The 144,179-nt window shown below is 40.8% G+C and overlaps 1 long non-coding RNA gene across 1 annotated transcript; it reads right to left on the bottom strand.

Moving 5' to 3' along the window:
* Positions 1-44,220: 44,220 nt before the first annotated feature.
* Positions 44,221-137,802, bottom strand: LOC123379181. The gene is made up of 4 exons (XR_006583335.1): positions 137,333-137,802; positions 135,558-135,647; positions 55,072-55,291; positions 44,221-44,471 (listed from the first exon to the last, which is right to left on the bottom strand). It is a non-coding gene; the product is annotated as an uncharacterized LOC123379181 (long non-coding RNA).
* Between the last annotated feature and the right edge of the window lie 6,377 nt (positions 137,803-144,179).

The following is a 144,179-nucleotide window of genomic DNA, read 5'->3' as shown; positions in this document are numbered from 1 at the left end:
CAAGCCCTCTGACTGCCGTAGCACACAGGACATGGCATGGAGAACATAAATGCACCAGACAAAGAAACAGCACTATAGAGAAAGCTATTGGTGCTCAAGAACTACTTAACAAGAAGGAAATGCGAAAAGATACGATATCTGTGAGGGACGTGTTGATGCTTCTGTTCTGACTTAAGTAAGGCTCAGACAGGGTTTGTGAGGCAGACATTAGCTGCTTCTCCACATAATGTTATGCCCTTAGCATGCGATTGGAGTTCGGAGGGTCTTTCTTGCTTTTCTCTGATCTCCCCCTTTTGTCACTGTTCGTGAAAGTAGCTGAGCTTCAGGTTGGCCTGAAATCCCGTGGCACTTAGAGCTACATGATCAAAGTCTGTTGTAGGCATTTGGGCTGGTGCCAACAAAGTTCAGGATGTGCTTCAAACAGGGCTTCGGGCACCTCTCAGCCACGGGCGAGGGGCTGACTGGGTTTGATCTCGAACTGTGCGCATTTGGGGAGTCTCAGGTCCCTTGTTGATAAGCCCTGCCTGGCAGAGCTCTGCTTTAATTAACATGGCCCTCGGGTTGGTTCGATTTCCCATGTTTCAGCACCTCACTGGGTGTAACCTTATCTTTCCATTTCGTACGCATGATGGATCTGAAACGGCACAGGTGAAGTTTGTCTTTGACTTGACAGCTGGATTACTTCCAAGTTTCACAACTACAGAAGAAAAGTCCCAAATCCCAGCTCTTCTTATCATTTGGCATTTTATGGAGCAGCCGCAGTGGGTGAGATGTTAATATGGTTAGACACGCTTCCAGCAAAATGAACTTACCGCTTAAAAGTTTATGCATCTACTAAGTGTAAGTGTCAGAGGCAAGGGAAATAAATGAATGATAGATGTAGTTGGGGGTGACGGTGAGGCGTCTCTGAGAAGCTTGGAAAGAGGGCAAGTGATTGTCGCCAAGCATTAAGCTACTTAAATAAATGAATATAATTGAAGGAGACAACATGTTTCATTACCTTTCGGGAAGAGTGTTCAGATGAAAAAGGAGGATAGTGTCCTGAGGAGCACAAGTCCTGCAAGTCGCTTCTCTAGTCAGTTTGAGGCAATCTTTGGTAGATAGTCACACGCCCCTTTTCCTTTGGTTACATTTCCATTTCTCTCAACCTTTTTATTTTTATTTTTTTTTAATTTTTTTTAATGTTTATTTATTTTTGAGACAGAGAGAGACAGAGCATGAACAGGGGAAGGGCAGAGAGAGAGGGAGACACAGAATCTGAAATGGGCTCCAGGCTCTGAGCTGTCAGCACAGAGCCCGACGCGGGGCTCGAACTCACAGACTGTGAGATCATGACCTGAGCCGAAGTCGGACGCTTAACCGACTGAGCCACCCAGGCGCCCCAACCTTTTTTTTTTTAAACCATGAAACCTCATCACCACCCCCAAACTTTGTTTTTTAAATCATGCTCATTAGCATACTGAGAAACTCATTTGCAAAACATACCTGCTCTGGGACTATAGCATGGCCCAAAACACAAGGAGAGGAATCACTCCGGTAGTCAGAGACTCTGTGTGTGTGTGTGTGTGTGTGTGTGTGTGTGTGTGTGTATGTGTGTCTTGAAGTGTTATCTGTCCTTATCATGGTCCACATGGAGCATCTTCCGATACTATTCACTCTCCCTTTGCAGATTTCTAGATAATGACAGCTTCTCAGCTAGTGTGATACCAGGAAAGTGTTGTTAAGGGTAGGAGAAAAGGTATTTCTGTGCCCTGGAAAGGGATATCCTTCACTACAGGTAGTCAACACCTTCACATAGTCATCAGTTTCTCGTGAGTTAACGCGAGACCATGACCAGCTTTGAAAGATGTGGGTCCAGGTAATACCTTTGCCACTTACTAGATGTGTAGTTTTCGTCCTGGCTCTGTGGCTCGGTTTCTTCACTTGTATACTGGGGTTATGAAAATATTTTGGAATGGCTGTAAGTATTAAACAAGCCAACATATGCTTGGTGCCTGCCACAAATATATTTCATATTGTTTTGTTTCTATTATGATTCCTTATTTCAGAGATCAGCAGATGTCAACATGATTTTTATAACACACTAGAACTCTCTAAACAAGTTCCCCAAAAGGCCATTGTTAACAAAATGTGCATTGTTTCTTTTATTCACCATTGCAGAGATATAGCCAAGCATTCAAAGCCGCCACTCACAAGTGGCTCTCATCTTGCAAAAGCCAAAGAGGTTTATAAATAGAGTCCCTACTTTAAGAATTTTACTTCCTGGGGGCACCTGGGTGGCTCAGTCAGTTAAGCATCCAACTTCAGCCTAGGTCATGATCTCGCCATTCTGAGTTCAAGGCCCACATCAGGCTCTGTGCTGACAGCTCAGAGCCTGGAGCCTGTTTCTGATTCTGTGTCTGCCTCTGTCTCTGCCCCTCCCCTTCTCATGCTCTGTCTCTCTCTCAAAAATAAATAAACAAAATCAGGAGACTATAGATGCTAGAGAGGATGTGGAGAAACGGGAACCCTCTTGCACTGTTGGTGGGAATGCAAATTGGTGCAGCCAGTCTGGAAAACAGTGTGGAGGTTCCTCAAAAAATTAAAAATAGACCTACCCTATGACCCAGCAATAGCACTGCTAGGAATTTACCCAAGGGATGCAGGAGTGCTGATGCATAGGGGCACTTGTACCCCAATGTTTATAGCAGCACTCTCAACAATAGCCAAATTATGGAAAGAGCCTAAGTGTCCATCAACTGATGAATGGATAAAGAAATTGTGGTTTATATACACAATGGAGTACTACGTGGCAATGAGAAAGAATGAAATATGGCCCTTGTAGCAACGTGGATGGAACTGGAGAGTGTGATGCTAAGTGAAATAAGCAATGCAGAGAAAGACAGATACCATATGTTTTCACTCTTATGTGGATCCTGAGAAACTTAACAGAAACCCATGGGGGAGGGGAAGGAAAAAAAAAAAAAAGAGGTTAGAGTGGGAGAGAGCCAAAGCATAAGAGACTCTTAAAAAGTGAGAACAAACTGAGGGTTGATGGGGGGTGGGAGGGAGGGGAGGGTGGGTGATGGGTATTGAGGAGGGCACCTTTTGGGATGAGCACTGGGTGTTGTATGGAAACCAATTTGACAATAAACTTCATATATTGAAAAATAAATAAATTAATTAATTAATTAATTTAAATAAATAAACATAAAAAAATTTTTTTTAAAGAATTTTACTTCTTTTTGTTGTGGGTCTGTGATTTTCCAGCCAGTGAAGGTCATAAGATAAGGGCATAGGTAAGGATTTCGCTAGTTAGGCTGTCACATCTTCTCTTTTACAAGACCAAATATTTGTGAGTGATGCTAAGCTGGGAACATAGAAAATCGGCTTCCTGGCCTTCCTTGGCCCTGCCAGCCACAAACATATAGTGGTATTTGAGCAAGTTGATGGTTTTTAATTTATTTGTTATACGTTTAAAAATCTGTTGAAGCTTTTTCTTTATTAACATGCATTATGCTTTCTAATAAACAGACTCAGAAAGTGAAAAATCGACATTTAAGTCTGACTTGGTGGCATTTAGCATACAAACATTGGAAGGCCAGCAAAACAAATTTTCGGATGCAAGTCGTGTGCAATAGAAAGAAATGAGGAACCATGTATCAAGGATGGCTTATATATACTCTCTTGCCACCCAGAAATTCTCTGCATCACCGCTCTGGGTACGGAAGTGACCAGTGACTGTGACTGGTTACAACACTGATCCTATTTTCATGGGGTTCTTTTCTGTTTGGCTGACTTATAAGAGTTTCACCATCACCTGGTCCCAACATCATCACAGCCCCATCACCAGCAGGAAAGATGCTTTTCCTGCCAGGACCTCTGCTGCTAGGAGAGCCAGATCTTTGGGCCCAGCGAAGACTCAGGACCCCATGGCATGGAATGTGAATCCTGAACAAAATATAGCTGTGTCTTGAACCAGGAGCCATATTCTTTGTACTTGCCTCACGCTGTGTCAGAGTAGCCACACCCAGCAGCTGCTACCAAATTTGTACACCTGCTGAAAGTTGTTAAGATTCCCTAAGACTATCACAGCACTAACTTCTGGCAAACAATGATAGCAGAGTAACAGTTGGGTGGAGGGTCTCCTGTGGGAGCTGACCTGGGAGGTGCTACAAAAGATTGGGTTTTTAGATTTCTAGAAGAAAAGGGGCAATCTGAAAACAGAATCAAAGAAGTCTCGCGTAGTGAAGGGAAATCACGGAGCTGGGGTTGGTAGACTGGAATCTAATCACATATTCAGAAAATATTGAGCTCTAGGTTTCTTCCATCTATGACTTTGGGTGACACCATGTATCTAAGTCATAGCTTCCTCTTCTTGAAGGCGAGTTTAATAGAACCTCCTCTACTTCACATGATACTGTTGAGGCAAAATGAGTGATGATATATACAAAAAGTGAAGGGATATCTATATATATGCAAGACTTCTATCTTCTTTCCTAGACTTGGAGCTCTTAGAACACAGGGTCTTACATCTGTATACCCAGAAGGCACTTCTATTAAATGATTGGATATACTAATTGTTGACTGTTGACCCTGAAAAAGAATGTTGCCATTGGAGGTGTTGAGTAGAGCAGTAGTAGAAAGCAGGTCCCGGAAGGGAACACTAGCTTGGAGCATGCATGTGAGAAGTGGGCCCCTAAGAAGCTATTGCTGTCTGGGACTATAGAGAAAAGAAAGTTTAGATTGGGAGAGGGAATAGCCTAAAGGATTCCTGTCCAGGTCTTTATTCTGACAGAAACTTGTGGGAAAAGGTCCCAGCTCTCTGATGCTGTGAATGCCCGTCTGAGTGAAGCAGAAAAGTCAGGTGAAATCAGTTAGGGTGTTCTGCTCAGTGCGGCTGAGTGTGATGGATGGCTTGGTATGCTGTTTATCTGGTGCAGGTTGGTATTTCACCTCTGTTTTCATTAGACTGATGGTAAGGTAATAATTCTTTCCTCTGGCTGAAAAATCTGTCTTCAGCCATTTGTTGATCTTCTTGAACAGGCACTTCAGGTGCACAGAAGTCACCCTAAAGGAGATTTTGAATGAAAACTTAAATAATGCTGGTCGGCGTCCGTGGAGCTCTGGAGCAACACAGGCCATCTGTGAGACTTGCTGTGGTGGTTTGGCGCACAGAGTCCCATTTACTCAAAGAGAACCAGCCTTGGGGGTGCCTGGGTGGCTCAGTGGGTTAAGCGGCCAACTTCAGCTCAGGTCATGATCTCACGGCTCGTGAGTTCGAGCCCGGTGTCGGGCTCTGTGCTGACAGCTCAGAGCCTGGAGCCTGCTTCGGATTCTGTGTCTCCCTCTCTCTCTGCCCCTCCCCTGCTTGCTCTCTGTCTCCCTCTTTCTCTCAAAAAGAAATAAACATTAAAAGAGAGAGAGAAAGAGAGAGAGAGAAGCAGCCTAAAAAATGGACCAAGGTAACCACACCTCCAGGAAACAAAGAGCCAATGTCATACCTTTGTCTCGAAAATTTCAAGTTTATTTGCAAACTAACTGAAGACAGGGCAATCTTCATGGGGTGTTTCCCCAAAGTTGTGTGTGGCAGTGGGAAGTGCCCCAGACAGGGATTCAGAAATCTACTCCCTGGTTCTCACTATGGGCAGATTTTTTCCTATCTCTAAGACTCAATTTCTTCATCTCTGAAACAAATAATAGTATATGCAGTGGTTTTAATTGAAAGCTCTTACCAAGATAACATAGCTTTTGGGTTTTCTCGAAGGCTAGTAGGAACACATTGGAAACAATGACAGAGGCTTGTGGCGTTAATGAGTTGCAGCTCTATGGCCCCTCCCTCTTTCCAACCACTTTGATGAGGAGCATAGAAAGCAAGAGAAAGATGTTAGCTCAGTTAGCATTGGTCAAGGAAGCCATCTTCCCACAACTGACAGGATAGGTCCTTCCAAGCAATGTTATGGGTTTGTGAGCTGAGGAGTAGGTGATCAGACCTCTACTCACAGAGTGCATGAAGTTGCTTTATCTGCAGGGACCAGCTGTAAAGTTTCATCCACTTAGTAGAGCATAGTCCAGCCATCAGGGGACATAGTCGGGATCTTGAACTACTTGTCTCCTCGTAGGTTTTCCATTCACAATGAGAGTCGCTTCCATCCCATCAACCTGTGGGGACAGCTCGTCCATCCTTTCTGTACCACAGGCCCCTTATCTTGACAAATTGTTCTTATTTGATATAACTAGGGTGAATGTATATCCTGATTTGTCCTTAACAGCCCTTTTTGTGCCAGAATAAATATTATAACACTCTCATTAACTTTCAAAATGTTTGGGTTTGGACGGAAAATTATAAGACACCCCAAATACAACAGATTAATTTTTCTGTAGGAACCTTCTCCACCCCCAAGGAATGCCTCATGTATGTCACTAATATCCTCTCTGCCATCATCTTTGTTTATGACATGCAAATACATATAAATTGTTACTTTATAATTTTCACGTGGCAATCTGTATTCAGCAATATAATTTTCAAGGTACTCCTGACTGGATGGGGGGAGTCATTATGAAGAATTGTAATTACTACAATATAATGCTTCCAGTGAGGAAGGATTCTCCCCCAAATCCTTTGGTGAAGATAAACTAATATAACTTCTGTGGCATGTCAATCAAATGTAAGCTGTAAGAATTATTAATAATTCTGAAATAACAATTCCAACTAAAGAATTATTTTTATTCACTCCCCCTTCAATTAAGCAATTAGTCAACAAATATTTGTGTAATGTTTCCTGGCTCTATTTCCTGGAAATACAAAAATGAAAGACAATCTCTGACCATAAGGAATTGATAGAAAAATGGGATAAAGAGACAAGCTCGTGAAGACAGTCTGGCTATGGTAGCACAGAACAGAAGGATCCAACTCAGCTTTAGGCCACATTACAGAGGTGCAGGATGCTGGTGAGGGATGGCTTCCAAGAGACATGGAGTGTCTTAAAGGGCGTGTAAGAGTTGGCCAAGGAAGAAAGATATGAAAAGTATTTTCTTCCAGATCTTTTTAAAAAGTTTTTAAAAGTTTATTTATTTTGAGAGAAAGAAGGAGAGAGGAGAGGAGGGGCAGAGAGAGAGGGAAAGAGAATCCCAAGGCTCTGAGCTGTCAGCAGGGAGCCCAACCCAGGGCCGTTTCCCACAAACCATGAGATCATGACCTGAGCCAAAACCAAGAGTTGGACGCTTAACCAACTGAGCCACCCAGGTGCCCCCAGATTGTTTCTAATATTAGGAAATAAAATAAGGAAGAAAATTCAAAAATCAGGAAACATTTCTTTGCTCGCATACTGACGTCTTCCTGTTGATTCTAAAGGAAGCTCTTGTTACCAGCAGAGGCTTCTGGTAGTCTGGAGGACTCAATGGTTGAATAAGCTTTCACAGTTAGAAGACCCTTAAGAAGCTAGAATTCTATGAAATCACCTTCCAGTACAAAGTTGTGATCCACATATGGAATTTCAAATTTTCCAGTAATCATATTACGAAAGTAAGAAGAAACAGGTGAAACTCATTTTGATAATATGTTGTATTTAACCCAATATATCCAGAGATATTATCTTATCATGTAATTCATTGAACTATTTTTGCAATCTCATTTCCACGTTAACATCTCAAAATCCAGCATGTATTTTACACCTAGAACACATTTCAGTTCATAGTAGTCATACGTGAGGGCTAGTGGCTCTCGTATTGCACAGTGTGGTTTTATAACATCAGAGCTCACTGTGGTCACAAGTAAAAATGAACCCAAAGTGCCCTGACTTGGTTTATTCCTGAATATTAATTCTCTCACATATATGAGGAGCATATACTTCTTCAAGAAGGGATAAACAAAGATTCCACAAAGATCTGTGTTCTTTCCTAAGTATTCCCTTATATTTGACTACCAGCAGTTTATGGCAATAAGCCCTATACCTCAAAATATCAATGTTTTCATTGTGGGTACAAAGCATTTTGGGCTTCACAGGTTAATTATAGAGTCCACTGATACAATTCAGAACCAATTATTCCATCACAAAAGATGTGCTCTAGGCAACCCTTCATGCGTAACATCCCTTATGGTAAGTGTTTTTCTTTCTGAAATAGTTGCATTGCTATCTGTATATGACTGACTACCTTTTGTGGGCCAAGACAGAAGAACGATATCAGGATGAAAGTCCTGCTAATGAGTCCCCTTGGGAAGGCAGTGATCTCTGGATCTCCACTTCTGTACCTGTACAATGGCAGTCATAATTTGGGGCCCAAGGTCTTAGTACCATGAAGGTAGGAACAGATACCTCTTATCTTTCTTATTCTCAGTTTAGCACAGTGCTGATGTCAGAACAAATTTCTCCATCTCTAAAAGTGTCTGTGAGGGGCGCCTGGGTGGCTCAGTCGGTTAAGCGTCCAAATTCGGCTCGGGTCATGATCCCATGGTTTGTGGGTTCGAGCCCTGCATCAGGCTCTGTGCTGACAGCTCAGAGCCTGGAACCTGCTTTGGATTCTGTGTGTGTGTCTCTCTCTGCCCCTCTCCCGCTTGTGTTCTCTCTCTCTCTCTGTCAAAAAAGAATAAAGACATTTAAAAAAAAATTTAAAGTGTCTGTGAGATACAGAGTCATCCGGTGAGTCACTTTTTCTTAATTCTCTTTAATGGGTCACTCACAGTTTGTGACAAGAACGTTACTAATTGCATACCCAGTGCCAGTGGCAGTGTGGAGTCTTCGAGGAAATCACTGTTAGCTACAACCCGTATAAAAACGGATTATTCTCTAGAGAGGCCACATGCCATCCTGAGAGAATGCGGGGCTGGTGCCTCAAAGTTCTTAGGCAGATGAGGTACACAGCCTGGGGCCCACTATGTTAACTGCAGCCTTCTCAGCTGTGAAAAATGAGAACAGCAATCCTTCCTGCTCTAGAAGAGAGTTGTGCTTATTAATTAGTTTGTATTTCAAAGTGCTTCCCAACTGGCAAGTTTCACTACTGAATTAAGGAAAACTTCCTTTCATTTTATCCCCCGCCACATTAGGATGAAAAGAAACTGTGCTCACTGAGGCTGTGAGAAAATTGGAGGGGATTCAGGCAAAAAAGCTAACAAACCTGACTTCCAAAGGTAGTGGCTCATTTCCCCAACTGCAAGATGGCACCCATTAACGGAGCTTGGTAAATTAGGTATCTCAAAGGACAACCGAATCTGCTTTCTGAAGAATTACATTCGTTTTAGATTTAATTTTTATGATCCCTTCAAGAAAAAAAAAAAAGAAAAAAAGAAAATGAGCCAAATCACACTGTGATGGTGGATTTGAAAATGGAAACTTCCCCTTCTTCCATACGAAGTGGTATAAACACTATTGTGTTTTCTTGACACTTGCTTGTATCCCAACTTTTAGATCTTCAGATCACTTTGTCTTTCTAGTCTCTATGCTAGTTTATGCTAGAAATTATGCCCACCAGACTTCTCTTACTAAGTGTTCTATTGTCATCTGAAGATTAATTGTTCAAAAAAAGAGAGTTCGCTCCTACTCTCCTTGTGGGTAACTGTCCACTCACCTTTTTGTTTCCTTCCATCCTGTGGAAACGCAGCTGCCCAGCTGGGACTGTGCTTCCCAGTCTCCTTTGCATCTCGCTGGGGTCATGCGACAAGTTTTCACCAGTGGAAAATGAGGAGAAGGAGGGCTTCTAAGAAGTGAATGTGCCTCTTCACTGTCTCAGAGGGCTGAAAATGATTCGGAGACGTAGACAGAAACCTGAATCCTTTAACCTATAGATAAGGAACATCTGCTTTGGATTATTATCTGAGTAAGAAACACTCTTCTGTTGTGTTAAGCCATTTTTTTTTTAGTTTATTGTTACAACAACTAATGTAACCCTAACACATACACTGCCAAAGCTGACACTCTTCCCCAAATTTCCATTATAGTTGTCTTTTGCATGTCTGCCAGACCACAAAATTTCTTTAGGACTTTGATGACACCCAGTATAGTTCAGAGCATATAAGGTATTTTAATAAATGCATGTGAAATGGGGGGAAAGAAGGAAGAAAGGAGGGAAGGAGGGAGGGTAGAAGGTAAGTAAGAAGAAAGGGAGACAGGAAGGGAAGGAGGAAGGAAAGAAGAAAGAAAGGAAAGGAGGGAGGGGGAAGGAAGGAAGGAAGGGAGACAGGGAGGGGGGAGGAGCGATTGAATCAATGTGGACGCATTTAAGGTGACTCACTTATTTTCCTTTAAGCTTTCCAGCTCAACATGCCCATCCCTCCCCCAGCCTCCATTAAGTTGTAAAGCAGGGAAATATTTTTCTTTTCTTCATGGCCTTCCAAATAATGGACACAGAACCACGAGAGAAATCGCTGGCCAGAGGAAAGCAATCCCTTAGAGAAAGCAATCCAACTATCATCACCCTAGAGAGCTGGGCCACCGCCAACATCTCCATCAGCAAGTTGGAAGAGTTGTCTGACTTCCCAACACAATAAAAATGGAGACATGAGCATCCAGAGCCCCAGCCAGCACAATTACATGAAGCCAAAGAACATTATCACTTCTGGGTTGCAGGATTTATGACCAACTGTGATGGAAAATAAAGACAGGGATACTTGCCTGAATTCATCATTCACAAAAGGCAATACGTTTTAATCATAGAGAAGTTGTATATATTATACTTTTTAAATGAAAACCCTAGCAAACAGAGCAGAAACAGATGCCAGCATCCTAGAGAAAAAAGAAACATGAAAAAGATTGCCAGTTTGCTCCTGTTTAGAAGATACGCAAGTGATATCCTTTATTGTTGAAAAACTTTTAAATGCACCGAGGCAAGCATTTCTATCGTGGTGGTTTCCTGGATTTGGGAAACTGTTTCTAAGGAGTAGGCTTGTATTCGGCATAGTGTCTGCTGATCTAGGAATCAAGTAATGAGGATAATATGCCACTTCGAGGAAGCCTGTGATTTCCATGTGCCATGAATATTACTTTCTTGCCAGTGCATCTGCCCTGAACTCCCCTGGAACCATGCTCTTTGCCCAGCAGAGCATTCTTAGGTATTATTACTGTTCTCAATGGTTGTCTCCACTCTAAGACGTATACCCACCCTATGAGTGAAGGCTCATGATGTTCCCGGCCCAGGGCTGGCACATGATGAATACTTAGAAAATATCGAAGAGCTCTGATTAAGTTGTGATTTTATGTAATTAAAATTCTTCACACAGATGATCTGTTTTCACTGTTGGCAATGAAAAGGTAAACCAGGATGGTTTTAGAGTTCAGCTGTTTATCAGAACCAAAATTAGCCTCAGAACCACTGAAAGTTTAAAAAGACTGCTTGAGGAAGGAAGGAAGGGTCTACATAATCCTTCAAACACAAGATTCATTCTATCAATGCTTGGAATAGCTCCTCGAACCCTAAAAGTGAGTTTGTTTCCAGAACACCTGAAACAGAGACCACATTTTTATGATGTTTGCCTTCCACAGTCAAGTTTACATTAGGGAGCTGTATTTTCCTTATATTTATTTTGAAATCATTTGAGTTTTCCAATGAAATAACATTCTCATTTTCTTCCCTCTTCCCAGATGAACACATTTATTGTTTTAATCATGAAGGGTTCTACATGGGACTGTGGTTGGTGGTTGGGATGCTCTGGAGTGGTGCACTTGGAAAAGAATGTGTTATTTGCATTTAAGAAAAATACTTAGTGGGCTGAATGTCTAGCCACTAAAATAACAGTTCATGAAAACACAGTTATCCCAGATAGCCTTCCAAGAGTGGCAATCAGATTTCCTAGAGTCCAAGAAGAGGATGAGAACTGTGAGGAGGGGCAGACCAGAGGGACAAACTATATTTGGAAGCAAGAGTAGGTCAAGGAACTAAGGATTTGAAATAGCGGAAAATAAAGGGGGAACACATGGGTCATCTCCTCTGTAGATATCCAGTTTGAACCTAATCTTAGTGGGAAGTAAAATCATTATCTGACATCTTGTGGCCACCTCAGAAATATGCTGGTAATTTCAGCCAGAGTCAACATTGAAAAATCACCAGCACCACTGACGGCCTGCACAGCACAACTATGGCCCAAACCTGCCCAAAAAGGTCCAGTGCCATTTATGCTCACGTAATGGGGCACCACGTTGAGACGTCCACTCCTGGGCTACACATTCAACTCCTCTCTGGAGCAATAAAGAAATGGCAAAAGGTTACGCTCCTTTAGTTAATCTTCTAAGGTGACCATAGATTCAAAGATTTATTTTTTTTATTCAGTAATGACTTAGAGTTTAAGTATTTGTACATGCATATATAGGCCTATATATAGGCCTATATATAGGCATATATAGGCCTATATATGCATATATATGTACCTGCATGATTATTATTTATATAAATGTGAATGAATTAAAGCATTCACAGAGGCAGAGGGAGAGGAAGAGAGTGTCTTAAACAGGCTCCACAGCCGGCACAGAGCCCAGTGTGGGGCTTAATCTCATGCCCATGAAATCGTGACCTGAGCTGAAATCAAGAGTCGGATGCTGAACCAGCTGAGCCACACAGGTGCCCCTGAATTACAACACTCTAATCTTAGATGGTGGTGACGGTTGCACAACTCTGAAAATGCTAATGCCCCTTAAATTGTAAGTTTAAATGGATAAATTGTATCTGTGAATTGCATCTCACTGAAGATGTTTTTCTAAAATGAACATATTCATCCCTTTATTTTTCTATACATAAAAATCATACACTGGGCTCTGTCATTATTAGTAACTTCCTTCCTTCTATGCTTTCCTTTCTTTTTCTTTTTCTTTTCTTTTTTTTTCCACTTCTCGCAGTCTTGGTAATCCCAGGGTATACGCCAGGATCGGTAAATGCTGGCTGATGGACTATAGCTTTATTCCAATTTTAAAGCTGCCAGGCCAGGTCCATGTGATGGGGTCAGCCAAAAAACTGTACCAAAGATGAAAGTGACCCAGAGTGGTGATCTACATGTGTGGCACTCCTGCCCACCAACCTTCCCACTTCTCATGGTCTCTAAGGGTGTGGATGTTTATTGTGGTCTCAGGCACCACCAGGTAAAGATGATGTTTTCAGTGATACCTTCTTCTTTTTTTTAATTTTTAAAATGTTTTTATTTATTTTTGAGACAGAGAGAGACAGAGCATGAACGGGAGAGGGGCAGAGAGAGAGGGAGACACAGAATCCGAAAAAGGCTCCAGGCTCTGAGCCGTCAGCACAGGGCCAGATGCGGGGCCCGAACTCACGGACCGCGAGATCGTGACCTGAGCTGAAGTCGGACGCCCAACCGACTGAGCCACCCAGGCGCCCCAGTGATACCTTCTTCTAACATGCTATGATGTGGATTATGTGGATGAGATTGGTGGAAGTTGTTGAGAATGTCAAAACTGGTGGTGGTGTTTTTTATTGAAGCATAACTGAAATACAATATCATATTGGTTTTAGGTGTACAGCATAGCGATTCAATGTTAATATATATTGTAAAATGGTCACCATAAAAGTCTAGTTTTGTGGTTATTTTAAAACCTGTCTTCAGAGTCAGTTCATATGCAATAATTCAGCTGTACACAGTCATGGGTGGTATAATTGCTGTTGTAATTGTAGTTGTTGTTATAATAGATGATAAAATCTTAAAGGGTTATATTCCTCAGTTGCATAGGAGCTATTCATCTCTCTTTCTCTCTTTTTTTTTCTGATGGGTTGATAAATCAAGTGGAAGCATAGAGCAATGCTTCTCAAACTTTTGTGGAAGATCTAATCTTACAAAACTTCCAACAGATGGGTAACTGTTATGAAACCAATAAAAATAAATTACCAGTAAAAAAACAAAGGCATACAAAATACATGCTCCCTTTTTAATATTAGGTTCAATAGACATTAAATTATATTTCATTAAATATCAAAACAAATATAGATTGAATTTTTTAAAAACTATATACATCGTTCATTGAAAACATCTGTAGAGGTAAATAATGGAGAAAATTTCCGTTACACTCATAATTTTGATGACTGTGCCATCGTAACACAAAATCACTAGTGGAATACATTCCCATATTAAACACCTATATTCACACTTTTAGCGGCCAATTTTTATATTAATATTTAATGTTAATGTAATGGATGAATTTGCCTCTTGCTTCTTAACTTACCTCATCTAGGTTAGATGGATGACAATGCTTTTCATAGGAGAAAATGTGTATCAAAACTGTGTCTTCATAATACTTAAAATAGAGAAACCAGTCTTGCAGGGATGTATACATGGAAACAAGGACAAAACATGATATTCATTTTTAACTTTTTCCAAAATGAATTAGTGATACTCTATTTGTAAACTTTCTCAATTCTTTATCAGCAGTGAGTTCCAGCTATTTATTCTGTAAAATTAGTTACATTTAAGTTAACTTTTGAAGAAAGATAGGGATTCTGTCTTTATATACTTTGGGGTTGTAGTTGGCAAATTAACTTTAGAATATCGTGTTTTAGACAGCCCTACTTCTCACCACATATGACTTACCTCACAAGTTCAACACTTTCTTAAAAAAAAATTTTCTAATATTTATTTATTTTAGACAGAGAGAGAGAGAGAGAGACAGCACAAGCAAGGGAGAGGCAGAGAGAGAGGGAGACACAGAATCTGAAGCAGGCTCCAGGCTCTGAGCTGTCAGCAGAAATCAGATCTGAGCCAAAATCAGACGCTCAACTGACTGAGCCACCCAGGTGCCCCTCAAGTTCAATACTTTCTGATCTGGCCTATGTGCTGTTCAATGAAATAGTTCATTGGCAAGTGCATTTGAATGTCAAGGCAATGCCAAATTGTTATACAAATTTGTACCCACTTACTCTCAATTTCTGTACATATCTCATTGTGGACCAGTAACAGTTGAGGGACCAGCACTGATTCTTAGACCACATTTTGAGTAACACTACTATGTAGATATAGCATTCCTTAACTTATCAAACCAATTGAAATAATCTCTTGAGATGAACACTAGCATAAGATGGGTGTTTGGACTTTAAAAACTGAGATTTTAGAGAGGAACTAAGATGGCAGAGTAGTAGGAGGACCCTACGCTTGCTTTGTCGCTCAAACACAGCTGGAGAAACATCAAATCATTCTGAATACCCAAGAAATCTACCTGAGGACTAATAGAACAAACTGTATAACTAGAGGGGAGAAGAGGGCCACATCATGGAAGGCAGGAGATGCGGAGATGTGGTTTGGGGGAGAAACAGATTGTGGGTGCTGTGGAGGGGAGGGAGCCCTGGTCATGGAAAGAGAAGAGAGAGAGAGAGAGAGAGGAACACACGGGTGATCACACAAGGAAAACACTTGCCTAAAGCCTTTGGGAAAATGAGAGGGACAGATTTTTGTAGTTTTTAGAAGCAGCAGGGCTCAAAGACTGGAGTTTTACAGGTCTGTGTCATGGCTGCTGTAAAGCCCTGAGGGTGCTGCAGTGCTCCTGTGGTAAAGGAAGGCAGAGCCTGGGAGCAGACAGCATGATCTGAGGATCCCTTGGGATGCACTAGGAGAGACGGTTCCCCCTTCCTGGAGTGTATCTGGGAGAAGCGGCATTGCTTCTCAGCGAACAAAAGAATTGGTGGGCACCATTGCACTCCCATGCCTCTCAGCATAGGTGCAGAGACACCTGCTGAGGGTGGCTAACCTGGACACTGGTTCTTCACTGTGCTTTACTCCAAACTCCATGCCCCCGCACTTTGGTGCAAATGCCCTTCTGAGACAAACCTGCATCAATCCCAGTGCAGTGAGACCCTCCCCCAGAGGACCGGAGCAAGTTCGCACCATGCCAGGTCTCTAAAATTTGGTGTTTTAAAACTCATCTGGCCTGCCTGGGATAGACCACAGGTGTACTGTGCTACTGGACGGGCAGACAGCTCAGACACAAACAAGGTAGAGGCAGGGATCTGAGAGAAGCCTGGAACATGTGAAGAGAGATTTTTCACTCTTCTGGGTGGGCTTCCTAGACAGCGGAGGGTGCAAACTCCCCTCTCCAGGGATGAGAGAGGGGAGCTGGTGCCATTTCTCTCCCTTGCCCCTCCCTTACTAACTTCAGTAAGCAGCACAATGCCAACAGTGTGCCTAAACAGCTTGCACCAAACCCCACCCACCTGTGCTCTGCACGTGCTGCTTTCCTTCAGCAAGTGTGCCTGAGATCCAGAGCAGCAGGCCCCTCCCCCAGAAGACCAGCACAACTCCCCCCCGCCACTACACACACACACACACACACACACACACACACACTACATATACTGACCATAGAGTGCTGCAAAGCTTCAGCTCTAGTGGAAATAGCATCGGGTCTCTTTTAACAAGCAGACCAGAGCACACCTACTTAAAATTCACCACACTCTGGCCAAGGTCCAGCACTCCCCACAGCAGGCAAGGAAAAATTCTGCAGAGAACTGACCTGAGGGAAAGAGCAGCCAAAACACAACAGCAGAGTGCACACAGCATACGCTAGAGACACTTCCTGAAGTGCCAGGCCCTGGACAGTATATGACCTCTTCTTCATAAAACCATTACTCTCAGGAGCAAGAAACATAATAAGCTTTCTCAACACAGAGAATAAGAGACCTACACAAAATGCCAAGATGGAGGAATTCAATCCAAAAGAAAGAACAAGAAAAGGTCACAGCCAAGGATCTAATTGTAACAGATATAAGTAATATGGCTGATCCAGAATTTAAAGCAACAATCATATGGATAGTAGTTGGGCTTGGAAAAAGCATAGAAGACATCAGGTAGTCCCTTACAACAGAGATAAAAGACCTAAAAACTAGTCGGTCTGAAATGAAAAATGGAATAACCGAGATTTGAAACTGACTGGATGTAATGACAGGAATGGAAGAAGCAGAGGAACAAATAAGTGATATAGAAGATAAAACTATGGAAAATAATTAAAAAAATAAATAAAACTATAGAAAATAATGAAGCTAAAAAGCAGAGGGAAAGAAAAATTAGATCACAAATGTAGACTCAGAGAACTCAGTGACTTCATAAAGCATAATAACATTCATATCATAGGAGTCCCAGAAGAAGAGAGGGAAAAGGGGTAGAAAATTTATTTGAGGAAATTGTAACTTAAAACTTCTATAACCTAGGGAAGGAAACAGACATCCAAATCCAGGAGGCACAGGGAACTTCCATCAAAATCAACAAAAGCAGGCTAGTATCAAGACATATTGCAGTTAAATTTGCAAAATATAGAGAAAAAGAGAAAATCCTAAAAGCAACAAGACAAAAGAAGTCCCTAACTTACAAAGGAAGACAAATAAAGTTAGCAGCAGATCTTTCCACAGAAACTTGGCAGGCAAGAAGGGAGTGGTGTGTTATATTCAACATGCTGAATGAGAAAAATATGCAGCCAAGAATACTCTATCCAGCAAGGCTGTCATTCAGAATAGAAGGAAAAATAGTTTCTCAGACAAACAAAAACTCGAGTTCATGATCACTAAACCAGTCCTGAAAGAAATATTAAAGGGGACTCTTTATGTAGGAAAGAAAGACCAAAAAGTGACAAAGACTAGAAAGGAACAGAGAGAGTATACAGAAACAACAACAAAAGTAATAAAATGGCGCTAAATTAATATCTATCAATAATTACTCTGAATGTAAATGGACTAACTGCTCCAATCAAAAGACATAGGGTGTCAGAATGGATAAAAACAAAACAAAACAAGACCTATATATATGTTGCTTTTTAGGCATAAAGACACCTGCAGATTTAAAGTGGGATGGAGAACCATTTATCATACTAATGGACATCAAAAGAAAGCCAGAGTGGCAATACTTATGTCAGATAAACTAGATTTTATATCAAAGACTATAAGAAGAGATGAAGAAGGGCACTGTATCATAATAAAAGAGTCTATCCAACAAGAAGATCTAACAATTATAAATATTTATGCCCTAACTTGAAAGCACCCAAATATATAAAACAATTATAACAAACATAAAGGAACTCACTGATAGTAATACAATAATGTTAGGGGACTTTAACATCCCACTTACATCAATGGACAGATGACCTAAGCAGAAAATCTACAAGGAAACAATGGCTTTGAATGACATACTGAGACGGATGGACTTAACAGATATAACCAGAATATTTCATCCTAAAGCAGCAGAATACACAGTCTTTTCAAGTGCAGATGGGACATTCTCCAGAATAGATCACATATACTAGGCCACAAATCAGACCTCAATAAGGTTGAGATGATACCATGCATATTTTCCAACCACAAAACTATGAACCTTGAAGTCAACCACAAGAAAAAATGTAAATGACCACAAATGCATGGAGGTTAAAGAGTATCCAACTAAAGAATGAATGGGTCAAGCAGGAAATTAAAGAAGAAATAAAATAAAACACATGGAAACAAGTGACAAAACACAACAGTCCAAAACCCTCTGGAATGCAGCAAAAGCAGTCATAAGAGGGAAGTATATTGCAACACTGGTCCACCTCAAGAAGCAAGAAAAATCTCAAATATGCAACCTAAGTTTACACTTAAGGAGCTAGAAAAAGAACAACAAATGAAACCTAAATCCAGAAGAAAAAGGGAAATGATAAAGATTAGAGCAGAAATAATGATATAGAAACAAAGAAACAAAACACCACTAGAACAGATCAATGAAACCAGGAGCTGGTTCTTTGAAAAAATTAATAAAATTGATAAACACCTATTCAGACTTATCAAAAAGAAAAGAAAAGGACCCAAATAAATAAAACCACACGAGATAAGAGAGATCACAACCAACACCACAGAAATACGAACAATTAATAAGAGGATATTATAAAAAATTATATGCCAACAAATTGGGCAATCTGGAAGAAATGGATAAATTTTTAGAAACTTAAAACATAAACTACCAAAACTGAAACAGGAAGAAATAGAGAACTCTAATAGACCAATAACCAGCAAAGAAATTAAATCAGTAATCAAAAATCTCCCAACAAACAAAAGTCCTAGACCAGATGGCTTCCCAGGAGAATTCTATCAACCATTCAAAGAAGAGTTAATACTTATTCTTCTCAAACCATTCTAGAAAAATAGAAATTCATTCTATAAGGCCAGCATTACCTTGATTCCAAAACCAGACAAAGACCCCACTAAAAAAGAGAATTACAGGCCAATATCCCTAATGAACATGGATGCAAAAACTCTCAACAAAATACTTGCAAATCGAATCCAACAGTACATTAAAAGAATAATTCATGATGATAAGGTGGGATTTATTCCTGGGCTGCAAGTGTGGCTCAGTATTCTCAAATCAATCAACATATTATACCACATTAATAATAATTTTAAAAAAAGGATAAGAACTATAAGTTCCTCTCAATAAACGCAGAAAAAGCATTTAAGAAAATACAGCAACCATTCTTGATAAAAACCCTCAACAAATTAAGGATAAGAGAAAACAGACTTCAACATCATAAAGGTCATATACAGAAGAGCCACAGCTAATACCATTCTCAATGGGGGAAAAACTAAGAGCTTTTCCTCTATGGTCGGGAATAAGACAGGAATGTCTTACTATTTAACATAGTAATGTTACTATTACCATTACTATTAATCCATTACTATTTAACAGAGTACTGGAAGTCCTAGCCTCAGCAATCAGACAACAAAAAGAAATAAAAGGCATCCAAATCAGCAAGGAAGAAGTCAAATTTTCACTATTCACAGACAACATGATACTGTATGTAGGTAACACATAAGATTCCACCAAAAAAACTGCTAGAACTGATAACACAAATTCAGTAAAGTTGCAGCATATAATCAACATACAGAAATCTGTTGCATTTCTATACACCAATAATGAAAGAGCAAAAAGAGAAATCAAAGAATCAATCCCATTTACAATTACACCAAAAAATATAAGATACCTAGGAATAAACCTAACCAAAGAGGTAAAAGATTTGCACTCTGAAAACTTTAGAACACTTATGAAAGAAATTGAAGATGACACAAAGAAATGGAGAAATATTCCATGCTCAAGGATTGGAAAAACAAATATAGTTAAAATATTTTTAAAAATTGTTATGTGTCTACATTACTCACAGTAATCTACAGATTTAATGCAATCCCTATCAAAATACCACCAGCATTTTTCTTTTTTTTTAAATTTTTTTTTACATTTATTTATTTTTGAGAGACAGAGACAGAGCATGAGCCAGGGAGGAGCAGAGAGAGAGACACACACAGAATCTGAAGCAGGCTCCAGGCTCTGAGCTGTCAGCACAGAGCCTGATGCGGGGTTCAAACCCACGAATTGTGAGATCATGACCTGAGCCGAAGTTGGACGCTTAACCAACTGAGCCACCCAGGCGCCCCACCATTTTTCACAGCGCTAGAATGAACAATCCTAATATTTGTATAGAACCACAAAAACCCCAAATAGCCAAAGCAATCTTGAAAACGGAAAATAAACCTGGAGGCATCATAATTCCAGACTTCAAGATACATTACAAAGCTATAGTAATTAAGACGACAGTACAGTACCGTCATAAACACAGACACATAGATCAGTGGAACAGATTTAAAAAACCCAGAAATGGACTCACAACTATATGGTCAACCAATCTTTGACAAAGCAGGAAAGGATATCCAATGGAAAACAGATAGTCTCTTTAACAAATGGTGTTGAGAAAACTGGACAGCAATGTGCAAAAGAATGAAACTGGATCCTCCCCACCCCCTTTTTTTTACACCATACACAAAAATAAATTGAAATGGATGAAAGGCCTAAATGTGAGACAGGAAACTATCAAAACACTAGAGGAGAACACAGGCATCAACTTCTTTGACGTTGGCCATATCAACTTCTTACTAGATACATCTCTGGAGGCAAGGAAAACAAAAAGCAAAAATGAACTATTGGGACTTCATCAAGATAACAAGCTTCCGCACAGCAAAGGAAAGAATCAACAAAACTAAAGGGGAACCTTTGGAATGAGAGAAGATATTTGCAAATGACCTATCTAATAAAGGGTTAATATTCAAAATCTGTAAAGAATTTATCAAACTCAACACCCAAAAAATAAATAATCCAGTTAAAAAATAGGTAGAAGACATGATTAGACACTTTTCCAAGGAATATATACAGAGCGCTAACAAACACATGAAAAGATGCTCAATATCACTCATCATCAGGGAAATACAAATCAAAACTACAATGAGATATCACCTTACACCTATCAAAATGGCTAAAATTAACAACACAGGAAACAACAGACATTGGTGATTATGCAGAGAAAGGAGAATCCTCTTACACTATTGGTGGGAATGCAAACTGGTGCAGCCACTGTGGAAAACAGTATGGAGATCCACAGAAAGTTAAAAATAGAACTACCCTATGATCCAGCAATTACACAACTAGGTATTTACCCAAAGGATAAAAAAATACTGATTTGAAGGGTCACATGCACCCTGATGTGTCAGGGTTGATGTATTATTATCAACAATAGCCAAATATGGAAAGAGTCCAAATGTCCATCAACTGATGAATGGATAAATAAAATGTCACACACACACACACACACACACACACACACACACACGCACACACACTATGGAATATTATTACTAAGCCATCAAAAAGAATGAAATCTTGCCAATTGCAATGACACAGATGAAGCTAGGGTGTATTATATCAGAGAAAGACAAATACATTATGATTTCACTCATATGTGGAATTTAAGAAATGAAACAGATGAACATAGGGGCAAAAAGAAAAGAAAGAGAGAGAGAGAGAGGCAAACCATAAAATAGACTCTCAATTATAGAGAACAAACTGAGCATTGCTGGAATGGATGTGGGTGGGGGGATGGGCTAGATGGGGGGTGGGCAATTGAAGAGGGCACTTGTTGTGATGAACCCTGGGTGTTATATGTAAGTGATGAGTCACTAAATTCTACTCCTGAAATTAACATTACACTATATGTAAACTAACTGGAATTTCAATAAAACTTGAAAGAAAAAAACAAAAAAAATGAAAAAGAACCCTGAGATTTTATGACCCCATGCATTGACGTTAACCTAAAGGGAAGGCTCAGAAAATTGCTGTTGCATTCTTCATTTGAACCTTTTTAATTCATTTTTACCAATGACTTAGATGAAGGTATGAAGTTATACTTATCTGACTTATGTACATATGTGTACATATATATTTTAAAATAATAAGCACTAGTTTGTGTGATCCATACAGCAAGCTGTTTTACGATTAGTATTTTATTCAGTCTTTTTTTTTAATTTTTATTTATTTTTTTAGTAATCTGTACACCTAACATGGGACTTGAACACATAACTCAAGATGAGGAGTCACACACTCTTCTGACTGAGTCAGCTAGACATCCCTATTTTATTTAAATTTTAGAACAATAATTTTGTTGGGTAGGTACTGCAATCATCCCCAATTTATGGTTTATAGTAACTTCTTCAAGGAAGTTACTACTTAGCACTACTTAGTGTGGAGTTGGGATTTGAGTTCAAGCCAGCCCACTCCATATCCAGACCTTCCAACTCACCATGACTGGCACAATTGTAAGTGAAAGAAACAGAATATTTAAAGTATTCTCTAGGCAAATTTGCTAGTAAAAAATCAATACTATGAAATTTAAGAGGAATAAATGTCAATTACAGTAAAACCTTGGGTTGTGAGTAGCTTATTCTGTGAGTGTTCCACAAGATGAACAAACATTTCTAATAAATTTTAACTTGATAAACGAACGATGTCTTGCCATACCAGTAGTACGTGACGCCCAACATCACATGATCACTGAGCCAATGGTTCTTGAAATTCACTTTGATATACAAGTGCTTTGGATTACAAGCATGTTCCCAGAACAAGTTATGCACTCTATCAGATAGATTAACATGAGTCAATTATAGAAAAGATGGTTGAGGAAGGCCTGGCACATCAGAGTCCCTTAGGATCACCTCATATCCTTCCAGCTTCACCTCTAATACCATCTACTAGATGGTCCTTAGAGACACTGCAGACCACCTGCAGTTCTGTAAAGAACCCACCTTTCTGCCCTGCGATGCTTAGGAACCACACTGGGGGAAGAGTGCTCAGGTTACATGCAATAGCAACTGGAGAAACTCTTAACAAACTGGAAATAAGAGCTGATGGACAAATTTGCTTGTCAGTACTTTCATTGTGAGCAATTCTGGTCAGCATTCTACAGTCTCAGATGGTCCTAGTAAGATGCAGTCCCAGCTGCCTGCTGCCTGGACCACTCCATAAAGCACCGTTGATTGGCTTTTCTTCCCTCTCCGTTTCATGCTCCCTGGTTCTCGCTTCTGATCCCAGCCACACAAGTTCTGCACACAAGTTCTTGTCTCAGACTCTACTTTTGGAAAAATCCAAGTGTCTCGGTTCAGGCTGCTTTGACAAAAATACTATAGACTGGGTGACTTATTTTTTTTTTTAAGTTTTATTTATTTAAGTAATCTCTACATCCAACATGGGGCTTGAATCCACAACCCCAAGATCAAGAGTCACACGCTTTTCCAACTGAGCCAGCCAGGAGTCCCTAGACTGGGTGCCTTAAACAGCAAACATTTATCTCTAACATTCCTGGAAGCTAGGAAGACCAAGATCAAGGCACTGGCAGATTCAGTGTCTGGTGAGAGCCCCCTTCTTGGTTCGTAGAAAACTGTCTTCTCACTGTATCCTCACATGGTGGAGGGGATAAGGGAATCTTATCAGACTTAAGTCTGAAGTCTTTTCAATAAGGACACAAATCCCATTCATGAGGGTGCTACCCTCATGGCCTAATCACATCCCAAAGACCCTACCTCCAATACCATCACACTGGAGATTAGGTTTCAACATGGTGGTTTCAGGGAGGCCTTAATGCTCAATCTATTGCATCAGGTGAAGACAGTGGCCTGGCAGTAAATCATATAAACATTAGATGGTAATAGATGACAAATTCAGCTGAAGACAGGAACATGATATGGTAAAAAGAAAAAAAGGAGAGGAGAGAGAAAGAAAAGAAGGAGGGAAAGGTGTAGGAGTTGGCATAAAAGCATTACCATCCGAAGACCTGGGAGACATCAGTTGGCAGTATTACCTACAATTCTCAGCATCCACAGAGACTCAGTCCTTCTCATGTTAGGGCTCTTTGAATCATTTTGTGAGTACCAGAACGGTTTGACAACCCTCCAGACACACAACACACAACTTCATGAGCCCAGTGATTTAGTCCCCTTGCAATGCTATTCTTCAGCTCTGTGTCCAGCCCTGAGCAGCCTTCACAGGCCAGAGCTCCCCCACCCATTGAAAGATGCTTAGCTGGGCACTCCGGAACTTACTCCAGGTGTTTGCCATTTGCTTTGTTTGTGTTGTTTTTGTTTTGATTTTTGTTTTCTGTCTTTTGCTTATTGGGCTTTTTATGAATGGATCCAATGCCATAGTATCCTTTATGAAGAAGGATAACAATCCTGCTAGAACAATCAATCTGAAGAATGATAATAATAACTTGGGTATATTTTGCATCTCTGTTTCTAATGCTTGATGTGTCTTCACATCAATGGTCTCTATCCTCACGACATCCCTGTGGAAAGGGCTAAAGCAGAGAGCACACACACCAGGATCTAGCCCATCAGGTTTCCAATGTTTCTGGTAGAAAGTTTAAGAGACATTCGACTGAGTCATTGGCACTTTCAAAGTTTTGCATCTTCTAAACTAACAGATCATTTGTCTAATTGTTTTCTTTGTTTTTGGGTTCTTTCCAAAGTTAATTACCAACCTTAATTAGTTCTAGTTATGAGATCTCTAAGAGTATATTCTTTGTTAATATATGCTACTTTATTAGCTAAGTCTAAATATTTACAAAATCTTCTAATCTATTAGTTTGGCTTCCTTGATAATGACTATTTTTATCTCTTTCTAAAAGGAGACATTGAGAGAGAGAGAGAGAGAGAGAGATCCGGCCTTAATCCCAAAGCTTGCGGGAAACAGAAGAGCTTCTTCTCCTTATTTTGTCTTCTGTTATTTATTTTTAATTGGAACCTCTGTGGGCGACAGACATTGGAACAGAGTGAAACAGGTAAATTGCCATGGCATTAGAGGTGTTGAGTGTATCAAAGATAAGGAAAGGACCAAATTTGTAAGCATAAGTGAAGGCCACCTGACGTTTTTCAACATTGATGGTTTTGTAGTACCCAAAAATGACAAATTCTTTTTAAGGTGCCCCTGAATGACCCATTCCTGCCCACGTCTCTCCAGGGTGCCTTGACTGTGCCTACACATTACACAACTCAACCAAGACTCTGAGCCATTTGTCTGAATCTGAAATTATTCCCCCATAGATGCTTAGAGAAGACCCATGGGTATGCTCACTTCAGTAAGAAAATTGGTCCATAGCTTAACTGCTGTGTTTCTTAGCTAAGGTCTTTGGATAAACTCCAAAGCAATAAATCATCACATGTGCCAGGAGAGAATTTTTTGTGATAGTTTGATCTATCTATATGACCCTTATATATACTGTCACAAAATAACAATAATAATAATGGACACCTTGCATTTGTATACCACTGTCCATATTACAAAGTACTTTCTCACTTATAATAAACATGTCAGTAGAGGTACCTTGGACTGACCTATTAATGTAGTATGGTATAGGAAGGTTCTTTCTCAAGACTGTAAATGGAGATAAACGGATCATATGAAGGTAAACAGTAAATGCTAAAAAAATTGCAGAGCATATTATTTGGATAGGGGTCAAGGGCATGAGTAGTCATAGAAAACCAAGTTAAAGTTAAGAGACAGAAAAAAATTATGAATAAGCAGAAGGAAGTACAGAAAATATATACAGAGGACAGTGGCTGCAAACTCAAATGTTTTCATCTGAATGAAGTAACTGTGTGAACTTGTAACTATATGACAATAGCACATGCTTTGCCAATAAACATTCATATTCAAAATTTGATCTAAATGTTGAGGTAGTCAGGGACGCCTGGGTGGCTTAGTCGGTTACGCATCAGACTATGGCTCAGGTCATGATCTCGCAGTTCATGAGTTCAAGCTCTGCGTTGGGCTCTGTGCTGACAGCCCAGAGCCTGGAACCTGTTTCAGAGTCTGTGTCTCCCTCTTTCTCTGTCCCTCCCCTGCTCACGCTGTGTCTCTCTCTCTCTCTCAAAAATAAATGTGTTAAAAAATTTAAATATTTGAGGTAGTCAAATAAAGCACTTCTTCACTCTGTATTTGGCTTCTTGGCCTCCATTTTCTAAGCCTTGGAGGATAGGGAAGGAAGAAGCCAGTTGGTGTGGAAAGAGCAGTGGGTACACCAAGAGAACAGCAAGGTCACAGAGAACAGATACCATGAGGGCAAGACCATGTCACCTGCGTGTGAGAGAAGAGCAAGAAAGAAATGGCCAGAAGTGACCCTACAGTGCCCTCTGTCTTTTGGGACTCTGTTTTCCCTCCCAATCTATCCATCCACATGTGATCCTGCAATAAATGTCTTTTCTGCTAGAGTCAGAGATTCTTCTTCCTCATCCAAACAGCCTAACAGAAACCACCTACATACCCTTTTGATTTTCACAAAACCCCAAATAGTAGAAGGCTGGAAATCAGGGCTTCTTGAGTCTTGTCTAATGCTGCTCTCAGCACACACACAATATTTACCTGCAGCATAGGATAACTGAGAAGCAAGGGTACATGTGTTCTCCTCGCATGGCATTACATTCCAAACCTACTTGGTTCCCAGTGGCCTTGAGATAATCTCTTTTCAGCCCTTTAAAAAAAATGTGCTCCATAAAGAGGAATTAGTGGTGGTCCTACCAGTACTGGGAGAGTTACCCTCTCAAACTCATCCAATTTAGTCTTCAAAAAAACCACACAGAGGATCTGAACACCTAAATATGTCATCATGTGAAGAATATAAAGTAAATACGTAAAATAATACAGCCATACATTAACTTAAATAGTGCTAATAAATTGTTAGCCTTAGCAGGAAATGGAAAATAGCTAATGGAATAATGAAGAGTTTGTTTATTCCTGGAGCAGACCGCTATCATTCGTCATGTTCCCAGTTCCCCTGCCAAGAGCAGCAGCTAACAGGCTTGCTTGGGGTGATGAGGCGAGCCCAGGAAACTACTGTTTTCTAAATTTTAAAGGAAGTGCGGTTGTCATTCTAGGACTGAGAGGAGCAACAGGGAGAATAATCCACACAAGGGGCCTTTGTAATGTGAACCCACACTAAGGCAGGATTAGTAGAAGTTAGGGATGTGACATTTGGAGGCAGTTGGGTTTGGATTCATGCACAGATTTTTGGAGCAGGGTTGAGTCCCTAACCCAAAGGAAATTAGTCCATAGGCTAGCAACTGATCTATTGTGTGGGTAGCCTTCCTAGTCTTGCTAAGTCCCACTTTCTCTTTTGTAAAATGAGAAAATAACAATACCTAACTCAAAGGACTAGGTACTGTCTGAGATCCAGCAAGCGAAGTGCCAAGCACAGTGCCTAGGACACGAATACTCAACAACTGTTAGTTACCACTAACATGTGGCCAAAGACGCAGCGACATAGCCCAGAAGCCAAAAAGCCATGTCTTTAAAGCCAAACTAGGAGGGCAGATTTTTCCAAATTCTAGTCACTATTAGAGTGAAAGAGAAGTCCATTAGTTTATGTGGGCAGATCACAATTCACTTATTCAGTCATTCAGGAAACAAAATACACTCTTGGATTAAAGTAGAGAAATGGACAACTGGGTGGCTCAGTCAGTTGAGCATCTGAATCTTGATTTTGGCTCAGGTCACGATACTAGGGTGGTGGGATGGAGCCCTGTGTCAGGATGAGCGTGGAGCCTGCTTGAGATTCTTTCTCTCTCTCCCTCTCCCCCCACTCTCGCTCTCTCTCTAAAATAAAAATTAAAGGGGTGCCTGGGTGGCTCTGTTGGTTAAGTATCCAACTCTTCATTTTAGCTCAGGTCATGCATGATCTCAAGTTTCGTGAGTTTGAGCCCCATGTCGGCTCTGCTCTGAGCCTGAGGAGTCTGCTTGGGATTCCCTCTCTCTCTTCCTCTCTCTCTCTCTCTGCCCCTCTCCTACTCATGCTCTCTTTCTGTCTCTCTTAAAATAAATAAACTTAAAAAACCTATAAAATAAAAAATTTTTAATAGAGAAAAACCTAATCACTGTTCAGAAATTATCAAAACTTAGTTTGTAGGATAATATTTTATTTTGTAACAAAAATTAGAGAAAGAAAATCATTTTTCTATTTGATTATGAAGGGAAAATATCACAATCACATGTTGATGATATAAGGCAAGATGCATAACATACACCAACAATCTTGCACTGATGTGTAAGTAAGTCCTTGTAAGTTAATGCCGACAATGCCGCCAGTGTATCGACGGGCACCGTGAGAGATTTCCCAAGCCCATTGTGAATGACGCGCACCTGTTCCCCACGCTCCCATCTCCCTTGCAACAGTGTGACATAAAGAGGGATTAAAGGCTGAGAGATTACTTAGAGGCTATGTATTTTTGTTATGATTTTCAATTTTAAGGTTCTCGCAGGCAGGAACTGTATCTCATTCATGTTCTCCAGGGTATATTTATGGGTATCAATTACCAAATTAAAGAAATCTTGGAAATAAAAAATGTACAGCTCTTCACTGCAATAACCTTAGTTTTCAGGAGACATTTTCTTTCTTCGAAGTGCTATATGATCTTGAGGCAGGTGTTCATATAGTCCAAGGTCAATCTGAGGGCTAGGTTTTTTCAGCTTGCTTGTGGTGATTACAAGTGAGGCAAACAAACTGGACTAGAAATAGGGGATTTGGGCACGTTGGCCTCCACACTCTTTCTCCCCCCTGGCCCAAGGCCAACTCATCACTCCAGGTAGTAATGGAGGCAGGCAAAACAGAGAGGCCTGACTAGAGGAGAGGCTGGGCATCTTCAGACCTCACTGGAGGCCACTTCCTTTTCAGCTCGTCTTCTTCCGATCCTTTAGAGCCATTGCTCCAGACCCACAAGAAATAGTCTCATAAAGTGCTGGTTGTCACTGGGCACAGATGGGGCGTGATGACATTTTCTCCCTTGTCACTGACGCAAACAGCAACGACTCTGTCAGGAGATAATACCTAGTACCACATTATTGTATCTTGGAACTCAGATATATGATCTTTCTTATGTCTAACACACAGCAAGAACACGTGGAAACTAAAATAAATGCTCCTAATTAACAAATGAAAATACATCTGAGCCAAGTGAGAGCTGTCAGCTGTTTACGAGGCCTCCTCGGCTGCTGGGGCTGCCCATGACAGATCAAACCATCTAAACACATTATAACCACAAAAGGCATGGGATTTTCAGACTCGAATCCACGGAATGGCTTTTTAGTTCACTCTGCAGAAGAATTTTTTCCTTACTTGTAATAAATGAGTTTAAGCCAAAATCAAATTTTGATACTGATAAAAAAAATCAGCCAGTACAATTGATAGCACCAGTTTAAGGAATGAAACACTTCTTCATGGAAACAGTGATTCATGAGCTGCTCTTCCCTATAGGAGATGAAGCCATTTGGGCTTTCCTCAGAGATGCTTATATTACTGGCAACGTTTAAAAAAACTTCATTATATAGAGAAAATTCCAGCCTTCAATTTTTCTTCTGGAGAGGGTTCAGCGGCTGCTTTGGTATATGTGTGTCTCTTGGTGAGTGTGTGTGTGTGTGTGTGTGTACGTGTGTGCGCGCACACACACACACGAGTGTGTTTCATAAAATTAGATTCTAGCAAAGGGAAAGTGCATTTATGCAAAAGCAATTCATCAACCACTTCTGCGCTCAGAATTCACCGAGGTAATTTAGATACTTTAATGGCAAGGTAGTTTAGGTAGGTAGGAGGCGATGTCCCCTCCCCCATCCAACTGCTATGGTAATAGAAAACGTGTGCTCTAAATGAATCTTTTCAGAAAAGTAATTCTAGTTTTAATTATTTATCCACTACCAAATATAAAATATAATTACACAGCCAATGTCCATGGGAACAAATCCACAGCCCAGTGTAGAGCAGAAGAGCTTTCTGCTTTTAGAAATTTTCCATTTAAAAAAGAAGATATTAAAAAAAAATAAGATTAGCCAAATGCAGCTTTTAGTGCTAATCTGATTTTCATGATGTTAGTGTTTAGTAAGAGCCCACTGCTTGCTCAAACACAATGGCTCCAGAATTTGCAGTGTTTTTACCATGGCCTTGACCTTTATGATGTCAGACATATATTACTTCTCTGCTATAATTTACTATTGACATCATGGATTAAATTTGTTGTTTCAGCTAATGTAACTGAGCAAGAAAGGTAGATTGTGAAACCAAAGCCAGCTACTGAAATACGAGGGTTGTCAAGTATAAATTTACAAAAGATATTCAGACTGGGTGTGGAAGACAAAAATAAATGGACAAAGAAGCTGTTTTTGACAGACTGCAAGGGGCTAGAGACTTCAACTTGAACATTGTAAATCCAAATGTCACGAAACACTGCTGCGGAGTGAGAGACACGTCTATTCCTCAGGAATATAAATGGTGATGGGAAACCAAACTTTCAAGACACTGTGCGTTTGTGAAAAGTATATCCCTGCTGCCTGGTAACAAACTCACTGATCTCTTCTTCCTCTCTTCCCACCCAGCTTGGAAATCATTGCAAGTCCCTACCATGGAACCAGCAATGACCACAAAGCCAGTGTTCCTCAGGACATCATTTGGACAAGAAGCCAAGATTATATTCCCTAACATGAGCCATGACCAGTTTTCACATCTCTGACAAATAATGTTTTAACATCAAAATGTAAGTGGATTGAGAAGGAATACTATAACCACCAGAACCTATAAAGGTGTTTCATCATCAGCATTGTGACCCCCCAGAAAGTAACTCAGCCACCCCCATGCCTGGTCTCAGAACAACAGTCTGGCCTCCAGGACTGTGTCTGTATGAGACTGCTCATTCATAGTCAGGCTTTCTTTGTAACCTTCCTAATGTATTTTCCCAGATACTTTGCAAACTAAAAGCACTTCAGAATAACTGAAATCAGGACACAATAAATGTGGGCTACACCTGGATGCATTGATGGGTGGATAACAAAAGAAGAACAGAAGCGTATGAAGTAAAATGCTTTTCCACGTCAGAACTTATTACTATGGATAGTGCCCACTTGGATTTCTCAATCTAGTCCAAGGTTAGACTAGATGTTATGGATGGTATACAATGGTTATACATTTGGGGCAATTTTAAGAGGATGGAGAGCTTAGGGTTCCTCTTGTCCCTATAAAGTCACTTAATAAGTTGGCTGTTACCCAGCCTTTTCTATGGAAGGTGAGAGAACACCATCTAAGTCCATGAGTCAGAAATACAATGAGTATTTATGGAATAACACATAATACTTATGCTGCACTGGGCTTTAAAATTACATAGTCATCATTACAAATAGACTTTTCCCTCAAGTTGACAGTCCAGTGTCCCCGTGTGTCTATGTGTAAGAGAGAAAATACAGATTCTAAGAGCAATGTTAATGTGGAAAATGAGCACATGAATACATTCTTTGCTCCTGATTCAAATTATGCCTTTGAATAAGCTGTTAAAAGCCTCTCATGGGGCCAGACAGTATTTTCAGGTAGACATGAAAAAAAAATGACACAGAAAGCTCTCCTTTACATCTACTTTGGTTAGCCATGGAGATGCCACGATTGAGAATGGGGTGAACTTCAAAGACCAATCACCCTTTTGGGTGTGAGAAGCTGGAAGGAAGATGTGCTGTGAACCTAATCCAAAAAAAGGGACCAAGAGCCCCTGGAGCTGACTCTAGATGCAACCTTAGAGAGAAATCCACAATCCACAAAGAAAGCTCCAACTTGCCTCAATCTCCTGACACCTCTTCAAATTAATTTGCGGGTGATTGACTGCAAGTTAACTGGACACCCTCTAGAGCTCCCTCTCTTGGTGTAATTCAAATGCCCATTGTCCCGTGTCTCCTTGATTTTCAGGCCTTATGTGGGTGGGAAATTTTATTGTGTAAGTTGATGGCTTAATTACTCCTGAAGAAAGTACCACATTTCTTTATTTAGAAAAATAGTCCCTTTGTTTAGGAAAATCAACTCTTCCTTTGCCTCACCCTAGCACTTAGTTAACATCCCATGTCATTTTCATGAGCTATTGATATTGGGTTGCAGCCACCATATATTGATTTATCTCTGTCTCCCACCGAGACAGTGACTTTGTTAGGATGTGTTCAGCTACATTAAAAAATATATAAATACAGTGGCTTGATCAATATCTTCTCATATGTCACAAAGTTCACAAGTAGTATCTGCACAATTGGTATGTTCACTTTAAACCATCAAGGGCCAGGCCCCTTCCAGCTCTTTGCTCCACCATCTTAACATGTGGCTTTCATCCCCAGGGTTTCATCAAGGAAGGAGAAAATGACAGAGATGTAGGAAGAAGTGGAGCCTTTTTCGGAAAAGGAAACCTTTCCCAGAAATCCTTAGCAAAATTCTACTTCGTCAAAACTAGGTTATCCTTAACCGCAAAGGAGAGTAGAAAACAGAGATGTTATAAGGGTATAATGCCATCATGAACAAAATAAGGTTCTGTGGGCAAGGAGAAAGGAAAGGACCAGAGATTAGGTAGATGGTGCATTGTATGCCACAGCCATGTACCTGGTAACTCTGCCATATGTGTTTGTTGAAATGAGTTATAGATGATGCAAAGATGATGCTCTCAATTTTTCACACACACACACACACACACACACACACACACACACACACACACACAGCAAAGCTCTCCATAATGTTTTTTCTGAAGACTACGAAGATGATAAACTTTCCAGATGCTCCCATATAAACAGTAATTAAAGTTCCTTGGACAGGAGCGCCTGGGTGGCTCAGTCAGCTAAGCAGCTGACTTTGGCTCAGGTCCTGATCTCACAGCTTGTGAGTTCGAGCCCCATGTTGGGCTTTGTGCTGACAGCTTAGAGCCTGGAGCCTCTTCAGATTCTGTGTCTTTCTCTTTCTCTCTGCCATTTCCCTGCTCACACTCTCTGTCTCTCAAAAATAAATAAACATTAAAAAAATTTAAAGTTCCTTGGACATTTTCTTATTTGAAAAATGACAAGCACACTGGACCTTGAGGAGAAAACCTGGGTTCTGGAACTGATTCTGGTACCAATGATGTTATTTTCCCTCTCTGGGCCTCAGTTTCCTAACTGGTCTCACTGCCTACAGTCTTGCTACTTCTTCAAGTCCATTCTCCATCTAACAGATACATATCTCTCCACTGCTCACAAACCTTCAGTGGCTTGGGTTGAAACCAAAGTCTTCTGGATCTATCCTTGTCTATGTCTCCCACATCATCTGGTACCACTCTTCCCTTTGTTCCTTCACTCTGCCACACTGGCCTCCTTTGTTTCCCTAACTACTTCAGGCTCACTGTTGGCCTTTGCACTTGCCCCCCTCTTCAGAATGTTCTGCCCCAACGTCTTTAGTGACAGGCTTCTTCTTATTGTTCATTTCTCAGTTCAGATGTCACCTCTTAGCAATGATATCTAAACTACAATCTTCCACCCAAACCTTCTCTATCACCCCATTTATTATAGAACCCTGTTTATTCCCTTCAGAGCATATATCACAGGCCCTTAATTATCTTGATAATTTATTTATTTGTTTATTGTCTGACTCCCACTGAGAATGTAAATTTCTTAAGCACAGGGACTTCTTCTCTGTTATTCGCCATGGGTAATTCTGGCATGGTTTCTGTCAAGTCCACATACAACAAATATTGTTGAGTGAATGAATGAAGAATGAAAATCTCAAATTTGATCTCACAGTTCCCTTCCAACTCTAAAACCCTATGACTTCTGTCTCATAGGGTGACTATGTGCATGAAATGAGGTAATATACGTAAGCGTTTAAGCTAGTAAACAGTAAACTAATGTTAAGGCTATTTTAAAAATAGTGTGATATAGGGCAATTTGTAAACTGTTAAACAAAATTCGGCTCTTTGAACATTGTTCACAAAACAAAGCTGGAGATGATAAAAATTAGATCCAGAGCAAATGAACCATTTTGAAACAAAGTGTTTTCTAAAAAGGTGATATTCTGGAAAACAATACCAACAGAGTAATTTTTCCCTCAATCGGCTCTGTTGAAAGTAATATTCTTCCCCTACCCTATAATATTTGAGGTAGTTCTATTTGCAAGTCATTTCTAAAGGGCAGCAATTTATTTTGTATTAGTGATTCTGTGAACTGCAGATCCCACTCTGTGAGATCATAAATCTCTGTAATATCTGCCAGATATGAAACTGCATTGATGTGAGTTCAAGATTATAGAAGACATACCCATTTAAAAACTTTCATTGGCCCAATTGTGTTTCCAGATGGAGTACTGGACAAGAAATGGAACCTGAGAGTCTGCCTAGATGTTCTTTAGTGGTCTGCCAGACTTAGCAGGAGCCAGTCAATACTTATCTTAATGATAGAACAAGTGTGTAATGATTCCCAAGCACTGATTTGTGGCAGTCACCTCATCTCACTTGAACGCTCATTAGAACATTCATCAGAGAACTTTGTTAGGAATACCAGGCCTCATGTCACTCTCTACATCTAAATAGCCAGTGGCTCCCCCAGCCCCTATCTTCTGGCCCTCAGGACACCACAACATGGCCCAGCCTAATTCCTAAGCACATGATGTCTCTGCTCCTATGTGTAACCACTATATTCCAGCCAAAGTGAATTGAATTTTCAGAATATGTCTGATACTCTCTTACCTGCCTGGCTCTGCCATGCAGTCCCCAACTCGAGATTCCCCTCCTACAACCCCCACCATCCCTACTATACAAAAAAATTACCTCCTTCTTAAATCCTACAGTCTTCCTCTTGGAAGCCATCTCTCCATCATCTTTGGATTTAATTATAATAATTACAAGTTGCATTTATTGAGATTATGCACCAAACACTGTTCTAAATATTGTCCATAGCTTATCCTACAGCCTTCAGATAACTCCATAAGTACTACTGTAATTCCGCTTTCCAGATGAAGATGCTGGAGTCAAAAGGAGTTATGAACTACTACATAGCTAGTACATGCCACGGTTGACTCAAGAATAGACATATGACCTCTAGAACCAGTGATGTGCAGGTGCCAGCTTGGACCAGCTTGAGAGAGCCAACAGTATCTCCTTCCAGCCCTGCATTGGGTGATGTCGTACTGGTAGCTTAACATAGGCTGTAGTGAGAATATCTACACCATGGAAAAGGCATGAGCCACAAACCATTACAGCCCTCATTTTATTCCAGACCATCAGTTGTTAGACATCTACCAGTACACCACTGCCTAAAGCTTGCCCTCTCTACCATTACACCACACTGCCTCGCCTATTTGCATAAACATTTTTCCCCACTAGACTGTGAGTTCCTCCAGGCAAGGGACTATGTCATACTCATTTATATCTCATGCTTTCTGGGCACATTGCCTTCTTTTCCACAGTAAGTATGCAATACACAGTTATTGGAATGATTCATAATTCATTGCCAAAGTAGTTAATACCAATTATGAGATGAAAATACTTACATACTTAATACTATTGTAAGATGAAAAACATAGTGGTAGCTTCTCTTCTAGTTAAACAAAATATTTCTCACTTTAAAAAATATTATATACTTTACATATTTATGTCTTTATTATAAGGGACTGACATGATTATGGAAGCTGAGAAAACCCATGATCTGTCTTCTGCAAGACAGAAAAGCCAGTGGTAGAGTTCCAGTCCAAGCCCAAAGCCCCGAGAACCAGGAGAACCTGTGGCATAAGTTCTAGTCCAAATTGAAATGCCTGGGAGTGAAAATCCTATCAATGGTGTTTAAGTTCCAGTCTGAAGGCAGAAGACCAATGTCCCAGCTCAGACAGTCAGTCAGAAAGAAGAAAATTTCCCTTCTTCCCTCTTTGTGTTTTATTCAGTCCTTCTGTGGGTTGGATGAGGCCCAGTCACATTAAGGAGGTCAATCCGCTTTACTCAGTTTAAGGATTCAAATACTAATCTCCTTTCTAAACACCGTTGCATACACACCCAGAAATAATGTTTAACCAGATAACTGGGCATCCTGTGGCCCAGTCAAATTGACAAATAAAATTAAACCATTATGCTAACCAATAAATAGGAGGGATGCTGTGTAATGATTGGCCTTTTCCCAACCTCATCAGACCTCTGGGATCTTACCTTACCCAAGAACTGCTCCCTTCAGGAGTCCCCACTGGCAGGATCTGCCTCCTCACCTTCCTTTGGCTCAGACCCCTCAAATGGGACCCTATACAGGTCATATCTGAGCTTTCTGTGCCTCTAGCATTGGGCAGATTAAACTGTTGACTTCTCCCCAGGAAGGGGCCTGTCTGTAGGCCTCCCATGCCCCCCCCCCAAGTGCCCACCCCATCCCACATACCCAAACTTGTTCTCCTGCCCCTACTGGGGACTCTCAGCATGCCATATGACAGAGACAATGTTTTCTGCTTTGTTTTGTTTTGTTTTGTGACCAATCTTAAGCTCTTTGAGGGCAAATACTACATTTTTCATCTGTTCTTGTCCTGTTGCCTTTAGCACAGTGCCGGCCCCAAAGCGGGGATTGTCTGAGAATAAAAGAAATTATGCCATATCAGAAGACAGTCAAGTGTTCTGACAGCCTCTACGGGGCACCTAAAAGGAACAAGGAAATAGCAGCAGCAAAATGTCTACCTGGAAGAGTAGGAAATGGCATAATCCAGAGGGGTTTCACTTTATTTAATTAGCACTCAATAATATTTACTATGTACCAGGCGTGATTCTATGCACTTCTAAAGTAGTAAGTCATATTTAATCTTGAGGAAACAAATAGGTTGAATAACTTGCCTGCAGTCAACAGCTGAACTGCACAAACCAAACAGTGTGGCAGCAGACTCCTGCTGTTGACCAGGACCTGCTGCTGTTTTTGTGAACCAAACAGTTATGAGGGAAGCCGGCAGTCAGGCCAATGGGGCAGATTCAAGTTTGGGGAATGACTTCTGGACCAGGAGCCCGGGAGGCAGAGTGCTAGGGAAGCCTGGGACACACAGAGCTTGATGGAAGCAAAGATGCAGACTGTTCTCACCAAACACAGGTGCAATGGGGACCAACAGGGGCAAAGCCAATGGAAGTAGGTTCTTAATGCCAATATCACTGTCCTTAGAGAACAGAAAGCAACTGACCCATCCTTCTCACACTGTTTGGTGGCTAGGGGCAGGCTCTGGGGGCAGACAGCCCTAGCTCTGGATCCCAGTTCCACTGCTGAACAGCTGTTGACCTTGGACAAGTTACTTAGCCTCACCGAGCCTCAGTTTCTACCCTGAGGGATTGTTCTAAGGACTAAATGAGATAATGCATTGTAGAAGGCCCTCAACTTAGTAAGCACTTTTGGTTTATATTATTATTACTGTTGTTACTCATTTCAAATCCCCTTTGGCCTTGTCTGAGCTGATGTAGCAAATTTAAAATTTGTAATTGGCTCCTACAGTATGTCTCGTCCTGGCCTTGGGCCAAGTATATCTTCATTATGAGGAATTTGTTCATTCTCAAATTTTTTGTGTGTGCTTACTGTGTGTATGCGCCAAGAACTATCTTTGATGCTTAAGAGACAAAGATGAATAAAGCACTTTGTGCTTTAGGGTAAATAAAAATGCAAAAAAAAAAAAAAGACTTAGAGGTCATTGTAATAAATGGTATCCTAGTGGTATAAATGAGTCACCATAGAATAATGGAGAATAGAGTGCCAGCTGATGGGAGGGTCTTGGGATCTTCATATTTGAGCTCAGTGTTGAGGGGTGAGCAGATCCTCATAGGTGGCAGGGGAAGGGAGTGGCTGGCATTCCCAAGGAAGGCACAGAATGAGCAAAAGCATAGAAGTGAAAAGGAACAAATTATTTGGCATGGTTGTGAGTAGGATTGTAGCAGGAAATGAATTTGGAAAAGGAGGCAGGGGTCAGATCCTGTAGACAGTAGAACAGTGCTGAGGGACTTTATGTAGTTTTAATTTGATTTAATTTAATTATCTCATGTTAGATTTAATTTAATTTGCATTTTAGAAAGATTATTTTGGCAATAGTTTTAAAAATTGATTAATAGTGTCATCTCAACTTCAGTAACAACTTTAGTGATTTGCATATGCCAATCACAACCTTTGTCCTTAAACATGTATCTCCTGTACTCTAAATTCCTTAATATTTTTCTTTTAATTAGCTGCCTTTTCCCCCCTCAAAATTATTTTAAAATAAGCTTTATATCACAGGCATAAGTGAGAAGTCAGTGTCATTTGCCTTAAAAGTGAACACAGTGGTAGTCATATTAACCAAATAATATTATAAAATTTGATCCAGGTACTTTTCAAAAGTGTTGAGTCTGAAGACTGTTCTAATTTTGTCTTTTAACGCTTGCAAAGTAGCTTCGCTAAAATGCTCCCCAGAAAAGTTGTAGTGGGCAGAAAGATGGGTGACATAGAGGCGAGGGAGTTGAAGAAGCTAAAAGTACGAAGTGGGAAAAATAGAAATAGAGGAGGCAAAAAGACAGTTCAAGGCATGGGGGCTAACGGATAGGAGGTTTCCACATGGACTATATTTTCACACCTCTGAACCTTTGCTTCTGCTGAAATAGCCATCCCAAACCCTCCAGTGTCTTCTTTCTCTCATCCAAATTACTGTTCTCTCCCACGTTTCCACAAAATTGTTTTTATAGCTGGTATGTCTCTGTAGTCCTTGCCAGTGAAGTTGCGTGTTGCAAGCTTTGTATTTTTGAGAACTTAGCAGTTGCCTACAGTGAGTGTTCAGTTGAAAAAAAAAATGACAAGAACAAAAATTAGTTCAGCAAGTGTCAGATGGATGTGAAGGATATACTAGCACTAGCATGAGACTTCCTTCTTGATCCAGTTAGATAAACTGGGTAAAGAACAGAAAAGGCAATAAGTTTCTGATCACATGACCCAGTTATGAGTCCACATTGCCTGCCAGCATCTTACACTTTGGGAAACACGGATTAGAGCAGGAGTTTTAAAACTTCTTTGATCAGGACCTATAGAAGAAACACATTTTATATCTGGAGCCAATGAGAATAAGAGCATGCACACACACACACACACACACACACACACACACACACAACTAAAGAAAAGATAATTTAGGCAATAATAGTCACCCTTACTCTGTATACCGTGCTGCAGTATGCTTTATCCCATGTTGTTGTCTTTCCTTTTTTCTTTTTTAAAATGTTGATCGTGGAATGCTAAATTGATTTCAACCCCCTCCCCCCCCCCCCCCCCCGCCCAGAACTGGCTTGTGAAAAACTCATACTTTGAATATTTCTGAATTAAGGGAAGGACTGGTGGTAAGGAAACAACAAAAGAGGCTATTGTAATCATCCCAGCAAGAAATGATGGGTCCTACTGGATGCTAGTGGCAATAGAAACGAAATAGAGATAAAATTGACAGTGTGATTACACTCGCCTTTAAAACATTGTAACATTTCCCATAGGGTGGTGGAATTTATAAATCCATTTATTGCGAGTTAGTTTAATGTGATCGAGCTCTCTAGCAATTGGTCAACTTTGGGGTGACTTTTGATGGGAAACTAGCACTTCTGGGAAAATTGGCTGGTGGCATCCACCTTGCAAAGCAACACATTCGATCAGATTCAAATCTGAGCATTTTTTTTTTATGTTGGAAAGCTTTCTATTTGCATATTCCCTTCACATCATGCTCTTCAAGAAATCTTCAACCGTGGGCACACTTGGGTTTTTAAGTCTGCACAGCAATTGTTGTCTTGGATGATAGCTTGCTTTGTAACCCTCTGGTAGCCACACGAGTGTGACAGTGATGAAATTAAAATTGTAATTACACTGTGCTCATATTGTTTGTTCGAGTGAGACTTAATGACTGAGTTCCCTTGAGCGAATTGCCAAATATGAGAACATTTCAAGTCTTAAAGCAAGGAAAAATACACTTTCTTGAACGGCTCTGGAAAGGCCACCTCTATTTACAAGTGTGGCTATAAGATAAACAATCTTCACCTTTAATTTACGTTCACTACCACACCAAGATGCTTAGGTGTTAAGAAAGGACCGTACGACGATGCATTTGCCAGACAAAAGGCTTTCCCCGTTATTAATGACTGGTGGTGCCCCAGTGTAATCAAAGGGCACAGCTGCGGTGATATACAGCAGTGACAAACCTCAGGATCTTTCCTTCTCGATGCTAACCTAACAGCTAGCAGCCAAGAACTTCGGTGCTGTATATCTACAAGATAAATAGCGCAAGATATGAATATACGTATTGCTTACAGTCTTGAAAAGTATTGTTATATCCCCCTCCACAATCATTCTAAATATGACGCAAGTGCATTTTTCACCATTTCAGTACAAAGCTTGTTGTTTGTAAATGGCAATAGTTTTCTAGTGGAGATTTAAAACCCTCCGACTGTCCCACTTACTGCAGGCTGATTTGAAAACTGGTGCCTATGCTGCAGATGGTGTCAGTAGAGCAGGTTTCCAGAGATTCATAACCCCTTTTACGTTGACAGGCAGCATCAAAAGAAGGAATCACTTCAGGAATATACTAGAAATCATTTTTATTTTTACTCCTCGATCATGCCAAGATGATCTAGAGGGAAAACTGAAAGTCACTCATGATATGAATTTGACATGAAGGAATCCGTAAGAGGAATTCACTGGTGTTTTTATTTCCAGCTACTAAGCCATTTTTTTTCCCTCTCTCTCCTGCTTTGAACTTGTGACCAGTAAGTGCCATATTTTGCTTTGCTAAGAGTTCAAGAAATGCATTTAATTGGGAGTTATGGCCAAGGTAAAACACAGACTAAATAACCAACATGAAAAGAGGTTAGCTTTCTGCACTTACTCAGGTGTGAATTCCTGCGGAAAAATTCTATAATCACTGATCAGGTTTCCATTAAAAATAAAGTGAACAAAACCACTGAATGGACAAAGCAAGGTCTTTTCCCAGATCAATAGCAAAGACACGTCCATGCACACACAGAGGAAGTCAGTGCAGCTCCATGACCTTTTCATGAACTTTCTGGGAGACGGAAAGATCATTCAAAGGGCAGAGGTCAGCGTTCATGCTGGTCACAAACAAAAATCAGATTTAACCTCGTAATGAAGGATTCAGGGCTCTCACCTACTGATGCAAATCAAATACTAACATTGTATATTTTCTTACATTATCTACTGCAGAAGAAACTGCTTTTGTATTTGAAGCATATATTAACATTTATTTACCAACTCATATTATTTTGCTATTTTTTTATCAAGCATCACCAGATTGAAAACTGGAAGACCTCAGTCAAGATGGGAATCTTTAGCTCATGGAGAAGAACAGATGCTCAAGATGTCCTCTCTGGGTGCTCCCCCCAACGAGCTCCAGGGCACACAGCACAGAGGAGAGAGCAGCGTTCTCGAAATGCAAGATAACAGGGAGTTAAGAAGAGAGCTCCAGTTAGAAATAAATTGCATAGGTCATGAGGGGAAACCTGAGTGTTGCTACTCTGTGGACCCGACCCACCACACAAAGCTCTCAGTTTTTGCTCCAGAGACGTTCAGGGCAGAAGAGATAGCAGTGGGGATGACTAGGACTCTAGGGCATTTGACAAAAGAGCCATGTTTTCAGTAGCCCAGACTCAGGTCAGCATCACTGGGAAAACCCAAAACTGACATGGCTCCCTGGGTGGAAGGTGTCCACCCGAAAGTGCTAACCAGTAACTTTTCTTGCCGGTATTCTTCAACAAAGGAGAACCCAAATAGACCAAAGTCTTTCAGAATCAATTAGTGATAAGGCACTTTGGGAGGGCTTTGAGAAATCAGGCAAGTATCAGAATATAGGAATCCTACTATTCAGAGAAAATGAGCATCTTAGCTATCAATCCAGAAGAAAAGGCATTTTCAGAGAAACTGATGCAACCACTACATGTCACAAATGGCTTTGCATCTCTCTATGGATGGGGCGTGGTAGTTCAAGGTTAAAAAGTTCCAAAGCCTTTAATAAATGCACCTGTAACATATAGCAAAATCTGGGCACTATCTTGTATTCTAACACGTGTCCTAAAGATACATGCTATTCTTGCCTGTCCATTGTTATATTTTCCTGGGCACAACATTTAATTTTCTTAATCAATTGACATATGACATAAGCAAATTTCAACACATCTGAAATCTATTTCTACCAGTTTTTCTGTGAAACTTTAATTCTCAATACTTCGTGTTAAGTTGGAAATTAGCTCTTAGCAAAACAAGTTTATGTGAGCATATGGGGAGTGGGATGGACCAGGGAGAGTGGATGCCTAATAAGCCTATAGAACTTGACATCTAGAGAAAATACTTGAGAGAGCATTCCAGCTTTCCCTCTTTGTCTTCCAAAAAAGAGACCAATGTTTGGTGATAGAGTATGTATGTGTGTGGGGGAGGAGGGTTGAGGGATGCCGACCAATCAGAACAGAGACAGGCCCTGACCAATCAGAATGAACTGTGGGTCTAGTGCTGCGGCAGTATCCCAAAACTCTGCCTTAAGTACCAGTTAAAATGCTTTAGCTGCTGAACCGTGGGAGGGTGGAGGATATACTGGAGAGGGACTGTTAGCTCAGGTAATAGATAACATACAGTATCAGACACAGAGAATCCTCTTAGACTGGGAAAAAGATGGTGTTTGGTTAAATACCCATCTGCCTGGGTTAGAATCCTGACTCTACCACTTACAATATAAATACTCTTGGACAAATTAACTTGTGCAGGCCTCGCTTTATTCGTCTGTGTAATGGGGATAATAATGGTAACCTCATAGGACCATATAGAGAATCACATAAAATGCTACACTAAATGCTTTATGTGCACTCTTCACCTACCCATAGTGACCCTCTTAGGTGGACAACCGTTTACTATCTGCATTTTACAGATGAAGAAATGGAGGTTCTGGAAGGCTGAAAAACTTGCCACCATCTCACATTTGGTAAGAGGTAGAAAAGGGACTCAATCCAGGAAGTCCTGCATGGAGCCCTGTGTCAACCTCACAGTCTGGCCCCAGAAACTATTCTATGTTGGCCTTAATGGCTCTGCTTAAATGGCCTCCCACTGAGAGCCATAGTATTTATTTAAAATAAATAAGCTGCTTATAAAAGGACTTAATGTAATGGATTTCTGCCTAGCTTTTTCCAGAGAGGCCAACGTGTCCAAGTTTATACAACTAATTAGTGGCAAAACTGCATTAAAGGTCCATCTTCTGGCCCTTAGTGCAGTGTTCTTTCTACCACACACGCAGCCGTGAATATAGCTTTCAAAACAGATTGTAAGACTGCTCTGTGAAGGACGGCATAGTGGATAAAAATGAGGACTCCTGAGTTAGACTGCCTGAATTAGAATCCTGATTCAACTGATGTGTCTCTGTGCCTTGTTTTGTTCATCAGGAAAATGGGTATGATAATATGATCTATTTCCTCAGGTCATTGTGAAGGTTAAGTGAGGAATGCGTGTAGAAAGAACATTTAGAACAATGCCAGGGACTTTAAAACCACTCAATAAATGTTAGCTATTATTATTTTTTCATTCAAGCACATAGCCGCTATGTAATCAGATCAACAGCCAAATTTCAGAAACTTTGCCTTGCACTTTCCAGAAATATGCTGGGTCAAGAGGACTAAAGTGGGTACATGGTGGACTGAAGTACTAAATTAGAAGGATAGAGAGTTATTTAAAGTCTCCTGAAGAAGAATGGTTAAGCCTTAGTTCTGAAATCAGATAATACTTCAAAGAATCTTGGTAACATTATAGAGAAGGAGGTCTGAGAAAGTATTATAGTTGAAAAAGGAAAAAAAATTAGAGGGGAACCCATGAAAGCAAATCATACCCCAGTGACAGTAAATTTTACTAAGGGAAGGTTTAGGTTTGCAAGAATCCTGATATTATTCAGATCAGAAATAGAAAGCAAACTCAGCTAAATATAATTTATGTGAAACATTTTAAATGTCAATTTTTTAAAGGAAATATATTACGGAACATAATATAAATGTATATTGGAATGAATAAAGAATTATAATTAACCTGAAATAAATATTAAGTCCAATTTTGAGGGGAGAGGGCATAAAGATTTCAAAAATCTATTTCCCTTTCATCGACTTCCATAAAATTTTTTTAATTCTTCACAGAGCACAGTGAGCAAGTTTCTGCTTCTTCTCCCTTTTAATGTGTTCAACTTGGTTTTAAGCACGCATCAGAAAGCAGCTTACAATGAAAGCCTTTTGTCGTCTGTAGACAGAAATGTCAGAAGCTGAGCCCTGGCCAATACAAGGTATAAAAGAATTCCCCCTGATGCCATCTGTCCTTCAAGGTCAAGCCCTGCACAGCTGCATGCTCAGGATGGCCTAGGATCACCTGGGTAACCTCTGGGTGACGTTCATATTTGAGATGTGACCTGAAATGGGGAAGAAAGAGGAGAAATAGCAACATGATACTTAACAGATTCTGGTCTGAGTGATCACACATTTGGCTTTCTGCAAGGCATAAATCTATTATCTTCAAAACTGGCCTGCTTGCATTGCTGACATTCCTCCTAAGCAGCTGCAAATGATAAGCCTTACTCTACATAATTTTCTTCAAAGTACCTTAGCGATATGATTAACCGTATATATACATGTGATGGACCCTATTTTCCCCGTTTCAGTGTGGAAGGTCCAGAGATTTCAGTGACTCACTCCATTGTTTACTGACTCTACAATGAGTCCTGCAAAGCTGCCTCATTCTACAGAGATTCAGATTCCAATAATGAAACCATATCTTAAAAAAATAATAATAAACTTCAAAAAAATTACACAACTGGATTATGCATTATAATCTACCATTCTATTTTTCCTCACGTGGGGATTTTTTCCCCCTACAACATTGTGTTAAACAAAGTGGTTTTAACTAAGAGCTTCCGGACAAAGAAATATGTTGGCACTGGTTTCTGGCAGTGCTTGAATAAGGTTAGCACCTATCAAGAACTAGCGGCCTTAGATAAAATTGCTCTCAGGGCTTTGGGGTAAAGAAAAAATTTTAAACCAAATGGAGCCCTCCTTTCCCAATCTATTAAACAATCCTAGAATCAGAATCATGTAATTTAGAGGGGCCTATGGTAATGTGCTGAAGCCGATGTGTGACTGGTGGCAGAGTCAGCTGGTCCTATCTCCTCCCACTTTGGTAGCATCAAATTAGGCATGGCACTTTTACACTTCGAACACTGTGAAAATGCTTCTTCCTCCTACCTTCCCAGGAGCTGGTTGCTATGTATTTATCAAGTACCATGGGTTTAACAGGGCCATGGATTCAGCCCTGGGCCCTAAAGCTGGAGAAGGTTATTTCTGTGGACACCAATCATTAGATATTTGAATAGTATCTGTTATGCTCATGCCTTAAATAGATAGGAATGGATGATATGATACCAAGGAGGAAAAATTCAAATGATTATGCTTGCTAATCTAGTTTTTTTTTCTTAAAAAAAGGTTTTATAATTTATTAAATATAAAAACTACTATTAGGGAGGATAAATTGATCCTCATGTGGTGATGACTGACAACTAGGATTTTGTAGAAGTGTGGAAAAGTTGAGAGTAATGAATCTTCTGAAAACAACTTTTATAATCAAAATAAAAATATCTCTGTATGTGTGTTTGTTCCTTTTTCCTTCTAAAGAAAAAATTTTCCTCATACGTTAAAAAAAAACAAGAATCTTCCCATATGTTTTACATTAATGAAACAATTTCCTCTCTGAAAAAAAAAGATTGTTAAATAAAGTGGATTTAACTTTGACTCATCATTAGCTCTGTCTCCTCCCCTGTTCTGGCATTCTTGACTTTTAGTACTATACATCCTTCCAGGAGAGTCTAGTAGTAAAATCATGGAGGGAGTTTAGCTTTTATTGATTCTGAAAGAACAATATAACAAGATACTGACAATAATAAACAGATACAAAGTTGTTTCAGCCTGGAAACAATTGCAGCCATATAACCCTTGGTGGCCTCTTTTATATGAACTGTTATTTTTCTCTCCACAATGACTAACACGGGAACTATCATCCATCCAATCCAGCAGGTTCTATTTGCTCAGGAAATGGTTAAACTACTACAGGTCAGCCCTGCAGCCTCATGGAAATGCTTTGATTTGTCTCCCACACAAAACCAATTTGAGTCATTTATTTTACTAACAACTCCCCACAGAATCAAAACACTGCCCGAAGTCCCCTTTTAAGAAAAATTTACCCTCACAAAATGTGACTTTGCCAAGAAAGTTTCCTCTGGAAAAGACACAGATTTCATGCACTTTCATGAAGTGTCTATAGAGCTTATACTTAATATTAAGGATTTGCACAATTCCTTAATTTGGCGATTTTCTCACAGGAGGCTCGCAATTCCAATCTAGTTTGATTTGATGCTGTTTCTGACATGTAAAATAAAGATTTGACTCAGAAATTATCCAGGGTAAACAATTCAAATGTAATATTACTCCAAGTGCTCCTAGCCTCAGAACAGGAGGATGTGGGTCCCTGACCCTTGTCTTGTGGTTATCCAGTCAGTCAACAAATAAATATCCAGTGTCCTCTGGATACATGATATTGTAATAGGTGGTTGTATGAGCTATTCTAGTTCAAACACTGCAAATATTTCTATATCCTATCTTCCAAAACAGACTCTCCGAGGGAAAGAAATCAAACAGTTAAAAATATACTTCTCAAGTAACAACTCCTTTTCCAAAATGGGTGATTCATAATTGAGTCAGCTTCTCCCTGATGGAAGGTCACCGTAGGAGCAGCCAAGAGGGAGGGTGACTTTCTCCTGCGACGCCTCAGGGTCATCCTGCAGCTAACAAGCCACAGGCTTCATACATACACCTGAGTGAGCAAGATTTGGGGTGATGGCTGAAGAAAAGAAGAAGAAACGGAAAAGAGAAAGAGGAATAAGAAATTCCTTTGAGAGAAAATAAAAATCTCTTTTGTATTCCAATTTCAAAGTGAACTAAGTTTCACACATGACGCTCTCAAACTGTAAGGCTTAAGAACACCAGCCTGCATCAAGTCGTTAACCTTTTAGGACCTACTCAAAGCAATGTAGTGTGACTTTATTAATGAATGCTTTAATGTGGTCTATAAAAGCTAACAAACACAGACACTTGCTATGATTCATCAAATTTAATACTCCATCAAACCTTTCAGTTTAAAAACCAATGCTTTTTTTTTTTAAATACCCAATCCTCAAAATGGGAGTCCTGTGTTCCAATTAAATTTAATGCATCAAAAAATAAAAACCATAAGAACTTAATACTGGTCAAAATTTTTGAATAAACAATAAAAGAAATAAATGCTGCGCAACATTAATTAATAAGTCCAGAATATATTTTATTGAAACCATAGACAACCAAGAGAAGTAGCTCTTGAGAACAGATTTGCTGTTTAAGGCACACATTGTCTGCTGTGTTGTCTCTCGCTAGGAGGCAAGAGACCCCATTGTAAAACAGCTGGGCTTCTTGCTTCAGGCAAATGCAAATTCTACAGTCGAAAAACTTAAATAGAAACTTGTAGAATTTTTGCACTGTTGTACTCAATGACTTTTATATTTTGGAAACCCATACTTATGTGCCTGATTTTGTAAAATCCCTCTTTGTAATTTCAATATACACATATTCTCATTGATGTTTTATAAACCACGCTACAAAAGAACAGCTCACCTTGCCTGTATTCAGTGTCCATCTGCAAGAGTTCTTGGATGAAGTTTTCAAAATGTCAGTTTGCTTTAAAGACACCTTCTTATGGTTTTGTTCTGGAATGTTTGTGTGCTGTGGCATTTATCAGAAGATAAATGAAGAGGAGAACTTTGGTGGTCTCACTTGATTTTGTGTTCAAAATCTAGGTTATGGCCAATGCCTGATGTGTAGCAAAATTTAGTACAGTTCCAGGAAAACACTGTCCCAGGTCCTGAGAACCCTTTGTGGACAAAGAAAGGGGCCTATAAACTGTGTCATCAGGACCATCTGCCATGTCATCAAAAAAAAAAAGTCCAAGTGGATTATTATCTTTTTCTCTTTAGACCATCCTGTAGATGTCTTAAGTGCTTTGCAAACTTTATTCCTCTTTATCTGGTTGTCAGATAGGTTATCTCTCATTTTACTAATGAAGTATCAGACACGGTGAAGTTAACTGATGAGCTAAGACTCCAACAAAACTAAATCAAGAGGCTACTGACATCAGGATCTTTCCATCATTCAGAATGCCACTTCTTACCTCCTGGGACAGAGAATGCCAAGTTATGTGAATTCTACCCAGTTCAGTTAATTTCTCTTAAACACACTGCACACAGTGCAAAGTTCTCAAGCACACTCCAGAACAGAAAAAAAAAAAAATGTGAATGCTCTTTGGATTTTTTTTAATGCAAACATAGAATCTACAAGATAGTTTAAATGATATGGGAAGTGAAAAACTACTATGTTGCTGCTACAAAATGTGAATAATGCACTTACATTATCTGAGATTTGTGTGGCAGACTGACTCATGAATCATAGAGTAACCATTAAAAAATGACAAAAAGTAGGTCAATTTTTAAATTTCAGCTATATGTCAATCTATCTTAGAAATAAGTGAGAAGGCTACATTTTTAGTGAGAATTAGACTCATATACACGGAAAAATTTGGTATGATTCAAAACCACAGAAGTTATATTTAGCCAGGACTTTTAAAGATGTACTTCCAACCATTCACCTTAGGGATGAGTAGGCTAAATTCTGACAGGTTAGACAACTTAACTTCTTTAATCCTAATTAGGGTCACAGTTGACATGGTCAAGTTCATCTGTATCATTTCAACTATAAATTGGGCCTCAGTAAGGAGAAAAGTTTCTACTAGCTATATTCTGAGTTCCCTTCTAACTATAATGTCCAACTAGTCATTACCTCGTATCAGAGAATATCCAGGTCTCCTGTTTCCCATTTGATGCTCTATTCATCCTTATTTCATTTTTTGAACATTGGGAGACACATGAAGAATGATGTGTAAGGTACATCACAAGCCACATTATTGTGAACTCTTGGGTTTATTGGTGGGGATTGTGGATAGAAGGGTCAAGGTCATCCTAGAAATATAGATCGTGGCTTTGATATCTTTCCAGGAAACAAGAGGGCCAAGGACTGGTCCAAAGGAGCGGCCACTGGATGGTGCTGTAGAGCGTGGGTGACAGGTGAGAGAGAGCCTGGCTGACTGCGTGGTGGCCCTGGCTGGGAGGCAAGTGCCCACACTCAGTCTCCCACTTGTCCTGGGTGACCCTTACCATTCCAGCTCCAGCCATACCTGTAGATCTTAGTCGCCACAGATGCAGCCAGGATGTGACTTTTTTGACTGCAGATATAAAACTAGGCAGCCACTCTTGGCCAGGAACATGGTGGTGGAGACGGATAAGAGTCATAGAAGACTCTGCTTCAGGGGTTGACTGAGCATGTTCTCAAGGCAGTGGGTGCCTCACAGAAAGTGCTGTAACATGCTGCATTAAGAATTAGCAACCCAAAGAACTAGAGTTCCTTTAATTTCACCCTCATTTAATACAGCACTGTGCTGAGTCCTGCAGACTCTACAATGAGCAAAAACCCAACAAGGTCACTATAGTCTGGTCACATGTCTTTACTGGTCAAAGCTGCCTCATATAATAAACTCATTCAGAGTGGATTTCAGCACAGCATCAGACTCTTTTAGGAGTGTTTTGTCATGAGCTCATCTCTGCTCAACTCCCCAGAACTGTCTATCCCCTTTGACCTCTGTGTCCAGCAATAGTGAAATAGTAACTGTTCTCCAAAACCTCCACAAACCCCCTCATCTGTACATCTTTGCACTTACTTTTCTTTCTCACTAAAATTATCTTCCCACTAACTCTTTCATTATTAATTCCTTTGACTCTCTTCTTAGATAGCCAGGAATCTTTGTCTTTTCCTCCAACACCATCTCAAACTGACCTGGGCCCCATCGTGTGTTGCCATAGCACCAGGTACCTCTCCTATCAGAGCTTTAAATTGCCTTTTGTTTGGCTGTCACTTCCACTGGGTTCTAATGGATAGACATTACCCATAAGGATAATGTCCCTGCTTAGTTCCTATTATTTTATATACCAGCACCGGCATGGGTTCTGGCCACAAGGTCCAAAGGTAAACTGCATTTCAATTTAATTGGTTTCCTTTGTAATTGTATTTTTTGGAATGATCTTAAAAACATTACTTTAAGAAGGCATCTTTAGGTTTCATCTGGCTGTTGAAGGAGTCTGTGGCATAAGAAATTCTTAAATTTTTTTTAATGTTTATTTATTTTTGAGAGAGAGACAGAGTGTGAGTGGGGAAGGGGCAGAGAGAGAGAGAGAGGGAGACACAGAATCCAAAGCAGGCTCCAGGCTCTGAGCTGTCAGCACAGAGCCTGATGCAGGACTCAAACTCACAAACTGTGAGATTATGACCTGAGCCGAAGTCAGTCGCTGAACCAACTGAGCCACCCAGGCGCCCTTGTAGCATAAGAAATTTTAAGAACTTCTGCTGAATGCTCAATAAGTGTATGATGAATGATTAGTTGGACAGTTAAATGGATGAAAGAAAATAAATTAAATGAAAGAAAATTCCCTATGATCCAGCAAAGAAAGAAGGCTCCAGGTCTGGGAGTTGTGAGAACTTGCTGCCCATGAACATATTTTTATTCCACAAGATGGGCCTTTTCTTCATGAAATTTTAGAAAAAGTTCAAAGTTTATTGAATACCCAATACATTTGTGGCCTGTGGAAAACTCTCCATTGCCTACACTACCACTAATCCCCTCCCTTTTCTTCCATGCTAGCAAAGCTTATCTACTATAATAGTGCTAAACCAGCCCAATATTCCTTTGTGGTTAGTTCTGGCCATGGCCCAGTTCTAGACAATAAGATGTAAGGGGAAGTCTCTAGGAGTTTCTGGAAAATAAGTACTTCTTTGGCAGTGTTCTTGGAGAGAAGCTTTCTTACCACCCTACCTTTGAGCATAGCTTTGTGAAGGTGTACAGTCTAGAAGTATGGCGGCCATTGTATGTCAACGAGGCAATAAATTTGAGGATGAGACAAAAACTTGCTAAGGATGGCAGATTGAAGTGGAGGAACCTGGGTCCTCACTAATAGGATTATCATTAAATCATTCATGGCAGCACCCTATCCCAAACATTTTTATTTATACGATTGTTAAATATCATTATTATTGAGCCCGTTTTTTGGTGGGTCTCCTATGACTCAATGTCTTCCCATCTTATACAGCAACACAACCTACTGACAAATTTGGCTGCCCTAAGGCTTAGGGCTGCAGACCTTAACTAGCTAAGCACATCATTCTTTGTGTAGTATTTCCCCCTGCAAAGATCAGATTCATCCAGTAATTATTTTAGCCCTAAAATACACCAGAAAGAAAAGAGGAGCATTGGTTCTCTAGTAGGGAAATGACTTCATGATCCTATAATCACCATCACCAGCAGACCTCGCTGAAACATTTCTATATACCTAACTCTCCTGTGTCCTGACCTAACATGCCAGGCCTGGACTGAAAACAGCATACAGAAGAGGCTAAGTTCTGCTCTGAAATTAAAAACTGCTTTGATTCACACCAGCTCCAGGCATCACTTCCCCAGTTCCAGCCCATCTCCTCCTGTACCTCCTGACATCACTCACTTTCTAATTCTCTCTGGGGATTGACACACCTTTCCAATGGACTGTAAGCTCTTTTGAAGTCAGGGACAGTATCCAGGGGTTATTGTATCCTCCTTCAGTATCCAAGCGGGGAGTCAATAAATGTTTATTTTATGATACTTTATAAAAGGTTTAGGCCTACAGGCATACTTCGTATATATTGGGGGTTCAGTTCCAGACCACCACAATAAAGTGACTATTGCAATAAACTGAATCAAAAGAATTTTTTTGGTTTCCCAGTGCAAATAAAAGTTATGTTTACCCTATACTGTAGTCTATCAAGTGAGGAATAGCATTATAACTAAAAAAAAAAGGCATGTACATACCTTAAGAATATTACTAAAAAGTGCTAACTATCATCTGAGTTTTCAGCAAGCTGTAATCTTTTTGCTGGTGGAGGGTCTTGCCTGAATGGTGACAGCTGCTCACTGGTCAGGGTGGTGGTTGCTGAAGGTGGGGGTGGCTATGGCAATTTCTTAAAATAGGATCCCTATTTTAAAATAGGAAACTTTATTAGTTTGCTACATCGATTGACTCTTCATTTCACTTGAATACTTAGAAGCCATTGTAGGATTACTAACTGGCCTAATTTCAATATTGTTGTGTTTCAAAGAATAGGAAAACCCAAGGGGAAGGAGACAGGGGAATGGCTGGTCAGCAGAGCAGTCAGAACACACACAGCATGCATCTACTAAATATACTGTCTCATCCTGATCACAGATCACCACAACAAACATAATAATAGCGAAAGATTTTGAAATATTGCAAGAATTACCAAAATGTGACACAGAAACATGAAGTGAGAAAATGCTGTTGGAAAAATGGCGCCAATAGACTTGCTTGACACAAGGTTCCCACAAACCTTCAATTCATAAAAATAAGAAAAATAAACAGTATCTGGGAAGCACAATAAAGTGAAGCGCAATGAATATAGGTATGCCTATATTCATGAGAGTTGAGAGTATATAACATGATCCCTGCAGAGAAAGCACATGTATAAAGAGATACTTATGGTGCCAAGCAGTGTGCACTCTAACAGCTGCATGAAGGAGAAAGTCAAGGTCCCTTGGGTCTGAGATGGGAGAGGAAGCCTCTATAGAAGAGCTGCACCTCAAACTAGTCCTGAAAGTGGATAAGACTTAGACAAGAAGAGGAATGAAAGGACCCACCAGGCGGGTCACACAGGGTGAGCAATGACAGAGGCAGAAGGACTTGCAGGAGAGTGAAAGATGGATGTAAAGAAAGTAGGAATAAAATGGGAGAGGCAGTTTGATATTAGACGGTGGAGAGCCTTTATTGTAAGCTTAGGCGTTTAGGCTTCATATTATATAGGGAGCCATTGAAAGTTGTGGGAGAGAGCTACAATTATGTGCCTTGCAGATGCCATTTACCACACATCTTGCTGTGAAATCTGAGTCATTCATTGATGACCATGCCAGAGACTCTATACTGTCAGTCAGGAGATTATTAGATAGTGGAATTATCTGGTGAACAGGTTGTATAGGACAGACTCAAAAGCCTTCCTATTTATGAACTGTTGCTTCCTGCTAACAATCATACTTGATTTGAAGGAAGGTCCTTCCATCACATTCCCAGAGACATGTTACAATTATCATCTTTTATTCTTCATTTTTGACCTCAAGGGCAGAGGCCTATAATAATCCTACACCTCACTTTATAGCACATCGCCACATTATTCCCACCAGGCCCATCTCTCATTTCATTATTTTCTCCTCCTCACCCCAGAACCCTCATCACCATTTCTCTCGTCCCCACAGAGGCATTCTGATGTTGTTAATATGTGCATGTATCTTTGTAGATCTAGTGTTGTTTTGTACTTAACCAATTTGAATTTGTTTTTTAAAATTTGGACAAATGGCATTACACTATACATCTCATTTTCTCTTACTTGTTCACTCAAAATTTTTGCTTTTAAAATGTATCCATGTTGCATTATCAAAATATTGCATGTCTAAAAAAATATTGGATATCTAAACATTGAAAATATTGCCTCTGTTTGCTGCATACTTTTCCATAGAATGCAACCGCCCCACTTACTTATTTATTGTCTTATGAAGGGCATACATGTTAGTTCCAACTCCAAATTACCACAAACAGTGCTAAAAAGACCTCTTTGTGTGTTATCCCTTTGCGAAAATGTCTCTGGGATGTGTCCAGAAGTGGGCTTGGAGAAGCAGGATGACTATATAATTTATGGTCTTTCCTAAGAGGAACATTTTGGGAAGTAAAGGGGGCACTAGTAGTATATTATGCCCAAACCTCAGGTTTTCCCTGCCTTCCTGCTAAGCGGGACCTCTTGTCATCTTTGCCTTAATTCCATTAAGATTGTCAGATTGCTTTCTAAAATGATCATACTCCTTTACTCTTCTCCCAACAATCAAAGAGTTCCCATAACCCCATAACTTGTAAACACCTGGCATAATGCAACTTTGCTGTTGTGACATGCTAATGTGTCTGAAATGGTCTGTGTTGTTCCATGACCAGTGAACTTGAGTACCCCTTCTGGTACCAGTTCACCACTTGAGCTTCTTCTCCTGTGAACTACCCCATCATATCCCTTACGCATTTTTCTTTGAGGTTTCCTGTCTTTTTTTCTTGTCAATTTGCAAGAGTTCTTTGTATATTCTATGTAATAATCCAATGTCATTTTTTTAAGAGATAGTTTCAAGCATTGCAACTTCTTCTCCCAGTCTGTCAGCTGTCCATTAACATTGTTTATGAAGCTTATGGTTTACAGTTGCCAAGGTCACCATTTTCTCTTAAAAAATAAAAAGACACTATTATCTTCTTCTCCAGGTTCTGGCTGACTCTCTAGCTCTTTGCATATTCTCTATAAAACAACAGCAAGATCGATAGGAAACACGAAACATGGCCTAGGATATAAGACATTTGGGCCTGCAGAATGGGGTAATAAAGCTGAAAAGGACCTTGGACATCACCTAGTTCAAACCCCTCACAACATTCCAACTCACAAAAGAACAAGTGCCTTGACTGAGGGCTAAAAGCACAGGTCTCCTGCCTGATTCCAGGCTGGCTCTTCTTAGCACATCAGACACGCTGTGAAAGTGTCTGTTACTCCAGCCGTTCCTTATCGACATTCCTTATGTCAGGATTGACTCACCCTTCCATTTCCCATCCTGTAGAGTGAGTCCTGTTTTTGTTTCACGGTGGACTTCTTACCCAAGGCTTGGGGCACTAAAAGGCTAAAATGATTTCATTTTAGGATCTCATTATCATCAGCACATGTTTATTTCCTGCATTTTCAACATTTTCAAAGTAAAGCAAAAGACCTCACCTTGCTGTGGGCAGCATGTCTGAAAAGAGCCCACCAAACCTCCTGAGTCCAATGCCAACAAAACTCGGCTCCATGGCTTCCCCTGTTTCATATTCACACGATGCAAAACACATGGGCCAAATTTATGTCACTGCAATTTGCCTGGCAGCCTGCATTTAAATCACCAAGGTTTGCAGCTCCACGTTTTAGGGTGTCGTTTGCAGTCCTGTAGCCAAGAGCTCTGAAGGAACAAGCACACATGAAGGCTTGTTAGCCAGCCGGATGTGATGGGGCTCTCCTGGCAGGCTAATTAGTATGCTGCAGCATATCTGCATATCTCTCAAATAGACATTGTTTGTGTCTTTCCTCAGTGACAGGGGAGACTGTTCAGTAGGACACCTTACCTTTTAATATGCAGGGTTTGTTAGAAGAACAGCTCAATTCATATTTCCCTGGTTTGATGGTAAGTGAACAGCAGTGGCAATATTAATCTGTAGTAACCTGTCAGTGAACTCTACAGCTAATATGATGTAGTTATGATTTTACCATCAATCAGGACTGAACAGGCTCTGGGCAATCCTTACAGCACAGCCTCAAAAAATCTAATTGTGCAAAAGCTTCATTGGTTTCCAACATTTCTTTTTTATCTGTCACAGGCTTTAGGCCTAGTACACAACCTTTTATTATTGGCCTTATTGCATTAGCTTGTTGGACAAAGGAGAAAAGGCTAAAGCAGAGGGTTCCCCTGCATTCCATCATTTGTTTGCATGCAGGATTTTATTTGACAGTCTCATATTGTTTTAGATGTAGATAAAAATTATTAGGACATATGGCATCATGTGAACTTTTGAACTGCCAATTGCCAATGTGTTCTAAAGGACTAGAGGCATTTAACAATTCTGATCTACCTACAGAGGCGGAGATGCCACATGGACGAGCCAATGAGGTCTCCCAGGGAATTGCATTTAGAGTCAACATAACCTTGCATGTCTTCCTTGACCAGTTTTTATGCGGGGGAAGAGTAAAATCACTCAGAGGTGGAACATTCGCAACTGAGATGATCTTTAGCCAAAATTAAGGCTGACTCTTTGTGATATGATGATAAGCAGTTCACTTTCTCCGAGAACCTGCACACACAGTATGAAGTAGCATGGAGCCACATGGCCTCCGTTCATATGCAGAACATCTCTCCCGGTGTCTGGGACGCAGTCAGATTCTATTCCAATGAAAGCATGTGCATAAAACACAAATCCACATCAAAGTAGCTCCAGCTCTTGAGTCTACAGGGTTGGAAGGGACTGTAAGACTTAAAACATATAAAAACATTTACGAAGATGAACTATTAACTTTATCCATTTAGGCATTTTAATCTTTTGCATCTTAAATGCGATTGAGCCTTTTGGAACTGGGAAACTGCTAATCAGCATGTTGGGTAAATGTTTCTATTTTAAAATGTGCACACTTAGAAATAACAGCTGGCCATAAAGTACATATTTATGTTTGTGATTTAATGTATCACAAACTTTATATTTTATTTCATTTAGCTTCACAAAGAGACCACACTATTTTTTGCAAGCATTATATAATTTCCACAACAGCTTTACGAGTCAAGACACACATATGCCAATAAATCAGACATGTATACAATGCCTAAATTTTTTCAAATTTGAAATGACTTTTAATAAAAGAAATAAGGATTATATCCATTTCTTACACTGTTCTGACTTATTTAAAGATTCAGTTGAAAATTCCTATTCATTAATCAAGAAAAATCTGCATAGAATTATAGTGATTGTCTTTTGAAACACTGCACCCTTGCTTCAAAGGAAACATATTGTGAGTAAAGGCACATCAACAGCACAGCTGAGTGTTAACTCTTCACAAACCAGCGTGCACATTGTCCGCAACCTAATAAAAACATCTACACAAAATGAGGAAATGGCTGTGACATCCTGCAATAAGCATGCAGGAACGCGCCTTGGAACTACCGAGGCGGCTGCTGGAGCAGAGAGACAAAAACAGGATGTGAAAATTATTGCAGGACTGGTGGTGATTTTGAGAGTTCTCTGGCTACCTCTCCATCATTGGTGAGATTTGCTTGTTTTAAAAAAAACAATTTTTTTCTCTAGAAGACTCTTCTCAAATACCTAAATCTAAATGATCTTTTAGACCACCTGAAAACATTTCAGCTTTGACAGACCTCTTGGAAATTTACAGCTCCTCATGTAACCATTCCTTACAATGTGGTCTGCATACCCGGTAGCAGGAGTTTTTGTCAATACAGGAAAATGTTTGCATCTGTCAGAACAAGTTTATTTCCATAGTATCATAGGTATAAAGTGGGGAAGAGTACTAGATCCTATTGCGTTGTTATTAACAAGCAAAACATGACAAAGAACATTCTCATGAGCAGGTTCAAAGTCTGAAAACCAAAAAGATCCCCAAACTGAGTAATTATCCCCTAATAAGAAATCAATGTCTAACCCAGACATTGCTGAACACTCAGACAACTTTTTAAATTAAAAAGCATGTACAGAGGCATAGCTACTACATACACGCAATATTCATGACAAATACCAGTGACAGTGGAAAATTCTCTGCAAAAGCAAAAAGTGCTAAGCAAATGAAAAGTACCATTTCACCAACATTCTCCTTGGGTGAGCTGGAAAAAAGATCACTGGATTCATCTCATTAATGTCTCAATAAGTGTATATTGAGAAAATATGTCTTTCAAAAGCACTGAAAACAAGGGCAAAAGGTTTATTGAGGAGAATGGGAGGTAAAGACATGCATCAGAAGGATGGTGAACTTCCTTAAAAAACACTATCTGGGGCGCCTGGGTGGTTCAGTCAGTTAAGCATAAGACTTCAGTTCAGGAGTTCAGGTCATGATCTCATGGTTTGTGAGTTTGAGCCCCACGTCGGGCTCTGTGCAGACAACTCAGAGCCAGGAGTCTGCTTTGGATTCTGTGTCTCCCTCTCTCTTTGCCCCTCCCCTGCCTTCACATACTTTATCTCTCTCTTAAAAATAAATAAACATTTTTTAAAAAATTAAAAAGACTATCTGGCCATAGTGATAGGTAAAGTTACAGAGTTCTGGGGGAAGAAGAGGGAAAAGCTGGTGAATTTTAATTCACCACATGTTAATTAACTAAAATTGGAACATAGATAATAAACAGCACTATGCAAATTGTTTATATTTTCAAACATTCATCTCTACACATATATTACATATAAATGTAAAATATACCTTCTCATGCTGTTATAGTTTTTTAAATAAAATGTCTATTCATGTACATCTTAGGTACATATAATTTTGGCCAGGTTTGTCCTCATTGAGAATATTTCCTAGACCCCAGATAATTTAATAAAGTTTCATATAATTTATGCTTTTTTCAAAAAACCTGCAGTCTTGTTTGGAGGGTATAAACAGCAATAATTATTCTGGAAATCTACTGAGCATGGAAAGAACTGAAAAATATAAAAGTCATAATGGCAAAATGTGTGAAGTTCAGCAACCAACGAGAGGGAAACACAATTATAAGCTTAGTTGGTCAGAATACAAAAAAGCTAATAAAAAAATACAATACAAAGATTAATTTCAAAATTACTAGAAAAACATCAAGTAGTACATGAATCATTGAGGTAGGATTAGTCAGCTCCTCTTGTATTTTGCAAGCAGAAAAAAGAGGAAATGAAATTCAAATCCAATCACATTTACTTGCATTCTTTTTTGGTTAACATTATGTTTAGATTAAGGCTGTAGGTCAGATGAAATATATGCTGTGGGTCAAATGAAGTATTTGGTTAAACCATATGAAACTGCCATTTTGTAGGTCAAAATTGGTTGACCTTTAGCAATTCCATGTGGTTCATGTATCTTAATACATGTTGTAATGTAGACAATTTCAGATAGTTTTTGAAGTCAAATGGGCATGTTTGGATGTCATCTTAGTTCTACCACTTGATTATCTATGAACCCTTAGGCAAGTTACATGCTTTTACCTCTCCTGTAGTATCCTCACCTAGGTAAAGGGCACTGTGGTGTCTACTCTTAGAGTGTTGTGTAGATTAGATGAGTAATCCACATACAGTTCTTCATATAGGGTTTTGTCCCCACCTAATGAAAGTAGTTCCCCAAAGGTCTGTATCAAAGTCAATAGTTTATAAATGAGAAAGGAGGGACCCTAAGGTTTTACTGAATCTTCTGAGATGCTCCACGATTTTAAGTGTTCTGGGCTTCTGGGCACCTTCCAGAGAAGCCACACCTAACACAAGCCAGCTGTCCATATAGGTGAGGGCATCCCACCAAAACATCTGCTTTGAATCAATGTCAGCTTCATCTTTGAAAGATATCCTGAATCTTGTTTCCACACCTCACTCTGCCAGGGACAGTAGAATTTAAAATCACCAGGAAAACACAGAGAATAATTCTTTGAAATTCAATAGCTATGAAATTGGAAAGTGGAGTGGGTGGGGAGCTTATGTCAAGCCCCTCACATTTCATAAGCAATTTAATAACTCCTCAATGCCTGATGGTATTAATCCCACTGGCCTTACATATTTGGGTTAATTTCCTTTGGGGTAAGCTTTTTCACACCCCATCCAACCAGAGAAGCAAGTGCTTATCAAACTCTGGAGGATGCTGGTGGGTGGTTTCTTCTCAGTGGAGTCCTCGTCTCCAACACCCAGTGTGCTCTTCCTACATAAGCCTTCAGAGTGAATTCCATTGCCTATCAGCTTTCTGGAGGAAGGACACAGAGCCCTGAAAGTACATCTAACAATTAACAATAAGCTTGTGGCTCTGATGAATGATTTCCATGTAATATTTCACTTCATTCTCACAGGTCTATGGGAGTTATCACTTCCATTTAGAAATGAGGAAACAACTTCAGCCTTACCAAAGTCACACTACTAAGTACCAGAGAATTCCAGAGTTGGACTTCTCTGTTATTATACCCTGATTCTTCTGAAAATCAAGAACAGCCTAAGAATAGGCATGCTATAGATGGTTTTTCTTCCTTATGAGTAGAATTTCTATATCAAATAATCAGCTAAAGACGACTATTTTTCCTCATCACATCCTCCAGCTCATTCCCATTATCCCTCAAAATGGGCCAACATCACCCTGCCTTCCATTAATGACTAAAGGGTGGTCCTCTCCTATATGGTTCCCAGTGTTCTACCTTTAAAGGGAACCCCTTCAATGAACTGATGCATTGTTTTCAGTCTTAGCTTGTCACTGGGTGTCTTTCAACTCCAGCACCAGTTCTCCATATCACAGGTTTTTCTGGTGTTAAAAATATCAGATTTTTCCCATTGCATCTTTAGAATCTGTGCAAGCCCAGGATCCCTGGCACTTGCACAATATTCTACGTTAGAGAAGTGCAGGAATGAGCCAATAGAATTAGCAGAGTAATTTACTGTGCCTCGGCTACAGCTGGTAGGGACCACAGAGGGAAGCAAGCAGATGTTTGTTTGATAATGGCAGTTTCCTCCAGTGGTCAGAGCCCAATACCCATACTCTGTTAACAGTCTGTCCGGCTTAACAAAAAGGGGTAAGGGAGATCTTGAGAACTTGAGCTTCCTCAGTTTGTAATGCCAATTGAGTTCTCCTTCTACTATTTCATTGCATTGTTCTGTATTTTTCATGGTTATAATATGGAATAATATCACATGAAGGTTTAGATTTGTGGTGGTGAAAAAAGAAAAGGGTTTGGATGCAGACAGGTTAGAAACTGTTATTGGGATCACAATTTCCTATAATTGTAAGAATTTCCTATAGTTGAAGTGTTCAGGAAATCTTGGCCAATGATACCCCACTACAAGCTTGATAGAAAATAAAATGGCAGCAAAAAGCACATGGAAGAACATGTGGGTTTTCCTCTGTTTCTTTGCAATGTAGTAGTTTACAGAAGTTTTGTTTTCTTTTTTCAAAAAACAATGAATAAACTTGTAACAATAAAACATAGAGTCAAGGAAAACCCTGTTTCCTTTGGATTAATTTCTGTCTTTACATTCATGCCCAACCTCCTGGGAGGGAGATCAAAACTTCAAGGGTAGCAATGCCCTCTTTTGAGAGGCCACTGAGGAGACGACCATACATACACTATGAACCTACAGTAAGTCTTGGTTTCTGCTTTTGTTTTTGTTTTTCTTTTGGATCTTATCTATACCTTGAAATGTTTAATCTATCAAAAGTATTCAGCCAAGATATATTTTCTGAAGCTTACTATGGCAAAATTCTGAGTCAAGGTCACAGAAGAGACAACGTCATAAGTGAGAGTAGAATAAAGTTACAAATATTAACAATATAGGAAGATTGACACAAACTTTAGGGGATGAAGCCAAAAGAGGGTGTTTAAAAGAGCAAATGATGAGACAACATTATTTTAAAAAAAATTTTTTTTCAATGTTTATTTATTTTTGGGACAGAGAGAGACAGAGCATGAACGGGGGAGGGGCAGAGAGAGAGGGAGACACAGAATCGGAAACAGGCTCCAGGCTCTGAGCCATCAGCACAGAGCCTGACGCGGGGCTCGAACTCCCGGAACGCGAGATCGTGACCTGGCTGAAGTCGGACGCTTAACCGACTGTGCCACCCAGGCGCCCCTTTTTTTTTTTTTTAATTTTTTTAATGTTTATTTATTTTTGAGAGAGACAGAGACAGAACGCGAGTGGGTTAGGGGCAGAGAGAGAGGGAGACACAGAATCCGAAGCAGGCTCCAGGCTCTGAGCTGTCAGCACAGAGCCCGACGCGGGGCTCGAACTCACGAGCTGTGAGAGACAACATTATTTTTAAAAGGCCACTTCTGCTTGAAATCTTAGTGGAACTTACCCTGCCAGAGATATGGTGAGGGAAGGGTGAAGGAAATAGCAGGCGCAGAAGCACAGACTTGGTGAAGAATGAAATTCTTGCAGTGAGAGAACAGAAAAAAAGTCGCTTGGGCTGGACAAGCCCAAAGATAAGCCTGGAAGAGAAAAGAGCCTAAAGCTTGGAACACTTTGAATGCCAAGCTCTACCATATAGATATTATGTGGTAGACTACACCCTGAGGGGTGTCCCACCATTCAGGGGATCTGAGCACAGTCTGTCCAGTCTGTTCTGTAATTCAAGAAGGTCATTGATCATCAATGCGTAGGTTGAATTTGTGGGTACAGTTTAACAGGAAGTTAGGGGATAATGGAGGCATGAATGAAGATGGTAACATGAAATGAAATGGAAGTTAAACTGAGGATTTGGTGTTAAGGGGCTAGAAAATGCAGAACTTCCCAGATAATTGGGTGATGTGGTTGGAGGGTGGTAGTTAAGGAGGAAGGAAGGGCCAGGGGCAACTGAGGTTTCAAACCTTGGGAACTGGGTGCCATTAAAAAAAATCCAGACCACAGAGAAAAGGAACTGATGGGAAACTCTGTGGAGTGTCTCAGCACGTCAAATGCTTTTCATGCAGCATTTTGTCCCATAGTCACAATTTTTATTAGAAACTGTATTATTTCCACTTTATTCCTGAGGAAACTAGGACTCCAGTAATAACCAATTTGCCCAAAGTCACATAGACAGCATATGAAAGAGTGAGGGTTTGAAGTCAATTCTGTCTGGCTCCAAAGTTTATACTCTATTCCAGAGATTTTCCATCTGTGCTCTAAAGAATTCTAGAAATCCTCGGAGGTTCCTTGGGATCTCCTGAAGGAGCATGAAGGAGATTACACCTCTGGGGTCCCTTCTTGGCTTTCGACTAGCTTAAGATTTCCTTTAGCAAAAGAGTTTTCCTACTAGCAAAACCAGCATGTCCTGTTTCATCTCAAAAGAAGAGAAGGGCTTGTTTTTGGACACACTGGATTTAAGAAGCGAACGGGACAGGTGAAGTTGTCCAAATGTTAAATATGAAGAACTGAGCTTAGAAATGAAGATACAGATTAAGGAGAGTGTGTATGGCGCGAATCAGTGCAATGGGTTCCCTCGTTCCATGCTGGTATTAGCAATACCAGCTTTCTAGTATAAGTAATCACATTCTTACATTTCTAATATTAGTAATCACATCCAACTGTCATGTGCGAAAGTGGCTAGAGGTTCCTAGTTTCTCTGTGATGCTGGATGCTGCTCTCTTGAGGTATGCTCTACATACCTCTGCTCCCACCAGTTGGGTATCCAATTTATCAAGAGCACTTGGATTTATTCCCAAACCATTTTTTGCCAGTTGCATCTGTTTTTTTTTTATTGTTCATAATTTTATTAAACAATATGTAAACCAATGCAATATGAATGCAAAAGGAAATGAAGTTTTTTCTTAAAAAACTGGTTGAATTATTTGGATAGAATAGACAAGTTTCTTTGCCTTCAAATGAAATGGAAATGAGATTATTGTTCAATATTGCAGAAAACCATAAAAATCTAGACAGATCCTGGGCTCAGATGGATTTTCCAATGTCTTTAAATTCTTACATCACCAAGACTGGAAGTTGTAGATGATGTATTATTATTATTATTATTATTATTATTATTATTACTATAGCTTATACTATAAGAATGTTGAGTTGGCCTTCAAGCATCAGACCTTGGCCCTACATTAAAAGAGTGAGGAAATTAAGGTATATTTGTAATTTTAAGTGAAAATAAAATGTTACATGTGTTTGTATGTATCACTTTTATGATGCCTATTTAAAAGACTTCTTTATTAACCTACAACTACTAGTTCTGAGCAAGTAGAATAAGAATGTGTCTACCATGTATTTCTAGCCCCTGAACAGAAAGGGGATTTTTACCACTTGAGCACAGGTCAATCACTTGACTCTTCTGATCCTTAGGTCAAACCAACTAGAAAATTTGGCAAGGAACAAAGAAATTGTTGCACTGGGCTGAAACGTCCTACAACCCACCAATATGAGAGAGGGCAGGAGTGAGAGTTTAGATTTTAAATGACTTAATTATGATTTCCACTTGGAAAATTATGTGGAAAGACTTTCTTCTCATTTCAAATATATGTAAGCTCACTTATTACTAATAGGCACAATTCTGCCAGTCTCCATAGTGACATAAAATAGGATTCCAGGCTGGGCTAGCAGGGAATGGACTGCTGCGAAGACATTTTTAACTGTGTATGCAAGGTCAGATTTTACTTTGCTGCCCTGGAGAAATACGAGGAGCTGCAGCAAACAGAAGGAGAGGCCACGCCGCTCCCCAGCAGCTGCTGCATCGTGACCCGGAAGCCCTGAGTGCTCAGCACCAGCCACGAGGCCCGTGTCTCTAATTGGCACTGCAGCCAGTTAAGTCTCCTCCCTTTGTGTGCCCTAGGCTGCCAGAGCTAGAGAGAGAGAGAGAGAGAGACGAGAGAGAGGGAGAGAGAGAGAGCAAATAATGTGTGTGTGGTGTGTGATCACCTGCTTCCCTTCTCTTGTTGCCATGGGTTACGGAGCCCAGAGCTGGAGAGTGGGGCCAAGCACTTGGGGTGGAAATAACTGCGTCAGCCTCTGAAAAAAAGAAACTAGAAATAGGGAGCAGGGAAACAATGAGCAAAAGAACAAAAATCAACATCCCAAGGCAGCCTGACTGTCAGCAAGGAAGCCAGGCACCCGAAACGAAAGCAGTCCTTCATAAATCTAGATCCCACCAGACACATTGGTCCAAACACTGAGGAAGAGAACAGAACAAATGCAAACGTCTACAGCAATACTATGCCTCCACCGCCTTGGGCCTTAGGTACGGGTCTAGGACCCACCTTGGAGAGAAAGTCTGTTAAGAGTTAAGGCAACAGCTGTCAGGGAGCCCATGCTCTGCACAGCATTATGGAGTACGAGGCACTGAGTGGAGAGACACACGAACAGGAAGGAGGCTGTGACCTTGGGGAGGCCACCATTTAATTAGGCATCTTAAGTCTGTACGTCAGGCTTCTTGTGAACCCTACACCCAAATACTCATTATTCTTCTTATGTGATGGCCCATCAAGGAAAAGAATGTGTTTTCCCCTCTTTCCTATGGCTTCTGAATATTTTATATGAAATGTCATAACTTTTATTAGAGGGGCTTTTCAACAAAGTCCAATCTCCTAAATTTACAGCTGAAAAAAACAGGTTCAGAGAGGTTAGGTGCCTTGACCAAGAAAACTCAGCCTTTTTGGGGCTTTTTTTGTTTGTTTGTTTGTTTGCTTGCTTGCTTGCTTGCTTGCTTTTTGCAGAGGGAGAAAATGGGGAGGGGGACTCTTAAATGATGCAGATAATGTTTACTTATATCGGTCTCAGACTGGATGGCCAGGAGGTAAGAACCCTACATCTCTTCAGACTGAACTATCAAGAAAAGAGATAACTAAGATCCCTGCTTTTCTGATAGGGCCACCCATTGTCTTTGGATGTGAGGACAAGAGCTGCTTCCCACCAACATCTGGGTCCAAGCCTCAGGCATGGCAGGACATTTGCATGATCATTAGGACAGACATGGTAGTGAAGGTGTGATCTACAAGCCTTTCTAATTCAGACCATGACACTACTGTGAGCTTTCAAGAGCAATTTCTTCCCTCCTTGACCCTTGTCAGAGGGAAAAGAGCCCTCAGGTTATTGCAGTGCCTATTGACTTTGGCCATCCTTTCCTTCCTCAGGTTTGTGGCAAGCCTGTGTTCTTCCCTGGTTACCATCAGCTGTCGGCCGGAAACTGATTCCACGAGAGGTTGTAGCTAATCTGTGTGCTGGAAGGGAACTAGTTTCTTGATGCCACATTGCTGACTAGCCATTTGCCAGTTCTCTTTCCAGCTCTATCTCTCACTTGCTAAATACAGGGAGGCGGCCACTCTTTTTGGCTTTCAGTGTGTCTTGAAATTTAAGCTCTCACGTTAAAACATGTGGAGACGTGTGTCACTTGTATGCTTCTGGCAGTCACTGTAAAAACGTACCATCTACCTGATGCCAGTGGAGTGGAGATAACTGTGGCTGCTTGACTCCATGACCCTCCCCGAGAAGGCTAACGTCAGAGAGGGATGTACATGACCCTTCACAGAAGTGTGGCAAGTTTGCCCAGCTCTTTTGTTTCCCCTGAGCTCTCTGTGGGGGCAGTGTGGGCAGGACACAAGGAGGAGAGCATAGCCCAGGTTTCTCAAAGGGCAAATAAACTATGTCACAGCATCTGTGAAAGTTTATCAGGAAGCACTAGAGAGCTCTGATGCTGGGAACACATAGGGAGCTGAAGGCTACGCCTTGGAATGCAGACTGTCCCAGGATAAACCACAGGAAACAGGTGTGCCCAGGTTCATATCCCATTTGAAGTACCACAGCTATTCCAAAGGAATAGAAGGGAGTTAAACTTCTCTCTGCTAAACAAATTAATCCGGATCCTAAATCCTGCTTATTGTTAATGGCCAGATATCCTTGAGATGGATTCCTCGGCAAGTCTTTTGATCTCACTGGCCCTCTGGGGGCTGCAGATTTCTCTCACTAATCGAAGTCCATAGATCTTTCTCCTTCAGGGGTTTATCTATACTCCGTGAGTTTTTCAAAATCCTTATACCATGTCCTTCTTTATTTCCCTGTACTCTCTTTCTCTCTTCCTCTGTCCAAATCACTCTTTTATTTACTTTTCACTTTTGATCTCCACACAGAAATAACCTCTCTGTGTTCTGGGATTCAGCAACACACCAACAAAAAATGTTTACAGAGCCCCTACGGAGTGCCACCCCAGGGCCAGGGCTGGGGTACAGCTGCAAACAGCAGATGTGCTCTGTCCCCACCACACTTGTCGAAGGAGTCAGAGAAGTCAGAGGTGAGAAGTTTCCCTTGAGAAGAGGGAGAGCTGGGGATGGAGACAGGGAAAAGCAGGTACAAAGGTCCCAAGTCAAGAAATAACGCAGCATGTCGAGAGAAACTGAGGGGAGCCCAGTAAAGCCAGAGCGTAGACAACGGAGGAGGGATGGTGAGAGATGATGGGAGAGGAGCCTGGCAGAGACCAGGTCATGGAAACCTTAAGACCTTCTAAACCACATCAAAGAATTAGACTTTATCCTGTGGCAAATGGGAGGCATTGAATGTCATAAGTAGGGGGTGGTGTGATCAGATTTGAACTGTAGAAAGATGGGTACAAGACTGAAGGGCACATGGGAGTGTCAGTGGGGAGACCATTTAAGAGACAGTGAGTGGTGGTAATGATTACAATGTGAACAAGAGTAGTGGCAGTGAGGATGAAAAATCTGAACAGAGTAGAGACTTATTTAGAAGTGGAAATGCCATCTGATAGCTGTGTGGGCTGGTGTATGAGAAAAGCATGGGCTGCTCTGAGAGGAATCATTAATTATGGAACAGGAATACAACAGTGACCTCCGACGTCAATCATGGTGTCTGCCCAATCACAGCCCCTGCTGAAGGGACAGGTCTACAGGAGCCTGTGTTAAACAGGGTAACCCTACCCCCACCTGGTCTCAGCTGATAAGACCAGGGGTAAGCACCTGACCCAAGGGCAGGCCATCCATAGTCTGGCCAGCATCCAGCGATGTGGTCTGGCCCATCACTGTAGTCCGGACCAATTAAATTTGCTCTCTTGAGAATATAAACCATGAAAATGCCAAGAGAATGAGTCAGTTAGTAATAAGAGCTGAAGTTTTTAAAAGGATGAAGCAAGGGGGAACATGTGCAAGCTGAAGTTATAGGGAAGAGGAAGTAATGACTAAGCAATAGTCAGTCCACAGAGAGGAAAGGATGGAACAGATGTCAAAAATAAGCAGATAAACCAACAGAGGGCATCCCTGTGGCTCCTGAGAGCAACAGAGAGCATAGGTGTTTTCCAGAACTATCTCTAGCCCTGAGCATTTTCTATTTCAAATGCTGTTCCACAAGCATCCTTGCAATAAATTGCCTCTGTAATTTGAGTCTCTGTTCATGGCAACAAAAAAAGCATTCCCCAAACACTCACCTAATATTTTGCCCAGTGTCACAGGCTTGTCTCTGCCCATCTTGCTGTGTGTCTCCAGGGTGGTCCGGAGATGCTTGCCTGCCCTAGATTCCTTGGGAGGAAGGAATTCTGCCATTCCTGATGACTTTACAAAAGTGGCCTTTGGCTGCACTCAGTAGGTACATCGAAATCAGAAAGAATGTAAAGCTTCGTTCCAGAGATTCTGCTCTATGGCAAAATTTTAAACCCATGACGTGTTTCAGTGGGTTGAAAATGTCTTTGAACGTGTGTTCCCATATCCAGAGCTATGATTAATTACTGGTGGTCGCTGCTGGTTATGCCTGCAGCTCTCAGCAAGAAAATGAGTAAAAAGTATTTGAGCTTTTACATTCTCTCTCTGACAAAGAGCCTCTTTAAAGGAAAGAAAAAAAGAAAAGAAAAGAAAAAGAAAAGCTGGATGTAATCTGTAATAAGGTTCCTATATTTTCTGGGCAGCCTGGGCCCGCCAGCATCTGTCCTAAGATGAGCTATGATGGAAGCAGGTGAGATGTGCTGCTTTTATCCCGCACACGAAGTTATCCTCATCATGCTCCGTGCACATTTCTGAATTAGTTCCAGCTAGTTAGTGTCACTGCAAGACAATTTAGACTGCCATTGTTTGAGTATTCAACATACTCTTCGATGATGGATTCCCAGAAAAGGCGAAATCCATTACTTACACACAGTAGGAAAATAAACCTTCTCTCCAGTCTATGACATGAAGATCGAGAAAGCTTTTCATTTTAGACGGTTGGAAATCGCATTCAAGTGGCTTTGTCAACTTTTTTACTCAATGTCTTTGAAAAAACAAATTTAGCAATCTGGCTTCTTTATTCAGTAGGGGTGAGGTGTAACTAAGGATATTAGCTATCAATGAATGGTTCATGGTCTGTTAGCTAGCACTGGCTTGTAATAAAGTGCCACTAACTGACAGCTGTGCCTTGAGGTAGCCTCACAGTAAAACAACAATAAAAACCTTCCAGAGTTGAAATGTACAGGTAGGGGAAGTTCGGTTCAAAGGGCATTTCTCTCCAGCTAGAAGAAAAACACCTAGTGGATTGAAGATGTTCAGGGTATAGTTACAATAGTTTTCAAGTCAATATAACAGGTTGGTAATGTTCTCGGAACTACCTTTCAACAGATGCCCAAACATTCTCAGCATGGGGCCAGAGAGGATATGAATGGTGTCCAGTGGACTGTGGGTCAGGAGGTGAAGAGACTTCTGGCTTTACAGAAAGGGCTTTGCAGGACACCACTTCAGTGGCCAGGGAGACTTTGGGTGGTGGCCAATGTAACTGGATTGGAGCAAAAAACTATAGAAGAGTATTTCCCAAAGTGGGTTCCTAGGAATAGATCAGGTATAACATATGAAAAGGAGTCCAAGATCAGATTAGTTGGAAAAATTGGGGGTTAAGTAAAGCTACACAGGTTGTAGGACTTCTTGAAGCTTTTAATAAGCTAATTAATCTGTGTAAAAGAGTATAGCTTGTGGTCTTCTCCATTTCTTTTTAGCAGGGGGACCATGGGAACCTTTTGATGGAGCACCTCATCTCACTGGGCTAGTATGCTGTGAAAATTCTTTGGGAGAGATTCTGGTACTCACTCTCTGTCCTCTTCCTGACTCTCCAAAAGACCCTATCATGTTGTCTCTTATAACCAACTTAGTTCTGATCTTTTCATCGGGCTCTTCCTTGTCCCTGCTCCATCCTGTTTTCAGCCTTACTCTTTGACATTGAAGATCCTGTCAGTTGTCCCAGGGACAACACTGACTCTGTCTCATCCTGACTGGGTCCTCCTAGATTACAATCCTGGGTGCACTCCTCATGCTTGAACAACCCTCTCTCCTGTGCTCCCCAACACAGGATTTCAGAGCCATGACTCATTCCATGAGGCCCTGCTCAGCCCCTTTGGTCCCTTCAGCAGGCAAACTTGCACTGATTATCCAGTGGCTGCACTAAAGAGCTGTCTTCCCCCCTCACTTCCAGGCTCCTGATGGAGACATGTCCTGTGCAACCTCCATCCTTGATGGGGCTCTGAGGTGCCCTGAGGAGCTTACAGACTCCAGGAGGCCTGGAGGAAAAGAAGCAGAACTAACGTTCCCTATCCCCTGTACATTCCCTTCCAAAATCTGTCACTTTCTCCCTCTAATTAGAGTTCCTACCTGCCTGGCATAAACAGCTGGATTGGGGCAAAACCTTGAGGAAGCGATGCTGTTCTTCCAGCCACCACTGTTTCTTATGTCCCATCCCCCAGCCGCCCCCTTTGGAGCCTCTTCCCTCCCACCCTCATCTAGCCTTTTTTCTCTGTACAACCTCCTCTTATTTGATATCAGTCATTTACACATAAGTATAATTTTAAGTCAGTTTTTACCCTCTCTGGGGACATTTAAAAAATATTAGGTAACTAGGAATGGAATGAGTGGCCTCAGGAAGTAGGTTAGGGAGCTCTATTCCCTGCATGCTAAAAACCACAAGATTGCCTTTACAGAATGCTAGTCCTGGCTATGACATTAAGTAGGAGAGCAAATTCAGGGGACTAAATAATTCTGCACCACTGGCTAGGCTCCCAGGTGGTAAAGGTGGATAAGCAGATCTCATATTTCGAAAAAGTTATACCTGGAGCTAACCATTCAGTACTGTGATTACAGCTCTTACCAGCTGAAACTTCATGCCATTTTTTATATTTTTATGTCTTGTACTGCACAATGGCATTATTATTTGACTGTGCAATAAGGAAAAGAAGACGAGAGAGTGACCCAGAGTTCTAATAATGCATTTTCCCTCTTAACATCAATGGGTTGGTCATCATTCAGAGCCAGGAACCCAACATCTACTGAAATTGAGGGGAGGTGACTGATGGAAACAACAGAAGGCACCACAGGCCACTGCCTGACTGGACAGAGATCCACGGGCCATGTATTGAGAACGGTGGATATGTGCAAACAAGCAAGCAACCTGGCTAGCTAAGAGAAAACAAATTGCTGGAGGAGCGAGTATTTAATTTCCCCCGTATTACAAAAACACCCCTATGCTAACTAAGTTACAAGCCTTTTTGGATTCCTTGGTCTCTGGTATCCATTGGAGCTCCCCCACAAGAGAAACTCATTTTAGCAGCCTCGCTTGGCCAACCAGCTTTGGCAGGGAATGAAAAAGAACACTTAGATTTAGTACCAGCTCCTTTCTGAGTAGGGGCTGTCTGAGTTCTAGGGACTTTCTCAGTATGAGGCTTTCTTTGTACAGAAATTGGTATTTCTTGCAACAGTTGCATATCAGGTGACTGGGATCCATCAGCCATCTTTGCCTTTCAGACCCCTATGCATGTCTTCCTCACAGAGGGCTGCCCAAGCTGCTCCATGTCTGTTTACCCTCCATAAATACCCTCAGCCCCATCCTCCTCCAACACTTGATTCTTTCAGTATTAGCTTCTAATGAACTCAATACTCTGCTCTTTCGCTTTGTCTACTTCTCTCTCCTCAACTCATTCCCTATAATGTAGGAGAAGGCAGAGATTTTTTACAGGTTTTGTTTGTTCTTTGCTTTTTCCCCAGTGCCTAGAATAGTGTCTGGCACATAGGATATGCTCAACAAAAATATATTGACTGAGCAACTGACTAAATTAATTAAAAATGCTAATGCTCTGGAAACGAATATTCCCCTCCCTCAAAATAGGAAGCCTGTTGTTCTACCTTTACACACTTCAATTTCATGCATGTTTTTGAAATGTATCATGTCCCAAAGCAGGGTACGGCCAGTACTAATAAAGTAAGTGCTAAATTTTGGTGGATAGGAACAAATATTTCAAAGTCTATTAAAGGCTGTTTTTCTTGGGGCGCCTGGGTGGCGCAGTCGGTTAAGCGTCTGACTTCAGCCAGGTCACGATCTCGCGGTCCGGGAGTTCGAGCCCCGCGTCAGGCTCTGGGCTGATGGCTCAGAGCCTGGAGCCTGTTTCCGATTCTGTGTCTCCCTCTCTTTCTGCCCCTCCCCCGTTCATGCTCTGTCTCTCTCTGTCCCAAAAGTAAAAATAAAACGTTGAAAAAAAGAAAAAAAAATTTAAAAAAAAAGGCTGTTTTTCTGTTGCATATATAATATATTATACATCTGAGTTATGTTTTCCTTATAGATAGTATTGGGGTAGTATGCTACTTGCCCTCAGCTACAAAGTGTGTCCCTATATTCTCAGCTTTATCTAGTAAGTTTCCTGAAAGATTGCTTTAAAAACTTGGTATATAGACAGAAAACTGAGAAGGAGAAATGAGACTCACACAAGTCAGGAGAATGACTGGAAGATCATGCAGCTGGAAAGAGACATATTTAAATTAGGAATTCAGCATCACAATCCCCTCACTAGTAAGGTTTCTGTTTGCCACAAATGTGTTAGAATAGTGCTATGCATTTGCACATTGCTTACTAGTAAATAAATTCCATTAAATTTCCAATGTTCAAAGTTGAGTAAAGACTGAGTCAAGACCCTAAAGGATTTACAAGGATTTACAAGAATCCACAGCTTCTAAAGCATTCCATTTGAGATGGAAGTCTATTTTAAGTCACACGGAACATTTCTAATTAACTTTTATCATCTACCCAATAATTAGAAGCCTGTACCATCAAGAAACCCTTTTACCATTTACTTTATAAAGATAGCATTGAAAGGGACCTTGGTCATTGTCCATTCGGGCTCCTATTACAAAAATACCAGACTGAGTGGCTTAAATAGCAAATATTTATTTCTCACAGTCCTGGAGGCTAGAAAGTCCAAGATCAAGGTGTCGGCAGATTCAGTGCCTGGTGAGGGCCTGCTTCCTCATTCATAGGGGGCTATCTTCTCATTGTCCTCACAAGGTGGAATGAGTGAGGGAGAGCTCCTGGAGTGTCTTTCATAAGAGTGTCTTTCATAAGATCTCATTCATGAGGGCTCTACCCTTGTGACCTCATCACCTCCCAAAAGCCCAGCTCCAAATACTATCACACAAGGGATTAAGTTTCAACATATGAATCTGGGGGGACAAAAACATTCAATCCATATTAGCCATAATCTGCAGAATCCCCGCATTTTTACTTGAGAACTCTACGACTCTTGAAGTTTGCAAACCTCTAACTCCCCATCCAGTGATCCTCTCGGTCCCCTCTTCTTCCAGATAGCCTACTTGGACAGATGAAGACAATCATTAAGTTACCTTTCAGCTTTTCTTACTCCAAAGTAGCTAATTCAAACCATGTTGGTGTCTCATGATGTTCTATTTCCCAGCATGTTATGACTCTACAGATACTCAAGCATTTGAAAATGTAAAATGTCAAAAACATAACCAGGAAGGAGTAATTGAAAAGACTGAACCCAGTTTCCCTTCCATTCCTGTCAAAAGTGACTCTATGCCAAGCCATTCAGGAGAAACCAGCATTGTCTTTGGTTCTGTCAAGAGCTGAAGCTGGCCTTGGCAATAGAAGGATCTCAGAAGGCCAACCTGGGGAACTGAGAACTGGCCTTGAGCAATGTACTTTGTCAACACCTGTAATCCCTTCACCACCTAGCTCAGTACCCATATTTATTGAATTGAGTCTGTATCAAATTTAAAACTGAGCTTGGAGCAAACTTTATCTGGTGTGTTAGGGGACAAAAGATCAGAGAACCATCATTTTTCTTGATTTAATTATACCCTTGCTGTCCTTTTAAATGAATGCAGTTGCACACACACACACACACACACACACACACACACACACACAAAAGGTAAAGAATCTTTACCTCTTAAGATCACTGCAAAAACTAAATGACATAATTTATATAAAGCAATTAAAACAACACAGGCCATAGAGTTTAATAAATGTGGGTGATAACAATAATGATATACAAATGCCTTCTTCCTGCCATCAACAAGGTCTGGGCTCAATCATTTATTTTAATACTATGAAGGTGTAACATGAGATATCTTTGTGGTGATAGAGCAGTTCTATATCTTGTGGTGGTTCATGCATCTACACACGGGATAAAATTGCATAGAATTACACACATATACAACTGAGTGCCAGTAAAACAGATGAAATCTGAATAAATTAAATTGATTGTACCAATGTCATTTTCCTGGTTTTGACACTGTACTATAGCTATGTAAGATGTTACCACTAGGGAAAGCTAGGGGGAAGTTACAGAGGACCTCTCAGCACTATTTTTGCAAGTGCCTCGGCATCTATTATTATAAAGTGAAATAAGTTATCTTAAAATATTTTGAAATAATTAGAAATTATTTTAAATTATTTAAAAATAAAAAGGTTGTAAAAAAGGATTCATGGTTTTCCCGTACTTTTATAAACTCTGAAAGATTTCATTAATAATATAGATGTTTTTATGTTTCCTCACTTATTAAAAAAAGGTTAAGGGAAAAACTCTCATCTCTTCCTGGAGATTACTATCATTTAAATGGAAACCATTTTTGCCAGTAAATGTGGTCCCATGAGTTTGAAATAGATTTATGCAAATAACTGATTTATAATATCACTCACTTAAAAATACTTTATCTGTAAGTATACATTATAGGTGTTGACATTTAAAATATTTCTAACAGCTGCCAACTATTAAAGTTATAATAAAATCAAGTGGTCATTACCTAAGGCGGGGATGGGGGTGGGGGGAGAAACAAGCACAAGTCTATAGAAACTTCATAAACACAAGTGATAAAAAGATCTAATGTTCTTAAGGAAAACTATGCACTTGCCCATCCCCAAGTAATATATTTTAGCCATGCATTATAAGAAACCTATCTTTCTGTGCAGTCACAGAAAAACATAAAGCTCAGTCCATTTGCTTCCAAAGGAAATTCTATTTTTTGTAAAAAGCGGCTCAACTCAGAATGAAGGGACTGACTTATATTTGACCACTAGGTGTCACTGTTGGTGGTGGCCTGGGCTGTAAGGAGGGGGAGGGGAAATTGAAAGCTATCTCTTAGGGGATTTTTTTGGATTGTGAGATTGTTTTTAAACATAAAATGCTCATATTATTGCCATTTTTCTTATCTGTGCTATGAGAGATGAGGTGTAAAGGAAATAGAGAAGTATGAAGATAGAGCTCTTAGAAAATCACGGGCCATCACATTCCTTTAGGAGATGGGAAGTGTGTGGCTTAACTATGGAGCTAGAATACCCAACAAAAATTGACTATTAAACACAAGTCCATTTTAATAATTCCCTAGCCACATGGCAGGAAAGCAGAAAAACATCAATTACTTCATGTTCAGAAAGGGAAGCATTCCTCAGTCATGTCTGCCTGGTGCTCAAGAAATTAGATGAATAATTTATATCACAAAGCAGAGTGAGGGTCAGCGTGTGTGAAGGGGATTCGAGGAAGAAGCTATTGAGGCACGTCAGAAACATCATCCACGAGGCCACAAACAAAGCCTGTTGGAAGAGCCTCAGGAAGTTGAATGGGATTTTTTTTTCCCTCAGCTATCAGTGAAGTATAATTTAATTCTAGACTTGGCTACAAGAAATGGGAACTTTTTCAAAGCCCATGGAAAATCAAACAATGAAAAAGAGATTTTCCTGGTGTTTTGCTTGGCACAGGACTCCAGCGATAGCAAGATGGGTGGTGCCTGTCTGGTCTCGGGAGGGAGATCGTCCTTTTCTTCAGAACAGCCCGGGCCTGCTGCCAGGCCTCAAGGTCAGGGGCCTGCTCCTAGGGACCCAGTGGCATACCCAGGATCTACAGGCTTGCTGGGCTCATTGGCAGAAACCCACAAAGGAAGCTGCTATGTGCCAGTGCTATTTCAGGCAAGCGTCTCTAGCTGGAGCTGTTATTCTTTCACTTTCCTAAGAGGAAAAAAAAGTTTAAGAAAACCAGGAGTTGGGATAGAAGTGAAGTTGGAGAATAGAGCCCAAATGAAGGGTAGAAATCCCTAATGAGCATCCAGAGGAGAATTTTTTTTAAATGGAGAGAGAAGTTGACCGCATGGCCCCCGATTTTTCATACTTGAAAATATTTCCTTACTCATTTATGTTATAAGCTAATGCATGAAGTGATCATTTCTGTCCTTTGTTTTAGACATTTCTCAGGGCAGTATTGGCGGTTTATTCTTAACCACACTTACTGGAGGCAAGTTAGTGAGATAATCATTTAATAAATGAAGAAAAGAGGAAAATAAGCAGCTAACATTGAGTGCTAACTGTATGCTAGGTGTTACTCTCAGTGCTTTCCAATATTAACTCATTTAATCATCCAACAACCCTATGAAGAAAGTACTATTATTATTCCCATGATACATGAAGAAACTAAGGCAGAGAGAGGTCAAATAGCTTCCCCGAGGTCACAGAGCCTCTAAGTGGCGGTCTGCCTCCGTGGTCACTCATCCAGGCAGTCATAAGACTGGAGCTTGAGTTCTGACCCTGATCACGCAGTCTCTCCTTATTGGACTACTTTTTGCCATCTTATGACTTGTGAAATGTCTTCCTCAAAGTCAGAGACCCACAAAATGTTTGCCCAGAGGGATTTCTCACTAGCTACATTCCGGCAAAATACTGTGGCGAAGGATGAAAGGCATACTAGAGTGGGAGGTGCTGGGAGGTGCTGGCCCTTGACCCTCATGCCTCTCTCTTGGCTGACACTTTAAACACTACCTCAGGTAAGCCCTCATGACGTATCTCTGTCACTTACGGTCTCATTTCCACATAACGCCTAGCTCTATGAGACTATATATCGACCTCTCATTGTGATCTACTTGAAAGTGACTTCCAGAAAGTCTACATAACAGTACTTGGTATGAAAACACATCTTTTCCAAGAGGTTTTAAATGCCTACTCTCCACCACACACATATATACTAAGCTTTTGCCAAAATAAGTTTAAACCAGTTGTGTAATTGTACACAAAATAGCTGAAGCTTCACAAAATGCTTGTGGGCACTGAGCAGGGGTGGGAGTGGGGTGGGGGAGAGACAAAGAAAACACGTGTGCTCCCTAATAACTCTGGGAGCTTCACTGATTCTAATGGATAGTTTCTAGTCCAGCAACAGTATTGCAATTTGTCATTAATGGATGTGGGGAGGCCAGTTTCCTTAGTTGGAATGAAGCCACTATTAGTAGATAACCCCTCCCCCTCCAAAAAAAAAAAAAAAAAAAAGAGGAGAAGCAATCCCAGGAAACAAACCCAGAGGAATCATTGGCTCTGTAAAGTAAAAACGAGTATCAGAGCACAAAATGTTTTGTGGATGTTCTCATTGTATTAATTTTAGGACAGACACTAAGCATGAACAATGGAATCATCCAACAGATTTCTCATTCCTTTTGTACTTTTAATGGGCCAGCTTTATTTCATGATATGTCTAGGAAGCCAATTATGCAACTAAGGGAAGTTTAGAATTAAACTGCCTTCAATTCAAGTGACCAAAGAAATCTAACTTTCAAAATCCCCTCTCAAATCTGATCAATTTTTGGAAAATGTTTTCCTTTTTACTTTGCCACATACATATCTAGATACCCTTCCACATTATGGGAAACTACCATAGAAAAGGAAAAACTAAAGAAGTAAACACAAAATGTTTATTAAGATGATTGCACTTAAATACAAAGTTCCAAAATATAAATTCTTCCATATTCATGAAACATAACACAATAAGCAACCATTAATTTATCAGAAGTAATTTTTCACTAGTTATGAAATGTTTCACTAGAATATACAATATACTATATCGTATATTCATATTTTCAACAAACATTTTTGGGTTCTGCTAGGGACTGGATAGTATCCCCTCAAAATGTATACATTGAAGATCTTACTGCCCAACATGACTGTATTTGAGAATAGGGCTTTTAGGAGGTCATTGAAGTTAAATGAGGTCAGAAGAGGGTCCTAATATGATAATATTGGTGGCCTTAAAAGAGATACTCCTCTCTCTCACTCTCCATGAGCCTGTGTTGAGGAAAGGCCATGTGAGGACACAGCAAGAAGGTGGCCTTTTGCAAGCTAGGAAGAAGTCTCATCAGCTGCCAGACCTTGGTCTAGGACTTCCAGCCTTGAGAAAGAGAAATACCTGTTGTTTAAGTCACCCAGTCTATGGTAATTTATTATGGGAACTTGAGCTGACTAATAGGGGCTCCTACTTTGTGCCAAAGATATTACTGCTTGCTGCTGTACAATGTTGTTCAGCTCAGATATGGTCCTTGTCCTCTTGAAGCTTATGGTCTTATTGGGGTGAGAGACATTAAACAATTAATCATAAAAATAAGAGTATAGCTATTATTGGTAACAGTGAAATACAACAGTTAAGAGGGTAATTTGAAAAACTGAGAGGAATTCAATTTAGTTTGGGAGGTTAAGGAAATGACACTTAATCTAAGTCTTAGAAATGAGTAAAAAGTTAACCAGATGAGGACGAGGATAGAAAGTTCTGGACAGAGGAAACAGTAGTATGTGCAAAGGCCCTGAGGCAGGAAAGAGGATGTTGATTTTAAAATAACTGAAAGAAGTGAGTGGAATTACAGAATGATAAGCAAAGAAAAAGGACACAATATAATTCGTATTTATAAAATATCACTGGAGCTTCTGTACAGATAATAAATGGGGTGGGGGAGGGTGACAGTTGATGCAAAAAGACCAGCATGGAGACGGGGGACAGGAAGACAGTGGCTTCAGCTAGGGTGGTGTCTGTGAAAATAGGTTAGAAGTAAACAGATTCCAGGAGTCCTTTGTAGGTGGAAACAAAAGGACTCGGTGATACACTAAAGGTGGAGGGAAGTGGTTAGAGGGCAGAAGTTATTAAGGATGACTCTCTGGCTTTCAGTGTGAATAACTCATGCCCAGATACGGCATTTACAAAATGGGGAAGGCTAGCAAAGGAACAGAATTGGGAGGTGAGAGCCACTGTCTAGAACTGCTGTTGTACTTGCTTCTGTGAGACTGATCTTGAGACTGACCATGAGACTATTCTCTGAGGTGAGATTTCAGACATATCATGCATACCATATTCAGTAGGTGATGAAGATAAATGACAAAAACCACGAAGACCAGCACAGTTCCAGTCAGACTTCTTGGACGTAGGTTACTACTGCAGGCTTGGATTAGGATCCTCTTGGTAATCTACTTCCAGGGTAAGTATCCACAGCTGGGCAACTATCAGGGGAATATCAGGAAAGAACAGCTCACAAACTTGTCCAAACTTCACCACCACACTGAAGGGCAGGGTCACAGATGAGGTGAGGGAATCCTTTAATCTGAGCCAATACATCACTCAAGAAACCTGGAAGAGGTAGCAGTTTTCTCTGAATCCCTGGGCATAAGGGGCTTGTAGAGGGGAATTAGGCTTCACTTGTTTCTCCCACCATAGACTTGGTGCCACCACCACTATGGTCTGGTAGACATAGGATGAGGAATGCTTTTGCCAAAAGCCTTGAGGATGTGAGACCCCTCCTTGCTCTTCCAAATAGACTACTATTAAATAATAACATGCAAATTTGAGGAACATGTTGACTATTATACTACCCTCACAGGTAGGGATCTATAGCTATTTCAACAGAGACCGTTGGTTTCATTCTAACTTCCATTCTTTCCTCCCTCCATAGCATTGGGACTGCAGTTCTTAATGTGGGTTGCTAGAAGCTGGGATTAGCCTTGTGGTGATGGAGATGAGGCAGTGTGGTGGACTGGAGAGCTGCCTAAGAGGTAAAACCAGCAGGAGTTGGTGGTCAATGAATATGGAGACTGAGAGAGACACTCTAGGAGACCAAGACAATGCCCAGGCGTCCCATTTGCAAGAGAGCAAATAATGATGCTGTTTCCAGACACACAGAGAGAAGACCAGGTTTGGGATTAGAAGTCATGAGATCCACTTTGGATATGCTGATACTCATGAAGAGATCTGAAAGAGGCAGCTGAATACACAAGCCTGGAGTTGAAATGAGGGCTCTGGACTGGAAATATAAACTTGTGCACACCAACATTTCCTGATTAAGTAGTAAGGGATGAACCTCCAAGAGAGACTAAATACAAAGAGTAAAAAATAGAGGAGAAAACTAGGAGAGTGTGGTGTCATAAAAGCCACGGGCAGAGAGTATTTCACGCAGGAAGGACTGTCGATGGCATAAAGTGCTTCTGAGAGCTTAAGTTCAAAGCATAAAGTGCTTCTGAGAGCTTAAGTTCAAGGAAGACTAAAACATATCCCTTGAATTTAGCCACATGGAGGCCACTGGTGACTCTGAGAATTGTTTCCAATGACGAGGGAAGCCAAATTAAACCAAGTTGGGCAGCAACCAGCATGTGTAAAATGGAGCCAGCAAGTATAGGCAACACCTCATTTCCCTTGCCAACTACCCCTCCTCAGTCGCCATTCTCATTAGCAGTGGTCAGAAGCTCCCCTCAGTATACTCTTCTACATAAAGATCACCATCACCATCAAGAGTAACTCTACTCAGGGCACTATTGAAAACTTTGTTTTTCATTGTTTTTTAAAATGATGTTCACTTTGTGGCACCTGGGTGGCTCAGTCGGTTGAGCGTCTGACTTTGGCTTAGGTCATGATCTCATGGTTCGTGGGTTTGAGCCCCGTGTCAGGCTCTGTGCTGACAGCTCAGGACCTGGAGTCTGCTTCAGATTCTGTGTCTCCCTCTTCCTCTGCCCCTCCTCTGCTCTCTCTCTCTCTCTCTCTCTCTCTCTCCGTCCCTCTCAAAAGTAAATAAACATTAAAAAAAATTTTAAAAATGATGTTCGCCTGTGATGGAACAAGAGTTTGAATGGTTTTTATGGCAACAAAGACAGATGGGCAGACTGGTCTGTTCACTCTCAATCCCTTTTGTAAGAAGGTTGAACATAGGTTGGGAGTGCAGCCCATGGTCATGGAAGTGACTAAGGCATCTGTTCGGGGTTGATGTCTGGCCCTCTTTGTTCTGTTCCCATCAGCAGTGGAAATCTCCAGGTGTGGGTAGCAAGTGAATAAGGAATCAGATGACAGGATCCCCTACTCTGCAGGCTATCGGACATAGAGGGAGAGGAAAAGCAAATGTATACATTAAGGACAAATCAAGGAAGTGCTCTTTCACCCAAGGTCACTAATACAAATCTATTCCTAAGACAGATAAAAGCTCAGACTTGGGGGGAAAGGACCAATAAAAGACAGGGGTGATTAACTGGGTGAATGGAATGAATCTACCAAGGAGAGGGTTCTGGAGAAATGGTTTTAAAGTGAGAACTCTGTTGTTTGGCACAGATTAGGAAGGATAATTACAGCCAAGGGGAGTAGAATACTTGGAAATGGCTTAGATATTAGGGGGACAGAAACAGAGACTGAGGAGTCAATTCTAGCTTCAGGGTTTGTATAGGTCTGCAACCACTGGTCAGAAATCCCAAAATTGAAAAAGCTCTGAAAACTGAACCTTTTTCCCTAAATTATTTGGCAGTCAATTCTGACTTGACCTGAACACATTTGGCTACAAAACCTGATCTGAAAAGATGTAAAAATATTCACAATTATCTCACTTCAAGGTGAATAGTCATATACTTTATTGCAGAAATATTAATGTGTTTGATTACAGAGTGCTGCCCACACTCCACTGGGGTGTTAGGCACTGTAATACAGATGGCACTGAGCTATCTTCCTGAAATTATGGAAAATTTTGAATTCTGAAACACATCTGGCCCCAAGGATCTGGATAAAACACTGTGGATCTACATGGGGAGGGGTCAAGAGGGTTGTATTCCTGACTGTATGAGGATGATTAACACAGAGACCACAGCCTGGGTAAGACATCCACCTTCATGGAGCACATATGGGGTCTGCAGGCACAATCGGGGGTTATGGATCAGCCTGGGGCTGAACCTAGCTCTGTATTCTCGTAAGAGGCAGGCTTAAGGGCCCCTAATGGTCTCCAGCCAGGAAACCTATGTTTTTTGAGGGGCTGCTGCAGGCCAGGCACAACATTACCTCATTTTATTCCTCACATCAACCTCTTGAGAAGAGAAAAATAAGAATCACAGAGTCAATGGCACATTTGGGGATCATATCCCAACTGTGTGACTCCAAAGCCCATTCATTGCCCATTACACATGGAAGTCTCTCATTGAATACAAGTCAATAAGCTGAGGGCTAGAAAGGTCAATTATAGCAAATTCCTATGGAATATATTCTACATGCAGGCACTTCGTTTAATTCTCAAAACAATCAAGCTGGGTTGGTGTGTTTTGATCCCATTTTTCAGAAGGAGAAACTGAGGCTTACTGCGGAGAAGTAACTTGTCCAAGGTCCTACAAACCTAATTAGTGGTGGAGCTGGATTTCAAACTGACATCTATCTGTCCCCAGAGTGGCCCTGCTCCCTGTATGCTATGCTTCCTCCTGAACATAGATTGCTGGTGCCAGTGGCTGGATATTTACACACACACACACACACACACACACACACAAATACAAACATACAACTCCTTTTCTTAATAGCCATGTGATTACCCAGAGTGAAGTGCCAATGGCCTTCTGGGATCTCTCTGAAGGGTGAAGTGATAAAGGTCACAGTGATGGCCACAGAAACCTGTTTATTATCAGGAGATTACATTTCCTGTCACTTAAATGAGCCAAAGACCTCCAGACACTCCAGCAAGACTCCCATTACATAGAAGAACAGCTTCAACATCAAAAGAGAGCAAGATATGGGCAAAGGAGGGGGAGGCGTTCTTTTCTTCAGCTGTTGATGGTTGGTCAAGTGAGTCTAATGGCTTATTAATAAGAAGCAATTAATTGTGTAGCCAGCCCAGTAGTTCTAAGAAATGAAATCCCAAATCTGATACATGAAGGGCATCAGGGATTGAATAACTGTTAAAAAGCAGTTTCTGGCACTGCTTTGCATCAATAAAGATGTAAAGAACAAAGGAACAGTGTGCAACTGCACGATCAATAGACACTTGAAATATAAAAGCTGAAAAAGTGAAGAAGTGTGGAACCTGGTAAAATGTTAATATCTTCTTTCCAGAGAGGAAATCAGAATCACAAAGACACAGAGTTGGAAAGGACTTCAAGAGGTCATCCTGGCCCATAGCTTAAATTCTCCTGGCTGGGGACAGCTAGTCTCTTATTTAAAACAGCCAGAGAATTGCAGTAGACCATATTCCAGAGAAACAGGAGAATGTGCATTTACTTATTGCAGGCACTGGACATCTGGCCCACTGGGAGCAGTAAATCAGAGTCCAAAACTATGAAATACAAAGGATTTCTGAACTCATCAGACCTCCTGTGATGAACAAGACTGACATCTGCCTGCATTCCAACAGAAATCGTGTGAAATCAAAATTTCAGCCAAAAGAAGTCTGGACCCCATAATGAGAATTCTTATAATTCTAAAGCCAGAATTCACAAATCTCAGCCACTGAAATGAAGGGATGCAGGGGCCACTTGGGGGAATCCCTGGGCCTATGTGGTGGTTATGACAACCTGTGCTACTTGGCAGGAAATAATACCCATATGGAAGGGACGTTCATAGTTTATAGTCATAAGCTAAGAGAATTCTAATGCTCGGCTGAAATTAAAACACACATACACCCATACACACATTTGGAGGTTCCAGGAATGTGGGAGACATAGCATCTGTATCACAATGCTAATTTACTAGTTAAGCCCAAAATGTGTAAGATTTTTATCTTTCAATGAAGTTGCACTAGCAATGTCTCTGCATCCAAAATGTCCTCAGTTCCTATTAATGAGGCTAAAGGAAGACTCAGTAAAATGTTTGGAATGCTTTGAGATCTCTGAACCCCTTGGGAACACCAGACATAATAATAGAACAGATTTAATGATCTCTATATCGTGCAATGCTTGTTGCCTAGAAACATTCCCCATAGATTAGTAGATTCTGTTTTTGTCCATATTCCTGTATTTCTGAGTCTTTTACATTTGTTCATATAATCAAAGAGAGGATATGTGTAATTTATATCTGTTCAGACATTGTTTCATTTCTGGGTGCTTTTTAGGGAAGTGCCAAAGAATTCAGGGGACCTAGGGAGTTGTTTCATCAGCTGGCAGAGCATTCTGTGAGGTTAAATACATTTCATCATAAGCATTGCCATAACAATGCTATAGCTGAGGAAATAAATCAAAGACTCGGGATTGAGGCAAACATTTGTAGCAGTGGTCCTTTTCTTTCAGTCTAAGAGACTATCTTGGTAAAAACAATCCCTTTTATGGGACCCAAACCTGCCAAGCAAAGGCCATTTGTAATGAGACTATTCTTTTAGCTACAAGATTGTCTTATAAACTATTGAATCCCATGGGCTTTAAATATAAAACTGGCTGACACAACCTAATTTTAATATGGCAATGTAGTATGCCATGTTGGAAATGTATGAACATGATTGGGTTTTAACTGTTTTTTAAAAGGGTTTGCTAGATTTTGCGCCTAGGCCATCTAACACTTGAAAGACTGGTAACTGTGTAAGTCAGAGCTACACTCAGCTGGTCCCATGAAAGAGGAACTGGTGGCTGGCTCAGGGATAGCATGAGGCAACAGGAGGTGCACTGCCTGTGTTGCTACGGTTATACCTTCTGTGATCCATCCTAGACTAAACAGGAAAGGCCCAGTTTCCTGGGGGCACCTAAGTAGTTGGAATAACTCATCAGGATGCACAGTACCCTGCCCGGATGGTGAGAAACCCTTCATGTTTCTCTTTGAATAGACATTCTCTCTTCTCCAATGGGTCTTGGGAGAGAAGCGGGAGCTTTATGTCTTGTGCTTTATGTCTGTGAGTCTGTGACTCTGGGTAAAGGCCCGTTCATTATGAGGGAGAAAAACCTGGGGACGCCTGGGTGGCTCAGTTGGCTGGGTGCTCAACTTCAGCTCAGGTCATGATCTCATGGTTTGTGAGTTCTAGCCCTGCACCAGGCTCACTGCTATCAGTGCAGAGCCTGCTTTGGATCCTCTGTCCTCTCTCTCTCTGCCCCTCCCCCCCCCCTCTCAAAAATAAATAAACATTAAAAAAAAAAGAGGGAGAATAACCTGTTTCAAGTTCCACTTCTGGAACTAGAAACTCAATCCTTGATTAGATAAAGAGTAAGATCAGTGAGTAAAAATTAGAAACCATACCTAGAATGGATGAACACATCACATCATGTCTTTAAAGGGAAAAGGGATGATGAACCTACTCACTTCCATTTGGCCTATTGAGAAGGACCAAGAATAACATAACAACTCTATTTCTATAGGTATCCCCCCACCTCCCATTGCTCTTTTTTGTTTGGTATTTATGTGAAATCATAAGGAAGAGTCACTATTAATAAATATATACTGAGTATCAGAGATGTGCTAAAGGAATTTTGAGGTATAATAAAAAAACATGATATTGTGAACCAACAGATTAACATAGGAATATATTTTATGGTATGTATGCGATGATGTTTTCATGCATTGAGCCCATATTATTAATCAAGTAAATAAATAAATACAGTTGGCAATAGCTCATAAGCATCTGTAGACTATTTACACAATTGCGAAGGGGAATGAATGTCTTCCTTCCCATGTTTTACCAAACTTACTAATTTTATGATGCGGCATGCCTGCTTTTTCCCTGGGTTAAATGTTAAAAGTCTCTTGATGAACACAGAATAAGTTAACTGATAAATTAGAAAAGAGTTTATGAAACTGAAGTACAAAATATGTTCTTTGCCTCATGTACAATATAATGTTAATAGCCAGTAAACATTGAAGGCATTGCCGTGTGCACACTAGATTGGAGAAACAGTTGAAACCTTGCACAGCAGTGGCTTTCTTCCACTGATTCATAGAATGGAAACAACATAAGGTATGTCTGATTTTTTTTAATCTAAGTAGAAGTGCTAAAAAAATGGGGCACCCTCCACTGTATCAAGCCTTCGAATTAGAACCAGAGGTAATGACACACCTGGAAAACCAGCAAGAGGAAAGTTTATGAGACAATAACCCCAACCTATAATTTTAACAATAAAAAGACATGAATCAAGCACACAGGTTGTCAGACACTGTCCTCATGCAGTAGTCCTTCTGGCCGGCCCAGAACTTCCTTTCCTTTTTTTCTGACAACCATACCTTGAATTTTCTGTGAGGAAACCACCCTCCCCTAATCTCAGGGCACAGTGAGATTGGGTACGTTGGGTACGTTGGGCAGAGTGGGTACGTTGCCACTCCTGAGGTAGAGATGTTATCTGAGATTCTACCATCAGTATATTCCGTCCCCCCGGCCATAATTATTGTCTCAAGGATAGGCACAGGACTCCAGTTTGACCAGTCATCACCAGGCCTTACAGCTCTTTGCTGAGTTGAACACGAATCAAAGAGGATATAAGTCTGAGGTAGCTGGGGGCCATCATATGAAGAGGATCTATCCAAGAGTGAAACCAATAAATGGGAGAATAAGTAAGAGTGAGACTGAGTGCAAAAAATTTGAACTCCAGGTTCCAGCCATGCCTAAATGCACCTAGATTTTTAAATTACTATATTATCTATTAAATTCTATTTCTTTTAACATAAGTCAGCTTAGGGGTGAGTTTCTGGGCTCTTATAACCAAGATATTCCTGAGTAACACACTCTAAAATAATGAGCATGAACTATAGTGGGCCAGTGAATATGAAGTCTGAGTCTGTCATTCTGGCAGATGATAGAGAAGAACTCCCATCTGTGCCCCAGATGAACCAAGACCCTTCACTTGCTGAATCCATGTGCCAAAGACAGAGTCAGCCAGAGGTAGAAGTGTCCCATGAAAGATTACAGTGGTCATACTGGGGAGAAACCATCTCCAGGCTAAGATGATTTGACACAATTAAGAAACTAAAGTCTAAATTGAAACAAGTAATATCTGATTTATCCACTGCCAACAGCAAATGAAGAAAAGAGAAGACATAAATGGAGACCAGCCAGTGGACATGTTTTGGATTTGCAGAGCATCAGAGCCGTCTGCAATGAAAGAACACAATGGACTGTAGAGGTTCTATATCAGTAGACCAAGCACAGACTTCCAGGAAGCTTTTGATAGACAGGCTTTCCTGGGTTGCCTCCATCATTCCATCAAGCTCCTTCTGATCCCTGTCTGATATGAATCACAGGTATCCAGAATTTTACAGTTGAATAGAGGCAGAGAGAAAGAACTAGTTTCCTTTGATCAACCGCACACAGTTTTGTAACAACATGTTAAGAAAGGATTGCTTTGTAAAATAAAAATATAAGCAGAATTTTAGTGTACTAAATTCATACATGTGTATCATACATGTGTATGCAAAAGAACAAAGGTCTGTGTGGGAAAAATTGGAGGCCAGGTTAAGTGCATCAAAGGGTGACCTGTGTAGAAAATCTAAAACCTAATTCCTAAATGTTGACCACCTACAGAGAAGAAAACTGGAAAATAGATAGGAACAGGTGAAATAAAAAAAAGAAAGATTTTTAATATAGGTGAGAGGTAATTCAAGTCTCAAGAACATGATGTAGAATGATGATGAAAAAAAGAAGTGCCAGTGGAAGCTTAAAAATTTAGACAGGTTGGGGTGCCTGGGTGGCTCAATCAGTTGAGCATCTGACTATTGATTTCAACTCAGGTCATGATCCCATAATCATTGGCTCAAGCCCCATGTTTGGCTCCATGCTGAGCATGGAGCCTGCTTAAGATTCTCTCTCTCCCTCTTCCCTTCTCCCCTACTCATGTGTGCTCTCTCTTTCTCTCTCTTAAATAAAATAAAATAAAATAAAATAAAATAAAATAAAATAAAATAAAATAAAATAAAATAAAATAAAATTACAATAATTCAGACAGGTTCAGATGTCCCTGGATTCCACATCATCCAGTGTGACTATGAGAACCACTTACACGTCCATTTTCTTTACCCCATCCAGAAAAAGCATGGATTCAAGCCAGATTGTGAGCTTCTCAAGGGCAGGAGATATTTCTTCTTCTTCTCCTTCTCCTCCTTCTCCTCCTTCCACTCTGCTTTCCCCTCCTCCTCTCCCTCCCCCTCCTTCTCTGTCTCTTCTGTCTCCTTCTCCTCCTTCTCCTCCTCCTCATCCTTCTCCTTCTCCTTGAAATTCCTAGGGCCTTCCACAGAGGCTGTCAAATACTGCTGAATTCATTGGTTAATTAATTCCAACTGGAAGTGACAATGGCATTCTTAACTTATCCCTAATTTTACCAATGAGAAACTAAGGGGCAGAAAGGTGATGAGTTTAGTTCAAAGTCACAAAGCTAGTTAGAGGAGCATCCAAGACAAGTGTTCAATATTCCTGAGATGAGGAATAAATTTCTCATGTGTCTGAAAAAGTACACTGGATGATAGTGACTCTTCTAATTGATTAGAAGATGGTTGCCACACAGAACAGAGTGATACTTCAATCATTGCAGGAAAGAAAAGGTTCCTTCCTGTCTTGTTTTACTCAGAGACAGTTCAAGCAACAACAGCCAGTGAACTGAGGAACAGAGAATGGAACAGTGGTGATAAAAAGAAACTTCCACAAATATATTATCAAAAGCATTATTTGGACTCCCTGTTTGGGCTGAAGTATCTAGGGACATCAACCTCCTAGTAATTCTGTGGTGTTCGTTAGTGCCTTTAGTTTGTACCCATAGGTTGGGAACAAAGGAGGAAACCAGAGGGACAGATGACAGAGAGTGAAAACTCACTTATATACCCGGGTTTAATTCCACACAAGTCATTTAATGGAAACTGTTATCTCTGAATTAATCGTCTCTTCATCACTAGCCAACTGTGCAGCCCTCTGTGGATCTCTGCTGCCTCATCAGTGACTGAGGATAGAGGACTGAATGATCACTAAAGTCCCTCCTGGCTCTCATGTTACCAAATTCTGAGTGCCATAGGATGTGACATAAGGGCATAATCAAATTCAGTTGAGGTTAATCTATAATTGTCCATCCTGTCTTCCTCTTCTGGCTTTCACTGACAAATGAGTGTAAACCTGAAATTCATTTTGTTTCCAGAGATCCTGTGATGCTAAAATTATTCATCAAAAATCAGCTTTTAACAAGAATAGGTAAGAAAGTAAATTAAGAAAATTAAGAAATAATGAAGCCATTTTAAAAACAGTAATGATTTAAAAGCAGGTAAGGGAATACTCTTATTGGAAATGTTGAATACCTGCAAATGAGCAGTTAGGTGACAAACACACAATGGGATTAAGGGATTTTGCTAATGTACAGATGAAACCATTTATAATAATTTCTTCCCAAATTTGGAGATAATGCAAATGTTTTGATTATTACTGAAAAGATACATTTGCTTGAAAATTGACCATCCTTCAGAATATTGAATATTATATCTGAAGATGTTATTAATGTTTTGCTCAAATGTCTCTTTTCAAAAATAGCAATTTTCTAGAGTTTCTTGTAAATCAAAAGATGTTTCTGAAAACTATCAGAACCATATTTGCTCTCTTAAAAAACAAAAAGTCAGGGTGTGATGCTAGGAGCTGTAACAACCCACCCTAAACCTCAGGCACTTGCTCACTCAGAGACAATGTGAACACCCTGGCAAGGAAGCTTCCAAGGAACACCTCTTCCAAGCAGCGAGTCAAGAGGCTGGAACCTTCCATTATGAGGATCCTCTATCTCCTACGATCTCAAAGGATCTCACTCTCGGCCTTAAGGAGAGCCAGGGGGAGAGCTTGAAAGATTCCATAGAAGGTTCTATGGCCAAGCCTGGTGGTAGCTCAAGTAGCTTCTACTTACATGCCATTGGCCACAACTCAGTCTCATGGTCCCACTGAGACACCAGAGGGGCAAGAAGAATATTTGAGCAGTGTGCCCCAGAAGGAAAAAGAAATAAGACTGGTGAACACTAGTGATCTCTGTCACAATACAGAAATCACCCCCCAAAAAAAGAAGCTGGAAGAGAGCTGGAGAATAGGCAGGGTTCTGCACTGGGGGCCACTCAACACATGTGAATGTTGGCCAGCAATCAAACAGTCCACAAATCTTCAGAGTGACCCCTCTGTGTGTGGTTCAGGTGCTGTGGGAGGAGAAGGGAGGGTTTGGGTAAACACTTCCTGACTCAGACAAGGTTGTTGCCATCAAGATGATTACAGAGGAGTTAAACAGATAATATATGGAAAGATAAATACCCAGACACCATTTAATAATCTGAGACAATATTACTCTGAGCTTTAAGGACAGGGATTTGGCTTTCTTTGGGGAGCCCAACACTAGGTACACATCATGGCATAAGTTGGCACAGATACATGTAGTTGACTTTAATTAAATGGACTATAACAGATAGTACAGAGAAGTACATTGACTAACCTTAATTACTAAGTCCTCTAAGCTCAGTGATTACTACAAAGGTGGTATAATAGACATTTATTTGCTGTCTCCCCAGCACAGCCATTATTCCCCATCTCTCACCAAGTGGTGTCCTAAGGTGGGGAAATGTCTCCACTCTTAGGCATGTGGTTTGTCCACACCCAATTTCAGAGGCAAACATCAACTGTCTTGTATCAAAATTCCTTGTACACAGATTGGTGCAAGTCTAGGCACATGATCCTGTCAAGGTTACAGAGAGAGAAAGAGACAGTGGATCTGGAAGCAGGTGGCAGTACAAGAGATACTCCTTCTTTTCCTAGAAGAGAGTGAAGGTGTAAGATCTTAGATTGCCATGTCACTTTGCTGTCATAAGGAGACATCTCAGAGCTGTGCGGATGCTGCCAGGTAGGGCCCAAGGATAAAGCTTCACCATAAAATTCATAATGGAAAGCTGGTGAGAAATTATATCTGTGGTGACATTGCTTAAGCCCCTAGATTAATCCTCTCCTGAAGCCAGATGCCTTTGGATTTTTTAGTTTTGTGCCAAGTAACTTCATTCTTGGTAAAGCCAGTTTGAAAGTGTTTTTGGTAACTTGCAACACAAAGTCCTTATGGAAACAGGTGATGTGGCCACTGTGAAAGGTACTATTGGTTTCCTATCTAGCAACGTTTCCCTTCTTCTTTCAGGCAGAGCCTGAAAATGCTGAACAATCACTTTCCCAATCTCTCTAGTAATTAAAGCACATGTATGAATATATTCACTCCTGGTGAATAGGACCTGAAGAAAACTCTTCAGTTGAGGAGTTGGGGTATATGGGAGGTGGTTCTGGGAAAATTTTTACTCCTTGACAAAAAGTAACACACAAGAAGAAACTTATTTTGCTGTTGGCCACCGTGGGTGAGGATGTGACAGCTGGAGTGGAGCAGCCATGTTGTAACTCTGAAGAAACAAAGCCAACACAGAATGGCAGAATGAAAGTTAGAACCTGGAGCCTTGATGACATCCATCAATTGCTGAATTTATTAACTGCAATTATCCTACTCCCACCTTCATTTATTTATTCCAAGTTATTATTTAGATGACAAATTATTTCATTGTTTACATTGCTTTTGCCTGAATGGAGTAGACAGGGCTTAAAGGCAATAGAATTGTTAGAGGCTGACAGAAGAGTAGGGAGAAGGTTTCTATAACAATACAACAATATCTACAATATACTGAGTATCTACTACATGTGAGGGACCTCTTCATTTATATTCTTAATTTTAATTCTCTAACCTTCACAACAATAAGAAAGCATTATTATGCAGATTTTTCAAAGGAGAAAGTGAAGTCTCAGAAAAGTTAAATCACTTGTCCCAAGCTACCCACCTTTTATGTGGCATCACACAATTCCCACGCATCTGCACTCATCCTGTTACATCGCTACAGTTATGAATTTCAGGTCTAGCAAATATAGCAGGCACATTTTTAGAAGTTGAAATAATATTTTCTATACAGGGATCAAACCTAAAGTTATGAAGTAGGTGAACACCCAATGTAGTTAAATTAATGTGACGTGTCACATTAACAGGTCACCAAGAATGAAGAGGACTTGTGCCTTTGCTTTCCTGCAAGATTCTACTTCCCCTTAACCTCTTCTTTGCCATTTATGTGCTGCCTATGTGAGAAAATCATCTACTGGTTCTGTTCAATCTGGGCCCAAGTACAGTAGGGGATGATAAAGAACTCTTTCTGGCAGTGTATCATCCCTTCCCTTTTCTTCTGATGGCAATACCCTGCTTTTCTTAAGGAAAATTAAATACTCTGCCTTCAGCATTACACACATTCTGGTGGAACCATTAGCCAAGGGGTCATGTGACCTTCTGGCTAAGGTGACAAGTGACCCACATATGCCATAAAGGCCTTCACTTCTAGGACTCTGCATCTTGAGAGGAGTGATGCTAGAGTGGGGAAAATGGTTGGTGCCCGTATGGTCACTTCAGAGAGGGTACCATTGTAGACCACCAAGTGTTTCCTACTCTCTGTACCCTACTACCTAGACCCCCGCCACAGCGCTTCCTGAGCCCAGTTTACATCTTTCCACTGGTTACCCAATGTTCTTTGACAGATCACTTTCCTGCTTAAGCTTACTTCCATTTAAACCTGGAAAGTTAACATTAGACTGTCAACTCTGTGAGGGCAGAAGCCACTTCTGTTTAGCTTCATTGTTGCATCCCGAGTATCTAGCACAGAACTTAGTAGATATCAAGCATTCAACAAATATTTTAATTTCTTAATTAATTAATGAGGTCCAGAAATGAATGAGTCATCCAGTCTATAACCAAGTGGAATATTGCTGCTTAAATGTCAGATCCTCTTTAAGGATTTTTATATGAGAAATTATCTGCTGCTTGTCTCGGCTGAACAAAAGCAGAACCTTTGATACTATGAAGAATGAGCGACAACTTAATCAGAAACAAAGAGAAAGTGTTTCCTCTTGTGCCACTAAGTCTAGAATGTGCTGTTTGAAAGACAGGCAGAGAAACCTGTGCTTCCCTGTGTGAGATATCCACTATGCCACACATCCCAGAGCTTCTGATCCTTAAAGAGGGTGAGTAGATAGACAGAGAAAGGATAGAAAAAGGAAGAATATTTCCAAAGGAAGCCACAGTTCCCCTCTGCTAAGAATTATAAGGCCAGAAGTAGGTGACTTAGCCTGTTGTCTACTAGATAAAGAATGGAGATGTGACTAGGGCAGAAGAAGTCCTCCACACACTGCTGCCGGCTCTCCCCCAACTTCTTTCAGTCTCTCCCAGTCTCTCTGTCTCCTTACACACCCCCACACACACCACACATGCATGCTTGCACGCGCACACACGCACACACACACACACACACACACACATAGAGGCTGTGAGAACCCAGAAACATACAGACATAAAACAAATGGAACTGAAGGAAATCCAACACCACAAGCCCCTGGTAATGATAATGATGAAGAAAAGCTGCTGCCAGATGCATCTTGTGATGACGCCAATGATCTAATTCTCTCACTATCAAAAGATGCCGGTAAAGGCAGCCTTGACAGAAGGCTTTAAAAAATCAAAAGAGCACAGCATCACTGGAACTGTGTTATCTGATTTATGTCTTTTCAAAGACCAGGCTTGTGTCATATGCTGATAATAGACTCTAGCCATCAAAACGTTATTTTATCTGGTATCTTGATTTTAAAGAATTGTGGAAACTAGCAAATAGAACTGGGTTATTTATATGATGTTTGAAACTATCGTAGTCTACTAGGGGAAAATGCAACACACACACACACACACACACACACACACACACACACACCCCAAAATCAAAACCCAGGCTACATAGTAATATAATAAAAGGCAACAGCCTTGATGTTATAAACGGTCAACAATGTAATTTCCAAATTAGGACATTTTTCTTTCATAATTTCATAATGCAAGTATGAATGAGTGCTAAGCTGGTATGTGGGTGCCCACTGGATGAGACCCTTACCCACAAGTACTTGAGTACTGCCAGAATTCAGAGCCATCACTGCCAGCAGATGGAGACTCCTGCTAAAGAAGAACCCACATCAGGAAACAGCCTCATCTATTAAATTACACAGAAATAGAAGGGTCTCTGTGGAGCAGGCACAACACAAAATTTTAAAAAAAAAGTTTAAAAAAAGTTTAATTGAATGTAAAAAGTCCCCAGAAGCATGACCTAATCATTCCACGTTTCATGCAACTTAGAGATGACATCTTTTTCCTTGAATGACTAGACATTAATCAGACAGACCTCCACACTTGAGAAGATAAATGTCACACAAAGAAAATGAAGCTTTCTATATATTTACCTTACTGTTTAAAGCAAAGACATTGGAAATGAATGAGATTTTTGACCATTTATCATACAGAGAGACCAATTGTCTTGCAGAAATTTTTATGTCAAACCACACCTGGCCATACATGTTTGTCTCTTGATTCATGAGCCCTAAATATCACATTGCAACACTGTTGGGCTTAAGCCAAAAATAATGTGCTTAAAACTTCTTCCTTGCAGTCTTAAATTAGCAGCAATGCTGGAAGAAAGAAAAAAGCTGCCTTGATGATCCAAAACTATGAAAAGTCTCAGTGTTATTTATTTAGTGTTTTAAACACGTTATTTAATGGGGTTTGGGCAGTATATTGACCTTCCTAATGAGGTTTGACTAAAGCCAATATTAAAATTAATGTGCCCTCCCTGAGCACCCAGTGACAGAATGTAATAGGAGCTGGCTTGGAAGGATCTGTGTGGCAGACAGAAGTCAGCCTGGTAATAAAAACTGGCCTTGGACAATCTGTGTGCTGATGATCCAGAATTAACTTTCATCACTGTTAGGGATTTCAGGAATCATCTTTTCAGGCGAGACTCAGTGTTCAATGATCAGAATATACTGATAGGAAATATTGATCATAGTGGTTATAGTTTGTGAAAACATAAGAAGACAATATAAAAGATCCTGGAAGTGATTTTAAGTGGAAAGACCAGTAGCACATGCATTTGAATTCCATGTGGGTGAAAACCACTGCGGGGTAGTAATAATGCCTGGGACTGGACAGCCCTACAGCACATCTACATTCTCTTCTAGATCCAGTATATTTTCCAGACTCACATGCATTCTTAATTATTATTAGGGTGCTTACTTGCTAACATGACCTCCTCACATCAGTCCTAATTCTCATCCCTAAGCATCCTAGAACCACCCCACCCCTAATCTCTGACAGCACAACCAGTCCAGGCTGATGGTGATGTTGGTGGTGAGTCATTTCCATCTCCCAACTTTTCCATTTTGTCTCCTTCAACCCCCTTCTCCCTCTGAATCTCCAGGTTAAAATGACTAATAATAGCTTATCGCATGACATCTAGCCAGATTCAAGGTAACTTTCAGAACATGGCTTTTAGTGAGAATAAGCTTGGCTTTCATTTACATATCCTTAATGGTCACCTCACAGCTGGGTGGCTCTGGGTGAGTTATTTTACTTTTCTCAGATGTAGTTGCCCAGTCATAAAAAAAAATGGGGATAAGGAATGAAATTATACTCACAAATGTTTTAATACCAAGAGGCATTTCTTTGGGTTAGATGGAATAGGGTTCTGCTAATTATTCTAAGTCTGGAGGTTCAAATACTGTACGTTCATTTCCTTAATATAGTCCATCTGGATATTTCAAACTCCAAAGAGAATTTGAGAGGCTAAACTACCCAATTCATGCTAAGAGTAAATATATTTACACAGGCTGCCTATTCCACTGCATCACAAACAGGGTAATTCCCATCTCAAACTCTTTTTGGTAAAATCCCTTGGCTGTGTTCTCGGAGAAGGTGATTACAGACGTTTTCCTTCTCTTCTCTTTGTATTTGAACCCTCAATCCTAATGGACAAGGCAAGCGGGTCAGGAAAGCAAAGAACAAGCCAGGAAAGGACAAGGGCTGATTTTCTGTTGAACTTGCCTAACTTCTATTTCATGTTTAAGATACCAAAATAGTTCTTCAAATATGCTTGCAAACGGTGGCATTGCCCTTGAATATGTTCCCCCGGCTCCCATCTGAGTCAGTGTAATGAGTCTGCATTTTATAAGAGCTGAGCCTGGTCCAAATGGAACCGTGTAACTGTTAGAAAGATTAATGGACTGTATCATCCCACAGTTGACTATAAACTTCTAATTGTGTGAATCTCAGTGTGGCGTCTAGAGCTAAATGGGAGCCTGCTTCCTCAGTCGCTAATATCCGCTGATATTGTTCATGATTTTTCTAATGCCAACCCTAGGTACATCAGGGCTGGGCAGACCCCTGAGGAAAACAACAACTTTTGTTGTAGGTACTTGAGAGCAGTCATTTTCACCGTTGCCAATTAATTCATCAATCCGTGTTTACCAAGCTGCCACCGAGAACAGGGACCGGCACTGAGCCCTGCTGAGTAAGGGAAGGATGGAGAACTCTATGAAAACTGAGCCTCTGCTCCAGAGCAGATGTAAATATGAGCCAAGAGGGGACTGCATGACATCAAGCAACTCCCTTACCCCTCTGAGCCTTAAACTGGGAAGCAGGACACCCACCAGGCCATCTACCTGAAGAACAAGAGACAAAATGTGTGTGTGAACACCCTTTGGAAAACATTAAGGTCAACACAAATGAAAGCATCCATCATGACCTATAATAGAAAACACTGGTCCTGTAGAGCTAAGAATAAATCAAGTTAATTCGGGTGTATCTGCACCCATTCTCTTCCTTATAAATTCAAGCCCCTCTCTCTTCACATTTCAGAACATTTTGAGTGGTTTATCCGCTTAGTGGTTTATTTCAGCTTTGAAATCACGCGTGGAGGCTTCTTTCAGGCACACTTGCTTTGTCCTTGACAAGACCACATTCTATTAAAAGAACTGTCAAGTATTGGCCCTTGGTTGGGATCAAGGGAAAGCTAAAGAGGACTTCTTTCCTCCCTGTACTCCTACCCACCTGTTTCTTTCCCCACTCCCTCTTTTTGTGGCTCCCTTCTGCTCCCTCTGAACAGGAAACACAGAGCTCTCAGCCCTGTGATGCCCCTCCAGTTTCCCGGACTAGTGAGCAGAATCCACATAACCGCTGGGTCCTTCATCCCAGGCACCTAACTGTGTAAGCTGCATTTCATCACTTTGCAGAAATGTCCCTCTCTCCTTCCTTAGAGCTGCATTAAGTGAACAGATTCCCTTATGTTCTAAACAGTCTTTTCTTTTCAAGAAATTAAGGAAAGAGAAATATTAGGTATCTACGTTGCTACAGTGCGTTGTGAAACTTGGGATGGATGGCATAATGCTTCTTGGCAAATTGCACTGCAAGTCTCCGAAGTTAATCAAGTTGCTGAGGTTTTCAGGATCCGGATGTTGGCAGAATTTCCTCACGCTCCTATGCCAATTTAGATGTTTAAATATCTAGGGAACAGTAAATATAGAACACACAACTACAGCATTAAGAAGGAACCGTGGCTGCAGTCCTGTCTAACCAGCATGTCCCCTAATTCCTCAAAACTTCCCTTTTGACCAGATGGAGAATAATAATATATATAATACCTTCCTCAATCCTGGAAAGGGCTTTGCTGCCACTCTCAAAAGGGTTCAGGCATTTTCCTGCCACCTCATTTATAACAAGCTAATTCACGCTCTGTAGATCAGAGAAATGGGCTGATTAGGAACAGATTTGTGTAGATTCAAATCTGCATTTTGAGTGATGGAAAAGCTAAAGCCTATTGCACTCTAGGGTTTAGAAGTAACTCTGATCCCATCTACTGTCTCAAGTTGTTACAGTGGGGTCTATAAAAGCACAATCCCGAAGAAGCCTGAAAATAATGAAATGGCAAAAAAGTGCAGCATCAGATTTTACCTGCAATCCCTGTAAAGTCCTTTATTGAAATGTGGGAAGGTTGTATGTTAACCATGATGCCTTTATATATCACTAAAGGAGATGATGGCCCAAGTTTGGGTCTTCAGACCTATCACCAAATGTTTTCTGTTGCTTCACCCCAAGACAAGTAACAGTATGGAATTTGGTCCTGGGAAAGAAAGTTTGGGGAGGGGAAGTTAAAGCAGGAGAAAATAAGAGAAGGAAAAAGATTCCTAATACCACGAAACTCCTGCCATTTGCAAATACAATTTTCTGTCAAATCTGGACTGGGCGAACTTATGTAAGTGAACAAAACCCCCTGGATGCTACAAGAGTAAGGGAGGAAATGGATAAAGCCCCGGAGATCCAGGGAAAAGAGGCCCGTGTCAGCTGAAGGAACTGGTGGTGTTTTTCCTCTCATCCTTAAGAGTATAAATTGTGGAAGATATGAACAAACAAAAAGCCCAATGAGACTATTTATGAGGAGAAGCAATAAAATCCACACAGATAATGTATGACAGAGAGGGGGAAATGAACTTTCCAAAACAGAGTACTAACACCCTCTTCGTGGGTGCAATGCACAAGATTAACGATGCCACCCTCAGACTCCTTGGTGGCATTTCAGGACCTTGCTTTACAGCTCCCTTTCATTTCACTGGGATGTAAATAATTGATAACTTGAAGGGACCCAAGAAACCCACTGCAACTGAACACAGATATTTTTTATGACATCAATTACAGGGCTAGTGACTTGATGAGAAAAGGAAAATATTTCAAACCACACTTTAATGATCTCTACCAAGAACCCCTAGTGTTCCAAATGAAACGTGGGTCTCTAGGCCTTGTTGTTTTTCTTTTTTCCTCTGTTTTCCTCCTCTTTGGGAATATAAGTTACCGCTGAACAGAAGAGATGGTTAATTATGTCTATACTTTGCAGTGGTGGCTTGCAGGCCTCCTTATTTTAATAGAGAAAGCAAGCTTGGGACAGCGGAAGGCTTTGAGGGGAGGTCCCTTGTGTGTGCCCCGTCAGGGCCACATGTTATATGACAAAAGTGTTGTGGAGTTGGGCTTGGCAGCTAGGGCTACAATTGTAGTTGAGATTGTCATTTATGACATTACAACACCAGGGCACATTACAATGATATGGTAAGCAGCACCATTAAGGCTGTTGAAAGGAAGTCAGAGTTCAAGTATTTGTGCATGAAGCACTTTATGTGGTGGCGACTTCTGAATTTATAGTTGTCAGGACGGGAATAGAAAGGTTGATTTGGTCTGAGAACGGGTCTGTTCATGCTTGGGTCTGGTTGATTGTGAAGTCCAGTCCATTTTTCCTTTTTTTCTGGCAAAACTCTTGCAAGGCTGTTACTGCTTTATCAGAAAGGGCTAGAACCATGTCTGGAAGGTTATCCACAAACCCCGCCCATGCAGCGCAGTGGGAGTATGCTCAGTACTCACGCACACGGGTCCTGAGAGAAGGATGCTCTGAGGTAGTACTGGTGTGGGAGGCAGAGAGGGCCTGGGTATGTCTCTGAATAAAGGAGGGAAGAGGGTGGAGAGATTGCTCCAAACCAATTCCAAGAACAATAAAATCCCGTTATTCTATGACTCATTACACGCGTTTGAATCCAACAACAGGTCAAAACACATACCTTGAACTATCATTACAGAACACAGGACAAGTCTCCTAGAAGCATCTTATACTAAGGTCTGGGTGTGTTTCTCACTACCAGCATCACCACTGTTGCACTGCACCATTTCTTTCTTTGGAGGGACCTAAACCACTGAGGGGAGAACTCTTTGGGTCAGTTTAGAAAAGAGATCTGCCAAACTGCTTGTTCTCAGGGTGAAAAAGATACTGATTAGCCGTTAGGCCACAGTTCTGAAGCCCTCATACTTTAAAGTAACGTAATTCCAAGCTTCCATGTCTTGTAAAGAGCTGTTCACTGACTTGGCTCCCAAGCAGGAAGAAAGGGGGGTGAACGGTGCAATGAAAACAAGAATTCGTTCTCTTCCTTCCAATTTTTTGATACAAATACGCCCTTGTTTCTCCAGTTGCAATTTCTCACCACTCTCCCATACTTTCCTAATACTCTGCATCATCTGATGATGTCAAATAAGCTATAGGATATAAGATCTTCAAAATGTCAGCAGTAAAGTGCTTCTTGTGGCTTTTTTTCCTGGCCTATCTGTAAATGGCACCAGGAAAAATCAATCTATTTTTATGAGTCGTCCAACCCAGCTGGGTCTACTTAAGAAAAATCTCCAGATGAAATTTATTGAGATGTTCCTAAAATGCCTCCTATTTACGTATTACAAATGAAACATTATTCAGAATTTGGAAGTGATTTCTGGAGTATTTGAGTCTTTTCATTTTGAGCCTGAAGGAACAGCCCATAATGAAAACTTACCGATGGAGTTGATAGTTGATCACATCTGTGTTAATTTGGGACTGCTAACTTATCATTAATAAAGCATTTGGCAGAAAACGATGGCCATATTGACGGTCTGGTAACTTTTTTCTCCATTTTATGCCACAATAACTGCCCAGTCTTATTGTTGCCCATTATGAATGCATAAAGTTTTATAGCCTAAGTAATGTCAAATGACGCAGTGTCAAGAAGACCTGGAGACAAGTTGGGAGGGTTTAGATGGAAAAAGAAGTTGTGTGGTCCATGCCAGCCTTGCTTGTAGTTTTACTAGGTATTGATCCCTTTTTTACATACTGATTTAGCATCCTGAATTATGATGCAGTATTAAATTTAAACACCACTTGAGAGCTTGTACCTCAAAGGTTGCTCTGTGTCACAACCACTTTTGACTCTGATGGTGTCTGCCTCTCTAGAGGAGGTGTTTTATGAGAACTGTCCATAAAAGACTGCATGGTGGTTAGCTCTGCAGTGGAGAGAACATGCGGTGCTTTATAAGCATCTGGAGGGCCAGCAAGCATGAGCAGTCCGGTACACCAAAAATATTCACAAAATCAGAGTCTTGAAAGGAACTTCCAGAGATCAACCAGAAGCAACAGACTTGTACGTTCACTAAAACTTCAGAAAAGAGGTTTCCACAGACTTCCTTGATAACAAAGTTCATTATGCAAGCCTAATCCTAGAGGAAACTTTCCCTACGCCTCCCCAAGCCTCTGCACTTCACACTCATTCCTTTTTCTCCCATATCGAGGGCCAGTGAAATCCCACCTCGTCTACCACAGAAGAAAGTGGAGTATAATGTATTGGTCAAGCTTTTCAAAAATTAGGAGTTCTTAAATATTTAATTAGGTATAATGCATTACACTCCAGGTGTTATTTATATAGTGTCTATTTGTTGCATATGCACCAAGGCTATTTTTATGAGTGAAATATATCTGAACACCATGCTAGAACTTTTTTTTTTAGTCAGGCAAGCTGGATTGAGTTCTAGGGTCTTTTTTTGAAATAGGTGTCAGTTAGTTGCCAGTATTGCAAAACACATGCTATGTTCCTAGCATATTCCTATGATGTTTAATGTCCAAATATAGAAAAGAAGGGGAGAGAGGGAAGGAGGGAAGGATAGAAAGAGGGAGAGAAGGAGAGACAGAGAGAAGGAAGGGGAAAAGGGAAGGAGGGAGAGAGGAAGAAGGATGAAAGGAAGGAAGGAAGAGAGGGAGGGAGCGAGGGAGAGAGGAAATTATTTGTCCATTGATTTTAGATCTGCATGGAACTCACTCCCGCACTTTTTTAGTCTGATGTGGGGCCATCCTGTTTCTCATTGCTCGTCACTGAGGCAAGGCAGGGACAGGGGAAGGAGCAAACAGCCAGTGGACCACAGATGGCTTTGTGTTCCATGCAGGACCATGGATAGCTTTGTGCTCCGTTGCTGGGTCTAGATTCCAGGAGAGCACAGGAAGAGCACAGAGAAGATAATGTGAGAACAGAAGGTGATTTATTCATGGCAATCTAAAATGATTTCCTTCTTGTTCACCTTTCCTTCCAATGCCTTAGGCAAATCTATTAATTCTTCCCTTACAGTGGTAAAAGAACAAAACCAAAATAAGGCAAGGTGTGGATTTTCTCTTCTGCAGTATGAAAATATATAGGTTTCAGAAATGAAACAGTTTATTCATATCTGGAATCCATTAATTGATGGTATTTATTAGAATGCAGTAATTCATCAGGTTCTACAAAGAATTAAGCTATGGATCGCTAACAAATTAAATATAACTTTTTATTTCGATCAAATGGCTAGCTCACTGTACCATGTTTTACACAACTATCACATTTAATCTTCACCCAATGGAATAGGCAGTGGTTCTCAAAGTGCCTGGAGGTTCCTCGACCAGCAGCATTACTCAGGAACGTGTTAGAAATGTAAATTCAGAGGCCTCACCTCAGACCTATTGAATCAGAAACTCCAGGGATAGGACTAGCCATCCATGTTTTAACAAGCCTTCTGACACACAGGACAGTTGAGAATCACCAGGCTATGGAGTATTCTCATTCTAGAGTTAAGAAAACTGAGGCACGAAGACTTTAAGGAATTTTACCAATACCACATAGTGAGAAACCAGTCAAGACTACATGACTCCAAAGCCCTTGCTCTCAACTATGAGGTTATGCTGCATGATGGACTCAGTTTACTTAGGAAAACAGTGTCAAGAATATAGACAAATTGGGAAATATACTCCAGAGAAAGAATTTAGATTTAAAATAATAATAATAATAATAACATATGGCTTGAAACATGTCTTGCTTGGCTTAATTTCTGTCTCTAAAAATCTTGAACTGAAAACATTCTGACTCAAAGTGTTGAAGTCAAATCAGGTAGGTGATGGGAAAGAATGCTTGGACTCAGAAGGTCCAGCGAGCAGATGGCTTCTGTCCCATGTGACAAGGCAGCCACTAGACTAAATGCCAGCAGAATGATGCTACATCAAAATGATCTCTAGGGGCACCTGGGTGGCTCAGTCGGTTAAGAAGTTAAGCATCTGACTTCAGCGCAGGTCATGATCTTGCGGTTCGTGAGTTCGAGCCCCACGTCAGGCTCTGTGCTGACAGCTCAGAGCCTGGAACCTACTTTGGATTCTGTGTCTCCCTCTCTCTCTCTGCCCCTCCCCCGCTCATGCTCTGTGTCTTTCTCAAAAATAAATAAACGTTTTTTAAAAATCTCTAAATTCACTAAAGAAAAGCCAGGAATCCCAACTTGTGAGGGAAAATTTCCAACTTTAGCTATTTAGCTAAAACATTAGCTATTAATTCATGAATTTTGAAAGAAGTATGCCGATTTTTTTAACTATGGGTTTTGCTTACAGCATGCCATTTTTGTAACCTTTCACTGAGAAATCCTCACATTTAATGAACACAGATCAAATGACTGAGGGTATATAAGGTTTGTGAAAAATATGTGTGGGAAAAAGTGTGGGAAATTGAACGTATGGAACTGTGCTAAGTGATCACATTATCAAAAGTGGGCTTAAACCTTATGGCTATGTCATACTGGTCCCTTTTATTAACTCACAGTTTGGAACAGTGATTCCTAATATCACCGCATTTGTATAATATTCATTGAGATTGTGTGACTGCAAACCCTGATTTCACAAGAAACTGCTTGAGTGAATGTTGGAAAATAAGCTTTTGAGGCATATGTCAAGTGTTTATGTGGGCACCATTTTAAATTCTCACTGAGAAAGCCACTCTATGGACTGAAAAACATTCAGAGGAAGCAGGTTTGGAAAGGTTACTACAAAATCCATCTCAACTGCAAACAGAAGTGATTTTAATGCCTGTTATTTTGGAAGCAGTTCAAAGTTGTTTTTTCCATTGTAAATAGCATTAAAGTGCTCTGTGGAGGCAAGTATTACTTTTTTCTTGGCCCACTGCACTTCAGTAATGGCTCTTATACACTGAAGGCACAACAATAAGACTCAGGAAGTTATGCACAGTATATCAGGGACAGCAGAGGAGAAGAGGGAGGGGAGAGGAGGTCATATGGTAAGTATAGAAAAGAAAAATTTGGGGGTGGAGATGCTGTGCATGCGAATACCAGCCAAGACAGGGAACATCTGGAAAACCTGCTCTGTATTATGTGGTCATTCCACAAACTTTTCCAAGGAATCACATAAGGAGAATATTATATTTTAATTAGAGTTGGGACTGATCCAGAGAAAGGGGGGAAAAAGGATGGTTTGGTGAACGAGCTGCATTTTAGTTTGGCTGGGTCCATGAAATGCAATTAACCACTTAGTTCCCTCTAGAGGTGCTCAGCCTATTCCAATGGCTCAGCGACTTAATGAAACACCACACTGGACTCTTTCTTGCTTAGCCTTAACCTGTTAAAAGGAGAGGAGAAGTAATAGGTGAGTGTCAATTGAAGAAAAGAGGTCAAACCTGGGACCTTTTTGTCAGGAGACCCCAGAAAGCCAATATGATACCCTTGTCTCCCTCTGCCTTTCTTATTTATGTCACATGGCAAGTTTATCAGTTATTCTCTGAAGGTAACTGGGAAAGAATAGATATATGAATGTGATGAGGCATGTAATTTATTTAAGGTAATATTCTATTTAATTTTATGAGAAAACACAAGTATTATGCCAAAAAAATAAAATATTCCACATGTCTTGAATCCTCCTTAATAGAAATTAAATACATTTTAAATGCTAATAATTTATTGTTTTTAGTTTAGCATCTAAAAAATTAAATTTAATGTATCTAATATTAATAGAAAGGAGTGAAATAAATATTTCTTAGAACTTTGTTGTTGTTTACAAATTCATCATCATACATTTATTGAGTCCAAACTACATAGTGGGAATTGTCCTAGAAGAACCAACCTCTCCACTCAAGGGACTAGCAGTCCAGTAAGAGAGACATGGCATAAGAGCCTTGAAATGTTAATGACAATATAAGACAATGATATATATAATGGCAGTCAGTAAATTGCCAAGCTAATGGTTTAGAAAGAAGCACCATGGGCTCTAGGGGTAGAGAAAGCAGGGATGGCTTCCTGAGAGAAGTAGTGATTGTCTGGTCCTTGAAGGCTGGATAGTATCTGGATAAGTGGAGAGGAGCCAGAGGATCAAGCAGCGAGTGGTCTATGCTCTGAGCAAATGCCCAGGAAGGTGTTAAGAGTGTTCAAAGGGCAGATGATAGTGGTTGAGAAGAGGCTCCTGGAGGTGACACAGGGAGGGTGACATTTTAAAGGAGTCAGTGGCCAGAATATATAAGGCATTGACAAATGTCCTACATAAAGCATTATAGGGATTGCAAAAGATGTTGTTTGAGGAAGGATCCCTGGTGTAGGGAAGAAAACCTTATAATTGAAAAGGGTCCAAAATTAGTATCTAGAGATTTAAGGAGTACACATACTGAACATATACCAGGAATTACAAAAGTGGGATACTTCCAAATGTTTAAGGGATGTTTTTTTTTCTTCAACGGTATCTCTGTGGCACATTACAGTTTGGACATGATGATGTCCACAGTGATTTCTCTGTTTCCCTTCCTTTATACCCCAGACCCCAAATTATTATGCCATCTGAAATAGTCTAAATTCCTGACCCCTTGCATTTTGACCCCATGCCAATAACATGTCAACTCCCTTTCTTTCCTCTTTAAGCATTATCTTCTCCAGACAGTATTTGGCCCTTATACTTGAACACCAGACTTTGCAAAAGTTGGAGAAATCTTGTGAAGAAGGAACATGGCATCCGATTTTTGGACTCACCCTCCTTCGATACTCTTCCAGCTGCTGTGCGTATACATACTGCTTGATTTTATTTAATAAGAAAGCTCAAAATGTTTCCCAATTCAGAACATAACCCTGCATGCTGTTCCCTCTAGTCTAACCAGAAATCCCATTCTCCTCCTCCTCTAACTCAATAAACCAAATCTAATTGGAGAATAATTATAAAATACACTGATGTGCAATTTGTTACACTAACCCAATAATTAATTAATATGCTACTTATGGTTCGGAAGAGCTCTTAAGACACAGCACAAATACTGCTAGATGAAAGAGAATACCAAAGACATAAACCAGGGGCAGCATCTTTATATAAGACAGGCCAGGAGATAAAGGCAAGATCTACTTGGCCTGTTTGAAACTATGGTGAGATTTGTTTTACCCCATTGGAGGATTCTCCTTTTGCCCTTTTTACATGTGAAGTAGATTGTGTGTTTTACAGATGAATTGGCAGCTGGTGGATGGACTTTTTATGTTTAAATTTTCCAACCACCAGATGCTTTCAGGTGAGAGAATAGTCCTAATCAATGGAGCCCATTTCCTATGGACGCCTGGTTGATTTGAGTACACAAGCTACACTCCTCCTGGTAATACACAACTCCTAGTTGCTTTGGCCTTCACACAATTGAAACTTGCAGCAGGAAATGCCTTGGATTTTCCTCTTCATTAATAAAATGTGCAGTATGCATAACTTGCCCTGGAGATTTCATTTTAAATGATTATAAACCTATCTTCTATTTGCCTTTGGAGAGGGGAGAGTTGAAGCTAAATCAGACTCTTTGTATTTAGAGCAATGAGCAATTATTAAATGACCACCAAATATATTTTTTTTTCTTTTTGGACAAATGAACATATTCCTCATAGCTGGGTGCAAGATTCTCAGCGACACCAGGCAACGATCCACCAATGCACCTTCGTACACTGAAGGATAGTATGTTTTATTTTAATCCTTTCACCTCTGTCTCGTAAAATTGGCTTTTATCTTTAGAAGTGTAATGAACTCTTTGGAGTACCCACCACCTGGGAAGCTACAGTGTTTCTCATCTAAGGGTGAAAGAGCCTGAAATGATCCAGAATGGTGCACCTTTATATCCTCTTCTTCACAAGGCTCCTGGAAGCCTTTCTTTTAATCAGCTTTTAATATTTCCCTGGCAAGGCACGCCTGAAGCATTTCCCTGGCTCAGTGTGGGTGTGCCTGTGTCAGAACCCTGTTTTCCTGGAGACCTCATGTTTGTGCAGCAACACAGTTCACTTTGGCAGGCCAGCACCATACATGACGAATGAGGACTCAAAACCTACAAGTTCAGCTGATTTCCAATCTAAGGCCTATACCAAGGAAGTAGTAAATCCGCCACAATGTGGTTCTTTGCCAGGATCTGTATATGAGTACTGCTTTGTATTTCTATTGCTTTTAACATGAGGTTTGAAATTCAGCTGAGACTTGCCCCGTTTTATAAAAAAAACAACTGATCAATTGCCTACCTATTGTCTGCAACAAAGGATGTACTGCACTAAATCATTGCGTTTTTAATCCACATTTCTTTTACATGGCATGTTATGTTGAAATGGGAGAGCCTTTCTGTTCACATGCAACAGTTAACTTCAAATCCCTCCCTTCAGTGTGTCACCTGATCCTTTTTATCATGCATTAGAAATTTCCTGAACCTGGCAAAAAGAGCAGTATTTACGCAAGCTTACTTTTTAGGATCATGGACCTATTTCCAGAAATTCTTTTTTCCTTTCAAAACAAAAATACCAGTTTATTTCCAGCCATGGGATTTTCCTTAGCAAAGAGAATTAGTCAAGCCAAATACTTTGGACTCATCCCGTGTCAATTCATGAAAGGAATGCTAATTAGGAAATTCCATATATTATATGAAGCCATACTGGACAAAGATAAGACAAAACTTGCTTAAATGAATTATTATTTGGAGGAATTTCCAAACTATAGAAAACTGAAAGGAACAACTCCCTTCCTCTCTCTTTAAATTCTGCACTGTCCATCTTCAATGTCCATACTATCATATTTCAGATTTTAAATGTCCAGAGTCTATAGGAAAATGTTTTTACCTATTTTTCTCATTCTATAGAAACATCATCATGGCACAATGTGTGTATGGGTTTTTTAAAATAAAGACAATTGTGACAATAAGGCAAACAGATATATTCAACACTGGAAAGCATCAAACAACCTGATAAAATAGATTACAGACTTCCTATAGATCATTTTGATAGAGTTAGAGGCTAAAATATGGAATGAACATAGTGATTGCTTAATAAATTATTACTGATGTGATAATGTTCACAGAATACAAAGCTTCTCAAACTTTTTTGTACAAGAGAATCACCTGGGGTTGTGTTAAAAGTGTGAATTCATGAGTCTGTCCCCAGAAATTCTGATTTGGTAGCTGTGAAGTGGGTCCTGGGAATCTGCAGTTTTGACCAATATCCCAGGTAATCCAGGTATAGATGGTCCATGGGCCACACTTCGAAAAAATACTGCCATGGGGCATGTATTGTAAAGAAAGAAAGATTTATTTCCCATAAGTCCAGAGAGCATTTCACAAAGTAATAGGGTGACAAATGCTCTCTTAAGCACAGAAGGGAACACTGCCAACCTGGAAGGATAGGACATTCTGCTCATTTGTTCATTTACTCATTCCTTCCTTCATTCTTCATATTCCACTGAGCACCTATGACAAAGCATTTACTTGCTTGCCAGACCCTGAAGCTGCTCTGTGAACTCCCGGCATAGTCAGGGGTGAGCCCACAGAGAAGCCCATTATCAGATGAAGAACCATCATGCAAAAGAGCATTCTTTTTCTATTTGAATTTTCCTTTCTTTGTGGGCATTTGAGCTTGTGCTCACATCACTCAACATCAGGCTGGACTATCTTTGCCTTTTTCTCTCTGTTTTTTTTTTTAATTGAGATATAATTGACATATAACATTGCATTAATTTCAGGTGTACAAGATAACAATCTGATATATATAGATATATAGATATACATATCAGATATATATATATCAGAATCATAAAATTACCACCACAAAGTCTAGTTGACGTTCATTGCCACATGAAGTTTTTTCCTTGTGATGAGAACTTTTAAAGATCTACTATCTTAGAACTTTCAAATATATAATAAGTATTGTTCTTTAGTCACCATGTTGCACATCATATCCCTAGTCCATTTCAGTTTCTATTGTTTTTTTTAGATTCCACATACAAGTGAGATCATATGGCATCTGTCTTTCTGACTCTTCATTTTTATGACAGAAGGTAGAGCATGGAAGCCAAGTTTAACACCAGCTCAGTCAAAGTGGGGAAATTGTGTATTGGGGAATTTGATACTATTTTTTTTCATCAGAGAGTTAGTTTTGTACTGAGGATAAGTTAATGATGTCATATAACTCACTTTCAACATATATTGCTTTTTCCCTTCAAGCTAAAGGATAGGCCAATTAAATTTAGCCTTTAAAATAGACCACATCCAGGGCGCCTGGGTGGATCAGTCTGTTAAGCATCTGACTTCAGCTCAGATCGTGATCTCATTGTTCATAAGTTCGAGCCCAGCGTTGGGCTCTGCACTGACAGTTCAGAACCTGGAGCCTGATTCAGATTCTATGTCTCCCTCTCTCTCTCTGCTCCTCCCCTGCTCACTCTCTCTCTCTCTCTCTCCCCCCCCCCAAAATGAATGAACTTAAAAAAAAAATAGACCACATCCCAAATTCCTTAGAACTGTATGAAAATAAATCACATTTTATACCGCCATATGTACTACCTGGTGTAGAGCTCAGATAAATAGGATTCTCAAGAAATCTCTGACACAGGATATTATTCAAGTAAAATGGTAGAACATACATCGCCAACCAGTATAGAAGCCAAAAGTGGTCTTCTTGTTCTAAGCCTTGAAACTCTGACTTAATGCAGTATCTTGAGGTAGGATTTTTAAACTATCAGATGCTTAGAAACCTTCAATTCAAGTTTTAAGTGTATTTATTTATTTTGAGAGAGAAAGAGAGAGAATGAGTGGGGGAGGAGCACTCCATGCTGTCAGCACGGAGGCCTACATAGGGCTGGATCTCACAACTGTGAGATCATGACCTGAGCCAAAATCAAGAGTTGGATGCTTAACCGACTGAGCCACCCAGGCACTCAATTCAATTTTACATCTAAAGAAGTTCTGTTTCCAGAAATGGTAGGATAGATTTTTTTCAGACCAGATTTCCTGCAGAAAAAGAACCAAAAATATTGGATAAAATACTAATATAAAAAGTCTCATAAATGTATCAATAAGCTGACAAGGAACCACCAGGACAAAATCTAAGGGGAAAAGGGAAGCTACAGAAGAAAGCAAGACCTGAGCATCACAGATGCTTTTATCCAGAAGACATGTCTGAGTTTTGTTGGCCTTATACAGAGATAGACAAAAGGCAAGGCTCAGGGCCAGTGCAAGAGCAGAGCCCAAGAAAAATCCTTCCCCACATTAAATGGAGCCCAAAGACTACACCCTCAAAGAACATGTCAATCGGAAGTGAACTAGCCTCTGCTGTGCCGATTTGTGGAGAAGGGAAGAAAAGTGGGAGAGGGGAGAAATGTCACACCCATAGGCCAACCCTTGTGTGGATTTGCATTCCCTGGAAATTTCAAAGAACCTCAAACTCTGAACTTGATTGAAAGTGGTAGAGGACTGGTAATGCCCACAAGTGTCTGGCAGAAGCAAAACCTCTCTGGAGAATGTGCCTTTGTGAAAAGTCCCAAACGTTCCCACCAGTAATTTTTTAAAGACAATGACAAGTACATACACAAAAGTTACCAAACATACTAAAACAGACACCATGAGCAAATTTGTTATCTGCCGCATATCCCAAAATTTTGCTCCAGAGAAGGATCACTAGGAGAGGAGAAGACACCAGCCCCACCCCCGAGAGCAGGTGCCCTTTAATCCACTGAATATTTGATGAAAAGTCTCTTTGGCTAGAAAAGATTAAAATACCTGTTGAGGTATTTGGGGGAAGATAAACCCTGGGTTTTCTTAATTACGTGACTCAGCATGGCCATCTTTGACAATTAAGAAGCCAAACAGCAAATTCCTTTGGGTAAGAAACTTAACTACTTGGAAGAAAACTTTATATGTGTGAGGAATTCAAAGAGCACATATTCTTCATTATAATCTTAAAAACACACACACAAGGGGCACCTGGGTGGCTCAGTCAGTTAAGCGTTGGACTTCAGCTCAGGTCATGATCTCGAGATTTGTGAGTTCAAGCCCCGCATCAAGCTGTGTAGTGACAGCTCAGAGCCTGGAGCCTACTTCGGATTCTGTGTCTTTCTCTCTCTCTCTGCCCCTCCCCTACTCACACTGTGTGTGTGTGTCTGTCTCTCTCTCAAAAATAAATAAACGTTAAAAAAATAAAAACAAAACAAAAATCACACACAAGAGGAAAAGATTTAGTATGTTTTCAGAGGCAAAAAATGATGTGTGAAACTGAATCCCAAGTGACAAGAAGCAGCATGGAGAAGTGGCCTGTGGTCTCCTTGGGATTCTATATGGCATATCACATTAGTCCAACTGCTATAATCTGAATTTATCAGGCCTTTTGATTTTGTTCATGTGTTTTAGATTCAAAAAATGTATTTTGCCAGAATTCTTTGCCCTTAATTTTTAAAACCATGTGTGTTTTAGGGTCAATTTAATCTGCATGTTTCCTATTTTCTTATAATTAAACCATCAAAATATTGTCCTTTAAAAACTATTTGATGTCCACAAAATCGTATGAGCCCTTTCAATAAGCTTCTTAAAAGGGTTTTTATCCCACTTAAAAACAGAAGTTGCACTGTGTTATGGGTGACCTGATGCAGAAACCAAGAATCCCCTTTAAATTCCAAAATCCTTGAAGTCTGAATAATTTCTGAACTTGGAGAAAATGAGTTCACCCCTTACTAAAGTTTCTGTGTTGCTAAAGAAGACATTTGGAGCAAAGATGAGTTCCATAAGAGGGGAAATCAGAGCTGCAGAAGAAACTGAGGTATGTGAATTTAGCTTGGGCCCCTGAGGAATAGCTGGAAGCCCAACTTGTCACATTGCCATCCACAGAGCAAGAAAAAGCTCAAATGCACATCAAATGTTTGACAGGACTAAAAAGAAATGTGATGTCCATATGAAATATTATTTGTTCATAATGCTAAGAAAACAATGGAACATAAAATGTATGGATTTCAGCTCCATCCTATTTGCTCTCTAGCATAATCCTCTGCTGTTGGCAGCCCATGGAAAACCCTTAATATATTTACCAACATTGAATAATTAATTCCTCATAAAGGATAAATAGGATTTGTTATTCTAACATTAACTCCTGTTGCATAGAACAGCAGAACTGTGGTGGCAGGCCCAGTGGATGGAGGTTTTTTGTAGAAGGTTATGGATAGCAAGCCAGGAAAATGAACTGGGTTCTGTAGAAAAGTCTCTCCCCTGCTCTGCCGGTGTTGACAGGAGCCCAAGAGCTGAGCAGCAGCTAGCATGCCTGTGAGGGGAAAGCTCTCCAGCCAGGCCCCAGGGTGCGTTCAGGAGGCATTTCCAGGGAACCCATAAATACTTCTGTTCTGAGCAGTTCCCAGCTCTTGGAGAGCACAGGCTTGTTATCACCAAGCATCAAATACCGAACAGACAGGATGCAGGGGCTTCCCCACCAGAGGAGCTGGCACACGAGCTCTAAGGAAAAAGGATCTGAGTCCGTTTCCTGCGATTGTTAGAGAAGGATGGTGGCCTGGCCCTTGGGTATTTAGAGTCCTGTGTACATTACTATTCTCATGTGATCACCAGGATCTCAGCATATCCAGGCCTCAGTCATCTACAGAAAAACTCCCTCTGCTTAGGCAACTGAATTAAAAGCTTGATTTCTCTATTACAGCTAAAATAGTTTTATTCACAGTTTGCAAAGCTGTAGCACATGCATTAAATATTTCCTTTAATATGCTGTTGATTTTAACCACAGCAGCGATGATAATAGTACCAATAACAAGCATTACTAGAACAAGTGAGATTAGCAAAGTTGCAAGATACAAGGTAGATATATAAAAATCTAATGTAGTTCTATACACTAGCAACAAACTATTAGACCTTTTAAACAGCTTTTTGAGGTACAATTCATATATAATGAACTGCATATATTTCAAGTGTACAATGTGAAAAATAAAGTGTACAATTTTATAAGTTTTTACATATATATGTTTTTACATATACATATAGTTTTTACATAAGTTTTTATACATACATATATGTCTATACATGTGTGTGTATGTGTATATACATGAAACTACCACCATAATCAAGACAATGAATGTATCCATCATTCTCAAAAATTTTCTTTGTCCTTTTGTAATCTCTCTCTCTCACCCCTCCATGGCTTTTCTCCACCCCCATCTGTTTTCTGTTACTATAAATAAATCTGTATTTTCTAGATTTTTAAATATATGGAATCATAGACTATGTACCCTTTTTGGCCTAGCTTCTTTTACTCAACATTATTTTAAGGTTCGTCCGTGTTGTTGCTGGGGGTGCTTAGAACTTCTTGGATTTGTAGGTTTATAATTTTGATCAAACTTGAAAATGTATTCAACCATTATTTCTTCAAATACTTTTATATTTTCCCCTCTCTCCTCTCCTTCAAGAAATCTATAACACATTTATTAGGACTCATTAGCTCACCGATGCTCTGTTTTTGTTTTAGGTGTTTTTTTTTCTTCAGTTGTTTTATCTCTGAGTTTCATGTAGGATAGTTTTTATTGCTTCAAATTTATTAATTTCTTTTCCTCTTCAGTGTTCAATCTGCCATTAATTCCCTCTAATAAATTTCTCCACCCAGGCATTATTTTTATCACTAGAAGTTCAATTTGGGTATTTTATTTTCTATTATTCATGTCACTACTTAACATTTTTCATCTTTCCTCTAGTTTCTTGAACACATGAAATAGAGTTATAAAAACTTTTGATGTCCTTATCCTACCAATTATAATGTCTGGGTCATTTCTGGGTCAATTTCAATTGGGTAAATTTTCTCTTAATTATAGGTCACGTTTTTTTCTACTCCTTGGTATATCTGGTAATTTTTATTGGATTCCAGACAGTGTGAGTTTTACCTTCTTGAGTACTGGATTTTTTTTTTCACTCTCAAATATTCTTGAGTTTAGTTCTTTAATGTATTTATACTACTAGGAAACATTTCGATCCATTTGGGTCTTGCTGTTAAACTTTGTTAGGAAGGCCCAAAGCGGCATTTAGCTTAGGGCTTATGAATTTTATGAGGTTTTTCTCCTCTGACCAGTAGGAACAAAAGTATTATCGAAACTATGTGAGTTCTAAGTATTGTTCACTCTACACTTTTTGAGTGACTCTTTCCCTGCCCTCTGATAGTTTCCTTTGCAACATGCAGTGATCAATTGTAGAGTTATGGGGACTCTGGAGACCTCTGAGATAGTCTCTCGGTGCAGTTCTAGTCTCTCCAATACACTGATCTACAAACTCTATCTTGGCCTCCCTGAACTCCCACTTCTACTTCTTCAACTCAAGAAGACTTCAGGACTCTGTCTGAATTGCAGCCTCCTCTGCTGTGGCCTAGAAACACTCTCCAGGTGATGAGCTGAGCAGTGATAGGGCTCGCCTTATTATATTTTTTTCTCTATCACCCAGAAATCACTGTCTTCCATTGCCTGACATCCCATGGCTTAAAAACCATTGTTTTATATACCTTGTTTAGCTTTTTAGTTGTTTCAGTTGAGAGGAAAGATCCAGGCCCTGTTACTCCATCTTGGCTGGAAACAAAGTCGCACAACTAGAAACTAAAATTAAAAATATATACTATTTATAATAGCATCAAAAAATATAAGTCTTAGGGAAAAATTAATGTAGTGTGTGTAAAATCTATATACTCAAGATTCTAAAACATTTCTGGGAGAAATTTAAAATGGACCTAAATAAATGGAGAGATAAACCGTGTTTATCAGAAAACACAGTGTTGATAAAATGTCAATCTCCTCCAAATTGATCTATTGACTCAGTGCAATTTCAACCAAATCCCAGCAGGTTTTTTTAATAGAAATTGGCAAAATGATTTTAAAACTTAATATGGAAATGCAAATGAAGATCTAGGAAATGGAATTATTCTGAAAAGAAGAACAAATTTGGAGTAATTATGCTACCCAATTTCAAGACTTATTATAAAACTATAGTAGTAAATATGGTGTGGTATTGCGATGAATACAGACATATAGATCAATGAAATAAAACCCAGAATCCAGAAATGAATCCTCATATCCATGGCCAATTGACTTTCAACAAATGTGCCAAGGTGTCAATTCAGTGGGATGAAGGATAGTCTTTTTCAGTAAAAAGATCCTGGAAGAATTGATCCTGTGGGGGGAAAATTTCTAGAATGCACCTCACACCATATACAAAAATTAACTCGAAATAGATTACTTAAATGTAATATCTAAAACGATAAAACTTCTAAAAGAAAATATAGGGAAAACATTTTAATTTGAATTAGGAAAATGTTTCTTAGGTAAGACGCACAAAAATAAGTGAACCACAGAAGAAAAGCTACAATAAATTGGGTTTCATAAAAAATTAAACTGTAATAAAGAGCCTGACTCCATTTTGATGTTTGATTTTGACTGCTGACAGCTTTCAAATCCCACCATTCCACCTTCTCCTTCTGCCCCACATCTGGGCTAGCTGATAAGAAAGCCCAGGGGCTCCTACCTTTGTTGCCAAAAGGAAGTTCAAAACATGCAAGCCCTGCCTCTCAAGCACAGGAACCCTCACTCCAGCGCCATTCCCTAAACACAGTACAAACAAAACCAGCCTCTTTTCCCTGCTCTCTCAAGCCATTTTTGTTCCTCCTTAGGAGCCTGCCCTGCTCTCCCCAGAAAGTCTCATTATTGCATAATAACCCTTTCCTACCTTCCTGGCGTGGTCTCAACACCTAAATCAAATTTGGTGGACAGGAATCGATCCTATTTCTATGGGATAACCACCCAAAACTTTTACACTTCAAAAGACTCTGTTAAGAAAATGAAAAGGCAAGCCACAGACCAGGAGAAAATGTTTGCAAGCATGTTTCTCAATGAGGCATTTATCCAGAACATATAAAAGAACTCTTAGAACTCAATAGTGAGAAAACAGTCCCATTTTAAAAATTGGCAAAAAATTTGAACAGACTCTTCATTGAAGAAGGTATATAAATGACAAATAGTCATACAAAAAGATGCTGAATATCATTCATCGAGAGGGAAATGTAAATTAAAACAGGTATCACTTCACAGCCACTATATTAAAAAAAATTTACAGTGACCTACAATACTGAGTATTGCTGAGGATATGAAACAACTAGAAATTTCATACATGGATAGTGGAAATGGAAAATGGTGCAGCCACTTTAGAGAGCAGTGTAGCCGTTTCTTAGATCAAACACAGACTTATTACACAACCCAGCAATCCTACTTTTTAGGTATTTACCCAACAAAAATGAAAACATACCCATACAAAGACTTGTAATTAAATGATTATTGTAACTTTCTTCATAATAGCCAGAAACTGGAAATAAGCCAAATGTTTACCAACTGGTCCACTGATAAACAAAATGTTATGTATCCGCATAATGGAATACTACTCAGTAACAAAAAGGAACCACTGATATGTGCAACATTATGAATGAATATGAAAAGCACTATGCCAAGTGAAAGAATCCAGACACAAAAGACTACATACTGCATGACTCCACTTATATAAAATTGTACAAAAGAGTAAAGCAAGGATTTAATGGGAGGGAAGTGATGTTAACATGGCACAACAGAATTTGGGGAGTGATGGAAATGTTCTATAACATCATTGTGGTGTCAGACATATGAGGATATATATTTGTCAAAACACATCAACTGTACCTTAAAACTGGTACATTTTATTGTATGTATGTTACACTTAAATGAAAAAAAATTTAATTAATATCTAGCATCTATTGACTGATGAAGCACTGTACTGGACTCTAGATTGTTCTCTGTTTCACATACATTATCTTACTTGATCCTTGCACATTCTCAGTATAGTTGAGGTCTGATTCCATAAAGACATGGCTCAGGGAGGTCAAGGGACTTCTCAAGATCATACTATCTGTAGGTAGATTGCAGTGTTGGAATTTTTTTTATTCCAAATTCAGTGCTCTTTCACCTACAAAGCCTCTTTTTCGTGGAAATCTAGGTTTTTAAATCTTTCCTTGATATTTTTAATATGTCGCTTTATACTATCTTAAGTAATCAAGAAAAAAGACCATTTAAATCAAACTTTTAAAAATTCAATTATTTTCTTTTGTAGTTCAATTATTTATAGAGGGCTTTATTTAGCACTTATTTTGTACTTTACAATAATTTCTCACTCTGACAGAGTAAACAAATTGCTCTCTTAGAAATTAGCATCTTCTCCCTTTTACTCAGAACCTTCCAGGGACTGACTATGAATTTGATAAAGGAAATGTTCCATCGTAGATTAGCTCCAATGGAGTAAAAATTTGGTCTTAATACTGAATAAGCATTGTTTTTGTCACAGTTGGGCTGGAAAGAGAGAGAATGTGCTGCCTCAGCCTTTCTCCTGCTTAACATGATGGCTTAAGAATATAACCATGATGGATTCTGCCATATCTGTGAGCCACTTATGCTATTAATTATTTAATTTTTCTTAAAGATTCTTATTTTTTGTAACTATTCTAATCCTCAACAATAATGTCTACAACATCACAGGCTTGATAAGTTATATATACTTTTAATAGAGACATGACAAAAGGGGACATCTTCTGGCACCTCAGAATTTTGGCTAAAGCTTCAAAGCTTTAAAAAACTGATGAGAATGACCCCAGCAATCTAAAGCAGGGTGTCAATAGGTGGCCAACCTGGTTTTTTAAGACTATCAAAAGAAGGTTGAAGATTCATCAAGAGGAGATACCCCATTAGAGTAGACAGTGTTATGGAATCTTGATTCTTTCCTCAAGGCTCCTTTCCCTCCACTTTAAGCAAAGAAACAGAGCTTCAAGAAAACCACTCATAGAGACTGATGATACTTGTCACACATACAGGCTGGCCTCTTACCCCTAGCTGGATGCAAGCTTTGGGCAGCTCCAAAGCATTAGCAAATTCTTGGGAGAACCCCAAATTGTGTTCCCTGGAACTTGGAGAAACTGAAGAATTCAGAAAGCAAGAGATTAGCTGGTGCTGCCCCAAACATCAGTACAAGGAGAGAGGGCCAAGCAGAGCAAACTGCACTTCTATCAATGACAGACAGAGCAAGATATGTGAATGCTATGAGTCACATGTTTGATGTGCCACCAAGTACAGGAGTTAGAGCTCTCTTGAAAGGTTGCTGCCCAAGATCTACCTGCTGAGGTGAGAGAACCCCAGGGGAAAAAGGCTAATTGGGATACACTGCCAAAAGACAGAAGCCAAAGGAGTGTCAGACAAAGTTGGAGAAAGAGTCCATCAGCTCATCAAGGAATGGCCTTATCAGGGTGGTGGAAACATCTCCAAAAATATGCCCAGTGGGGGCCAGCTTGGGCCTCTGTCATTAGGAAGGCCCTGATCACAAGCTTACAACAGCTCCAAACAAGCCAGTTTTTCTATTTTCCTCTAATCCTCCTCCTCCTTCTAGCCTTGACTCTGGGAGCCAGAGCAATGTTGTGAATTGGAATCTGAGAGTCAAAGTGAGCAAAATAAAACATCACTCCTTTTTCCTACTAATAGTCTTCAGGATCAAGGGTCAGATGGTGGAGCATAAAAACTCTGAATTGGATGAGAGACTGAAATTTGTATTTTTGTGTGACTGGAATTTTTAAGACGTGAGCATGAGACTGTTTTCTTAATGAAAAAACTAATCTGAAAGGAATTTAAAAAGTTCTAAGGGGTGCCTGGTTGGCTCAGTCAGTTAAGCATCCAACTCTTGATCTCAGCTCAGGTCTTGATCTCAGGGTTGTGAGTTCAAGTCCTGCTCGGGCCCATGCTGGGCATGAAGCCTACTTAAAAAAAAATATGAAATTAGTCTAGAATATCATCCAGCAGCACAAGAAAGATCTGACAGAGCAAGCAGCAAGATAGTAAGGGAATAAAAACAATGCTATTTCCTAATTGTATGTTACGGTGTTCAGCTCAATAAATTCGTACATTTATTCAGCTCAATGAATTCAATTAACAGTTGTTAAAATTAAAATATTCATTCATGCACCTATAAAATCATGTTACACCCCCCTCGTGGTCCTCATTCCATATTCCACACTTTAGGAAAGACTGAGTCATATCACATTAGAAAAAAGAGACCCTGACAGCATTTCAGCACCTGGCCATCACTTAAGTGTCAAACAGAATCATTTAGTGATAAGGACAGGACCTCAGAGATAGCAAATGACTTACTCCAAATCACACAGCTACTTATTTAACCAGAACTCAAGTATTCTAAGTCCTAGATTACAGTGCTTTCCTGAACACTATGTTGCATCCCTGGTTTACTATTGGTAAGTTTTAATATTGTGTTGAAAATTTAATTGTTGAATATATATAATTTGTCTGCCTAATTGTTTCACCACAACAACAGCAGCAGCAACAATTCTGAATTTTTATAATTTAATTAATCCAATATTAAAACTCTAGGAAAACAAATTGTCTTCAGATTTCTACTCTATCTCTAATATGTCTGCCAGGCCACCCACTTACCTCAGAGGCTGGGCTTGAAAAACTTTGAGTAGGAACTTTTTTGTAGAGTTTTCATGAGTTCAACAAATGCTTATTAAACTTCTCATGTGCCAGGCCTTGTGCCAGGCACAGGGAGTTCAAGAGTTCTTGCCCTCCAGTTGCTCAGCTCAACAGATGAGAAAACAGGCAAATACAATAGAGTGGGATGAGTACTCTAATGGAGGTGTACTGACTGGGTGATATGAGACCCAAGAGACACCTGACCAGTTTCAGGGGGCCAAGGAGACTCAGGCAAGGCTTTGCCTAAATACATAAAATATACATATATAAACACATATATATTTGGTTCACATCAGAGGTCATGACTAAAGTGACATCAAGATTTCCACTGGCTTGCATGTTTGGATGGGCAGGAAAAGATCTCTGACAGACTCCACACCCTATCTGATGGGGCTCTAAGTGTAAGCCCCTCTCCCTCTCCTTCCATCATTTGAAACATCACTGCACCTTGAGCAAATAGAAGAGGGAAAATGAGTCGTTCAAGAAGAAGAATCTGCCTTGAAATCGCATCCCTTCCCATGATTTTCCAAATGAAGAAGTCGAAATGCACAGCTAAAATGGTCAGAGGCTGTGGTAAGCAGAATAATGGCCCTCCAAGGATAGCCACATCCTAAACTCCAGAACCTGTGACTATATAACCTCACATGGCACAAGGGACTTTGCAGATATGATTAAGGTTAAGGATCTTGAGATAGGGAAAGTATCCTGGGTTATCCAGGTGGGCCCAGTCCCCTGAAAAGTAAAAGAGGAAATCAGAGAGTCAGAGGCAGATGTGATTATGGAAGAGGAGTTAGAAAGATATAGCCTTTCTGTCTTCAAAGAAGGAGAAAGAGGGTATAAGCCAAGAATTGTGGGTAGCCACTAGAAGCTGGAAAAGGCAAGGAGTCTCCCCTAACCCTACCATCACTTTGATTTAAGCCCAGTGAGACCTGATTTGGACCTCTGACCTATAAAATTGTAAGGGAATAAATCTGGGTTGTTTAAGCTACTAAATTTGTGGCCATTTGTTATAGCAGTGATAGAAAACTGATATAGAGCCCATGGCTCCTTACTAGCGTGAGCTGAAAGTATGGTTAAAAAATGGTTTCCAGAAAAGTTAATGATATTCAAACAAGCAAATGTCAAAGATAATCATCCAAACTCTGTGTGTGTGTGTGTGTGTGTGTGTGTGTGTGTGTGTGTGTGTGTGTGTGTGTTTAAAGCTGGATACAGCGGGCTATTTTTTTTATTAAAGAAATACATTTTCACTGGGGAGTAGTTAGAGTTCCTTGAGGAAGATGTATAATTTTCTGCAGATGAGGATAGTTGACCTCAAAAGTCTAATGAGAAATTCACTGTGAATACCATGTACATCTTCACCCAATGGGAAAACAAAGGTGCTGATCATCGGTGGACTGTTGGCCATAAGAAGCCATAGGGAGGAATGACCTGGATGCAGTCCTGAACACCAGAACATAGTAAGCATTTATTCTCTTTCCAGTACTCTGTGCTGCTGAAAACATACCTAAGGAAACAAATGGATTACTGGAGCAATAAAAGCCAGAGATCTGTGGTGTGAGACTCATTACTTGCTTTTACTGTCCAAATAATCAGAAAGAGTAATCTGTAAGTGTTCCTTCATAGTGATGTTGGAAAGGAATTCTTCTTCCCCCTTCTCAGCCATAAAAGGTACCCATGAGGATACACGCAATTGCATCATGAATTTTTCCTTTGTCCTCAGCAGGATCCTGCTTTTGTGTTTGCTTCAAGTGGGATTTATGAGAAATAGACTCTTATTCTCTCTAAAAGTTCACCTACAGGTACAGATCAAACAATAATGGCTGTGTGATAAAGCACCTCTGCCCTCATGATGTAATGAAACTGCCTCAAATGAAAATGCTTCAAAGTTCTTTTCCATCTTTGCTTTCCCTGAAGTACAAATCATTCACTGTTTTATTTTATTTTCCTGCAGCCTTGCTCTTTGTGTCCCCTTTTTAATTCATGCCCCTGGTAAGGAGGTGTTGATTTTGAGGAGCTTTATACAATATCACAAATTTCTAGAATTGGAAAAACCTTTAAGAGTTCATCGAATCCTCCTCTTTGTTCATCTAATCTAGGGCTTTACCCAAGCCAGCCAAGGAAGGCAATGTTCTCCATACTCCTTAATATCCCACAATTGGGAAACCATTATGGGCTTAATTTTGTTCCCCTAAATTCATATGCTAAAGTCCCAGCCCCAGTATCTAGAATGTGACTGTATTTGAAGATGAGATCTTTTAAAAAGGCAATTAAGATAAAATGAGGTCATTGGGGTGGGCCCTAATCCAATCTAACTAGTATCCTTATAAGAAAGTGAGATTAGAATAGATACATGGAGATGGAAGACCAGGTGAAGATACAGTAAGAAGACAGCCATCTACAAGCCAAGGAGAGAGGCACCAGAAAGGACCACCCCACTAACACTTTTAGGCTCCAGAATTATGAAAAAATAAATTGCTGTTCTTTAAACCATACAGTCTGCACAGTCTATGGTACTTTGTTATACAGCTCTAGCAAATTAATACAGAGAGCAAACCCATTAGCCCATTTACTGTTAGAAGAATTCTCCTCATGTCTAATAAAGATCTCATTTGCTCTAAATAGTGGCCTTTTATTATGTCTTTCGTGTAAAGGGTAGCAAGTTCTTTTGAAAGTATCCTGAATATATTAAGGGAATCCAGAATGTTAGCTGTAGAAGGGGTATGGAAATTACTAGTTCAACCACTTCTTTTTACAGATGAGGAAACTGAAACCAAAAATGTTGAGTGAGTCTTTCAAGGTCACCCTGCAAGTTGCCAGTCAAGCCCAGGAGATGGGCACAGGGCCTGGACCCCTGGCCCTCTGCTTTCCATCTCATGCCAGAAGAACTAGAACAATTTTTAGAGAAACAACATTGGAAGGCACAATATGAATCAAGAGAATTGGGAGCAGAGGGTGGTATCACAGGTTACCTGTATATGGTAGCTGTTGGTGCTTATTTTCCATGATAATAACAATTTTGCAGGATTTTAAATTTATGAAACAAACAGTTCTGGACTCACACTTCATAATCAACTCAGGGGACCCACTGTACATTTGACAATCTATCATTATCTGATATTATAATTTCCCTCTTTTGGGAGCTGGGGGGCATTACCATGACCTCGAGCTGCCACAGTGGATCTCACAAGAGGACACACCATGTTGTGAAAACCCAAGCATGCTTTCTTGTCTCTTATGGTTTCATCCATTCCTCTTCTGCTCTTCATCTAATTTTTTTTTTGCCCAGGACCTTTCACTGTACATCCATCATTTTCTAGAAACTCTCTGAAGGACAGAGAACTCTACATAAATCATAAAGTAACGCAAGATAGAATTACATTATCTTACTCTTCTTTGTTTATTCTCACCAATCCTTCAACCCCTCACATGGCAGAGTGGCAGGTTTCACACATAAAACTCAAAGCACTAAACTTCTTTCCTTTGGGTCCAGTTCTCTCCACTGGAGCACAGTGAATCTGTCAATTCCCCTGAGCTGATTCATTGCTGAGTCACCGATGCCACTGGCGGCCAAGGCAGGGGGCCACAGCAGCTGATGGTGTTGATGCCTGGGGTTACTTCCCTACAGAAGCTAGGAAGCAACAAGGGAAGGCAAAGCCTGCCAGTCTGGGGTGAGATTAAGCCCATTTAATAGAGCACAGAAATAGGGGTCAAAGCTGAGCTGAATTATTTGTCTGGCTATCAATTAAGCAGAGTTGCCTTATGTGAACCTTCTGACTCATTAGGTTGGGGTTCTCAAAATGAAGTCTGTAGACCACCTGGGTCATAATCACCTCGGATCATGTTAAAAAACTCAGATTGCTGAACCCCACTCCAGACTTACAATTTTAGCAGCTTGCCCAAGTCAGGAGTGATTGCCTTTAGGACACCAGCTTGTTGTGTTTGTCTTTAAAAAAGCAATACCATATGATTTCACTCATATATGGAATTTAAGAAACAAAACAGATGCACATAGGAGAAGGAAACGAAAAATAAAATAAGATAAAAACAAGATAGGGAGACAAACCATAAGAGACTCTTAAATACAGAGAACAAACTGAGGGTTGCTGGAGGAGAGGTGGGTAGTGCTAAATGGGGGATAAGCATTAAGGAGAGCATTTGTTGGGATGAGCACTGTTATATGTAAGTGATGTATCACTAAATTCTACTCCTGAAACCATTATTACACTATATGTTAACTAACTTGAATTTAAACAAAACCTTGGAAAGGAAAAAAAAAAAAGCAATGGGATGGACATTGTAGAATATCCAAGCTATTTTAGTTTAGGGAACCACCTCTGCTTTTGACAAGTGTTAAAAACATTTATGAAATCAAAATCTCAGGGCTGTGGCCTTGGGGTTTGCATGTTCATTAAGCTCCCCAGTGATTCTTTGGGTCACAAAAATTGGAAAACTCTTTCCTGTAGTTTTCTCTCATAATCCTTTTGGTTGATAATTGGGGGAGAATAAAAGAAACGAAGAAAGAAGAGGGGGAGAAAGCAAAAAACGTCTTTCATCACTTTGGTCTGCCTCGTTCAATTTGGTATGTACTTGCCTTATCGGGCAGGTGCACTATCACTCCATTTTGCTCTATCCAGCATCTAACTTTCTCTCTTGTGTGGGACGAACCATTCCCTATGTGTTGTATTAGTGGGACATAGTGCCTGAATCCCATGGGCAGCTCAGGCATAAGAGAGCTTTTCTGGCCCCACCTCTGGTTGCCAGACTTGAGCACAAAACCACACTTTACCATTTGATGTTTCCACCACTGGGATAAGGGAGCAGGGAGAGTGATGGGTTTGTAGCTGTGGCCACAAGATCTGGAGGAGCAATGATATCTTGGCCAGATGACATTGTCCAAATATCATTCACTTTATAATGGTACTACTTGATAATTAGGCAATAATATGACAAAGATTCCTGAACAAGTCATTGCAAAATTCTATCTAACCCTGGTTATACTGCTGGTGAATTGCCTGACTTTAGGCAAGTTTCTTCTTCCTTCCAGGCCTTACCTGTATCATTTATAAAAAGGAAAATCATTATCCTTAAGCAGCTTAGTAGAATTGTAGTAAAACTAAATTTTAAATATATACGTTCTTTGTAAACTACAAAATACGATAGAAATATTAGTGGAAAATGAATTTTTTAAATGTATACTTATTCTCACAGAAGCAAAAATTTCCACTCAGCAAGAAGTATTTTTAGAAAGAGATCCTTAGTTTTCTTGTGTGACTCTTAAATTTAACATCCAACTTGCTGATTTTTAACATCATGAATTTTTATATTTTGCTAAGTCCCTGTTGTTTCATCTGCTATCAGGCAGTCAAATTCCCCACAGGAATAAAAGCATTAAATAAAATGCTATACACACTACAGTAAAAACTTCCATCCATTTCCCAACAGCTGTTGCTTTTTAGAGAAACCAAATATTTTTGGAAAGGGCCACAAACATTCTGGATTCAAACCATTTATTAGCTTTGGAAACATAACATGCAGTCATCTTGCCAGTCTTAATCTTGCAGTTCCATTAAACACACCACAACTGCATCATAAAACAGAAAAGGGAAGAATTTATAAACAAATAAAGCAGTTAATTGGGGCAATAAAATAGCAGTTCCCTCCCAAGTGTGGAATCGCTGTGTTTCAACCTACAGAACCCTGAAATCTGCTTGTCAGAAGTCTAGTCCCTAGCAGAGCCAAACACAGATCAAAGATTTCAGGATTGCTCCTGGGTCCACAACACTTACCTCTGCCGCCACGCCCTCAGTACCTCCTTCCCCTCACCTGGCATTGCTGCAAGTCTTTCCAAGAAGAAGACCAGCTCCCAGCACAGTACTCTCTTGATTGTTATTCCATAGCCAGGGTTCCAGTTGAAGAAGGAATTGCCGGGAGATCCACAGCTATGGCTACGTCTTCAACACAACACTCAGGTGGGGAGATGGAGACATCTTCTCAGATGTGCTTCTGTTTCCTGGGCAGTGCGGTAACCTAATAGCACTATCTCTCCTGTGCACTGCCAAGATGAGAGCAAGCTTTGGAGCCACAGGAACTACGCTGCAATCCTACCATTGCCTCTTGCCTACTCTACGGCTATGAGCAAAAGCAAGATTTTTAATACGAGTTTCATTCATCTATTCATTCGACACATATTTATTGAGCAACCTACTACATACCTGATCTTTAAGATCTTTTAGCAGTTAAGTGGTAATGCTAAACCCCTACTTCAGAGACTTGTTGTGAGAATCAAATGAGAAAGAAATATATATGCATATACAGGTTGCAATAGTATGTGCTCACAAATATTCACTCCATTGGTTCAAGTAGCAGATTAGAATTATACTGTACATGCAATTAAAATCATATCTTGCACAGTATTGCTTTCATTCAAGAAAGAGACAGAAAAGACTTAGGGTATCCACCCCCCTCCATAAATGGACTCTGGCTTCACTCACGTGAACTGCAGAATAGTCAGAGGGATTGCAGCTCCCGCTCCGAGGGGCCCTCTGTAGCAGTGGGATGGAGCAGAGCCAAGTGGTCCATGTGGGGAGTGCACTCATGACCTTTGCCTTGTTAACACCCAGGACCTGCACTCTCTCCCACCCCTGGAAATGTTTACAGTCTGTTTATGTAATCAGATGTGTGCACGCGCATGCACACGCGCGTGCACACCCACATACACACTATCTAACAGGAAATTATGTTTCTTCGTAGAGGTCTGGCTTTTGGTATGTTTTGTTTAAACTCTCTAGAGATAAACTGCCATTTACCTTTGTTTAATATCCCCCATAATGCATAGACGAGAGCTGTACCCAAAAGATGTTCTACTAATGACTTATAATACTTATGAACAGTTACTTTCCTGGTTTAAAAAAGAATGAGATTAGTATATGGTACTCTTATAAACCATTTCCCAGGTCCTAAATCAACTGAAGAGAAGGGAAATACCTGACGGTCAAAATCTGTGTGAAGCCTACATAAGTGCTTGCTACTGCTTGAAATCTTTCTTAGACACAGCAACTGCACATGGGCCTGCTTTAGAAAATGTCAACTAGGACACTATTGATTAGAGTTAGAACTCCTAAAAGGGAGGCAGGGAGGTGGGAAGGGAGAAAGGAAAAGGACTTAATCTCTTCACCAGGTTAGTATCTTAGATACTTATAATTCATGATTTCCAGGCTGTGCAGTCAACATGTTGAGTTAACTGGTTTCCAAATGTACTGGGATTGCTCAAACCTAAATGAACCTTTTATTTGTGAACTCATATGTGGCTAAAGAGATTGAACCCATGTGTCTCATTCATTTGCACATTGGCTGTAAAAATATCTTTAAGTTATACTCTGGAAAAGATCCGTAAACCTTAAGCCAGCACACCATCTCCTTCACCTCAAGACCTACTGAGAAACTGTGTGGGTGACAGTGCCTTCTTGTTTCTAAGCCTTGCCAGCTCCTGTCTCCTCTTACGTGTAAACAAAACTCAAGCGAACCAGGAGTCATTTGGAAGGCAGTTGGAGTGCTGTCCTTTCATCAGCTCACCTGGTGCTCTAATAAAATATCCAAGAAGCCCACATCTGGTAGGTAATAAAATCCAGAGTGGAATGAGGATGCCTGGCTGCTAAAGTGCTCTAGCCACCAGACAAAGCCATTGCGACATTTTCTTCAACTGTTGCCAATGCCAGGATTTTAATGGGGCAAAGCTGAGAGCCCTCTTTCTATGTATTTTTCCTGCACTGGGCTCACTGGCTCTGCTGCTCCCATGCTGCCAAGGGTTTTCTCCACAGCACCATCAAAACCGGCTCACAACCCAAACAAGGAAAATGCGTCTTAACATGACAGAATCAAACACAATAACACTTATCTCATACTCCCATCTCCCCAGGGTGGTGGCACTGAAGGGCGGATCTCCTTTCTTCTCCACCTCTTCTGAGTCTCCCAAATAAGAATAAATGTTAGATCTCTTTGCAGGGAAAGACAGCTATGCCAACCGCAGAGGACATGTTCTGACTGTCAACAGTGATGGATGAGATTCTGTACATTTAATAAATATAAATGTCATAATCCAACCATCAAATTTAATAAACAAAAATACCACAAACCATCTTTCCTCTCTGCTCCATGTGCTCCTTTAAAGCTGATAACATTAGAACACATTTTGCCCAAGCTATAACCTCACCATCTGCCTGGCTCAACTTCTGAGGACTTGGTACGGGTTAGAAAGAAAAGCAAATGACTTCACACTGAGAAAAAAACGAGGGACGGGGGCCTGGATGGTTTTTTCACTCCTCCCTTTCCTTCTGACCTATTTGTTAACTATAGAACCAGATGTAACTATCGGAGTATAAGTTCAACCCTCAAGAATTATTAGGGAGGCAGATCGTGGAGAACATTTTTTTGCATGAGTTACACGAACAAAACTCTAAAGGCTTCCCCAGCAAGCTGAGTTGTACATTTCAGGGCTTTGATTTGGAAATGCGGAGATGCAGTCAGATGCAGACTGACTCATTAAGGACGCACTTTCTTTTGATGGCAAATTAATAATAATCATAACCACAACAATAAACACATACAAAAAATTGTTTCATTCCTTGGCCAGATTCGAAGCTATAACTGGAAGGGGCTCTTTATGTTGAGTTTAGGAAACCTCAGTGGCTCAAAGAAATGGAAAGGGGGAACTAAGTCCAAAGAACCTTAGAAAATGTCTAATATGAAGAGAGAGAGAAAGATAGGCTAGATCTATTTTTTTTTCTATTGCCCTTTTTTGAGAGCCTGCTATGTCCCAAGTACTTTATATACATTTTGACAATTTGATCTCATTGAGTACTTTCAAGAACACACTCCAAAAGATATTACTAACCCTATGTTGTGGCTGACCCGTACAGAGGCTCTATAACACGTTCAAGTTTAGAGCACTAGAATATGAGAGAACTAGACTGACCGATTCCAGAACTGCTACTCCTTCCTCTCTGGGAACCTCAGTTTTCCTTTGGGGAGCTGCTCCTTCCACATTCTGGTGTAGTTTGACCCCACCTCCCAGTTCCAGGATTCACATTTTTACCGCATCTGGCTCCAAGCCCAAATTCATAACTACTATGCCATGGTGCTTGGGAAATAGATTCAGATGCTCCAGCAACACTGGTGGTTGGGGTCATTGTCAGCCATAGAAAGGACACTTCTTTATACCTAAAAACCTCCAAGGTATTACAGCTAAACCCAAAGAGACCGTGGGTTTTAGGATGTGTCCATTAGCAGTTGCTACTCTCATGCCATCAGAGATTTCCAGGAAGCATCCTGTGCAAATAATCTGCACAAGAGAAATCATTTGTCTGTTTCAGAGGGTGGTGTAATTTTCCTCTCTTTAGGAACCACCCCACACGCTGCAGTTCTCCCAGAGTACACTTCAAATCTCACACCATATATACCGCGTGTTTCTTAATGACGCCAGGGAAGCTAAGTGGCCATCTTGTCCCCCTTCTGGTTCCATGTGTTCAAAACTAGGCTTGGGTTGTCCAGGGGCTGGGTCATGTCTCGGTGACTAGCAAAGCAACATGTGCCCCAAGACAGAATTAACCTAGCAGGGAGGGGGAAGAGGAGAGGGGCGTTCTATCCACATTTATCCGTCTAGGCAGCCTCACCACTGGAAACTGAGCTCCTGGGCTCTTTAATATAGAAAACCCAGAAACCTGAAGCTCTGGGCAAGATAAGAGGCAAGAGGATGGAGCCTGAGCAGAGGGCTTATTTTACTTGAGTTGAAGTCTCTCTACATTCCCTTGGTACATGGTAGGGGAAAATGCAATGGAAAAATCTCAAAGAGATTTTGCTACCAAATTACTAGTAGGACTGATGTTGAAAAAAAATGTTATTTGGAATTGGGTAGGATTTTGGAATTTAAAGGGTTTCTTTGTCTTCTTAGTTTTGGTTATAAGGCAAGTCATTTTGCTAGTGTCACAAAAATGCAATAACTTCAGTGTAACAATTACTGTTTTTCCTCTTGACAGAACTCTCAGGCAACGGGAAGCTGCAGTGCTTAGAACAAATATTGTGGCTTACCAGAGATGACGATAGGGGTGGACAAAACTCTGCAAGAAACAGTCCCTGCCCTGAAAGCTAGGAATCTAATTTACACAAAGGCCATGGTCCGTGCTATACTTTGGAGACTTCTACAATTTTCATAGCATGATTTCATACTTTGAAAACTAATGTTTACTATTACAGTTTTCTACTTTCCAGAATCTTCTATGATTAAAAAAAAAAAAAAGTTGGGGGAGGAAGTGCAGGAACCAAATTTTCCACCCCTAGTGCCCTCCTCCCCAAAATACATATAAATGGTGGTAGCTGAGAGGTTGGAAAGTGGGGAGGGAAAAAGATAGAATGCCTCCCTTCTGCCCACATCTGTCCTTTCTTACTAGCCAATGCCTTTAAAAAGAAGTAAGAGATGCAAGGGATCCCGTGGTCTGCTCAAGGAAGGCTACCTCCCCTCAGGGCCATATTCATATTAGCATCTAAGTCAACAGCAGAGGAATCTGGCATCTGTTCTTAATTATCCTTTTTTAATTCAGAATACTAAACAGTGAGTTCAATACTCTGTCTTCTTAGTTGAACCTTAAAATACCCATGTTATTTAAACTGTCCTCCTTGAGCTCTGGAATCCAGAAAGGTTAAGTGTGCTCCCCAAAGATACATAGCAAGGGCTTAGAAATTAATCCCGGACATCTGATTTGTTTCTAACTATACATGAGTTAACAATGGCTGACTAATAGCAAACTTATTTTGAAAATGCTTGCTAGCTATTTTTCCATCACTAGAAATTACCTGGTAGTTTGCCTCATAAATATTGTATCATTATGATTCCTAATATCTCTGTCAGAGTTCTTAACTTTTATGATAATAGGCAACTTGGAAACACTTTGCCAGACATTAGGCCATAATGTACAAAATAAGTGACTTACAAATGGGCTGTAGCTATCTAAAGCATGTCTGGTAAACAAATAACTGATATTGGACAACAGTGAAAATCAAAGCTTAAGTGCTGTCTTTGTGAAATGAAATAAGGACTGCTTTCTGGTTCTTTGTCTCACTGTGGACTGCTATCCTTTTCATTATCCTTTTCATATCCTGCTTTCCTTTTCATTAAAAACAACTCCTGGAAAAATAAACCCAGGGAAAAAACTATGGGAGGCAAAAATACAAATACAGCCATTCTCTAACAATACCTATTACACTATCTGCTGAGTAGCTCTGTTAGTGTAAACAGAATGTCCAATTCCCTAAATTTTAATATTTTTAATTTCCAAAAGCAAAGTACTCCCATAAAGAATTAAGGCCATTCGTTGAGGGTGAAGACCCAGAAATAAATTACTCTCTGGGATACTACCACCCAAGTTCCAACTAAGAACAGTTTTATACAGATGAAACCAGATTAAAATAAATTTTAAGCACAACTTTGAAAAGAAGTAAAATTTTAGAGATTCAAACGTTGGGAAAATTGCAAGTAGAAGGATTAAAAAAGTTTTGCTTGGATGATGGTGAGGGATTAGGCTTTTTTATTTATTTATTTATTTATTTATTTATTTATTTATTTATTTATTTTTAATCCTTTGCCCCCACTCTACCAAAGTTTGAAGAGAGCTTAGAGAAATAGGAAATGATTTCTGAAAATTGAAGGAGCCTAAATAAAAATTTTAAATGAGAAAATATCAACTCCAAGAGTGATATCAGCAGAGAGGAATGTAGACCATATGGTAATATAGAGTTGCTCCCAAGCTTCCTCAGAGCCAAAATAAAGAGGGAAACAGAGTCATTTATAAGATTCAGCATGTCAACAAGACAGAAACAAACCAAATGTACAGGAGAATCACATTTCCTGAACCAGACCTGGGAGCATTTTTCTTGTGGCATCTCATGAAGAGGATGCAGGCTGATGCCCAACAGCATCCCTGCAGCATAGGCAACCAGGGTTCCTTCAGGCAGGTTCATCCTTCACTGTTTGCTATGGCATCAGGCAAGGCCCGACCGAGCAAGCATAATTCTAAGACAGGTCAGGTACTGTGTTTCAGAATTATATAGCACAGTGAGCTTCAACCCTGGCTAGGTATCAGAATCTCACCTGGGGAGCTTTGAAATATCCTAATCCCCAGACCACATCCTAGACCAATTTAATCAGAATCTCTGGGGATGGGTCCCAGGAGTTAGTAGTTTTTAACAACAGTTTCCTGGGCCACCTGGGTGGTTCAGTCGGTTAAGCGTCCAATTTCGGCTCAGGTCATGATCTAGCAGTTTGTGAGTCAAGCCCCACGTCGGGGCTCTGTGCTGACTGCTCAGAGCCTGGAGCCTGCTTCAAATTCTGTGTCTCCCTCTCTCTGACCCTCCCCACTTATGCTCTCCCTGTCTCTCTCTCTCTCAAGAGTAAATACTTTAAAAAATGTTCGTAATTAAAAACAGTTTTCCCAAGTGATTCCAGCATATAGCCAGGGTCATGGGGCCTTTATGATGGATGTCCTCCCTTCTTTCTCCCACTGGCACTTCCCCATTCCACTCCCCCACTGTGACGCCCAGGACAATATACAGGACTCACTGCAGCTTAGAGCTCTCATTTCTCTCCTACCTTTGCAAACAGTGGTTTTGACTGTAGCTATCTTCCTTGAAGGACCCCCTCCCAACTATCTGTGCCTTGACTATGACCTAACATCTGCTGTCAATCTTCACTGACATCATTTAATTCAAAAATGACACCAACTGTAATCTTTGGGTAGGCATGTGTCTTTGTAGTCACAGTCACACACAGATACAAATTGTGATTTTTCTTTCTTTTTTAAAATAATGTAGGACAAGTCATGCATTTTGACAGGTACTGCAGAATGACTTACTCAGTACGCACTCCATCCCTTACGTCCTCCCTCGATTTCCTCTGCCCTCTACCAGAAGGGCTGGGAAATTAACATATCTACTCAGCTTCCCATATAACTAGGGTTCATGGATCTGGTCACAGATAGAGGCAAGGTCCCCAGGAAAGACTCCTATTCCTAAATAAAAAGACAAAGCTTCATGAAGAGAAAGGTTTTGCTTGACTCCCTTCTTCCTGTCTGGAAGCAGCCAACTTTAAATTATATGGATGAAAGGAGCTCACTAAGCATGGGAAGTGAGGACATGGGAGCAATAGCACCAGCCCTGGACTGCCTATCCTGAGACTTCTTATTACATAAGAAAAGTGAACCCGCGTTGGGTATTAAGCTACTGTAGTCAAGTTTCCACTGCATACAATCACATGAAACCCCAGGCAACACATGTATGGTACCACTGAACAAGGTGTACTAGAATAGTGTTTTTCAAAGAAGTTACAGTCCCATATTGAATCAACCTTAAATATATAGATGTAGACATGGAGATAGATGGTAGATAGATAGATACAGATTTCATTTCAGTAGAAATGAAGGGTGTCACTAATCTACCCAATTTCTCCTCATCCTCTACAAGTTAACACAGTTGTGGCTTTTTCTCTGCTGCAAGAATTAACAAAGAATAGGGAGGTTTTTCTTGTCCAAGGTTCATAGGGAAGATGAGTTCAATTGTACAAGATGGATAGGGACCCCAAGAGTTAGAGGAGGTAGATGAGGCCCAATCCAGGGGACAGAAGGGTTCCCTCAAAGCAAGATGGGAGGCAGAGGATGTGACAAGTTCCTCAAGTGATTAAGACCTGTGTTCCCACAGGGAGACCACGTAGTGGACAGGTGGTAAAGACCACGACCTTGACAGTTAGCAGGGTGAACCATGTGTGGCCTGAGGTGGGTGAGGGAAAACTGTGAAGGCAGCTCTGTGGGTCGCCCTATCCAGCACTGCTTGACAATGCTGGACAGCATCCCACTTAGTAGAAGCCTCATTGGAAAGATTAAGGCCACCGTGAGCTAGGACTGTGGTGTTTCAAGGTTTCCTGGCACCACTTAAATTCTCAGATGCTTGTTAACTCATTAGAGGTAGAGGAAGCCATCCAAAATAACCGATACTGGACTCATTTTGATAAAAAGAGAACTTTAGAATTCATATGGCTGGGGGGGAAAAAACCACAAAGAATTGTGAGAGCTGATGGTTCTTAGAGCTTCATGTTGGAGAATTCATTCTTATTGCCCAGCCCATTGTTTAAAGAGCTGTTCGTTCTACATTATAATCATTGGGAGCAACCCAGTCACTAAGGATTGTATTTATCAGAAGATAATTAAACCTTGGAGAAAAGGCTCATATTTGGTTTTGATCAAACTAGAGAAAAGGAGTGAGGAAGCCAGTTGCCCCTTCTGGGAAGGCTTTAGTATCATCAAACTGGGGGGTGGAAGGGACTCTTGAAGATCATCTGCTCCACTACTCATGTGATGCTAAAATCCTCTCCCCAGCACCCCAGCATTGCACCTCGAACTCTGACTTGAGCACGCCTTCAGCATACAAGGCACTATGTGGGTACAGTGTCACAAACGGGATGCGAGGGCAGAGCCTCAAAATGAAAAAGTGAGAAATGAGTACATAAACGTTTGTAACAACACTCAGTTTTCGTGGAAAGTGGGGTGATAAAACAGGGTAAAGTCTCAACAAGGGTCTACAACGCGGGTCTCCAGGGGGATGGGAGTCAATGAGAAACTGTTCAAAGGAGACTCAGGGAAAATTTTGGTAGAGTGAGAACAGACTCCACCAGTTGTACAACTTTGCTGTGAACCCAAGTGGCAGGGGAGGTCACAGAAAGGTGTTACTCAGGTGAGAAAAGGAAAAGGAAAAAGATACATATGTATATGTACATGTATATGTACATGTATATGTATATGTATATGTATATGTATGTATATACGTATATGTACGTACGTATATGTACATGTATATGTATATGTATATGTATACGTATATGTATGTATATACGTATATGTATGTACGTATATGTATATGTATATGTATATGTATATGTATATGTATATGTATATGTATACATATATCTTTACAATTCAAATCCTACTTCCTACTCTGCTCTGTAATATTCATTTTCCCCAGGAAGATTAGTGCATTTCATCTGGAGTTCTGAAGCCATTAAGAATGCACTCAAATTCTTCCACCACCTTTGTCCAGCAATAAACATCACTGAGCCCAGCAGCAGCCAGCTCTTCTAGCAGTATGTGAGGGACTATTGGGGGAATTTGAAAATTTTATGGTCTGAAAAGTGGGCCTTAGCACTTTAGCTTTTATTCTCTCAGAGAGCTTATAAATCCCTCTTCATTTAGCAGTTTTCATGAAAATGACAGCTTTTGTTAGTCAGGCTAAAGTGAGATTAGAAATAAAAATTTTAACCATTAATCCTCACTGATTAAAGTGAGACCAGAAATCAAATTGTTACCAACTGTGTGCTAATTTCAGCTTAATTCTTTGGCAAGAGGCTTTGGAAATTTTCAACTCGCCGTGCTAATTCACAATGCCTTACTACTGATGGCAGAAAGTCAAGGTCTCCTTTCCTCCTGGGTCCAGGGTGTGAACAATGACTATTTCAAAATCAGTCCAATAAAATATAAACATTAAATTCTTAGCTATGTTGTTTCTCAGCCATCACTTTCCACACCACTCTCTCCTCCTACTCACCACCAACCTTCCCCCCACTCCACCAACAGCTATGAAAAAATATCTCCCCAGAGACTAGAGAATCACAGCTGAATGGCTGGCCTTTCCGCATCAAACAGAATGCCTGCAGCATCAAAGCAGGTGTCACCCCCCACACAAGCCGTTTCTATTACACACAGTGCTGGGAGGGAAGGAAAATCTTCATGCCAATAAGCCACATCAATTCATCAATCAAAATGAATTCATGCGCTAATTAAACTAGCAAAAATTTAAAAAGGCATTTGTGTTACAGACATGAGAGTGGGGTGGGGAGGGAGATGGGAGTTAAAATTCCAGGGAAGTGAAAACTTGACAGACACGGTACCACATAGAAAAGGCAGTAAATACATGGCTGGAATTAATTGCAAGCCTTTCCTTAACTTAAAAATAATAAACAAACAAACAAACATTCACACATACCAACAACGGGGGGGGGGGGTGTGCAAATATTTTCCTGGTTGGGCCAAAACTGACATTAGCAGGGGTGTCCTCTGTATTGTGCACATTGGGAAAACCTGTGAGCAAAGTAAAACTCTATCCCTCTTTCTTCATGTCCACTTGTCCCTTAATACTGAACATCCTTCCTACTCTTTTTGATGACTTGGCAGGGCTACAAAGTACAGTTACATGGTTAGTGCACTGCACAAAAGCCTAGAGCTGAGGGAAGAATGCAGCCGAAATCCAGTCCATGCTCTGACAGCAAAGTCACATGCTCTGGCATGGAGTTGCTGTCATTAGGAAGCAGTGCCTTTTTCCTCACACAAAGTGCCCTCTGCTTGTGCACCCAGAGGGCTGTGACCCCACAGAAGCCAGGGGAGGTCCTGGTCCTTGCTTTTATTTACCTCTTGTCTCCTGTTTCTCCTGTTTCTGTTTCCTCCCTCTGAAGCTTTGAACTGAACACTTCTTCAGCTGTTTCAGCATATCATAAATATCTGAACAAAGAAAAAAAAAACTCAATTATCCATCCAAGTGTTTCATCTATATGACACCAAGTACCCACGTATAGGGGAAACATCTTAATGCTTAGTATTGTGTAGACAAAACATCTGGTTGATCAACTTAGTTCATGTTTCTCTCAGATTCTTGAGTACCATAGAAATGCTCTCATACCCACTCACAGGCCGGATTCTCCATTGTAGAGTGCAAACTAGATTTTCTAGGCTCAAAGAGTCCAATTCAGTATAGTGGAGGCCTGAGAGATAATAAAGGGACAAGGGGGCCGTTTTCCTCTTCACACTAAATAAGTAACATTTAGCCCACTTAGCGAAATATTACGGGAAGAGAACTTTTCATCTTTAGTCCAATTGTTCTGATGCTTCATTTGACAAGATTCTTTCACCGTCTCTTATCTGTGTTGCATTCGGAGGAGAAAAACTTTAATATTTGCTTCAAATATCTCAATTTTATAAAGGCAGGTTCATCTGTTTCTTTGAAAGCTTGCTCTTGAAAAACAGGAGTCCAGTGGCATGGGCTTCCTGAAGTTAGTACTGGGGCAAATAAATTGGCCCAATCTCAGCTATCTTTGCTCGAAATGACGGAGAAAAACGGTTCGAATATATCAGTCCTGTCATCTGAATCTAGCCTCCTGGCCAGGGCACTCTATAGCATCCCGGCGAGGTAAATGGCGAATGGCGAGGTAAATGGCGAATGGCGAGGTGAATGGCGAATGTCATTCTCCTAGTTTCCCAAAAAAGAGAAGCAGTTGAGTGAAACGCCAGGCCCGTGGTCAGACAGTGAGTCAACAGCATACGGGCGAACTTTCCAGATCTTCCCAGAATTGGCCCCAAGCCTTGGTGCACAAGGGGTGAAAACTAAAACTCCTTTTCTTCTCCCCAAGGCAGACCGTGAAACTGTAAAGATGAGCTGGCATTTTGTTTTATTTTGTGTAATAAACTGTTCTTTTCACAGCAGTTGGCCCTGGGGGGGTTTCAAATAGCACTGCTTGGCTGCAGCTGTGGGTGTGGCCCGGCTCAGTCCAAAGGCAACTTGGAGACCACAGCTGTGTCAGGCCGAGCGGGATCTTAAACCTCCCATCTGGGCTGCACACTTTCAAGTTCACCACCCCCCCACCCCCCAAAAAACAAGTGGAGTCATTTTCACAAGCCAGAACCCCGCAGATGGGAGGTTCTGCTCTTCCTCCGCCGGTGGTTACTTGGGGGGGGGGGGGCACCTCCGATACCCCCAGACACTGACCCCCACAGGCTGCTCGGGACAGTTTCTGAACCGTCCCCGGGGCCATCCCTTCGCTAGCCACGAGAACCCTCCGCAGGGGCGTTGGTAACAGCGGTCAGCATTTTCAAAGGGGTTACCGGGTGGGAGGGGTTTTCTGTTTGGTGTTTCGATTTTTTTTATTTATTTTTTTTTTCCCATGACTCTTTCTCGGGCTCTCACAGCCCGCTCTGACAAGTGGCATGCGTGCCTCGATCCGGTAGATTCTGACACCCTTCCAGAAAAAAAAAAAAAAAAAAAAAATCTTCAAGGGTTTCCTTTGAGCCCCCGCTTCCAGCTCCAGCAAATAAATGACAAAGTGACCCCTCCGCCGGCAGCGCCCAAACGCAGGGACGGAAGCGCGAACTCTGAACCCCTTCCAATCCCCTAAGTGACGGGAATCACTCACTTCTTTGTCTCACTGAGGAAACTATGTGGGCTCGTGAATGGCTTCTTTTCTGACTGGATTACAAGTACGTCAGAACCGGCACCGTCTGGGAGGGCGGCGAGCGAAAACGCAGCGCCCGGCGCACGTCTGGGCGGCGGGGGTCGCCGCGGCGTCCTCGGGCCGGCAGAGAAAGCCCTGGAAGGCCGCGCCGGGCCGCGGGAGGAGCCGCCGCCAGGGGGAGCGCCGCGAGCCCGCCGGCCTTTGTTCGCGCCGCGGCGCCGGGGGAGCGCGGGCGGCTGCCGGGAAGGGCGGGGGGGACGCGCCCGGGCCCTCGGCGGTGGGAAGGACCCGCGTCTTTGGCAGTCCGAGTCGCGTTCGGGCTTTCTCGGCGGGCACTCTCGCTGTCTGGGGCTGGGCGCCTCCCCGCGCTCCCACACGCCCGGCCTTCGACGCGGTCCCGTCCCTCCTGGCCGGCGGCGTCCCGCTGCGCGCGTAGGGGATGGGGACGGGGACGCACCGGGGGTGCAGACGGAGCGGGCGGGAGACGCCAAACAAAGCCTGGGGAGAGCGCGAGCGAGAGGGGGTTATAGAGGGGGTGGGGCAGCGTGTGTGCGGGTGGGGTGGGGGGTAGGGGGAGAGAGAGAGAGAGAAACAGACAATAGAACTAGAGAGCAAGAGGAGGGAGAAAGGGCAGCTCAACGCAGCAAGTCTAAGCTGAACGCAGTCCCCTGGGAGAGGCACTGTCCTTCAGAGGGTCCCTGCCGTTGGGTGGTTGTGGACTGGTAAAGAAGAGTGAGCCACTCATTTCAGCAGCAGACAGATGGGTCTGTAGGTATAACTAACGTGACAGATAGGCAGGCGCTGGTCTTCCCAGGGATCCTCCTTCCTGGGGAAAGGAGCCAACACTTCCCTCAGAGGGTTGCAATAGCTTGTCTGTGGAGTGTCAGGCTATCCCAGAAGAGATTCCGTGATCAAAGGCTTGGGAAAAGTGATAAGAACACAGTTGTTTTTCCCAGCTAGCAACGCTGAGCAAGTTCCTGGGACCATGGCCACTTTCTTCACTTGTCATGCTTTCTTCCTCTCCGTTTCAGCCAGACTGCCCAGTATTCCTATAGAATTGTAAAGCCTGTGCCCTTCTACAGTCAGAGCCAATTCTGGACATTTGCTGATGACACCAAAGAGGGGAAGACTGACCGTGACCCTGGGAATAAAGGTCACCAAGAACATTTTCAGCCCTACTTCCCTTAGTCTGGAAGTGGAGGAGAAGCAATAGGAGTCTGGTCACTCGGGTTTTAAACACTAGCTTTGAGTTGTAAACTCCGTTCAGGGAACAGTAGGAAATGGTGCAGGTGCTTGGTTAGTTCATTTCATTTTACCTACGTTGAGCCCCTTAACTCCTAAAACAAACCATTTCTTTCATACGAGCATGGGTGCGTTACTTGGTCTTCTTTTCCTCATTCGTAAAATTGAAGGATTGGATCAAGGTACCTTCCAGTTCCAAAATTAGAACAGGTATCTCTGTTCAGGAATTTGCAGAGGAACGTTCCTTATTTAAACATAGGATGCAATCATGGGGTGAAGAACACGAAATACAAATTTTTAAAGGGAGAGAGTAAAGTAACACAGCATTTAATCCAGCTGAATCTCCATTTCCAAATTTTGTATTTCTAATGTTGATAATTCACTGTTACATGAGGTCACATCTAAAACAGTTAATGTCCCTAAGTGAGAAGGCAATGTCACCTCTGAGACCCAGCATGGAAATCAACCAGGGAGAACTATGGGGGGAGATCATTTGCTGTTCAAGAGGAAACCATTTTCCTGCACTAAGAAGAGGCTCTTAGACTTTAGAATCCTTGGGTTTTCTAGTAACAAACCCTGCCAGGATGTAGCTGATTTTTCTGAGCCTCTAATTTTTTTGTTCGTGTTTTGTCCTCTTTTCACTGTTGTGTTAGTTTTGGAGTTTGAGGACAACAGACAGACACAAACCCAACTTTGTGGCAAGACCACTTCTCAGTTACGCACATCAAATTTTAACAGTTGTGAGAATGTCCGCGATTAAGGCTGTTTCACCTAATGTTTGTCTAAGTTGAGAAGGTTCCAGTGATGAAATTTAAAGTCTGTGGCTAATGAGGAACACAGGTTTTTTTTTAAACTTCATGTTTAGAGGGCAGTTCTTTAGCCTCTCTGTTGGAACTATGACAATGTGGGTCTGATAAAATATGACTTGGTTTGAAACTATCAAATAGCATTATAAAAATGTTTGGACTAGATTTAGGTCTCCTCAAAGGTGGCAGATTGATAGAGCATGGATAAAGCAAGTCAGCTTCCAGGAATGATTGCTTCGTGAGAAACTGGGCCCTTCTTTCTCCGGAGTGACATGACATTCCCAGACAACGTCTTAACTTGCAGAGTCCTCAAAGCGCGAATCCCAGCTTCCTTCCCTGCTGAGAAGCCTCTCGCAGGAGTGGAAATTTCTCTAGGAATTCTGTAATGGAATGGTACCTTGCTGAAGCTAGGGGTCACCAGGTCATTGCATTCTAATCAGCCAGAAGCCAGCAAGGCCATCACCATAGCTAAAACCTCCAGAACAAGCCTGTGAAATATGTTCTCTGAGCTCTCTGATCTCCTAGTTCGACCACCTCCATAAGTGGTTTCCCTCCCAGTCCCGCCAGGTTCTCACGTGGACCATAGCCCCACCCGATGGCAGGGCCTCATGGTCCCACTCAGTCTGTTCCCCCTTCCTCCATCCTCTTACCTCACCGCCCTTCTAGGTACAGTTGCATCTCATTTGTGTGACTGGTGCACCTAAGGCTAGTGGCTCTGTAAAGCAGGAGAGGGTCTGTCATCATTCCAGAAGAGCAGCTAATAATTCTGGACAAAGTATTTTGACTGTAAGTGTTGATTGATCCCAAATCATTTAAGTATTGCTTCTTCAAAATACCATAGGTTGTTTTTGACTCAAGACTTTTATGGCTAAGACAAAGAACAAAGTTTTAGCTGAGACAAATAAACCTGCACTATGGATAGCTCTCTAAATAGATCATTTACATATATATGCATGTGTTCATACATGCATGTAAAGCTCCAGTTAGAGTTTTTCCTATGCTTGGTATCTTAACTACCTCCATATCTGGGCCCTCTAGCACATACTAGTCAAAGGAAACAATATCAGTCTTGTTCACCTTCTTCACCATTAGGGGATGGTCTTCTTCCGCATTTTTTGCTGATCAACTAATTACAAGAAGCTCTGTGCCGACATGTTCTGAGCTCAGATTTTACAGAGCAGTCACTCTTTCTTCTCTCTCTGCACCCCCCCCCCCTTTCTGCAGTGGTGGGAGGGATTTTACCAACTATGTTGGCTTTTTACCAAATAGAATAATCTATGGACTAAGCGCCTTACCCACCCTTCAGAAGCCAATCCCCCATAGTTAGTTCCCGGGTGGACTATTAAATGTCCCTTCTCTTCCTTGCTCCCGTGGTTGCCGCTGTGGAGCAGTAGCCACCTCACCGGGAAATTGTTGGCTCCTCACATCACACTGGTTTCTGAAAAGCTCGATGAGTATCTTACCAGCAGGCCCAAAGTCAGGAGCCACAGCATCAGCCAGACCACGTGACTGCCCCTTCAAGCCGGCCTCAATCACTTTTCTTTGCACAAGGAAGCAAAAGCATCTGCTGCACCTTCTGACTGGCCAACAAGTATCCCTCATTTGCATAAAAGTGAAATCAGCCCACAGATGTCGATTGCAAGCATTCTTAGCAGAGCACTCTGCTAGGCACTAAGGAACCAGATACTGGAGGGGGGAAGGTTTGCTAAGAACACTGCAGAATTTCTGAAAATAGCTACAGGAAGAGGAGAAAGCTCCCGGAGGCCAAGCTGCAGCGAATCCTGGAAAGCAGTGCTTGACACCGGAGGTCCAGTCGGCCAAACGGCTTCAGCAGAGCAGCATATTTTTACAGAGTTCATTTAAACCATTATGTCGTGTACGTTCTCTTTTTTTTAAAATGATACATCACTGCTGACAGTTGGCATGTACTGTTTTCATAGCTTAGCCTTTATAAATATTACGAGCACATATCACAGCAGTATTGTTATAACGAGTTACAATGATGTGTTCTTTGAGAGAGTGCCAATGACTGGTTTATATCCTTGGTGATGCTGCAGCATCATAATAAATGTGGTATAAATCTTTTCCAAGGTTCAGCAGTTCTTTTGAGCCAAGAACACTACATGTGGGTTGTTGGATTCCCCGTGTCGCCCCCAACCTTTGAAACCCCTGCTTCCTCAATGCTTTGATATATAGTTCCCAATTTTGAGGATGTTAATATGGTCAGTGATCTAACCACACTCCTTTAATAGAGGGCGGCCTTTATTATAATCTGGAAATAATTTTCATCTAAACATCACCAACAGCCAAACATAATAAAATATGTATAAGTCAAGTAACATTACCCAGAGGCCGCATGGGCTTTAGCAGAGTCAGCCCCGGCTGCTCTACAGCCATGGGACTCGGGGAGGCAGGGAGGGAGGGGGCATCTCTGTTTGCTGTCACAGGGTGCTGTCATCGTTGGGGGCAAATGGGAGAAAGCAGTCACCCTCTACTAAGATGGCTCTGTTACCGCAAAGGTAGGCCAGCAGGTTTTCTCGGGGAACATCAGGACCCAAAGCAAGGGGCTAAGGCAGTGAAATAAGCACCATGCTAGAGGCAGGGGCTGGCGGCGTTCATCCCTTCCGGTCATGAACTCACTTCGTTGATTCGGCCAGGGGGCCTGGTCTTTGGTCTTGGTTCCCTTCTTTCTACCATATGGGACCAGGGTAAGGACAGAGAAATATAGAATTTTAATAGTGCCGGGGCACCTGCGTGGCTCAGTCAGTTAAGCATCTGACTTCGGCTCAGGTCATGATCTTGTGGTTCATGAGTTCAAGTCCCCCATCGGGCTCTGGGCTGACAGTTCAGAGCCTGGAACCTGCTTCAGATTCTGTGTCTCCTTCTCTTTGCCCCTCTCCGCTCACACACTCTCTCTCTCTCTCTCTCTCTCTCTCTCTCTCTCTCAAAAATAAACATTAGAAATAATAATAATAATAATAAAAACAATGTCTCCAAGTCCACATTCACTATGTCAGGGCCATTCTGGGTAAGACGGCCACAGCCCTGACTTCTCACATTGCCTGAGTCACTCCCTATAGAAGGACACCATCTCTGGCCCTCAAGTACCTGAATCCTGTCCATGAGAACAGGTCCCACATACACTGGTCCCTTCCAAGTAGGGTGCATTAGAATGATTAGTTGGAATTGTAGGTATACTGAAAACTAAACAACTGAACCCTGAGTGATTAAATCTTCATTTCACCCTGCTAATTGTATACATGGGCCAAGAGCTGCCTTCAGATAATCACGCTCAACAGAAATTGGCTGTGGAAATGGAATTGATCTATAAGCAGCTGTCCCAAGCTTGAGGTGGTAATTCTTTTGCAAAACGTTAATATATTCTGTATCATCGATGAAACCACACCTGAGTCAGAACAAATGCAATAGGGTGTTTTAGGGGAAAGTATAACAACGCCAGAGGGGAAACTCCCTGTAAGGTACGGGCTTCATTCAGGCTCTAAATCACCTCCGTTCCTGAGTCGGCTGGGGTGACTTCATTACCTTTTCCTGTGAATTATTAATACCAGAAACACTGAGCCTTGAGGCAACGGTTGGGAAAAACTCTATGCATGGAGGAAATGAACCCCACCTATTTTCAAGGGCTTCTCCTTTTCTTTCCTGGAATTTCCTCAGTCCCCCCATCGCCCCAAGTTTCTTAAGTGTTTGTGTGTTTGAAATAGCTGCCACCTGACTCAGAGCATGTAGTGCTATTGCTTGAGTTTGCTTATTCTTTCAGGAATATCTTTTTGAAAGAGAAACCTAGTTCGTCTAACTTTTTGGCAGTGCATGTCCCAAGTCCCAAGTGATCTATGGGGATGTGAGTTCTGAAGAAATTCTCTGTCTGCTTTTTGCTTTGCTGGGAAAATAAGCTGATAGGTGAAAAATGACTTCCATCAGTGGACCCCTCCTATTGCCACAGTAACCTGTAATCTCAAAAGACAGTTGCTCCTATCTGGGGAGCCAGGACTCCTGCTCCCACTATACCAGTCTCCTAGGTTTTATTCCCCATCCTTCCCAACCCTTGGTGTGGCCAGCACTCTCCCCTTAGACTCCTCCCCCTCTCTCCCTGATCCCCTGGAGCCACTTGGTCTCAGGACCTCTCACTTGCCCTCTTGCCCTCACACCTGTCCTCTCTCCACAGATACCTCCCTCGACTGTCCAGACATTGTGACAGCATCTTGTTCAAAATTAATTTTATTATAATCCACATCCCCCAGCCCCTCTCTCAGCACTGGACCTAGAGGGGAAACTAAGTAAAATCTGAAAGATTAAGTCAAAAGTAAATCTTGCATGCGTGTGCAGTTCTTAATGCCCTAAATACATAGACCAAAGAAGACTTGGAAAATTGGAGATAGGAAGAAAACTGTGGACATTTTTTGGACCATAATTTCCGAAGTAAACCTATTTCAGAAGAAAACTGTGACAAGTCACTGACCCTTGGTTCAAAGTGGACTTCTAAGCCTGAGAAAGATGCATTGACTGAGTGGGGGAAAGAAGGTTCACGAGGCTTCTGGAACCTTAACCGTGTCTCAACCTCTTGAGGAATTAGGGATAAATGAAATCAGAAACATGTGGAATATATTTCCCTTTAAATACATTTGAGGCTAGAAATTAAGGGGAAAGTGTTCAGCTAAAGTTATTTAGGGTTTGGCTTTACCCACAACATCTGAAAAATAGTTCAAGATGTTAGATGAACCCAAAGTGCAACCACGTTCACC

Source organism: Felis catus, chromosome C1 (genome assembly GCF_018350175.1).
Source record: "Felis catus isolate Fca126 chromosome C1, F.catus_Fca126_mat1.0, whole genome shotgun sequence".
Classification (NCBI taxonomy): Eukaryota; Metazoa; Chordata; class Mammalia; order Carnivora; family Felidae; genus Felis; species Felis catus.
This window is presented reverse-complemented; position numbering and strand designations above follow the sequence as displayed.